Below are 137,329 nucleotides of genomic sequence, written 5' to 3' on the forward strand. Positions count from 1 at the left end.
CTCCACTTCAGGCAGTGACGACGGAGGAAACAGAGGCGAGAGGCGTCGCCGGAGCACTCGAAGCTGGTCCAAGCTGCAGCGGCTCCGGGCTGCTGCGTCGTGCGCAGGCGTGGGAGCGTGGATGACGATCATTAGCATAAGAGATGGGTATGAAAGTTAATGGGGTGGGAATGTGGTGATGAAACAATGCACCCAAAAGAAGTCATACGTCCAGATAAGAAATGGAAGCAGAGGAAAATAATAACAAAGAAAGAAATAAATAAATAAACTTTAGAAATAGAACACAACATGGCGGGTGACATAAGCCAATGCCCATATCATGATGAAAACCAATGAACTTATGAACAGGTGGAGTCCAAAACCACAGAAAGAGCAACCTGAATAACCTAAACGCAGCCATGGAAATCTCAGAGGAACAACAACAAATGAACACATAACCAATAATATCCATGTCCAAGAAATGAAAGGGAGCTAGAAACAGCAGCAAAAAATGCATGAAGACTGAAAAAAATGAGGAAGAAAACGAGAGATCGATAGTGTTCATACCTCGGAGGTTCCTCTCTCCAGAAAATCCCCTCTAGTCAGCTTTTCTCCCTCACCCCCTGTCCATCCCTCCTTTCAGCTTTAGCTTCCTCTCCAAGTTAAAGCCCGCCTCCCTCTGTCACCTCTCTCTCTGTCTTATGTCCCATCTCGCCGCCACCCCCCAGCTTAATATATATATGAAATAAACTCAGCTTTCTTCTCCCTCCGGGGGGGGGGGGGGGGGGTGGGTCTACAATTCGCTTAATTGTCAAATAACATTAAGTTGAGAAGCACAATTAAAATTTTGCTAAAATTATTGGAGTTTTATTAAAGCTTATATCTGTTTACTATTTATTTTTTCTTTTCCCACATTTCTTTTATTTTTCATGAAACCATTATTTTTATTTTAACACTTAATAAATTTTTTACTTAATTTAAATTTCTTTTTTCCATGAATGTGTACTTTTACAATGTATGTATAATTTTTCTTCTTTCAAAACATATTCGAAATATTTTGAACAATTTTCTATCCTTCAAAATAGAAAATTATTTTCTAGACTTAAAAAGACATGTGGTAATTTTTTGAAAATTGTTTTAAAAACAAAAAACTTATTCTAAAAATAAGATATTTTTTGAAAACATATTTTAATTATAATAATCAACAATTTTTAGGAGACATTTCAAAAAATAATTATATGAGAATTATTAAAAATAAATCATCATAGATAAAAAAATATTTTTAGGAAATATTTAGAAACACATAAAACAAGTTGAAATATTTTGCTTTAATTTATTTTTTATTTAGTTTAATTTTTTTTTCATGAATGTTTACTTTTACTATGTAAATATCATTTTTCTTCTTTTAAAACATATTGGAAATAGTTTGAATAGTTTTCTATTCTTCAAAGTTGGTACTTTCTTAAGAGCTTGTCCTAAAAACAAGAAACTTGTTATGAAAATAAGATTTTTTTTCTAGAAATATATTTTAATTCAGCTGTTTTTAAGAATTTTTTTTTTAAAATAATTATACAAATATGGAGAATTATTGAAAATAAATAAGTACAGATAAAAGTTATTTTTAAGACCTATTTAAAGACACAAAAAATAAGTTAAAAACATTCTAAATCTCCAAACATGCTTTTATTTTAAAAATATTAAAAAACTGTTTTTCAAAACTTTTGTAAACAAACCTAATAATAAAACTCTTTTTGAATATTTTATTCTATGAAAAGATAGTTATGACCCCATCAATACAATATGCTTTGAGACTCCTATCTAAAGGCCGACAAGCTGGGCATACTAGCATTATTGCAAATTTGACATAATACTATTGCTTAATCTTACAGCAAACATGGGAGCACATGACCACAAATTCTATATATAGCTGCTGGCAATGTGATCCAGCTTGTCCCACTCCTATGGCTCTTCTGACGCTTTCTTCAAACCCTTTTTTCACTTTTACAAGACTGCAACCTGCAAGCCGCTTCTGCCGCGGAAAATCGCAGGGTGTTTGCATTTCTGGTCCAGTCCAATGCACGGGTGGGGCTAAAACTAGTAGCCAAACTGCTGTGATTGTGAGGCGAACCGCAAGCTACCAACCTTCAATTTGGGACCATGATTATATCCAGTCACTAACGAGTGATTATGTGGTAGGTGCTAACTTTTAGTATTAATGGACTCAACTTGATTTTTTGACGGATATAGTGTCTTATATGCAGGGAGAAACATATACAAGACAATTGGAGAAGCTTAAGGGAGATGTAAAGATAATGCTTGGCCAAGTCGGGGAACCTTTGCATCAACTGGAGCTAATCGATACCTTGCAAAGGCTTGGAATACATTATCACTTTGGGGAAGAAATAAAGAGAATATTGCATGGCATATACAACAACTACAATAGGAATGATACATGGAAAAATGGAGATTTATATGCCACAGCTCTTGAATTTAGACTCCTAAGACAGCATGGCTACCATGTTCCTCAAGGTAGTAGACACTACCGAGTCCTAGGTTTAAATTTAGTCTTCACTACTGTTTTAATAATTTTTTCAGGCAGCGGAAAGAGGTACACGATCTACCAGGTAAAACAGCATATATAGGAAGCACTAGATCAATTAGTTGCCTAATGAGAATAGCATAAAGAGCACACGATTTTTGGGATTTTATAAATTCTGTGCGACATATTTATACTTCAGCATAATTATTGTCATATTGAATGTTGCAGATGTTTTCCATATTTTCATAAACAAGATGGGGACTGTTAAGCCATGGCTTAATGAAGATATCAAGGGAATTCTATGCTTGTATGAAGCTTCATACCTTTCCGTAGAAGGTGAAAATATCCTAGAAGAGGCTAGAGATTTCACAAGAAATTTTCTTGAAGAATACCTTGAGCGGACTGTAGATCAAAATGATCTTACTGCGATAATAAACCATGCCATGGAGCTTCCGCTGCACTGGAGAATGCTAAGGCTAGAGGCAAGATGGTTCATAGATGTATATGAGAGAAGCCAGGGCATGAATCCCATTTTACTTGAGCTTGCTAAACTGGATTACAATATGGTGCAAGCAACATACCAGGAGGATCTAAAACATGCATCAATGTAGGAGTGAGCATATTCTCATTTTCGTGTATAGTTTAGCAGCTACAAAGTATTATCAAATTCTAATATTGATATCCCCTCTTTTGGGCCTTACAAATGTAGGTGGTGGAGGAGCACACGCCTCCCAGAAAAATCGAGCTTTGCTAGGGACAGATTGGTGGAGAATTTCCTTTGGGCTGTGGGATTTATATTTGAACCTCAGTTTGGATATTGCAGGAGAATGTTGACAAAACTCATTTCGCTGATAACAACAATTGATGATGTTTATGATGTTTATGGGACATTGGATGAACTTGAGCTCTTTACAGATGCTGTTGACAGGTTGGTGGTTTCTGTATACTCCTTGTCCTTTTAATTTAATAGAGGTTGGGATGCTAGTTTTGTTTCCACTGTCAGATGGGATACCAATGCAATGGAGCAACTTCCACAATACATGAAGATCTGTTTCCTTGCTCTCTACAACTTCACTAATGAAACCGCTTATGATGTTCTTAAAGAACACGATCTCAACATCATTTCATATCTCAGAAATGCGGTAACATTTCAGATTAAAAATTCAGTCCTCTTTCTATAATCAAATGGACGAAATTTCCTGTGCAAAATATGCTTTTGGCTCATTATATGATTAATTCTTCAGTGGGCAGATATAACAAAATCCCAATTAGTGGAGGCGAAATGGTACCACGAAGGTTATAAGCCATCTCTACAGGAGTATATCAACAATGCCTGGATTTCAGTATCAGGTCCACTAACACTAGTTCATGCCTATTTTTTCATCACAAATCCAATGACGGAGGAGGCCTTGGGATGCTTAGAGAGATTCCGCGATATAATCCGTTGGTCATCAACGATTTTCCGTCTTTCAGATGATCTTGGGACATCATCTGTATGCAGCCTAATTATCAGAGATTGCTTTAGTTTATTTTCTATACTAACAATCCATCATTTAATAATAATAATAATAATAATAATACTGATACATACATTTTTTTCTCAGGATGAGTTAAAAAGAGGAGATGTTCCTAAATCCATACAATGTTACATGTATGAAACTAGTGCTTCTGAAGACGATGCCCGCAAATACATAGGCTTCTTGATTGATGAAACATGGAAGAAGATGAATGAAGAGCGAAATCTGAATTCTCCCTTCTCCCAAACTTTTATTGGAATGGCAATGGACATTCCTAGGATGGCTCAATGCATATATCTGTACCGGGACGGGTATGGTGTTCAAGACCGTGAGACTAAGGATCACGTAAAGACATTATTCATTGAGCCTATTTCCCTTATATAGAGAACCCATGTCCTTCAGTCTGAGATGTGAATGTGATCTAAGCTTTTTAGAGTTTGGATGTGGTAGCTTGGTAAATTTGTGCAAAGGATATTTCCCTGAAGTTCAATTGACTTATTTGGTTGGTTTGGTCTTATGTTCCTCAGCTGTTAGACTGCTTTCTTGTGAGATTCACCATTAGGTAAAACAATAGCAGAAAAATCCACACATAAGTAATCCAAGCATCTTCTTGAAGGCCATGGTTGATATTGATGCAATCTGTAGCCTTGCGCGTAGAATCAAAAATTATTTTTAATTCTAAATCATATCAATGTATTGGTTCCACGTTGACATCAAACTTCATCCTTTATATAGAACATGATATAAGCAAGAGGTGTGCACAGGGTTGGTTGTGGAGCCTTGCCACCAAATTCACATATATAATATGTGTCTTTATTTCAGTGGAGCTGTCGGGAGGTGTCCATTAATTGATTTATAAAATGACATGTTTAATAAGTGGGACTAAACTAGATTCGGTGATAAGATCTTACCAAGAATTAAAATATCCGATATTACAAAAACATGTCGGTGGTTGAATTTATGAAAATATCAGAAAAAATTTTAGAGAAAAAAATATTAATAAGATAAAAAAAAAAAAAGTATTTGTTGGAATTAAAGTTTGGATGCCTTGATGAGTTGACCCAGTCCAATCCAACAAAAATGAGAATAGGGGAGTTAAACCTGTCTAGAAACTCTCATTATGTAATATTAAAAAAAAATAGCAAACGAAAAGCTAAGACATTTGTGCCATGGAAATAGAGTGATTATTAATTTTTGTAATTATATTCATGATTTGGGACAGAGAAGTCGATAATGAAATAATCAATCTAAATTTTTGACATGTCAAAAGGCAATATGAAACCTTATTTCCATTTGTAGTAAAAAAATAAAAATAAATAAAAAGACCTTTAATAACTAAAAAACAAATAACAATACACTTAATTAAATTATTTTACAAAATAATTATATACATATATATATATACATACATATATATATATATATATATATATATATATATATATATATATATATATATATATATATATATATATATATATATGATAAATTTTATAGTATTTCATGAAAATATTTAGAAACTGATTTTATTTGTATAAAAAAGAAAAAAAATCATTGAGAATATTATAAGAATGACTTCCTATTTTCAATAATTAGTCAAGTAAAATTAAAAAATAAAATAATTCAAATATATTAATTCATTAAAATTATATTTCAATATTTAATTTTTATATGGACATACATAAAATCAGTATATATAAAACATCTGAAATATTTTTCATAAGAGTAGTTTTGCCTAAGTAGAAAGGGGTCACACTATTGTAGATCTTTAATTCGGGATCTATATTTATTTGCACTTGTGATGTATATATTATTGATTGAAGGGAGCAATGCAAAATGAAATCATGCATCCCTAAAATATACAAATATATTGGTAATTCGATTTTACAGATATATCGGGGTATATTAAGGAATATCAATGGATATTTTGACATAAAATATTAATAAGGGAAAAAAGAATCAAAACTCATGAAAAATATTGAGAAAAATTCTAAAAATGATATAATAAGTAATAATAGACATTTTAAAGTTATTTTATTAAATAAAATTATATATGTATGATATAATTTATCATATTTACTAATAATATCATATGTATGGATAAAAAATATAAATTTTATAAGTGTATATTTATTATTAAGTTATATTAAATATTATTCAATAATAGTATCGTGATATTTAATTATAATATGTTTAGTTTTAAAATATATTTAATATTAAAACCATGATCCATTTAATTCAATTGTAATTAATGATATAAAATAAATATTGATATATGTATAATTTTTTTAATATTTAATTAATATATTAATGATAAAAAAAAAGATCAATGAAGAAAATGATTATAATAATTTTTATATTTTTGGTAATCAATTAAATGAAATTTTTTCATTTAATTATAGAACAATTATAATTAATTTATTAATTAAAATATCTTTTTAATATTTTGTTTTTATAATGACCGATGGTCTAAGTAGTCATCTAAGGCCAACCTTTTTTCATGGATTGCAATACCGAAATATTGGAGAAAAATGTGCAAATGAGAGATTTGCTATTGAATGCCTCTAGATTGCCTCTAGATTGGATACGGAATTCCAATAATATCTTAATAGAAGGACGCTTGATTGCATATGGAATGCTGTTCCAAAAGCTGCCGAATGCTTTATTTAAAAAGATGCCCTATGGTGTTACACCCAATTATTATTATTATTATTTTTCAGACACAACTCAGTGTAATATTACTGTTTATTGAGTCATTGAACGTGATCATAATCTGGATCTGGGTCCAGGCATGATTACTTCGCATAAAATATTATCGAGGCGATTCACTATGACCATATGTTATCCCTAACGCTATCTTAAGGTGAGAAAAGAAAATGCTTAGATTAATTTGAGTGTGATGTGGGAGGATCATATCATTTCAGTGTTTATCAAAGATAAAGGTGATTTTAATTAGCTTTATTGATATTATTGAATCAATTAAATTACGAATTGTGTGATTAGAAAGAATCATAAACAATGCGAGAAAAAAATACCTGGGTTCTTATTATAATTACTTGAAAAATAAGTATAACAAGAATGAAATTTAAATAGGTTTACCATAAGAGAAAATAAAGAGGAAAGTATTAATTCATCTATACTCCCAAATAATAATAATAATAATAATAATAATAATAATAATAATAATATAGAAAACTAATAAATTTACAACCGTAAAAAAAACATCGAAAGTTTGATAACCAAAAACTGAAAACATGGAAGTGCATACGGCTTGGTAAATAGGTTTGTAATTTATAGGAAAGTAAATTACATAAGGAGGATATACTTAGTATTGGAAGATATACTTAAGGTTGTGTTGGCTCAAGATTTGATGGCTTAAGAAGTAAACTTGAAATTATGTGTACTTGAAATTTAGTGTTGCCGTAGGAAGCACACCCAATGTATTGGATTGAGATTCGGTATAATTTAAATTACATAAGGAGGATTGATTTAAAGTGCGTTTGGTAATAATTCTAGAAAACGTTTTTAACTTTTTTAATATTTGAATGATAAAAAATTTTAAGCATTAGAAATGTAAAAAATACTTTCTAAAATTAATGTTAAACGAGCTCTTAGAGTATATTTGATAGTGGTTTTAAAAATCATTTCTAATTTTTCTTATACTTAAATTTTTTTATTTTTCAAATATTAAAAATATTAAAAACACTTTTTAAAATTATTATCAAATACACTATTAATATCAATTGTAGCTGAATGATTTGTGGATGATAGTTGGAAGAAGGTTCTTCTAGGAAATGATTACTAGAAAAGGCCTTAGATTTGGCCAATTGTGTAGTTTTCAACTAAACTCACACATTTCTTTATGAGTTTATTTATTATTATTATTATTATTATTATTATTATTATTATTATTATGTTGTTGTTGTTATTATTGTTGGTGTTGTTGTATCATATATTCAGATATGAGGTGCTTATTACATTGTTATCTTTTGCACATGAAGCTTTATACATTTATTTGTTTTTGTTTAAGTGGAGCTTTAAGGGGGTGTCATAAATTAATTTATAGAATGGCATGTGTAAACCGTGGCTTTATCCTTTTAACTTTTTGCTTATCATATAATAAGTTGGTATAATTATTCTGAAGGTCAACCATATACAATTGATCACTAGCATATTTGACTCTCTAATAAATTAGATCCAATTCTTATTACTTTTATCTCTAGATTATTGATACGTGAAGTTTGAATTAGTTTTATTGCAACCAAACATTTTTGTCTTGTAATTTATTTGACTCCCAACAAAATTAAATTTAGATTTCTATGAATTTGTGGTTCAAAAAATGAAAACAATAACACTAAAATCATAAATTTTGGAAGATATATATATATATATATATATATATTACTACAAAATTTTAAAATTCAATCTTTTATTGCAATACAAAAACGAAATATTCGATTCTAATGAATTTCTGTAATTAAAACCTTAAGACATAATTGAAACTCTTCTAAATATGCACTAGAATCAAACAATTTTAGTTCATTTTGAAAAATAAAATATTAGAATTTTATACTATTTTTCCAGTTAAAAAAAATATTAAGAAATTAATATCAACAATAAAACTCACATTTATTTCATAAATCTGAATAAACTTTAAATATAAACAAATGTTAAATTAAAAAAATCTTCTAATATTTTCTTAGCAGTCAAATATGGGAAATTCTAATTATTATCAAATTACCAATTTTCTAACTAATATTGTGAAGTATCTAGAAATATGTTTTACCTTTTTTTTTTCAATTGATTAGTTTTCAATTAAATTAAAAAATATTATAATTAATTTTATATGCATTTTTAACATGAAAAAAAAAATTATTATACATTCAGAAATGAATAAAGACAAACTATTTAAGACTTAATAATATTCAATCATTAATAAAAAAAAACTAATGATATAAATACTTAATGATATTCAACCCTTTTTAGATTTAAGTGAAACTCAAGTTTATTTAGATTTTAAATAAAAAAATAAACACTACCTAAGTTCCATACGAGAGGTGAATGCATTTAAGTGGAATTTTAATTAAATTGAAATTGATTAAGCCAATGCTATGACTAGGCCACACGAGTGTTAAATCTGGTTTCTACTTTAATTAAGTCTTAAAAATTGAGGTGAGGTCTATTCATTAGTATGAAGGGTTTAGCACTTAATTTGCATTAAGTGTTTGAAACTATAACACACCTCCACATCATAGTTTTAATTTTGAGGATTTGGGTTTGTTTTTAGGGTTTAGGCTTCAATTGGATTCTCCATTTGAGTTTAGGCCTGAGTTTGGGTTCATGTGCTCTACTCCTTGGGTTGTAATTTGCCTCACTTGGGTTTTGGCCTTTAGACCATAGCATTTGGGCTTCTATTATTGATATTGGGCTCATTGGATTGGACTTGGACATTAGATATTCTTTTGGGCCATCTTTTATTTGATTTTTGGGCTTTTTTTTTCTTTTGGGTCTAGAGTATTGATTGTTGGATTTGGGCCTCTGTTTTTTCATTTGTTTGGGCTTACATACGACTGACATTGGCCGTGTTTTTACTTTGTACATGGGCCCATCTGTGGACTGAGATTTGCGGAAGAAAAAAAGGTTGGACGCTATAAAAGGGCAAAAAAAAAATCATAGGGCACAAGGGGTGGGCCCATGTATTTTTCTATTTTTTTAAAAATAAAAACCATAAAAATACTATTTTAGATAAAATTACAAAATCTTTTTAAATAAAATGGTAAAATCCATTTTCTTTAATAAAGTTGTATAACCTTTGAATGAAAATAGAAACCCTTTTTTAAAAATCATATTTTTTTTTTTATAAAAGTAAAAAAAAGTATATATATTTTCTTAAAAAATAATAAAATTAAAATTCTCTTTTCAACAAGAATAGGGATAAAATCTCTCTGTTTTTTTAATTGTTTTCTTTATATAATTTTGAAATTTTTTTTCTTAAAAATAATAAATTATAATTTTTTTTAAAAAAATTGAAATAATTTGCATAAATTGTAGAGCTTTTTTTTTTTTTTTGATAAAATTGAAGAACTTTCTTCAAATAAAATAAAGTTAAAATCATTTTGTAATATAACTTTTCTAATAAAATTAAATAAAAATCACGTTTCTGAAATTAGTACACAAGTACAACAATACAACTGACCAAATTTTAGAAGACTTTTTATGGGGATGGAAAGGAAATATTTTAAAATAGGAAATTTTTTTATTAGAGTATTACTTTGAAAAGAAATTAGGATAAATTTAAAATTCAAAAAACTAATTTCAAGTCTCACTTTTTATATATGACAATGCATGAACATGTTTCACGTTAAAGCAAAGGATGTGTAATTGAAAATTATTACTACTAAATTGGTCATGAAAATTGTGAATGCTCAATTCAAAAAATTTGAATTTGACAAGTGATATACCATATACCTTGAACATATGACATGCAATTTAAGAGGTTATATGGAACAAAAATTTGAAGGCTAAAAAATCAAGTTTGAAAATAATAATAATAATACGTAGATCCAAAAGAGAATTAAAAAGGAAACATGGTTTTTATCAATAAATTTCTTAAATGAAAGAAGACAATCAAATTTCTTGTATTGAGCAATCAAATTTAGGAATATGAAACTCAATTCCCATGTTCCATGTATATATAAAGGTAACCTTTTTCAATTCAAATACCATTTGAAAGCTAAAGTACAAAGGCCCTTGCGAGTCACATCAAGTACCAACACATGCCCTTTACTACCTTGAAAGGTCAACAAAGTCATTATGGGGATCTTAAAGGTTGAAGCATGCACAAAAGTCCCTATAATTTTGTGAAAGTAGATCAAATATCATACACATTCTTTCCACCATGAACAAAAATCGATAAAGTCACTTGAAATAAGTCATGTTAAGACCCCCTTTAAACTTCAATCCCAAAAAAATGCTTGTATCATTAACTTTGGATTATAATCTAAATGATCAAATTAAAGAAAAAAATTATTTTGTAAAGAATATTATTGCAAAAGATTGTACCTCCCATTAATTTAATACAAACAATGTTGTTCATATATTTTTCTAGGAAACTTGTGTTTTGATGGGGCCATTTGGGAAATTTATGGTTTTCAGAACCCAACTTTATGAATTTTGAAAACCAACTTTTAATGTGAAAAGTTATATATTTTTCATGCACTTTGAGCCGACTCCATATTTTGCGTCAAGATTGGCTTCCCTGGTCTCTAGGTCAGCAGCATCTTTGAGTTTATGTCAGCACGAGCCGAAACTAAACTACTGAAAAACTCAAAAATCAAAATTTGACCTTCCCAAAAAAACACCCTAGGCCGACAACACCTGTAATGTCCTACATCTGGGACTTTCCCTCTTTCTCATTTGATACCCATTTCTCTTATCTTTCTTTACTCTGTCACTGAGGCAAAGCAGAGAACTGTGTATATTTTTCAAAAATTTCTCTCATTTCAGTTCAGAAGCCCTTAATCCCAAACTCTAATATACACTTTTCTTTCTTTAGCCCCTTCTCCTCTCAAAGTCCTGACCATTCGTACCCGATCGTCCCAATTTCCTCATTCCAAACTCCAATCGCCTATACGTTTTGATTGAAATTCTAGTTAAGGCTAGCGAACCAAAATGGAAACGACAACTGTGATATATTGGCTTCATGAAGAAGAAATCTCCTATTCGTCTCATTGGGTGGAATTTTGCCCTAACCCCCACATAAAATCTTAAGGTAATTAATTTTTATTTAGGGTTGTTTTGATTTTTTTTTTTTTTTTCAAATAGAGCATATGAGCGATTGTGGAGTGGTAGTTGCAGTCCAATTTTGTGTGCATTGGTGAGGCCATAACTTAAGGCGCATGTGGATTTTGGACGGCATGATCGGACGCTCGATCTTTGTCTTTTTGTGGATTGGAGACTCATGAAATGTAAAATGAAAGTGGTAATTTATTTTTGATTGTCAAAAGAATGTTGTGGAGATATATAGAAATTGGGTGGATCACCTTTGTTTTTTTTTGACATTTTTAGACTGATGGTAATTATCGATAACTACAATTAGGCAAGATCATCTTTTGGAGAAAAACTTCATAATTCAATCATATTTGTTAAGACTAAAAATAATAATAACAATAAGAATTATAATGCATAAATTATGTGCTAGTTAGTAGAAATTGTTGGTAGTGTTTGTGAATTTGTAATGTTTGTTGGATTGTGAGGGTACATCTTTCATAAAGCGAGTGTGGTTTGATTAACATGTTTGTCTTTATTGGGAATGGTTTCATTGTTGTAGTCTTTCAGAATTTCTTTGTAGGAAGACCAAATTTTAGTGATGATATGAAATAAAACCATTATAATCTCCTTTGAGCAATATTTAAAATATTTCATTATGAAATTTTGTAAGCTTGGCTTTCACTGATTATATCAGATTAATCGATCCAACCATTATTATTTCTCCCTTTTGCGATAGTAAAAACATTTTATCTACAAAGGAAGTGTTTGCAAATTGATTTGATGTTGGAAAGAGAAGAGATAATGGGGGATGCTATGTTTCGAGGGGAGTACATAAGGAACTTCGAATAGATTTTTATGATCTCATTAACATGATCAATTTTGGGTAATTGGTGACTGGGAGGATCCCTTTTGAATAGTGACTTTATCAATCCTAGGTAGCTGTTTCATCAACCATAAGACCTACTTTTGTCATTGAATTTTGTCCTAGTTTGAAAATGATTCGATATATGTCAAAATTTTGAACTCAATGCACAATTGACTGAATTGTCATTGACATTGTTATGTTCTAAAATATGTTTTTTAGAATGTTCTACTTTGGTACTAGACTAATGCACTTTAGGTACTATCTTACCACTCTTTAGATAGTAAGGTACATTTCGTTACCACCCTTAATGCAACTTGGACAAAATTTTGCACTTCTGTGACTAAGACATAATTCTTTCATTCATTGCATTACATATTGGAGGATGACATTATTCTATTGTTATTGGCTAGTCAATTGGTAGCTTATGTAATCATAACAGTTTAAAGATACCACCTTAATGCACCTTAGGTACGACCTTAATGTACCTTAAGTACTACCTTAAGGTCCTTTAAGTACCCTTAAGTACTACCTTAAGGTCCTTTAAGTACTACCTTAATATCCTGAAAGTTCTACCTTTAGCACATTGTCTTGACATTTGTGAACCTGCTTGATACACCTGATCAAAGCTTGGCCCTTAGCTTTGTAAACCATACATAGTTACTATGTGAATCCATTGTACTACCATGGTCAATGATGAGATGTATCTTTGGAATACAATTCCATCCTAGTTTGACAACGAACCAAGGAACGAGACTGAATAGACAGTTTCCTTGATTGAGTATGGCATTATAATGTTGTAATAGGTTGGGCATCCCATTGACCTTAGGGAATACCTTATTACACCTCGTTCACTACCTTGATGTGACTAAGTTACTACCTTTAGGTGCCTAAGGTCATACCTTAATATACCTAAGGTACTACCTTAGTGAACCTTAGGTACTACCTTAGTGAACCTTAGGTACTACCTAAGTACACCTTAAAGTACTACCTTAGTACACCTTAAGGTACTATCTTAGTGGACCTTAGATACTACCTTAGTGCACCTTAGGTACTACTTGAGTGCACCTTAGGTACTACCATTGTCAACCTTAGTTTTTACTTTCAATCATCTTAGGTAGTGCGTTTGTTTAACCTTGGGTAGTTACTTTATAAATCCAACGTAGCACCTTTGTCAACTAGGTTACCTACGTATGCCATTGAGTTCTAGCTTAGTTTGAAGATTTGACTATATATATGTCGGAATTTTGGACTCAGTAGCAAACCATAGTATTAGAATTGTCTATGGCAGTATTATGTTCTAATTTTTTTTTTATGTTCTCCTTAGGTTATAACCTAATGCACTTTAGGTACTACCGTAATGCATTTATGTCCTATCTTACGACTCACTAGGTACATTGCTTACCATTCCTTAGGTACTAAGGTCCATTTGAGTACTACCCTTAATGTACCTTGGAGAAAATGTTGGATTTCCGTACTACAAACACAATATTTCATTGCATTACAGATTGGATCATGAATTTCTTATGTTGTTATTGGTTGCTAAATTGGCAGCTTATGTAACCATACCAGAGTGAAGGTACTATTTTAATGCACCTTAGGTACTACTTTAATGAACCTTAGGTACTACCTTAATGTACCTCAAATACTGCCTTAATGGACTTTCGAGAAATTTTCCTCTTAGGTCACTAAAGACACAATTCTTTCATCGCATTACAGATTGGAGCATGACTTTGTTTTGTTGTTATTGGTAACTCAATGTTGAGCTTATGTAATCATACCAAGATGAAGGTACTACCCTAATGCACCTTAGGTACTACCTTAATGAACCTGAGGTACTACCTTAATGTAACTTAGGTACCACCTTAATGCACCTTCAAGAAATGTTGCTTTTCTGTCATTGAAGACACAAATCTTTCATTGCATTATAGATTGGAGCAGGACCATTGATATGTTGTTATTGGTTACTCAATTGGTAGCTTATGTAATCATAACAAATTTAAGGTACTACCTTAATGCACCTTAGGTACTACCTTAATGAACCCGAGGTACTACCTTAATGTATCTTAGGTACTACCTTAATGCACCTTCGAGAAATATTGCTCTTCTATCAATGAAGACACAATTATTTCATTGCATTACAGATTGGAGCATGGCATTTTTATGTTCTTATTGGTTACTCAATCAATGGGCTCTTCTATCAACTCTTGCATTGGGTATTTGTAGCAATCATCAACAAAATCAGTAACGTTTTGGCCAATGGAAATAATGACGGCTGCCGCATGTTCACAAGGGATTCCCAACATCTACCAACCCCTACAAGTACATGTACGGTTCATAATGTCTACATTCAACAAGGCCCTCCTGATTCATACCCCAAATACTCCATTCATGAATGGAGTCACCGGATACACCTCACCCTTTGCAATATTTTGCAACACCTTATCTTCAATTTTTAGGCCTATAGACCCTTTCCAATTGTTAGACTCTTATTTATGCTTCACAAGCATAGAACCTAACTTAGACATGTGTTATAATAAAAAGTTACAAATAGAGTGATGTCTTTCATTTCGTAACAAAGCATTAAACAACTCGGCCAGGTTGGTAGTCATTTTATCCTTTTTTTTTTTTGGAATTTTGACATGGTCCAATGGTGAGACTCATTTTCTTCAACCCATGTGGCTAAAGCATAGTTATATTTTTTTAGTTCAAACATGGAAATATTATAATCATGTTCTAACCTTGCATATGCAATACTAGTTAGGAATTGAGGTCATTTTCTTTACCCTTGTTCCCTCGTGTGTTATGCTTGGACAAGAAACTACTATAATTCTCCTTTAAGTGACGGTAGTAATAGACATGGTTTTCAAGGCCAAATACCTCAAGAACACTACGAAGGAGAGTAGGATGTCTATCTGAGATAATAATAACTTCGTTATTTCCAACAACTATCTTCATAATTTTTTGAGTTCATCACTCCAAAGGCTAAGGGGAACATGGAGTCATTAACATCGTAGGTGGTGGCTGAAAATAGCGCACCGCCATATGGCCCACTCATATGGGCTGAATCAATTGCAATCATTGGTCGACACCCCATTAGAAACCCTTGGATGGATATTGAATGAGCAACAAAAAGCTGTTCAAAATGGACCTCATCGGAATAACTCAACTCAACGCTCAATCTCGGATTTGTTGCAAACATTATTTCACACATCCATGGCAACAATTTGTAATAATTTTTAGGTAGTCCATAAATGGGCTCCTTAGCCTTTTCTTTCATTTTCCATGCTTGAAGGTAAGTCAACTGGATGCCATGTTGCCTTACAAAGTCCTTACACATTTTTCGTTGTTGGTATTCAGGAGTAGATTAAATGACACATCAATGCCCAAAGAGGCACGAGTGGATCTCACTAAAGGTTGAGAGGAGACAACATCTTCCAAGCAATGGTTATGTGCATTTCGAAATGTGTGAACTTGAACAATGTTGGAATTCCCTATTGCACGAGCAATGATTTTCCAAGGACGATCTTGAATTATGCATACTACGGTCATGTGTTTTGAACTATTCCTTTTGTAAGAATATCAGAATTTTCCAGCCAAAAACATCAAATAGATTGCATCTCAAAACTCCAAGGCATTTGGGAAAGTATGTCCACTACCTATAATTGAATGTTGGAACCGACTTGGTTGAAGTTGAATGATATTTGTTTCAGCACATCTTTGGGAAAACACAAATAACTCAATTGTAGGCGAGTCATTAGACATGTGTAATGGCAAATCGCCAATGGAGGAAACATATGCCAAATTGGAAGCAACAATAGGTGTTAGGGCACTGTGAAAAAGACATGAAAAGAAATTGCTCATCCATTAACGTATGTGTGAAAAGTGATTATACAAAAGAGAAAATGATTGTGGGAAGACAAAAGGTACCTAATAGGGGCAATGAAGCCATCATCACCTTCAGTACATTGGCAAACATAGGCGCGACAAAACATGTCGTTGAATTTGAACATATTGAGTATGTCGGCATCATCATGCAACGAGAGTAGACATGATGGGTCAAACTTCACTTACAAATCCAATTTAATTGAATTGGCCTCCAAGTTCAGTTCACCACATACTTTTGAAACAAATTCAAAATGTGAGAAATTCTTGCTAACAATAATGCAATTGGTCTGACCACCCTTATATTCGACAGACCCAACAACGGTCTTAACAAGCTCACCACCTTCATGAATGTAACAAAACATCTCCTCTTTCATTTCCTTAATGATATAAAGATTTGTTACAAACAATACAACAACGAAAGATTGAGGAATTACGTATGTTGATTGTTTTTACTTGTATGTAGGAAATATATAAGCTTCACATACGCAATGTTGAAGCTTCCAACAACGAACTACCTAATTGAGGTTTATACATGATCATTGGATGATGCACAAAAGTAGTGTGCAAGTGCAACTATGGTAGTACCTAAGGATCACTAACTTAGTACCTAAAGATTACTAAGGTTGGACCTAAGGTTAATTAAGATAGTATCTAAGGTATAGTTAGTAGTAAATCTAAGGGGAACCATATGAACAGAGTAATCAAACACATAATGCCATGATCAATTGTATGTGGAAGTGAATACAATTTAATTTATGCATGGATTGAAAACAGCTTGTGGGTCCTATGTTTGACAAATTGACTCCCTTGGGTTTAAAAATAAGACAACTTATATTCACAGATGAAGTATCTGAATGTTCAAAAATGCAGTTTCGAGTCGTCGCATAGGTAGTACCCAAGGTGGGCTAAGGTAGTACCTGATGTTGACTAAGGCAGTACCTAAAGTCAATTAAGGTCGTACTTTCAGGAAGATTAAGCTAGTACGTAAGGTTCATTTAGCAGTCGAACAAGGTTAACCAATTGATCACCAAAATAAAACACGATGGGCTAAGGTAGTACCTAATAGCTTGGTAAGTTCTATGTGCAATTGAGTAAGTTTTATGGATATAGCCCATGCAATGCCACTTATTGGTTATATCCTTGCCGAAAGGACTACGTAACATTGACAAAGGAATTACCTAATGTTAAGGAATGAAGTTACTAAGGCTAATTTATTCCTCACTAATATTATGATGGACATGTGAAACTTACAGTGTTAAGTACATTCAGTGTCCAAATAATATAGGAAAATGGTACATATAAGTGTAATATATAAACATAGGAATGAAAAATAAATGTTTAGGTTCCTATGTATTTATAACAACATCCATGTCTAAAGCATGCCAAATCTAGTTTAATAATGCGTACAACTCTATAATGTTTGGTAAAGAAGAAGTACCGATGGAGGCTTGCAAAGGAACCGTACTATAGGTTGAAATGCCTTCAGTTTACAACTTCAAATGGAATTAGAAGAATATCACCTGCATAAAGGAAGCAAGGGAGAAGTCAAATTGCATATTGTAAGGAATTAAAAAGATGTTCAAATTTTATACTAAAACTTATCAACAAAGCAATTTTTAAGTAGCTTGTGCATTAAATGTCAACATTTCTAAGTCATTAAAATATTGGACCAAATTTAGGTCTTAGATCACATATAAATTGTATGGTGCATAGATAACAAAGTGATCTTCCAACTAGCACATTCATTTCCTAAAAACTATCAATTTGGTTCTTTACATATTCTGAAGATCTCCAAATTTACATATTGAGGATTTTTAATGATATTCAAATTTACATGCCTTAAATTAATGGCAAAATCTTAACAGCATCCATGCCTTAATGAATATGAGAAGTGAACCTTTTCTAACTAGCACACCACTTCTAAAAATTTGGTCAGCCATAATGAGAAGCAAGGTTTTGTTAAATCAACTTATTTTTTTAGGGCATCTTCATGAGGATGGGAAGTTTGTTTTGTTATAGTAAATAAAAAAGCAAATGAATGGGAACAGATTTATGGTCAGCCATGGAGAGGAAAGTAGTTCTCTATTTTGTAGAGGACCAAAACTGAGAACAATACCCATGGAGATCTGGCTTCTCCTCACTCTGTTTATTCATAAAGAATCATTTATCTGAAGACGAAAGTCATAAAATTTTCATTTCTTCATTAAAGTCATTGAAAATTTATTTCCTTCATTTGAAGGGTTACAATTATTACCTGCATATATAAAAAATAAATTTGACCAGATAATTTTAATTGTTGAAACATGTATCATTTTTTCTGAGCATTTATAGTGACTACCTAATATTTCAAATAATTTTATATAAATATATAAAAATCAAACTGATAAAATTATCAAATCTAGGTCATTTTGTACTAAATGGGAGCAGTCACAGACAAACAAAAAAAAATATATATAGATCAAGAAGGTTGAACTCAACACATCTAGAAACCACTTCTCTGATACCATATTAAGCAACCATTTGTCCCAAATGCTTAAAACATAATGAAATGAACCATAAATACATAGGAATCCAACAAATGGACCTTAAATATTTTGAGAATGACTAGACATTGCAAAAGATCAAACTTAGATCAATGGTTTTAATTTTTCCCAGTGGTTGGTGTTTGTGCTTAGTTGTGAAAGATCATAGTGACTTTGAGTGATAATTGTGATGGGAATGATGAAAAAGGTGAAGATGCTATCAACTTTGGCTGTAACAGTGATGCACATGGCAAAATATGGGAATGAAAATTAATATAAATGTAGGCTAACTACCATATCAAGATGAAAATGGCTATTGTAGAAATGAGGAATCCAACCCATTGCCTAATGCAAAATTGTGATGAACATGATCTAAACAAAGATTATTTCTTTTAATCTCATCGACTTTTTTTTTGTTGCAAAGATAAATTTTAGAAGATGAAAATGTTGATTCAGTTGGACTTGTTGTAAGGACCAGCTTTTTCGATAAGCAAATATATATTAACAACAGCTAAGGACACACCAAAATACACACAATGTATAAAATAGGCACTAACATGAAAGTAAATTGGATGCCTCAGGTAGGAAATAATTGATTGAGATGAGGTATAGGGAGCGAGTGGAGAAATGGTGACAAATAATTAGAGAAATGAAAACGACTCACTTAGCTTCAACTAAACAAGGGGTATTCTAAACTACCAAAAATAATGAACGACATTATGCAGGAAAGGATTGTCCATAGCATTACGCAGAAAAGGATACTGTTATCTCATAAACCTCAGGAAATGTCTGTTTGATTCTCAAACACCTTATGCAGTAAACCCTTCATATTGTGGTTGATAAGTTGATCTCCATTATAATTTTGTGACTTAACCTCTCCTCTGTTCTTATATATATATAGTCCAAAGTGCATTTCCTCCATTCTACTTGCATTCCCTAGTTCCAATAATCTTATTAAGGAAATTTAAACCACACCATGGATACCAACGCTTCCTATATAGCCTTTCCTATTTCCCATCTTCTAAAAGGCCGGGATCTCTAAATCAATATCAATTACTAATCAACAAGAAGAGTAACATATACTAACCAAAAAAATTTGAAAGAATGAGACGCAAAATTAAATTAAAAAAAAAATAAAACAAAAAAAGAAAGAAACAAAGAAAACTTTAGCACCCATCATCCATCAATATCACAAAAGCCTAAAAAGTAGAGTAATTTGGAATGTAAAAATCACAATTCCAGAAGCACTTATTTTGCTCTCAAAAGAAATACATCATCCTGAAAAAGTGTTACCTTTTGGTAATCCACTTGAAAGCCTAATCCTCCCAATCTAAAAACACAATCTAAGAAATGGGTTTTTTAGCAAAACGATTCCCAACCCATATGCTTGCCTTCATTTTATATCAAAACAGTAGAGTTTCGGGAATTTGGCAATCTAAATAAAACCACAGAAATTGAGAAAAACGCATTGAATTGAGAAAAGGGTTGATGATTCATCCATGTTACAAATAAATTATCAAACAAACATAGATTTAAAAACTCATTATGAACTCCTAGATGCCAAAATTTTAGCCACACCTAATTGAGAAAAAACCCAGACAAACAGGAGATTTTAGTGAATGTGAATGTGAATGAAAAAAAGGAAAAGAAGGAATGGGTTACCTCGAGAGAGAAAATCTAAGCCTCCAGACCCACAAAAGTGACTCCCTGTATCACTCACTTCTCTCAATGTCTACCAAAAACATGTCTTTCTCACTCCAAAACACTCACTATATGTCTCTTCAAATCTTACAGAAAAAATGGTATGATTTTTTACAGCAAAATAGAGCAGTGTACGAAGAGACCTAAATGAGTAGTATTGTTGAGGATGTGGTTAGCTGGAAACACAGTGAGGTTAGGGCAAAATGAAAGCATGAAGTTTTGGGAAAATTGGTATGATCGAGTTCAGATGGTCAAATATTGATTTTTTTGTGTTTTTCAGCAGTTCGGTTTCGGTCCGTGTTGACATGGACTCAAGATGCTACTAACCTGGATACCCGGAGGGCCAATGTCGGCACAAAATATGCAATCGGCTCATAGTGCATGAAAAATATATAACTTTCCACATTAAAAGCTAGTTTTCATATTTCATAAAGTTGGGTTCCGAAAACCATATATTTCCCAAATTGCCCCATCAAAACACAAGTTTCCCTATTTTTCTTGTTATTTTACTTATGACTTCAAAAATGTAAATATAATATTATTTATTCAATGATCCAAATTAAATCTTTTAATTATACATATTCAGTCATTTAAATTCATTTATTAAAACCTTCATAACTCATAGAGTGAAATAATTTAATGAAAAAACATCAATGGAGAGACATGAAGATGGTGATAATAACTCCTAATTTTGACATATACATGTCATTTTAAAAGGCAATGATCACTAAATTGATAAAATCATATGCTAAGTTAGTTCCATAATCTTGACCAATTCCTATAACTCAACCAACATGCAATCTAATTTGTTACATAGTAAAACATGTGTGAGTTCCCAATTTTACCCTTTTTACATAATTGATCTACTATCCTAAAATAAAGAGCTTCAATTCTATTAGCAAACTTTGAGATATTTTTGAGTAATTTGGATCATTAAAACATTTAGGATATGTTTGGTTTTGTGCATTTAACAAAGAAACTACAATAAATGAATAAATGAAAAAGAAAAAAAAATGAATGAATTAATTTGAATTGGTTATAAGAAAAAAGAATACGGATATTTTTTAGAATAAGCATGGGTTACTTGGATATGAGTTAAAATAATTATCAAATTATAAAATTGCTATTTTTTTTGCTTTATTAAGAAATAATTCTTTTTGAACACTTTTACCTCTTTATTTTGTTTGTTTTTAAAAATATCATCTTTCCACTTATTTTATTATTTTATTTCATGCAATAACACATTTATCCATCCGGATAATTTTTTTCCCCTTTTACATAACTGTTTTATTTCTCAAATAACTCATTCTTGCTCTAATTAAGGTTAATTTAAGAAAAAAAAATGTAACAAAAAAACATAAGAAAAAACCCCAACAAAAAATCTCAACAAAAACCAACTTAAAAATCCCACAAAAAAGACAAAAAAAAAAAAAAACTACAAAAGCCTTAACAAAAAAAATAATAAAAAAATAAAAAATTGAAAGATCTTGAAAAAGAAAGAAAAATGAGAAAGTTGTGGTTGATCTTTATCCTTTTATGAGTTTGAACTTCATTACAAAATTCACTAGAAAAAGGGAGAGAGTATGGAGAGAACTAGGTATCAAAAAAGGAAGAGATGAGATATTTGTGAGTAATTTGAGTCATGAATGGTATTATATGTATTGAATGTTCTAAAATATTATACATATTTATGATTTCCATGGTCTAATTATTAGATGTCACTTAACAAAATGATAAAAATAATAACAAAATAATTGTTTTAATAAAATATACTGCAAATATTTGGTTCTATTTATTAAATAAAGAAATTATAATAAATGAATGATTTTTTTTTAATTAATAAGAGGATTGTGGACCTCGCATTTTGGCCCGTGCGCTTCCACTCGATGGTGAACTCACTTTTTATTGGAAATATGATTTATTCATTAAAAAATGACTTGGAGTCGCCACTTATTTTTGTTTTTATTTTTAAAGAGTAAACAAAATAAGAAAGAAAACCATAAGTGTGACTCCTTACTTTGGAAAATGTGGTATGTGAAAAACCGGATCAAGGTTCGGAGGTCAGGTTACTTATCGGGAAGGTACGGTAAATACCATATCACCTCTCTAAGTCCCTAGAAAAACAGGTCTCTACTAATAAAATGAAGTAATCATGACAATTGATAAGAAAATCAATGGATACCTAGAATGATCATGCACATGTGAGAATCAAAACACTCAATAAAGAATGGCCAGAGTGAGAATGAGTGTGTACTTTGGCAAAGAGCTATAATGCGCTATCAAGAAATGGAGTCAGTGCACAATTAATGAACATAAAATATGGCTCACATGTCACTAAACAGAATGAGAAATCATCAGATATCACAATTCAATTAGATTTATTAATCTTAAAGGAAACATTCACTGATGTTGGGCCCTCACCAAAGCCCAATTTATTTTTGCATGAACCGATTCCATGCATTCCACCACTTGGAATTACGAAATTTGATTCTTGTTTATTTAAAAACATTTTAAAAAAGAGGAGATGTAGAGATGGCTTGCCAGAGAGAAAGATGACAACAAAATTTTTATTGAAAAGTGAATTTTTGGAACCTAAAAATTCTAAGGATGAAAATTTTGAAGAATTTAAATTATTTGAAAAACTAAAATTTGGAAAATCATTTGAAAATTGAAATTTGGGAAATTATTTTTTAAAATCAAAGAGGAAGAAAAAGAAATGACACGTGGCCTTAAGGTGGCCATGCAAACCATGCATATGATCCCAGGGGTGTAACTGGCATTGTACTGTGAAGTTGGTGATGGCAAGTGTTGTTCTCTCATCTGGCATGAAGTTATCATTGACCTTCAACAATTTAAATCTAGACTTACTTGCAACTTTAGTAATTTCAAAGTCATTGCCGTCACAACCTTTTCAGAAATTCCCTTCTCAATTTCTTCATTGGGCTTCTCGCAGTAGAGACTCACAATACAACTTTTTGGCTCTCAAGTTGGGTAGTAAAGAAATCACCATGTTCATTGACAATAATTTCTAACTCTACTGTTCAAAAGAGCCTCACTAATTCCAGCATCATCGTCTCAGTTATCACTTCTACAACCGTGATCGGCATGCACATGATGAGCATCCAATTCAACTAGCTTTCTAGGGAGATCTGCTTTGGCATTATGGTCCTCAGAATGACGTGCTGTAAGCTGCTGTTTCTCTCGATGGAATGGTAGGGTCGGCTGTCTCATTTGAACACGGATGTGGTACAACTTAGAATCATACTTGCTTGAATCAGCAAGAGTAGCATCAATCATATTACCCAACATTGCATCAGGAGCATGTGGAACATTTCTCAAACAATTGTAAGCCAAAGTAGGAATATAATCAGAACCAAGCTGTTCAAGTGGTTATTCATTTCATGATTCATCATCATATGAGCTGCAATACCTGGACTATTAATCAGGTTAGGCCCTCTCGGTGCCAGATTTCAACATGGCATGCATCAGACACGGTGATTCTTTCAGGAATCGTGAAGGCTTTGGACAATCTCGTCTTCTTCATCGTTCTCACGCCATCAACCAAATGGGTAGGAGATGAGGCTTTGGCATTGGAGCTTCCATTTTTGGCATGAACCGTCTTCTTGGAGGCAGTGGATGGGTTTATCAAGTTCGGCTATACGTCAAAGGAGTTGCTGACCTGGGCATTACTGAAACAAATGGAGCCAATGATTTCGGTGTTACTTTTGGAGCGGCAAAATACATTATAGATGGATCTCATTAGTTGCACTTGCAGAATGGGTTCAGATGCCTATGTGTAGGCATACTTGAGTGCCTTGAAATTCTACTCAACTCCCATGCAAGTCACCAAGTTTGGGATCATTTAGTCAACCCGCTTTTAATGGATTCCACAGGGACGACCTAATTCGGTCCACACATCCGGTGGTGATGCAACAAAGGGAATATGTTGACAACCAACAGTAAACTGTAATTCTTCCCCAAGCTTAACATATACCTCCTCCGTGTAGAGGTTGCCAACAGTTAAATGAGGAGCATAAACTTTTTCTATTGAGGATCCCACACCAACTTCAAAAGTATATTCTGTATAATCTTCAGAAGGAGATGGTCAGATGGTTAAACAGTCCGCGCACTTTATTCCCAGTTTATTAAGAGCTACCACTCTAAATGAGAGAATCCATTCCTCCAAATTGCCAGGTCTTCTACATCCTTCATATCAGCATGTATTCAGAACCATGAAGATGATTCCTTTAATGATTCTCAATCAACCCACCCCGCCCTGGAATTTCATAAAAAAAAAACCTACACTGCCCAATTGTAAAGCAGTCGAACATATAAGTGGTTCGACATTTTTTTTTTTATCAAACTCTTCATCTTCATTCTGTGGCTTCAAATTTCTTGAGAACATCCACTTATGGCTCAAAACCCATGTCAATCATACAATCAGCCTCATCTTGAACAACATAATTGCATTGGTTCAAAACAGAATGACGTCTCTCTAGGCAATCAATTAACCACCCAAGTGTCGCAATTACAACCTCACACCCTTGCCTGATCCTAAACCCTTGCTATTTGATCGACTTACCACCGACAATGGAGACCACTTTGATACCTAAATAATGGCAAACTCCTCGGTCTCATCCTCAATCTGTTGTGCAAGTTCACGGGTAGGGAGAGAAACAAGGATTCGGTGGTGGCTAATGGAAGTGGGTGTGACGTGGATATGGTAGACGTGAAAGTCAGGACAATGAGGAGTTATAGATGGGCACGTGCATGAGACTTCATGCACGTTGGAAAATAGGCAACAAAGGGGTAGTGAAGGAAATGGATGGTGGATATGGGCATGAAGGGCTTGATGGGCATGTTTGGTATGAGGTTAAAGGTGAGGAAGATGGGTATAGTGGTGAAACAATATGCATGAAGGGTGCGTGGTGTAGAGAAATAAATGGGTTTATGGGATTTAAAGAAAGGGTAACATGCATAGGAGGTTATGAAAGACAAGTATGGAAATGGGTATGAGAAGGTGGGCAATGGGCATGAGGATGTAGAGAGACAGGAGGGTGGTGACGGGTTGAGCATGATGGGCAGGAGATGTGAGAGAAACGGGTCTATTTGGGTATGTGAATAATGGAAATGCATGAAGGGGCATGGAGGATAGGATGGGTACGTGGCGGGGTGGTGATATACATGAATGGATCCAATGTAACAAGAATTTTTATTACACGCATGACAAACCAGAGTTGGTTGGTATTGGACTGGGCATGCATCTTGAGAGCAATATGATTTGCTCAATTTTCATCAGTAACCTCTTCATCAAGCCTCCCATTAGCACCATCTAAACTTTATGAATGGTTTATGCTTGGCAAGAAATCAGATCTTCATGAAAACCATCCATTAAAAATGCTAAGAGTTCCTATGAATCATACTGATTAGGTCCACTGAATTGTAGTGCAAAGCGAGCAAACTTTGTTTTGGATGGCTGGAGAACAATTAGCATTCGTCCTGAAGTCCACGGTTTTCAAAGTACCTTGCCAAATGCTAGGGCTAGCTCACCAACCATACCCAGAGGATTCTGCTAGCTTATCTTTTTATCATTATCTTCATGAAAATATTTAGCTAATTCCGGTACATGAACAGGGCACTATATTGCATTATTCATAAAACAAGCATTTCCGAGATTCAACAACTCAGTAAGGCCAACAGTCGACCTTTAGTACTTACGCCATTGAAGAAGAACTACCTGGAGGAGGAGCTACTGTGGGACCTGACTTTGCCATTGAAAAAGATCGAGCAAGAGGAGATGTATATTTTGTAAAAGGCAATATGGCTCATGAAGTAAGTGTAGAAGGTCTTGAGGACTTTGATGTTGCTGATAGAGTGGGTCATCTGAGTATTCTAGGACCCCAAAAGTCGTTTCAACTCGACTCACCAGGTTTTTATATCATTTCATAACGCGAAGTCAATGGAATCTCATTTCCTTGAATCAAAGGCAACACATTCACCAATTTCTTAGCAATATGTCCCGGGGTTCCTTCTGTACCCAGAAGTCGGATACTTGAAAAGGAAGCCTTCTATCACCAATCTGGGGAAGATCCCCTTTTAATATCTGATCGAAGTGGAGGTGACATTGAAATGGATTTCTCCATTGGATTGTATTATTTTCGTCCTCACCATCAAGAGAAACAACATCACATCCTGTTTGAAGCAGATCTCCTTCATGCCATACTTGCTTGACAACTTTCAACTCACCTAACGTACAATATGACAATATCTCCAAAAACTCCAACGTTGAGCTTTCTCAGATACATCCCAATTCAGACGGTCAACCCAAGATATGGTATTCATCACTCAAAAAGAAAAACAGAGCATGTATAAGAGAAGCTGTTGTCGTTAAATCCAACCTCTATTTTAATGAAGATCAAGGAGTTTTCAAAAGAAACTGGTGGGAGAGTCCAAATGGTCTTAAAACACAAATAAATAGCATAACCATTATGCCACTCATACCAGGGGAAACAGAGACCAAGCAAATAGAAACTGAGAAGCAGGTTTAACACATTAGATAGCCAAAACAAGCATCCAGATATCAGAAAGTAGCATGGTAAGACTGAAAATAAAATAAAATAAGATAAAAGTGGAGAACCTAAGGTGCGAAATGATCAAACCTGAGCGATTCCTCCTCTATTCCTCTCTTACAGTCTTTGAAAAGCTCACTCTCGTTTTCCCTCAGGTTATTTCCTCTCAAACAAACAGCTACAAGAATCTCCCTCAGTCCTTTCTCTTTAAGCTATCTCTTCTAATAAAAAAAAAAGGCTCTGCAACTCCGCATCTTTCTGGTTCCCTCTCACTCTCCTTTTCTTTCTCAAACTTTTTCTTCCTCCCCGAAACTCTCTACAACTGAAAAATATCTATCTCCCGTTACCCAAAAAAAGTCTTCTCCTTCTAAATCATAGACATGCTCTCTCAGTCCTACAACCAACCTGCTCCCCTACTCACGGTTTAGCCAAGACGTCACCACCGGCTCCCTTGTTTCAACCATCATCCTATGAAGCTCTATGTCCCAGCTATCATTCCTGTCGTTCGGAGATGTCCCTCTCTCAACCACCACCATGGCAAGGTGGTAGTCCATGCCACACGTCCATGCTTCATGGAAGTTGTCCCCCACTCCAAACGAAATGCTCTCCAATTCCTCCCCAGTGGCCATGAAATGCCCATTTGATTCAAATTATGAAAACAGTAATAATAGATCAAAAAACTATGTAACACTTGGTTTGAAAAAAAAGGGGTCTACAAGGATGCTTGATAAATGATGATTAAATGTTCTAATACCAACTTAAATCACCGAATTTATTTAATAAGAGATATTTGACTAATCATTTAAAACTAAACATGATAACATCGTAAGTGAATTTTTTGAAAAATTAATAATTTTTTATTTTTTATTTATATATTTATTGTTTAAGCCATTTATTTATTTATTTATTTTTCATGAAAGTTATGTTTTTTTTTTTTTTTAAATCAAAACTTCTATTATTGGCTCCTTGACTTAATGATGAGGACATATAAAAAATACTCTATGCTCATCCTTGCAATTTTGGCAAATTCTTATAACTCAACTAAAATGCAAGTAACCATCTCCAAACTACCAAATGACATAAATAAATAAACTAATATACTCAATGGCAAAAAGGTTCCAATTTTTAGTTTTAGATTCTTAAGATAAACTAGTGTTAATTTTTTTTAAATTTTTTTTACCATTTTCCATGGAAGAAATAATAATAATAATATGCTTTTGGATTTTCTAATTTTATCTTTGAAATTCTTGGCCCAATAATTTTGATATTTTCAAATGTTTGACTAAATTCAAATAGATTACTTTTCACATTTTTTTTTCAACTCATATAAATCACTTTAGAAAATAAAGTGTGACTCAATGCAACATTATTTTCAAAATAAATTGCTCTTGAAAAAGACATATTTTGGGCCTTAGTTTTTGTGTACCTTGATGATAACTCCTAATTTTGTCATATGGTACATTATATTTCTTTGCATGTTGTCATGATAACTCCTAATTTCTTCATATGATATTTCGCATTTCAAAGGATTCCTAGTTATACCTTCTTAATAGGATAGTGTAGACCCCAAAATTTGTCTCAATTTTATTTTTACATTAATTTTAAGCCCAATTTTAAATCCCGATTATATATGTTATTTTAGGCCTACTCAGCCTTTAATTTTTAGTTTTCATTATTTTGTAAATTATTTTTTTATTTTTTTTATTTTTATTTTTACTTATTAATTTTATTTATTATTATTATATTATATTATATTTTAATTTTATTTTATTTATTTATTATTTTATTTTATTTTATTTTTTTCTCTCTCCTCTCTCTTCCTTTTTCTCCTCCACTTACCCTCACCCACCAACTTCTTTTTTCTCCTCCACTTACCCTCACCCACCAACTTCTTTTCTCTCCTCCCATACTCCTCACCACCGGCCACTTTTCATTTTTTTCCCCCATTTTTTCTCTCATCTCTCCTCTTTTCTCTTTCCCCCAACTCGGAAAAACGGCCGGCCCAAAATTTTTTTTTCTCATCTCCTTTTTTCCCCTTCCACTGAGCTCTCTCGGCAGCTCCACTCCCATTCTCAACAATTGCCCGCCCAATTTTTTTTTGTCTTTCGCCCAAGACCACTATTCTCTCTCCGAACGGCGCACCGGCCACACACCCGCCATATTCTCTCTTTCCCTTCATTTCATCTCCATTTTTCCCCATACAACTCCCATAGACCGGTCAGGGAACTCCCCCAGTTTTTTTTTTCCTCATTTTTTTTTTCTTTCTCTTTTCTGGTTTCTCTTTTCATCTAGAACACTCATTGCCACACGCCCCCTCATTTTTCCATCCCTCCATTTTTTTATTTTTTATTTGGTTTCTTTTTATTCCCCGTGAAACCCCTCTCCTTATCCATAGTCGGTTATTCATCGCCAACGAGCTATCGCCGTCAGCATCATTTACGACAGTCGGGGATCCCCCATTCCATCCATTTTTGGAACAGTCGCTTATTATTATTATTATTATTATTATTATTATTATTATTATTATTATTATTATTATTATTATTATTATTCCCCCATTCCATCCATTTTTGGAACAGTCGCTTGTTATTATTATTATCATTATTGTTATTATTATTTCTTTCTTTATTTGATTTTAATAATAATTTATTATTATTATTATTATTATTATTATTATTATCATTATTATTATTATTATTATTATTTCTTTCTTTATTTGATTTTAATAATTTATTATTATTATTATTATTATTATTATTATTATTATTATCATTATTATTATTATTATTTCTTTCTTTATTTGATTTTAATAATAATTGTTGTTGAAATTAGGCTTCTGCATTTATGTTTATTTGTGAGATTTATTAATTAGCATGGTGTGGACCCTCACCCGATCCACCGGACCGACGTGACTCGCTTTTAAAAGAAAAGAAAGAAATGAAAAAGTTGGTGTTTTCCAGTTTTGAAAAACCCGCCCCCGATGAGGAACGGTGTTGTTTGGAGTCGCCACTTACTTTTTATTTTTGTTTTTAAAATGGGGAAAATTAAGTAAGAACAAAAACCCCTAATGACCCCAGTATGGAAAAAACGGTCTACGAAAACTAGATTCTGGGTCCGGGGATCAGGTTATTGATTACTACTCAAAACATGCTATTTTGTAGCTTGTAATTAGCTCTTTTAAACACCATTGAGTAGTAATTATTACCTTTTAACCCAATTAGCATGTTAGGAGCCCTTGCAATCGTTTCTAACAATTGTGTTAAGTTTTGGTGCTTTTTGATAGCTTTATGCTCACCAAAGCAATTTAAGAATGAGGGAGAGCTATTTATAGTTCAGGGCAAAGCTTTTGAAAGCTTGAATTTATGAAGAAATCAAGCTATGGAGCCTCATAATCCTTTGCCTTAGTGGTTCAAAGTATACAAGGAAGAAACAATGGAGAAGAGGAAAACAGGGGATGAAAATAGAGGACACAGCTGCAGTCTTTCATTGCACTTTTGGAGCACTTCCCGAAGTCCAATTTTTACGTTCTACATACCATTTCAAAGCTCAGAAAGTCAAGAATCCAACGATTCAAACCATGTACGATTTGGAGCTGAAATGAGAAAGATAGGGCCTTCGGAAGACAACTGCATCAAGCTGAGGGAAAATTTCGCACGATGGAAATCAAGGTGCGAAATCCTCAGTCCACTGTGCGAGAATTTCGCACACCTCAAATCAAAGTGCGAAATTGGAACTCAGCGTGCGAAAATTGGATATTTTTGCCGACTCTTTTTCTTCTGATATTTTTTGTGTTTAAATTTCCATTTTCTCCTTGTATTCAACCAACCATGTAATTCCTTAGCTAGGAAGTATCCAAGGAAGGGTAAAACTACCTTCCTATATAATTTCTCTTGTAATCACTGAAAATATATCTTTCGGGGAGCTTTCTCCAGGAGACCAACTATTGTAAATTTGTTACTTAGTGAAATACAGAGATTTCTTTTGCTTTTATTTTCTCTCTTCTATTTTCTATTTTCTTGCAAGCCAAACACCCTCTGAGGATGTTTTCCCAGAGGATGAGAGGCTAAACAACAGTTTCTTGGATTAAAGGAAGCTAGGTGAAAAGTCCAGATTAAAAGGTGGAAAGTTTCCGTGCATTAAATTCAGGTAGTTGGAGTCCATAAATGGTTTTTAAAGCCAAGGTTTTGCCTTAAATCCCTTCGAATCACTTTGACTGGCCAATACATGGTAAGCTTAAGGTCTCTGTGGATGCTTATTGCTAGATCCATATCAGTCCATTAGTTATCATGTACGAGCCATTGGAAAGTGATTCAAGGTGATAGCCCATAGTGTCTTAAGCCATTAATGGACCTTGACTACCATCTCTAGTGACTTTTTATGGATTAAAACTTCATTGTCAAACCTATACCGGTTCGGGAAATAACTATAGGTTAAATCCCCAATGCGAGGAGAAAAATCCGGAATTTTCCACTTTGCATCTGGAACTTGAACCTAGCAACCTTTAGCTCCGGGAGACTTTCTTTCTTACACTTTTTACTTAGTTCTATGTGAGTTTAGTTTAAATCACCACTTTCAAAACAATTTTATTTTCTTTTAAACTTCAAGTTTGTGCTAAAGGAAATCATCAGAATCAATTTCTAATTTAGAGTCTATCATTGGTAGAGTGAAAACCCATCCCTGAGTTCAACCCTAGAACTGCTATACTATAGTAGCTTTGCTACTCCAGTATAAGGTCATAGGTTTTATAAATGTTTTTGATTAAAAGATCCGGCTGGGAAGTCAAGCGAGAATCAAATGGCGCCGTTGCCGGGGATGGTGCCACAATACAGTGATACAACCTTTTAGAGGCTACTTGTGATTTCCATCACAAGTTGGGTGAATTCCTTTTTCACTAATTTCATTTTCTTTCATTTTCCTTTTGTTAATTTTATTTTCATTTTCTTCCTAACTTTAACCTTTTCTTTAGTTTCCTTTTTGTTTTTACTATTACAGGAAGTGTAACTTGTGCATGCCCTATTGGATTAGGGACCAAGAGGGAAGATTAGTAAGGATTGAGAATCCTCAAGACACAGAGTTGGATATCTGTGTAAATATCATGGACCCTCAGGATCAGAATTCTCAACAAGGTCAAGGGGGTAATCCCAATGCATACCTATCCATGAGAGATAGAATGCATCCCCCAAGGATGAGTGCACCCTCATGCATCCTGCCCCCTCTTGAGCAGTTGGTTATAAGGCCCCATATTGTGCCCCTCCTACCAACTTTCCATGGAATGGAGAGTGAGAATCCATATTCTCACATTAAGGAATTTGAGGAGGTGTGTAATACTTTTAGAGAGGGAGGAGCTTCAATAGACTTGATGAGACTCAAGCTATTCCCTTTCACTTTAAAGGACAAGGCAAAAATATGGCTTAATTCTTTAAGGCCAAGAAGCATAAGGAATTGGGTTGATCTTCAAGCTGAATTTTTGAAGAAATATTTCCCCACCCATAGGACTAATGGGTTGAAGAGACAAATCTCAAACTTTTCTGCAAAAGAAAATGAGAAGTTCCATGAGTGTTGGGAAAGGTATATGGAGGCTATCAATGCTTGTCCTCATCATGGTTTTGATACATGGCTCTTAGTGAGCTATTTTTATGATGGAATGTCTTCTTCCATGAAGCAAATTCTTGAGACCATGTGTGGGGGAGATTTTATGAGTAAGAATCCTGATGAAGCCATGGACTTCTTAAGTTACGTGGCTGAGGTGTCAAGAGGATGGGATGAGCCCAACTCAAGAGAGAAAGGAAAATTTCCCTCTCAACAAACCCAAAATCCAAAGGCTGGAATGTACATGTTAAGTGAAGATGTGGACATGAAAGCTAAAGTGGCAACATTAGCTAGGAGGTTGGAAGAACTTGAGTTGAAAAAGATACATGAAGTCCAAGCTATATCCGATACCCAAGTCCATGTCATGCCATGCACCATTTGTCAATCATGTGATCATGTGGTAGATGAGTGTCCAACCATGCCAGCTGTGAGAGAGATGTTAGGTGATCAAGTAAATGTTGTGGGGCAATTTAGGCCCAACAACAGTGCATCCTATGGAAACACCTATAATTCAAGCTGGAGAAACCACCCAAATTTTTCTTGGAAACCAAGACCACCTCCATACCAACCACAAGGCCAAACCCAAGCACCTCAACAACCATCTTCAGTGGAGCAAGCCATTGCAAACCTAAGTAAAGTCATGAATGACTTTGTGGGTGAACAAAGGGCAATCAACTCCCAATTACACCAAAAGATAGAGAATGTTGAGAGTTCTCTAAATAAGAGAATGGATGGGATGCAAAATGATCTATATCATAAGATAGATAATATTCAGTACTCCATCTCTAGACTTACCAACCTCAACACAGTGAATGAGAAAGGAAAATTCCCCTCTCAACCAAGCCAAAATCCTAAGGGTGTTCATGAAGTTGAAATCCAAGAGGGGGATTCTTCAAATTTGAGAGAGGTCAAAGCTGTGATCACTTTGAGAAGTGGGAAGGAGGTTGATCAACCCTTGCCTAACATGGGCCCTGATGAAGAAATTAGATCAAAGGAACCCTTGATTAAAGAGGGCAAAAACCAAGAAGAGCAGAGTGGGAAGAAAAGTGCATCCAAATCAAGCATTGAGGAAGAACCAAGGATAGTGATTAAGGAGGATATGATGAAGAAACATATGCCTCCCCATTTTCCTCAGGCTTTACATGGAAAGAAAGAAATCAAGAATTCATCAGAAATTCTTGGAAGTGCTGAGGCAAGTAAAGGTGAATATACCTTTACTTGATATGATCAAGCAAGTCCCCACATATGCAAAGTTTCTAAAGGACTTGTGCACAGTCAAGAGAGGTTTACAGGTGACAAAGAATGCATTCCTCACTGAGCAAGTGAGTGCTATCATCCAGAGTAAGTCCCCAGTTAAGTATAAAGATCCGGGATGTCCCACCATATCAGTCAACATTGGAGGGACACATGTGGAAAAAGCTTTACTAGACTTGGGAGCAAGTGTGAATTTGCTCCCATACTCTGTCTATAAACAACTGGGACTAGGAGGATTAAAGCCTACAACCATGACCCTCTCTTTAGCTGATAGGTCAGTCAAAATCCCAAGGGGTGTGATAGAGGATGTTCTAGTTCAAGTGGACAAATTCTACTATCCTGTGGATTTTGTGGTGCTTGATACTGATTCCTCTGTCAAGGAAGAAAATTATGTCCCAATCATCCTAGGGAGGCCTTTTCTAGCTACCTCAAATGCCATCGTTAACTGTAGGAATGGGGTAATGCAGCTTACATTTGGAAACATGACTTTGGAAGTAAACATATTCCACTTATGTAAGAGGCATCTTTACCCTGAAGAGGAAGAAGGATTTGAGGAAGTATGCTTGATCAACACTTTGGTTGAAGAGCACTGTGACAAGAGTTTAGAAGAGAGCTTGAATGAAAGCCTTGAAGTGCTTGAAGAAGGGTTACCTGAACCCTCTGATGTGCTAGCCATCATGTCTCCTTGGAGGAGAAAGGAAGAGATCTTACCCTTGTTCAATGAGGAGGACTTAAAAGGAGTAGCTAGGGAGGACCCTCCAAAGCTAGTTTTGAAGCCATTTCCTGTTGATTTAAATGCAAACTTCATATGGGATCCGGGCAAGCTAAATCCGGATCCAATTTTTTTTTATGGACTTAGTCTTTCTAAAGACTAGCTAGTCCATATCTTTTTGTTTTATTTTTAAACTTGTTTTAATTTTGATTTCTTGCTTTAATTTTATTTTGGTTTGATTTAACTTAGTTTTTTTTTATGATCTTGCTATGGGGGCTGTTTTGGAACAAAGAGTCTTGCTTTATGATTCTAAACTTCATCTCTTTCCAGGTAAATTGAAATCAAGGTGGACGGGTCCTTTCATAATTCATGAAGTGCATCCCAACGGAGTGGTGGAAATATTCAATCCCACAGGCAATCAAACCTTCAAAGTCAATGGCCATCGTCTCAAGCCATTCTTAGAGCCTTACAGTACAGACAAGGAGGAGATCAACCTCCTTGAACCACCACAACTTTGAGGAAAAGCAGGGTATCATGGGCTAAAGAAGTCCATGAATTTTTTGTTATAGTTTTATAGTTATATTAGTATTTTTATTTCTTTATATTTTAATTTTTCTTTAATCTTAGTTTATTTTGTCTTAATTCAAGTCAATTTTCATGATAAATTTCAGAAAAAAATCAAGAAAAATGTGGAGAGCTCTTCAAAAGCAGAACAGGGGAGTAAAACCAAGGAAGCAGAGCACCTGATTTCAAGGTGCCAAAATTTTCGCACACCTGATTTCAAGGTGCGAAAATTTCGCACACCCAATACCAAGGTGCGAAATCCTTGGGCCAAAGGAAGCAATTTTCGCACACCCCAATTTCAAGGTGCGAAATCTATCTCAAGGTGCGAAATCCGTTTTCAAGGTGCGAATTTCCTAAAATCCAATTTCGCACACCACTGTGTAAGATGCGAAAATTTTCGCACTGTGCGAAATCCTCTCCTGGCACACGTGTGCCAATTTCGCACACCTCAAGCTAATTTTTGCACTATGCGAAACAGTGTGCGAAAATTTCGCACACCACTGTTCAAGGTGCGAAAATTTCGCACACCCAATTCCAAGGTGTGAAATCTTCAATTGAAGGGGTGCCATTTTCGCACACCCAATTACAAGGTGCGAAATTTGCAGACCAAGGTGCGAAAATTTCGCACGGTAAAATTTTAAGTTCTAAAAATTTAAAACGGACTTTTAAATTAAAATTTTACCCCCGAAATTGTGCCTAACGTCCAAAAACGACTTTTCGGTTGCCTTGGGAAATTTTAAAACATCAGAAACCCCTTAAACCTCATTCCTATATAAACCCTTGAGGTCCAGAAGCCCAAAGGACACCCCGCGCACCAGCTGTGAAATCTCTGGAATCCCAAACAGTCATCTACCTCCATTTCGGCCATGGCGAAGACCAGAGGAGGCCATTCCGCCTCCCCATCCTCACCGACACCTCGACCACATCGAGCGGCCATGGGAGCCGCAGCTTCGCCACCTGTTCAGGCCCCGGCCATTCCCCCATCTGAGGGGGAAGCTCCTTCTCAGCGTCGATACCCCACCAGGAGGCCACCCACGGACCCTGTGCCACCAGTCGATCAGGCCACGAGCCCTGTTTCTCGGCCACCAGCGAAGAGAACCAAGTTCTCGGGTCCTGGAGAGCCATCCCACGCACCTCAGCCAGAGCCACCAACAGAGGACTCCCGGATTCCTGCGGATATCCCTCTCGAGACCGTTATCAGGCGTCCCATGATAGCTGGACCACCGATAGAGGGCAACTTGGATTGCAGAGATCGATCCTTCCACTCTGAGACCTACTTTGATATAGAGGCCCTCAGACAGCAGCCAGAGCTCCGAGATTCATTTCGACTGCTGCAGAGGTATCACATGGAGGGTCTTCTCACTCCTAGGCAATTCTACTATCCCAGAGTAGTTCTAGATTTTTATCAATCTATGACTACTCGAGGCCTCCGCAATCCTACTCTCATCCAATTTACCATAGACGGACGTCAGGGTGCCATTGGAGCTCGTCACATTGCTGAGGCCCTCCATATACCTTATGAGCCCGTGTTTCAGGCAGATTTCAGGGAGTGGTCCTCATTCTCTCAGAGTGACATGGTCCGCATTTTGTCCAGGGGGACTTCCACAGCCTCGGTATTGACCAGGAGAGAGCTTCCATCTGGGATGCTCCTCATTGATGTGCTCCTGCGTGCCAACCTATTCCCCCTTCAGCATAAGGTTCAGAGGAGTGGAGCTATACTTGAGGCATTATTCAGGATTTCTGAGGGCTATTTCTTCGGCCCTCATCATTTGATTATGACTTCTCTTCTTCATTTTGAAGAAAAAGTCCATCAGAAGAAGCTTCAGAGGGCAGATGGCATCCCATTACTATTTCCGAGGCTCCTCTGCCAGATTTTAGAGCACTTGGGCTATCCTGAAGAGCCCCGTCTTGAGAGGCGTCGCCATTGCCGAGAGGACTTCTCTCTCGACAAATGGCATCACTTGGTAGCCTACTTTGCACCTCAGGGAGCCCCAGCTGTACATGCACCTCCAGAGCTACCCCGAGATGAGCAGATACCTCAGGCCCAGCAGGATGAGATTCTCACAGAGACACCACCTCCTGCCCCTGCAGCACACCCCTCAGTGCACATGCCCGAGGCTATACATTCTACCTCCCCTATCACTCAGGGTGCTCCACCAGTCGTATCAGCTACCCCAGCACCTCCTCCTTCATCTGAGCCCACTGTCACCGTTTCTCTTACGGAATTCAGAGGCTTAGAGCGTTCATTGCGGACACTGAGCACTGCTCAGGATTCTATTATCCACCAGATGGCCACTATTCGGGCACACCAGGATCAGATCATTGCTACTCAGGCCCAGCATACCACGATCCTTCATCACATTCAGCAGCATCTGAGTATGCAGACTCCTCTTGGGCATGATAGGTCTGCACCATCCGAGCCTCTAGTGCCAGATGAGGAGAGCTTGCCAGCTGAGCAGCCTATACCAGAGGAGGAGATCAGAGCAAAGCCATCACATGACCCCACTCATATCTGATCTTTTTATGTTTTACTTGTTTTTTTATATTAGACTTGTAAATCCCAATTTTTGCATGTGTTATAAACTGGGATTGGAAGTATTACTTGAAATCATACATTGTATATTTCTTTTACAAGTAATATATATATATATCCTTTTTGATTATATTCCCTTTTCTCATTACTCTTTTGTCCTTGGAACATGTGGTTTAAGGTACTCCATACCTCCTTTACACTCAGACTTTGTCTCACTCAAGAGGTACCACTTCCTCCCTTTATTTTTAATCGCTTTTGAAACATTGAGGACAATGTTCAACTTGGTTGGGGGGGAGAATTGAGAAAGGGAGTTTTGTTGTCAATATTAAGTTATTTTGGTATTTTAGTTGATTTTTGCTTAAAATTTAAAATTTTTAAAAAGTTTTTTGAATCATTCTCTCTGGTTGTTAAAGATAATTTCTCAAAAATAAAATAGGATAAGTCGAGTTTTAACTTAATTATTTAAGTCTTAGAGTTTGTTTTATGCTTTCAAAGTTGATAATCTATTGAAGCCTCTTTGATTTTGAACTTTCTTCTTCCATTTCGGGCTTTACACACACTGTGCACATTAGATCCCGGATATAAGATGTAAAACTTTCTCACTTTCTAAGCTTAGGAAAATTTTGACTTGGTTTATTACTTAACCTCTTTTTAATAGTGTTGGGACACCTCATAAAGACCAATGAGTCTTAGAAAAAGACCAATGAGTCCTAGAAAAAGAAAAAAGAGAATAAGCTTCTATTCTTTCCTTGAAACCTAAGCATGATCCGAAGGGGTGGCGAAAGCCTTTAAAACCCGATGCCCTAAACCTTGATTGGTTGGGAGTCATCGATCCTCTGCTTGCTACATAGGTGAATTGGTTAAGTTTAGTAAGTAAAAAGAATTGTGAATAAGAAGGTGCGTTCTTAACCTATTAAGAGTTGGTTAATGTTGCCAATATCCGAGAAAAGCTTAGGTTGGAGGGTGAGGATAGTTGTATATACTATATCTGGAAGCTAATTTCATTAACACTTAGCTTATTATGGAAGAGTTTGATTTGAAACCTTGAGAGTAAAGATTCTTTTGATACTTAATTGCATAATCTCCACTCTTTGTACTTTTTGTTTAAGTTTAAGCTTTGACAACTCCTATTGCATTTTGAATCTTCATATCTTTAGTTCACCAGGAGAGATGTGTTTGGATATCAGTCATGCCACTCAATTATTTTTTGGAATGAATTGCATGACTTCTTTTATGTATATTATTACGTTTGCTTAGTTTTTCTCTCCTTAATTGCTAAGGGACTAGCAATATGTCGGTTGGGGGGAGTGATTACTACTCAAAACATGCTATTTTGTAGCTTGTAATTAGCTCTTTTAAACACCATTGAGTAGTAATTATTACCTTTTAACCCAATTAGCATGTTAGGAGCCCTTGCAATCGTTTCTAACAATTGTGTTAAGTTTTGGTGCTTTTTGATAGCTTTATGCTCACCAAAGCAATTTAAGAATGAGGGAAAGCTATTTATAGTTCAGGGCAAAGATTTTGAAAGCTTAAATTTACGAAGAAATCAAGCTATGGAGCCTCATAATCCTTTGCCTTAGTGGTTCAAAGTATACAAGGAAGAAACAATGGAGAAGAGGAAAACAGGGGATGAAAATAGAGGACACAGCTGCAGTCTTTCATTGCACTTTTGGAGCACTTCCTGAAGTCCAATTTTTACGTTCTACATACCATTTCAAAGCTCAGAAAGTCAAGAATCCAACGATTCAAACCATGTACGATTTGGAGCTGAAATGAGAAAGATAGGGCCTTCGGAAGACAACTGCATCAAGCTGAGGGAAAATTTCGCACGATGGAAATCAAGGTGCGAAATCCTCAGTCCACTGTGCGAGAATTTCGCACACCTCAAATCAAAGTGCGAAATTGGAACTCAGCGTGCGAAAATTGGATATTTTTTCCGACTCTTTTTCTTCTGATATTTTTTGTGTTTAAATTTCCATTTTCTCCTTGTATTCAACCAACCATGTAATTCCTTAGCTAGGAAGTATCCAAGGAAGGGTAAAACTACCTTCCTATATAATTTCTCTTGTAATCACTGAAAATATATCTTTCGGGGAGCTTTCTCCAGGAGACCAACTATTGTAAATTTGTTACTTAGTGAAATACAGAGATCTCTTTTGCTTTTATTTTCTCTCTTCTATTTTCTATTTTCTTGCAAGCCAAACACCCTCTGAGGATGTTTTCCCAGAGGATGAGAGGCTAAACAACAGTTTCTTGGATTAAAGGAAGCTAGGTGAAAAGTCCAGATTAAAAGGTGGAAAGTTTCCGTGCATTAAATTCAGGTAGTTGGAGTCCATAAATGGTTTTTAAAGCCAAGGTTTTGCCTTAAATCCCTTCGAATCACTTTGACTGGCCAATACATGGTAAGCTTAAGGTCTCTGTGGATGCTTATTGCTAGATCCATATCAGTCCATTAGTTATCATGTACGAGCCATTGGAAAGTGATTCAAGGTGATAGCCCATAGTGTCTTAAGCCATTAATGGACCTTGACTACCATCTCTAGTGACTTTTTATGGATTAAAACTTCATTGTCAAACCTATACCGGTTCGGGAAATAACTATAGGTTAAATCCCCAATGCGAGGAGAAAAATCCGGAATTTTCCACTTTGCATCTGGAACTTGAACCTAGCAACCTTTAGCTCCGGGAGACTTTCTTTCTTACACTTTTTACTTAGTTCTATGTGAGTTTAGTTTAAATCACCACTTTCAAAACAATTTTATTTTCTTTTAAACTTCAAGTTTGTGCTAAAGGAAATCATCAGAATCAATTTCTAATTTAGAGTCTATCATTGGTAGAGTGAAAACCCATCCCTGAGTTCGACCCTAGAACTGCTATACTATAGTAGCTTTGCTACTCCAGTATAAGGTCATAGGTTTTATAAATGTTTTTGATTAAAAGATCCGACTGGGAAGTCAAGCGAGAATCAGTTACCCATTGGGAAGGTACCTCATGCGAGGTAGCACCCCTCTAGGCCCGAAACTCGGTCTCTACTAATGAATTGGGTATGTGGGAGCATATGGGTCAAAGGTCAAATGAAACCCTAGGCTAAATAGATGTCATGAATCACACAATCCTAATTGGTATTTGGCATGCATATGAATTCAACCAAACAAAACAATGGGTGCGTACCTGTGGTCCCTAGCCAAGCGCTGCATAAAAGGTCAGCCAAACACAGATAAACACATAACAAACATTCAAGATTAAGCACCATGCATGCATATGAATTCAACAACCAAAGCCAACGACGCGTACTTGTGGTCCCTAGCCAAGCGCTGCAGTAGAGGGTGAGTCAGTCACGCAACATGTATTCAAAATCAAGCATCAAAGCTTGTGCCAAAAAGGAAGATAGCTGGTTGAAATGAGGTAAGGGACTCCCCAAATGTCATACAAATCGAACTAGACTCATCTAGACCACACCACCCATAACTTCCAAATTGCCCATACTAACTGAAATCAAACATTGACTTAAACCTTCAAGATGGCTCACAAGTGCCCTATAGCAAATGGGTTTGAGCCCCCATGGATAAGGGCTCGAAAAATGCCAAAATCGAGAGCTACCTAAAGTCCTCCAGCAGAACAGGTTGAACTAGTTCTCAACTGGTACAACCTATTGAGAAGAATTCCCAAATTTTTCTAGAAAACTCCTAAATGAGTGAGGATTCAAACAAAAGAAACGACACTCAATCCCGAGCCCGGATGAGTGAGAACCAGACAAAGAAAGGCAGGTGTTCCTCATGGCTGACAGAGGCAGCCAACTATGGTGCTGAACCGGTTGAACTGGTTCCCAACCGGTTCAGCCGGTTGATAAAAAATCTCAAATTCGGTTAGAAAGTTCCTAAGTAATTAAGGAAGCAAACAAAAGAAATGGTTCTCAATTCCAAGCCTGGATGAGTGAGAACCAGACAAAGAAAGGCAAGTGTTCCTCATGGCTGACAAAGGCTGCCAGCTATGGTGCTGAACCGGTTCCAAACCGGTTCAACCGGTTGGTAAAAAATCCCAAATTTGGTCAGAAAGTTCCTAAGTGATTAAGGAAGCAAACAAAAGAAACGGTTCTCAATTCCGAGCCTGGATGAGGGAGATACGATCAAAACAAGCCCGAGTGCTCCGAACCTCAACATGCCCCTATAAACTCCAACTAAGCTAAAACATCGGGATGACCCCACTTCCTTCCTATAGCGTGATGTGAACGACTAGGAAAATGGCCATGGTGACCCTCCAAAATGAACCACATATGCACCACAATGGACCACAAACAAACCCACATGAGGCTCGGACACCGACTAAGCCCAAAAGGGGCCCTAGTGGTGCCATATGCGAACAATGGGTGGATGTGACACCCGAAGGACAAGTGCCAGTGTCGAGGGACAAAATTGAGGGTCTACAAATATTCCCCTCTTCAGTAGAGTGAATGAACGAGTGAATTGTGAGTGCGAAGTGCATGTAATGCAAGAGTGAAATGAACTCTAGTGAAGAACCTAAATGACCAACAATTTTGTCCCCACCCAACAATAAAGAAGGCTAAGGGAAATAAGTCATGCTGACCGAATAGACTATGGAATCTAGGCACGATGACGGAGAAAGATAAAAGGAGACCCGATCACGATTCCGGGAAAGATTAGGGATTTGATCCAGGCAAGTACCGAAAAAGGGTTCGGGCAAGTACCGAAAAATGGTGGAATCCGGGCGAGTATCGAAAACGGGTAAAATTCGGGCGAGTACCGGAGAAGGGTCCGGGCGAGTACCGGAGAAGGTTTTGGGCAAGTACCGGAGAAAGGTTCAGGCAAGTACTGAAAAAGCTCCCGGGCGAGTACCGGAGAAGGGTCCGGGCGAGTACCGGAGAAGGTTCCGGGCAAGTACCGAAAAAGCTCCGGGCGAGTACCGGAAAAGGGTGGAATCTAGGCGAGTACCAGAGAAGGGTCCGGGCGAGTACCGAAAAAGTGTGAAATTCGGGCGAGTACCGAAAACGGGTAAAATTCGGGAGAATACCGGAGAAGGTTCCGGGCGAGTACCGGAGAAGGTTTCAGGCAAGTACCGAAAAAGCTCCGGGCGAGTATCGGAACAGGGTGGAATCTGGGCGAGTACCAGAGAAGGGTCCGGGCCAGTACCGAAAAAGTGTGAAATCCGGGCGAGTACCGGAGAAGGGTCCGGGCGAGTACCGGAAAATGGTGGAATCCGGGCGAGTACCAAAAATGGGTAAAATTCGGGCGAGTACCGAAGAAGGGTCCGGGCGAGTACCGGAAAATGGTGGAATCTGGGCGAGTACTGTAGAAGGGTCCGGGAGAGTATCGGAAAATGGTGGAATCCGGGCTAGTATCAGAGAAGGGTCCGGGCGAGTACCGGAAAAGGGTGGAATCCGGGTGAGTACCGGAGAAGGGTTCGGGCAAGTACCGGGAAATGGTGGAATCCAGGCGAGTAGCGGAGAAGGGTCCGGGAGAGTACCGGAAAATGGTGGAATCCGGGCAAGTACCGGAAAAGTGTGAAATCCGGGCGAGTACTGGAGAAGGGTCCAGGCGGGTATCGAAAAATGGTGGAATCCGGGCGAGTACCGGAGAAGGGTCCGGGCGAGTACCGGAAAAGAGTGGAATCCGGGCGAGTACCGGAGAAGGGTCCGAGAGAGTATCGGAAAAGGGTGGAATCTGGGCGAGTACCGGAGAAGGGTTCGGGCAAGTACCGGGAAATGGTGGAATAGGGGATCGAACTCGGGCACGATACCGAGGAACCACCCAACTAAAAGGGGGTAGGGATGCCATTACTAAGGCTCAAAACACCTAAACAGACAGGGGATGCCTTAAAACAAAACTCAGAGCAAAATAGGGGGACTCAAGATGCAACCGTTGACATACTAACCTTGATAACAAAGGGGTATGCCCCAGTATGACATCCAGGGACTGCCAACAGATGACTCGAAGAAGCCAGAAATCAAACACCTTCATCATGACCCTCGATAACATTGCTAGGCGAAACGGAATGCCTGCGTACATGTATAAAGAGCCAAAGCCAACATGCAAGGATGGGAGCATGCCCTAGTATAAACGTGTCCAAACATCAGGCAAAGGTGCCCTCAACGATCCCAACTCTTTGTATCATCTATCTCTAATCATGGACCTGAGACAAGTAAACTGAATGGAAAGACAATATGTGACCCTCAATATCCCCCGAAGTAATGGAGACCTGTCAACATCTCATACTCAATCAGTAGACGAAGCCTGTCCAAATGAACCGCATTAAAGCAAACACGAGATCTCATGGCCTCATGGTGGTCTTACGACTCGGACCGTAATGTAGGTCAGGGGTAAAAGATGAATGAAATGATGGGAAACAAAGGCCCAAATCTCCCAATAGATAATGCCAAACCCTTGTGTGCGCAATATCAAATATCGCGGAACCATGTGAGCAAGGTGACTCAACCCTGCATCCAAATAAAAAACAAACAATAGGTGATACGCACCAAAGAACTCATCATTCATGAAGTGAAACGACGATTGACGAGGATAGAAGCAGACGAAAAGGGATAAGATGATTGATGAATGGGTGTAGAAGAAAATGGAGAAACCAACTGGGATACAAATATAGCAATATGTAACAACGACGAACAACTCATCCTAAGAACGCCAAATCAAAGCAAGTCACTATATAATGGGAATGGTGATGTAGACAATGATCCAAGGGCCTAGTGCCAAGGAAACCCAAACCTCACTCCCAATGTGTCGCCCAGATCCATGGTGAGAAGGATCGTACAATGCTCTCATCCGACTCTTAAAGGAAAAAGAAATCTCTCAAACCCAAAACCACCTCTAATGATCCCAAGTATATCGACGAATACCAAACAAGCACAAGTTTTCTTTTTTTTCATTTCTATTTTATTTTATTTTTTCCTTTTTTTTTTTTTTTGGGGGCCGAATTCCATACTATCACAATTCAACAAAAAGAACCCCAAACCTCCAATCTTGACCGACCCCTTCAACCTAAGAATCTTGGATCAAAGCCTACAGGAGGAACGAAGGGTGTGACAAACCTGACTAGTAGCTCTAGGACGAGAGCGCATCATCATCACACAAGGGAAAACAGAAGCGAAGTGAATAGAGATGATAGAAACTAGACTAACAGGTAGACGGTGTGAAGATGCAAAATAGAGACAAAAAGAAACAAGCAATGATGCAAGAAAGAACAAACGAAGAATGACACCATGCCCACAATGCTCATAGATCCAATCAATAAATACAAAGCGCACAAGGGTAGGCCCCCAACCCAGGTCAGAAAAGGCATGCAAGGCTGAATGAAAGAAAAGGCCATAATAAACCACGTAAGGCTCAAAGGGCTAGCAATAGTATATATCAATGTATGGGTGTGCAATAGGGAATATGGCTACTCGAAGTGACGGCCACCCATCCTCTGACCATGATCTCACGCATAAAACTTCTTCAGCTGATCCATATTAACTGGCTCTGTGAACTGATTTCCGTCTAGGTCTGTCAACCAGGCAACTCCCTCTCGAGTCAGATCTCGGATGACATAAGGCCCGCTCCAACTCGGTCTAAACTTGCCTCTAGGGTCGTTGATCAATCCCCTGAGGACTTTCAAGACTAGGTCACCTCTATGGAATTTCCTAGGTTTGACCATCTTTCTAAATGCACGGGTCATCTTCCTCTGATAGGCTTGAACATGATCTGTCGCCCTCAATCTCTTCTCATCCAACAGGCTAAGCTGATCATAACGAGACTGGGCCCACTCGGCCTCGGATATATGCTGCTCTAGTACTACTCTCAAAGATCTCATCTCAATCTCAACAGGTAGCACTGCCTCCATACCATACACCAAAGAATACGGGGTAGCTCCAATAGAGGTACAAAAAGATGTACGATAAGCCCACAATGCGAAAGGGAGCTTCTCTGACCAATCCCGAGAGGTCTCGACCATCTTTCTCAAAATCCTCTTGATATTCTTATTTGAGGCCTCAACTGCTCCATTAGTCTGCGACCTGTATGCAGACGATCTGTGATGTTGAATGCCATACTCTTGAATCAACGTGTCCACCTCGCCCTTGAAATGCACCCCTCTATCCGAGATCAACTCATGAGGTACCCCGTATCGGCAGATAATATGCGATCTGATGAACTTGGCCACTCTGGCCGCTGTCAACCTAGCATAAGAAGCAGCTTCCACCCACTTGGTGAAATAGTCAATGGCAACCAAAATGTACTCATGCCCACTGGAAGACTTGGGCGAGATCTTCCCAATAATATCAATACCCCATACTGAAAATGGCCAAGGGGATGCAAGTGCATGCAACTCAGAAGGTGGCACGTGTATCAAGTCTCCATGCATCTGACACTCCTGACATTTCTATACAAACTGGCAACAATCTGTCTCCATGATCAACCAAAAGTAGCCAGTCCTCATGATCTTACGTGCTAGCATATGACCTCCCATGTGTGGGCCATAGACTCCTGCATGAACCTCTCTCATCACTCGATTTGCAGATGCATGGTCTAAACATAATAATAACAAGCCATCAGGTGATATCCTATACAGCGCATCCCCGCAAACAACAAATCTAGTGGACAACTGTCTCAATGCTCTCCTATCCTTGGCCGAGGCTGACTCTGGGTAAGCGCCGCATGACAGAAACTGATAAATATCATGATAACATGGCAACTCAATCTGATCCTCTATCTCTCCAGTCAGACAATAGTAAGCTGGTGTAGACCTAGTCTCAATCAACAATGGCCTAACATTCACCCCCATAGGGATCACAATCAGAGAAGCCAAGGTGGCTAATGCATCGGCAAATTGATTCTCCGCCTTGGGCAAATGTATATACCTTAACACATCGAATCTATCAATCAACAGGTCCAAGTAAGCATGGTAGGGTTTCAGCTTCTCATCCCGTGTCCTCTAGATACCCTGAGTCTGCTTTATAACCAAGTTGGAATCCCCGTGGATCTCCAACTGTCTAATGCCAAGATCAAGTGCAGTCTCCAAACCTGTAATGCAAGCCTCATACTCTACAATATTATTCGTCAACCGGTGATGATCAGAAAATGCTAACCGGACTGATCTGGGGATATGATCACCCTGTGGTGATATCAATAAGATACCAATGCCAAACCCCGACTGATTGGCAGCACCATCAAAGTACAACCACCACCCCGTAATACTAGTCATTGAAACAATCTGCTCATCAGGGAAATCATCATCAACTGATCGGTCATCGGATATCGGCAAAGAAGCTAAATGATCTGCAACAATGCTTCCCTTTACTGACTTCTGCGTGACATAATGAATATCAAACTCTGTCAACAATACCAGCCATCTCATGAGCCTACCGGTCAAAACAAGCCTGTCAAATAGATACCTCAACGGGTCCAATCGTGAGACCAAGAGCACAGAATACTCTGTCATGTAATGTCTAAGTCTCCTAGTGGCCCAAACCACTGCTAAGCAAAGCGCTCAATCATAGTGTACTTGCACTCATACTCAAGCATCCTTTTACTCAAATAATAGATGGCTCGCTCCTTCCCCAAATCATTAAGCTGAGCTAACATGCATCCTAAGGCCATGTCTGAAACTGATAAGTACAGAAGCAAAGGACGCCCCGGTGTGGGAGGCACTAAAACCGGAGGAGAAAGGAGACACTCCTTAATCCTCTCAAAAGCGCACTGACAATCATCATTCCAAATTGTAGGCTGATTCTTCCTCAAAAGGCAGAAGATAAGCTCACAAATGTCTATCAGTCTAGCAAAGAAACGACTGATGTATTGCAATCTACCTAGGAATCCTTTTATCTCTTTCTCAGTCATCGGGGTAGGTGATTACTACCAAAAAGTGCTATTTTGTAGACCTAATAATAATGGTTTTAAGCACCTTTGAGTAGTAATCATATTCATTTAACCCAATTAATTCATTAAGGTCCTTAGTAATTGGTTTTAACCATTTTGTGGCAAGTTTACATGTTTTTATCAGCTTATGAACCAATTCAAGCATGCCAATTGATGGAGGAGCTATTTGGGCGAGTTAAGCAAGGATTTTGGATGATTACAGGCTTGAATTTCAAGTGGAAACACGAGCACAAGCAATGGAGAAGAGGAAAACAGAGTGAAGAAAACAGCTGCAGTCTTCTTTCACACTTTTGGAGCACTTCCTGAAGTCCATTTTCTACATGCTATATACCATTTGAAAGCTTAGGAAGTCAAGAATCCAACGCTTCAAACCGTGTATGATTTGGAGCTGAAATGAGGAAGATATGGCCTTTGGAAGGCAACTGCATCATGCCAAATGACCAATTTCGCAAGGTGAATTTCACATTGCGAAAATTTCGCAAGGAGATTTTCTTCATGGTGCGAAATTTTGCCATTTCGCAAGGTGAATTAACTCATGATGCGAAAATATGGCACTTCGCATCATGAGTAATTCACATTGCGAAAATTTCGCAATGTGCCTTTTACATTGCGAAATTGCTTTTAATCCTTTGTTTCTCCACGCACGCACCACCGACTTCCCAAATATTTTTAGCTTGATATTTTCTCATGTAAATTCCTTTTGTAACCTTGTATTCAGCCGACATAAAGCTTTATCTTGTAATTTTGCTATATATAGAGGTGCACAACACCTCCAACAGGGGACGAAAAATGGGATGATTGGGGATCGATCCTGTGTACATTAACTTAGACATATATAAAGCTCTGTTTTTCTCTTCTCCTGTTCTTCCCCATTTCTATTTTCTTAGTAGCCAAACAGCCTCTGAGGGCTTTTCCTCAGAGGATGATTGGCTAAAACTTTTAGTTTCTCAAAGTATGGATGTTATGTGATGGCTTGGATGCAATCCCATGGAAATTTCTCGCACCTGGAAGGTAAGGTAGTCATTTTTCATTAACGGTTCATTAATGCAAAGTTTGGTTTTTATTTCCTTTGGACAACTTCCAACGGCCAATACTTGATAAGCTTTTGGATTTCTATCCATTAGTTATCTCCTACGAGCTATTGGAAGGTGAGGTTTTCAATTCCAAGTTTTGCATTAATCCGTTAGAACCAATTTCAATGGCCATTGAAAGGTGAGTTTATCACCTGGAATGACTTTGAGTTGCTAATATTTGGTAAGCTTTTGGCTTTAGACCATTAGTTATCTCTTACGAGCCATTCAAAGGAAGTCTAAAGTGAATAACCATTGATGAAATTCACTACCATCTGTTTTGCCATTTTAAAGGATTAAAACTTGATTTGCTAAATCCATACCGGTTCGGGAAGCAAGCATCACCATAGTTGCAACCCCAACGCGAGGAGCCTATCCTGAGATTTCCAATTTGCATAAGAGCCAGAGCATAGCTATCCTATCTTTGAGAAACTTGTTTTTACACCCTTTCATTTTAGTCTTTAATGTTAGCTTAGATTAGTTTAAATCTTTCTAAAACATTTACATCTTCTTTTAAAGCTAACATCCATAAGAAAATCACCTATTTTCCTAATTTGAATATCACTAGTGTTTGTGAAAACCCTTCCCAGTGAACGATCCTAGAACCACTATGCTATAGTAGCTTGGCTACTTTAGTAATAGTATTTAAGGTATAAATTTTGTTGATACGCCTTTAAAGCTAAGCTACCATGAGTCGCATCAGTAGGCATGTCAAGTATGGCTCTGATTTTCTTTGGATCAACCTCTATACCTCGCTCACTAACAATGTGTCCCAGCAATTTTCCAGAAGTCACCCCAAAGGTGCACTTCTTGGGATTCAATCTCAACCTGAACTGTCTGATCCTCTCAACAAACCTTTGTAAGGCTGCTAAGTGATCTGCCCTGTCTCGAGACTTTATTATCATATCATCCACATAGACCTCGACATCTCTATGCATCATATCATGGAACGGAGTAGTAGTAGCTCTCTGATAAGTGGCTCCTGCATTCTTCAACCCAAATGGCATAACTCTGTAGCAGTAAGTACCCCACTCAGTAATGAAAGAAGTCTTCACCATATCCTCTGGAGCCATCAAAATCTGATTATACCCAGAAAAACCATCCATGAAGGATAACATCGGATGCCCTGCAGTGCTATCAACCAACATATCAATGTGTGGAAGGGGAAAATCATCCTTAGGGCTGGCCTTATTCAAATCTCGAAAGTCAACACAAACTCTAACCTTGTCGTCCTTTTTGGGAACAGGGACGACATTAGCCAGCCACTCAGGATACTCAACCACTGACAAGAAGCCAACACTGAGTTGCTTCTGAATTTCTTCCTTAACCTGCAAACTCCATCGAGGGTGTAGTCTCCTCAATTTCTGCTTAACGAGCCTAGCATGTGGTAAAATGGGCAGGTGATGCTGCACTATGGTGGGGTCAAGGCCTGGCATGTCCTCATATGACCATGCAAATACATCTAAGTATGACCTAAGCAGGTCAATCAATCTACTCCTCTCATTAGGAGATAGAGAAGAGCCAATCCTAATCTTCCTGGGCTGATCTGGTGCCCCAAAATCTATCAACTCTGTGCTACTAGAAATGGGTGTGACTTTCCTATCCTCTGTATCAGAATCACACTCTGACTGACCACCCAGTGGGTCATCTGTATCTCCCACATCATCAACATCATATATATGTGTCGTGGGTGCTGGTGGTGCAATCAAAGGAAAATGTTGTGACACATTCAAGTACTCGAAAATACTCATATCATTATTACCATCAGAAATATCATCAAAGCGGGTGACAAACCCGGACATAGTGTCAAAAGAAAGAGGTGGGTCCATAGAATCGGACGCTCCCTCAACAGAAGCAAAATCAGAAGTAACGACATCAAGAATTGACTCATCATCAAGTACGGAAACCCCAGATATGTTAAAAGCAGAAAGGGGCCCGGGTGGGGCTGCATCAAGGATACGACCAATGCCTATAAAATCCATATCATCAGTGTAGGCATCAAGAATAGAGTCATCCTCATCAGTCTCGAGTACAAAAACTCTGAACATGTCGAAAACAGTATGGGGCCCGTGTGGCGCTGCATCGAAGATACGGCTTATGCCGATCATGTCCATCTCGTCAGTGCCATATCCCAAATCCATAGGTAGGTCATAGTCAGGGACCTCCTCGGGGAAACACATAGAGAACATACTAGCTCGGTCCGATGATGGGGGCTTGACTATCATGGCACCAGGTGCCTCAGTAGTCCCGGTGTCCAAATGAATCTGACCTAGGACTTGCTGGATGTCCTGAATCTCAACTGTCTCTGGAATGTGAACAGTCCTCTCTGTGCGAGGTGTATGCTCTGAACCTCTAATGAAATAGTCGACCAACTGGAAGGTGTATGGGCGGAGAGGATAATTAAATGGAATGCCAGACATGCGAGCCCTCACCCTATCCCTGCACAGCTGTGACATATAACGTGCATCAGCCTCTGTGGGGATGTAACCTAATTCGTAGGGCGTGTCGTGATCAACTGTGAAAGTAAACTCGTGGGGCCCCTACTGGCGGCGACCCAATCCCATACCAGGCAAATAAGACATGCCTCTCATCATGCTGAGCACCAAAGTGCTGCTGTGCAGGTCAAATGACATAGGTACCATATCTCTGCTGCCATCCTCTAAGCTGACAACCTGAACCTCATCGAACGTAAACCCGGTCAAATGTAAGTCATCCTCACTGTGACTGATATGTAATACTGGCTCAGACGAAGTGATAATATCTCTATCAGACTGTATCGTGATAATGCGCCCCTCGTGTATGAACTTGACCTTCTGATGAAGGGAAGATGGTATAGCACCAGCCTCATGAATCCACGGGTGGCCAAGAAGCAGGTTAAAGGATGACTGAATCCTCAAAACCTGAAATACTATGGAGTAACTAACTGGCCCAATCATGACATGTGTACTAAGTGTACCCATAACTGTCCTCTGAGTCCCATCATAAGCTCTAACAGTCTGTGTAGAAGGCCCAAAATCATCTGGTGAAAACCCAAGCGCAATGGCAGTAACCAATGGACAGACGTTCAGGGCAGAGCCGTTGTCCAATAGAACAGACGGCACCCGACGACCTAAACAAGCAACATCAATGAATAAGGGTCGAACATGATTTGATCCCTCTGGTGGTAAGTCATCATCAGAAAACGCTATACATGTAGCTCTATCAGCTGTCAACATGTGAATAAGCCCCTCTAGGGTAGTAGTAGTGTCAACCCTAATCTGGCCAAGGGCTCTGACTAATGCATCTCTATGTGTACTAGATGAGGCCAAAAGGCTCCAAATGGATATGCGAGCCTGAGTAGTGCGTAGCTGTCGTAATATCTCATCATCTTCTCTTTGAACCTCCTCTCTAGCAGTTATACCAGCAAATGGCCTGTCAACGGGTGGAGGTTGTGCTACCCTTCCACTCCGTGTAACTATCTGAACATCTCTATAAGGGGGCCTATATTCCTCTGGGAACAGAATGAAGGGTGTCATAGGTGGCACATGCTGTAAGTATACTGGTGATACTGGAGGCTGCCCATAAATCTTGTCCGGGGTCAAACTGAATGGCCTGGGGATCTGCTGTCTAGGTATATATCCAACAAAATATAACTCCTCATATAGACTGATCGGTTGAGGAGCCCCTCCATCCCAACCCATCATAAATATCTCATCCCATGCAAACTCAATCAAATGTACCCCTTCCGGGGGTGGAGGTACTGCTCTAGTGTCATGAGTAGGTAGCGGGTCTGTGGCTACACCCGGGCGCCCCAAATCAACCAAGCCTTGATCAATCAAATCCTGAATGGCATGTCTCAGTGCTGAACAACTGTTTGTATCATGGCCTGCTCTCTGATGGTAGGCACAATAAAGATCTGTCCTGAATCCTGGGAGGGTAGGCTGTAGTGGTGGTCTAGGCGGTAGTGGGGCAATCAGTTCCTCCTCAACCAATCTCTGAAAAGCTCGGCTCAGTGGCATCCCAAGTTGTGTGAACTGTCTAACTAGCCTCGGTGGAGGCGGTGCTCTATACTGATGATGGAACTGCATAGGCGGCCTCTGGGGTGCCTGTGTAGCATATACCGGCTATGGTGGCAGATGTAGATAAGTAGGCCCTACTGGCCTAATGGGAGCAATTGGTCTGTACTGACCATGCTGTATCATCTAATAAGGAGTGCCTAAAAACTGACTCTGAAACGGAGAACGACGTGAAGATCGGTGTCCTGTCATGCCAATAGTACCAACATCTAAGGGCCTGGGGCCTGATCCCGACTTCTTCCCCTTTGAGTCTGAAGGGGAAGAATCTGCCCATAAATCTCTAGATATACCCTCCTCAATGCCATAGAGGGCCTGCACTAATGAGCCAAAGTCTGTCTGAGGGAAGCCCATGAGATGCCTAGCAAAGCGGGGCTGAAGGCTGCGCATAATCATACTGATCTGATCGCGCTCTAAAGGTCTATCAATAATCTGTGCTATCTTCTCCCTCCAACGGGAGATGAATGAAGTGACTGTCTCATCCGGCCCCTGCCTAAGGGCCTCTAACTCCTTCCGGGATACATCCACTATAGTATTGAAAGAATACTGTCTAATAAACTCCTGTCCCAAATCAGCCCATGTCCTACGTCTCGAAGGGTCCAATGAGGCAAACTAACGCTGAGCAGCACCACTCAATGACAAGAGGAATAACATAATCATTTGTGCCTCATCCAGTCTATGCCCGCGCATAACAATGCTGTATAACTGCAAGTGAATACGGGGGCACCCTATCCCCGTGTATCTCTCAATGTCCGGCATGCAGAACTCAACAGGCAAAGCTGCTACTAGCATATCATCATATCCATCCCAACCCATAATCCCATCAGAAACATGTAGTGATCTCATTCTCTGCTCAATCCTATCAATACGAGCCTGGGTATCATCAACAATTTGTGCCGGTGCCACAACAGAATGCGGCGTAGTCTCAGTCTAACCATGCAACACAAATGCTCCAGCCTGGGGAGCTGACTGAACCGGTGGTGGTGGAACTATGTAGTCTTGCTGTATAGTAGGTCTAGATGGCCCAGATGGTAGTGGTGGTGGTGGTGGTGGTGTGGTAGAGTCATGCAGGGTGCTCCTCGGAATCGGCAATGGCTGGGCCTGGTGCCCATCAATCCTCTAACCCAGTCCTAAGATAGCGTCCCTAAGTTACACCATGGTATCGGTAATCTCAGCCATCTTGTCAACGGTAGCGTACTGAGGGTCCATATCTCTATGATCTGGTATCTGCTCTAACTGGTTGGGTGAATCCAATCCTCTAACCAGTCTATCTCCAATCCGGATCCAAGCTTAGGAACCTAGGTCGATCTCAATCAATAATCCTACAAAAGGAAAGGGGTACGTCAGTCCCCGTGACTATCAATCCTAAAATCAAACTAGGAACGCATAACTAAAATCTTCCGAGAGAATGAACTGACATGTGATGTCAATAGCTAAACTGATATACAGTTCCACAGACATCAACGAGATTCTGACATGGTGATACCTCAGGGGTAATGTGGCTCAAAAGTCAAAAAAAAAAAAAAAAAAAGGCAAGTCCTAAAAGACTAGATGACTGTACTCACAGGGATACGCAACCAAAGGTCCTAACTAACAATCAATCAACAATTAAAGTGACATGCTGGCCACGCATGTATCCATGAAATCCAGCTCAGGGCTATACAGGTCTTCATTGCTCAGATATCCATCTTTTCCATAGTGCTCCCAAACATCGATATAACCCTTATGCTAGACCCTATTCCAAACCCCTAGCTTGGTCGAAGGCGAACAATTGGGAATGACTTCCAAGAAACACAAGCAATCCATGAGGAATAGTTAACCAAGACTAGTGATTCGGAAGTAAGGGGATACACATGTGCCCCACAAACACAAGCAGCAAGCAGTCATGCAAGGGAAGGAGCAGTCATACAACAAATAGTCATGCACAAAGAGATAGCCTACCACACATCTACACACAATCTAATCATCTAAGTCTAATCCCAAATGTCATAGTTAGATACCAATCAACAATGAGCAAGCATGCTAGAATCCAACAGGTGAACACACAAGCAACAACACATCACAGGTGCAAGCCACATACCAACCAACTACATGATCATCAGTCATCTATGTAGCCTAAGAGTCTACTTATCAATGAACCATGTGCTCCGATATACCCAACTCAAGTTCAAGCTTGATCCTCTTATGAAACCAGAGATTCTGGGTTCGATCCCCAGTGGAGTCGCCAATTTGTGGACCCTCACCCGATCCACCGGACCGACGCGATTCGCTTTTAAAAGAAAAGAAAGAAATGAAAAAGTTGGTGTTTTCCAATTTTGAAAAACCCGTCCCCAGTGAGGAACGGTGTTGTTTGGAGTCGCCACTTACTTTTTATTTTTGTTTTTAAAATGGGGAAAATTAAGTAAGAACAAAAACCCCTAATGAACCCAGTATGGAAAAAACGGTCTACGAAAACTAAATTCTGGGTCCGGGGATTAGGTTACCCGTTGGGAAGGTACCTCATGCGAGGTAGCACCCCTCTAGGCCCGAAACTCGGTCTCTACTAATGAATTGGGTATGTGGGAGCATATGGGTCAAAGGTCAAATGAAACCCTAGGCTAAATAGATGTCATGAATCACACAATCCTAATTGGTATTTGGCATGCATATGAATTCAACCAAACAAAACAATGGGTGCGTACCTGTGGTCCCTAGCCAATCGTTGCATAAAAAGTCAGCCAAACACAGATAAACACATAACAAACATTTAAGATTAAGCACCATGCATGCATATGAATTCAACAACCAAAGCCAACGATGCGTACCTGTGGTCCCTAGCCAAGCGCTGCAGTAGAGGGTGAGTCAGTCACGCAACATGTATTCAAAATCAAGCATCAAAGTTTGTGCCAAAAAGGAAGATAGCTAGTTGAAATGAGGTAAGGGACTCCCCAAATGTCATACAAATCGAACTAGACTCATCTAGACCACACCACCCATAACTTCCAAATTGCCCATACTAACTGAAATCAAACATTGACTTAAACCTTCAAGATGGCTCATAAGTGCCCTATAACAAATGGGTTTGAGCCCCCATGGATAAGGGCTTGAAAAATGCCAAAATCGAGAGCTACCTAAAGTCCTCCAGCAGAACAGGTTGAACTAGTTCTCAACTGTTACAACCTATTGAGAAGAGTTCCCAAATTTTTCTAGAAAAATCCTAAATGAGTGAGGATTCAAAAAAAAGAAACGACACTCAATCCCGAGCCCGGATGAGTGAGAACTAGACAAAGAAAGGCAGGTGTTCCTCATGGCTGACAGAGACAGCCAGCTATGGTGTTGAACCGGTTGAACCGGTTCCCAACCGGTTGAACCGGTCATACAAATCGAACTAGACTCATCTAGACCACACCACCCATAATTTCCAAATTGCCCATACTAACTGAAATCAAACATTGACTTAAACCTTCAAGATGGCTCATAAGTGCCCTATAACAAATGGGTTTGAGCCCCCATGGATAAGGGCTCGAAAAATGCCAAAATCGAGAGCTACCTAAAGTCCTCCAGCAGAACAGGTTGAACTAGTTCTCAACTGGTACAACCTATTGAGAAGAATTCCCAAATTTTTCTAGAAAAATCCTAAATGAGTGAGGATTCAAAAAAAAGAAACGACACTCAATCCCGAGCCCGGATGAGTGAGAACTAGACAAAGAAAGGCAGGTGTTCCTCATGGCTGACAGAGGCAGCCAGCTATGGTGCTGAACCGGTTGAACCGGTTCCCAACCGGTTCAGCCGGTTGATAAAAAATCCCAAATTCGGTCAGAAAGTTCCTAAGTGATTAAGGAAGCAAACAAAAGAAACGGTTCTCAATTCCGAGCCTGGATGAGTGAGAACCAGACAAAGAAAGGCAAGTGTTCCTCATGGCTGACAGAGGCTGCCAGCTATGGTGCTGAACCGGTTGAACCAGTTCCAAACAGGTTCAGCCGGTTGGTAAAAAATCTCAAATTTGGTTAGAAAGTTCCTAAGTGATCAAGGAAGCAAACAAAAGAAACGGTTCTCAATTCCGAGCCTGGATGAGGGAGATACGATCAAAACAAGTCCGAGTGCTCCGAACCTCAACATGCCCCTATAAACTCCAACTAAGCTAAAACATCGGGATGACCCCACTTCCTTCCTATAGCGTGATGTGAACGACTAGGAAAATGGCCATGGTGACCCTCCAAAATGAACCACATATGCACCACAATGGACCACAGACAAACCCACACGAGGCTTGGACACCGACTAAGCCCAAAAGGGGCCCTAGTGGTGCCATATGCGAACGATGGGTGGATGTGACACCCGAAGGATAAATGCCAGTGTCAAGGGACAAAATTGAGGGTCTACACATGGAATTTATGTTAATTTGTTGTTGGTAAATTAATATGAAATTTGAGTTAATTTGTTATTGAAGAATTAATATGAAATTTGGGTTAATTTATTGTTGGTAGATTAATTTGAAATTTGCTAATTTGGGTTTGTGGGTATATTGTATTTGGTGATTAATTTGGGGGATATTTGGATTATATCAATTGCATATTGTTTATTTGAGCTTCGACTTATTGTTAAGTTGTTATTTGTTTAGGCTTGAAATGTTACTTCTTTTTACTATGTATTTTTTTTATGTGGGCTTGTTAATTGATGTGAATTTTGGGGCCTATAATGTGGGTGAGATTTGTTGGATTATTTGAATATTTGATATGGGCTTAGCCCATTTGAATTGTTTAATTTGAACATGGGGCAATTATGGTGTATATTAAACTAGGCGTAGATTATGAAATATTAAATTTAGGTCTAGTAGAATTTATTTTAATTTACCCAATTTTAGGTTTGGTTGATTGTGTTTGTATTTTTTGTTATTAATTTGGATTTTTTGGGTTAAGACAGGACTCATTTTAATTGACGAAATTTATGGAAATAATTTGAAATTGGAATTTGGGTTTGAATATTTGTCTGGGATTTTATACATCTCTAGATATTTACAGTTGTGCTATTTTTGTTTTTACATGGACCCATTCTGCAATATTGTTGGCTGAGTACAAATTGATGACACGTGGAGCTTGTTGTAAGTTTATCTGAGTACATATTTTATTTCCTACTCTTATTTGGTTTTATTTTTATAAATATTTATCTATGTACATTTTACTTGTTATGTACATAATTGAACATCAAACAAATTAGAATTTCTATTTAAATGATAGGAAGAATTCATTAAACATGTTCTAATAAAATACTAATTTTAAAATATTCTTCTTAATAAAAGAGTTTTTTTATTTATTTTATCTACTTATTTATTTATTTATTTATACTTTTTTTATATATAAAAATTTAGAAAAATGCATTTAGAAAAATCCAAAATTTTTTTTTTAATGATATTGTTCAAAAATTTATTTGTTTAATAAAAATTGTCCAAAAATTGTTTTGTAAATAAAGTTGTTCCAAAAATTAATTTTTAGTAAAATTGTCTAAAAATATTTTTTTCAAATGAATTCTTTTTCCTTAATTAAAATGGGATTAAAAGTGTTTTTCAGAAATAGAGAATTTAAATATTTGTTTTTTTTCTAATTAAAATTTCTTTGGCAAATAAAGTTATGTCATTTTAAATAATTTATAAAAATTACTCTTTTAAATGAAAATAAATCTAAATACTTTTGTAAATAAAATTGTAAAAATTCATTATTTTCCAGTAAAAGCAAATAAAAATAATTTTTCTCCCCAAATTGAAACTTTGTAATAAATTATTTTGATACAATAAGTGTACATAGCTTTTTTTTTTTTTTTTTTAATTGAATACAATTGGAATTGAAAAAATAAATTGATTCTTTTTTATAAGTAAATGAATGGAAATCATTAATTCAAAAATCATTTTTAATAAAATCCTTTGAAATTTCTTTAAAACTTTTTTTTAATATCTTTCATTTATTTGATTCAATAAATCATTTTGCATAATCCTCTTATTATTTATTTTGTGTATTTTTGTAATTAGATTTCAACATTGTTTTTGTGCATATTAATTTTCATCATGACTTGTATATTGATTATTTTTCTTGGTATTTATAATTAATTAATTAATTGCCACAATTTCCTCAATTCGTTTAGTAGAGGTCGTACGTATACGGGCTTAGAGGGGTGCTACGGCTCACCACCGTACCTTCCCAATGAGTAACCTGACTCCCAGACCCAGACTCGGTTTTTCACAGACCTGTTTTTTTCTTCAAGAGTCACACTTAAGATTTTTCTTTCTTATTTTGTTTTTCGCTTTAAAAATAAAATAAAAATAAGTGGCGACTCCAAGTCTTTTTCTAAAAATCAAATTTTCACCAAACAAAATAAAAATCGAGCTAGCCATTGAGTGGGAACGCATCAAACAAAATGCGGGGTCCATAGATAGACCATTAACTTTTGCAATCTATCTATATGTTACAATATTTTTGCTAATTTTTACCTTTTTCCATGGAAGAAATAATAATACTATGCTTTTGGATTTTCTAATTGTATCTTTGAAATGTGCTTTGCCCAATAATTTTGATATTTTCAAAAGTTTGACTAAATTCAAATAGAATGGTTTTCACTTTTTTTTTTTTCAACTCGTATAAATCACTTTAGAAATTAAATATGACTCAATGTAACATTATTTTCAAAATAAATTGCTTTTGAAAAAGACATATTTTTAGCCTTAGTTTTTGTGTACCATAATGATAACTCCTAATTTTGTCATATGGTACATTGTATTTCAAGGAATTCCTAGTTGTATACTTAATAGGATATACCATGCATTAACTTTCATAATTTATCTAGATGTAGTATTTTTGTTAATTTTTACCATTTGGATCTTCTAATTGTATCTTTGGAATGCTTCTCCCAATAATTTCAAAAGTTTGATTTAATTCAAATAGACTATTTTTCACTTTTTTTTCATCTCATATAAATCACTTTAGAAAATAAAATATGACTCAATGTAACATTATTTTCAAAATAAATTGTTCTTAAAAAATACATATTTTGGGTCTTAGGTTTTGTGTATCGTAATAATAACTCCTAATTTCTTTGTATGGTACATCATATTTCCCTACATACTCTAATGGTAATTCATAATTTCTTTGTAATGTATAACATTTTTTTTTTTGCATATTGTGATGATAACTCATAATTTCTTCATATGGTACATCATTTTTCAAAAGAATTCCTAACTACATGTTCTTAATAGCGTACATCAATTTTCATATTTCTTTGCATATAGTGATGATAACTCCAAATTTCTTCATATGGTACATCATTTCTCAAGAGAATTCCTAGTTGCACACTCTTAATAAGATACACTAACTTTCACAAATCAATCCTTATAAACCAATTAATCTACATGTTAAAGTACTTTGAACAATTTATTACATGATTAATGCAATGAGAATAATATCCCAACTTACCACTTTAGTTAATAAATGAGTGATGTTGTACAAAAGTTTGACTCACAAATTTTAAAAATGGTGCATGAGTTTTTGAGGGATAGATGAAGATATCATTAAGTAACTTAAGTGATAGATGATTTTACATGCATCACTATTTTTATTATCATTTTTTAATTGCTGACATGTAAGTGATGATTAAATGTTCTAAATACCAACTCAAAACCACTAAATTTTATTTAGTAAAATAGATTTGGCTAACCACTTAATGCAAATCATGACGAGTGAATTTTAAAATTTTATAACTTTTTTTATCTCATGTTTATAGTTTTTACAAAATAAAGATTTTTATTATTTAAATCTTTTTTTAAGGATAAAAATCTATTTTCTTTTAAATCAAAATATTTATTGTTAGTTCATTTATTTAATAAATTTAAATTTCTAACAAAACTCCATTTTAATTCATTTATAAGAAATATATTGAATCAAATTCTATTTAATTAATTTATGTTGAAATTGAATTTCTTTTATTTAATTAACTTATAAGAAGCATTTTTCCATTCAAGGATTACCAAAAAAACCAAAAGTATGATTATATTTCTTTAAATGCATGGTTTTAATGAAAAATAAAAAATAGTGAAATAAATTAGGAAATAAACTATTTTTATTTATTATGAACTCCTGATATTATATAATTTTTTTTTTTATAATTCTTGTTGTGATATTTTATTCTAAAATTTATTTTTATTAATTTTCTTATTAAAATTGGTTGCCAAAAAGTTTGAAAAACATAAAGTAGAAATTAAGAGAAAACAAAAAGCAAAGAATTTTGTTATCCATGAAAATTTTGAAAAACAAAACATTAACATGACGAAAAATACACTTCCCCAAACTTTGCCTAGTATTTTTTTTTCTTTTGGAAATTATTATAATTTCTTTTTCTACCTCATTTTCTATATCATCCAAGGAAAAATGATTCTTCTAAGAATTTTTTTTATCTATTTTTAGCATTTTCCAATCAAACATACCCTAAACGATTTTGGTTAAAAAAAGTATTATGATGAATCAAATTGGATAATCCATTAGTTTGCTTATTATTAATTATTTATAATTTATTTATTATTTATAATTAATTTATTTGAATTAAGATGAACAACATAATAATAAGAGTGATGAATTTATGAGAAGTGTATTAAATCATTTTTAAATTAATCAAAGTGATTTTTCATTCAAAAAATGTTATATAATTAGTTTAAAGTTAGATTTTTAAAAAGAATCATTTTCAAATTTAAGTTGTTTTATTCTCAAATTTACCACTTAAACCTAAGATTATACCAAATATTTTTCTATTTTAATAATTAAGGTTTCTCGATCAAATCCATGAACTTCATATAGTTTGTTAAGTAGATGAGTGTAAATCAACTCAAATTAAAAGAATCATATTTAATCCTTAGGTGCTTAACAATAATTTGACATTCACTTTTCTAATAATTTAAAATTTTTAATTAAATACTTGCACCATTTTTTCTTATGAAATTAAAATTCAAGAAAGACTCTTTCAACTATCATCTAATAAAAATGCTTATTATTTTTATTTTTAAAATTTTTCAGGAAACCAATCTTAATTTTCATTCTTGTAATATTAGTAAATTGATTTCATCACTTAATTCAAATTTTTATTAAGTTTATTTTTACTTTTCATTTTTCTTTTTTTTTTGCCTCTTTCCATTCATTACCTTTATGGTATCTATATTATATTACTATTCTTTTACTTCTCCATAATATTTTTTTGAATATCTTATTTTATGAAATGATAATCATGTACTCTATCAATATATCATATAGCATGCTTTAAGTTAGACTCCATATATTGCTTGAGTATTGTTAAGTGTTAAATCTACTTATTTTTACATATTAAAGTATCTAAAATTTTTATTATAATGTTTCCTTTTATTTTATATAATTAAAATAAAAATATTTTAAAGTTACTAATTTTAAGTAATTTAACAATCCTAAAAATACCATAATTTATTGTAATAAAAATTGTGGTAACTAATTATATGATTAGTTAGAAAAAGATTCACTTAATTGTCATTAAGAAAATAACATTAAGTTGAGAAGCACAATTAAAATTTTGCTAAAATTATTGGAGTTTTATTAAAGCTTATATCTGTTTACTATTTATTTTTCTTTTCCCACATTTCTTTTATTTTTCATGAAACCATTATTTTTATTTTAACACTTAATAAATTTTTTACTTAATTTAAATTTCTTTTTTCCATGAATGTGTACTTTTACAATGTATGTATAATTTTTCTTCTTTCAAAACATATCCGAAATAGTTTGAACAATTTTCTATCCTTCAAAATAGGAAATTATTTTCTAGACTTAAAAAGACATGTGGTAATTTTTTGAAAATTATTTTAAAAACAAAAAACTTATTCTAAAAATAAGACATTTTTGGAAAACATATTTTAATTATAATAATCAACAATTTTTAGGAGACTTTTCAAAAAATAATTATATGAGAATTATTAAAAATAAATCAGCATAGATAAAAAATATTTTTAGGAAATATTTAGAAACACATAAAACAAGTTGAAATATTTTTCTTTAATTTATTTTTTATTTAGTTTAATTTTTTTTTCATGAATGTTTACTTTTACAATGTATATATCATTTTTCTTCTTTTAAAACATGTTGGAAATAGTATGAATAGTTTTCTATTCTTCAAAGTTGGTACTTTCTTAAGAGCTTGTCCTAAAAACAAGAAACTTGTTATGAAAATAAGATTTTTTTTTTCTAGAAATATATTTTAATTATGTTTTTTTAAGGAAATTAAAAAAAAAAAGAAATTATACAAATATGGAGAATTATTAAAAATAAATAATTACAGATAAAAGTTATTTTTAAGAAATATTTAAAAACACAAAAAATAAGTTAAAAACATTCTAAATCTCCAAACATGCTTTTATTTTAAAAATATTAAAAAACTGCTTTTCAAAACTTTTGTAAACAAACCTAATAATAAAACTCTTTTTGAATATTTTATTCTATGAAAAGATAGTTATGACCCGATCAGTACAATATGCTTTGAGATTCTTTATCTAAAGGCCGACAAGCTGGGTATACTTTATACAATCTCACGAAGATTCAGCTTGGAATAAATCTTACTAGCATTATTGCAAATTTGACATAATACTATTGCTTAATCTTACAGCAAACATGGGAGCACATGACCACAAATTCTATATATATCTGCTGGCAATGTGATCCAGCTTGTCCCACTCCTATGGCTCTTCTGACGCTTTCTTCAAACCCTTTTTTCACTTTTACAAGACTGCAACCTGCAAGCCGCTTCTGCCGCGGAAAATCGCAGGGTGTTTGCATTTCTGGTCCAGTCCAATGCACGGGTGGGGCTAAAACTAGTAGCCAAACTGCTGTGATTGTGAGGCGAACCGCAAGCTACCAACCTTCAATTTGGGACCATGATTATATCCGGTCACTAACGAGTGATTATGTGGTAGGTGCTAAATTTTAGTACTATTGTTCATTAATGGACTCAACTTGATTTTTTGACGGATATAGTGTCTTATATGCAGGGAGAAACATATACAAGACAATTGGAGAAGCTTAAGGGAGATGTAAAGATAATGCTTGGCCAAGTCGGGGAACCTTTGCATCAACTGGAGCTAATCGATACCTTGCAAAGGCTTGGAATACATTATCACTTTGGGGAAGAAATAAAGAGAATATTGCATAGCATATACAACAACTACAATAGGAATGATACATGGAAAAATGGAGATTTATATGCCACAGCTCTTGAATTTAGACTCCTAAGACAGCATGGCTACCATGTTCCTCAAGGTATTAGACACTACCGAGTCCTAGGTTTAAATTTAGTCTTCACTACTGTTTTAATAATTTTTTCAGGCAGCGGAAAGAGGTACACGATCTACCAGGTAAAACAGCATATATAGGAAGCACTAGATCAATTAGTTGCCTAATGAGAATAGCATAAAGAGCACACGATTTTTGGGATTTTATAAATTCTGTGCGACATATTTATACTTCAGCATAATTATTGTCATATTGAATGTTGCAGATGTTTTCCATATTTTCATAAACAAGATGGGGACTGTTAAGCCATGGCTTAATGAAGATATCAAGGGAATTCTATGCTTGTATGAAGCTTCATACCTTTCCGTAGAAGGTGAAAATATCCTAGAAGAGGCTAGAGATTTCACAAGAAATTTTCTTGAAGAATACCTTGAGCGGACTGTAGATCAAAATGATCTTACTGCGATAATAAACCATGCCATGGAGCTTCCGCTGCACTGGAGAATGCTAAGGCTAGAGGCAAGATGGTTCATAGATGTATATGAGAGAAGCCAGGGCATGAATCCCATTTTACTTGAGCTTGCTAAACTGGATTACAATATGGTGCAAGCAACATACCAGGAGGATCTAAAACATGCATCAATGTAGGAGTGAGCATATTCTCATTTTCGTGTATAGTTTAGCAGCTACAAAGTATTATCAAATTCTAATATTGATATCCCCTCTTTTGGGCCTTACAAATGTAGGTGGTGGAGGAGCACACGCCTCCCAGAAAAATCGAGCTTTGCTAGGGACAGATTGGTGGAGAATTTCCTTTGGGCTGTGGGATTTATATTTGAACCTCAGTTTGGATATTGCAGGAGAATGTTGACAAAACTCATTTCGCTGATAACAACAATTGATGATGTTTATGATGTTTATGGGACATTGGATGAACTTGAGCTCTTTACAGATGCTGTTGACAGGTTGGTGGTTTCTGTATACTCCTTGTCCTTTTAATTTAATAGAGGCTGGGATGCTAGTTTTGTTTCCACTGTCAGATGGGATACCAATGCAATGGAGCAACTTCCACAATACATGAAGATCTGTTTCCTTGCTCTCTACAACTTCACTAATGAAACCGCTTATGATGTTCTTAAAGAACACGATCTCAACATCATTTCATATCTCAGAAATGCGGTAACATTTCAGATTAAAAATTCAGTCCTCTTTCTATAATCAAATGGACGAAATTTCCTGTGCAAAATATGCTTTTGGCTCATTATATGATTAATTCTTCAGTGGGCAGATATAACAAAATCCCAATTAGTGGAGGCGAAATGGTACCACGAAGGTTATAAGCCATCTCTACAGGAGTATATCAACAATGCCTGGATTTCAGTATCAGGTCCACTAACACTAGTTCATGCCTATTTTTTCATCACAAATCCAATGACGGAGGAGGCCTTGGGATGCTTAGAGAGATTCCGCGATATAATCCGTTGGTCATCAACGATTTTCCGTCTTTCAGATGATCTTGGGACATCATCTGTATGCAGCCTAATTATCAGAGATTGCTTTAGTTTATTTTCTATACTAACAATCCATCATTTAATAATAATAATACTGATACATACATTTTTTTCTCAGGATGAGTTAAAAAGAGGAGATGTTCCTAAATCCATACAATGTTACATGTATGAAACTAGTGCTTCTGAAGACGATGCCCGCAAATACATAGGCTTCTTGATTGATGAAACATGGAAGAAGATGAATGAAGAGCGAAATCTGAATTCTCCCTTCTCCCAAACTTTTATTGGAATGGCAATGGACATTCCTAGGATGGCTCAATGCATATATCTGTACCGGGACGGGTATGGTGTTCAAGACCGTGAGACTAAGGATCACGTAAAGACATTATTCATTGAGCCTATTTCCCTTATATAGAGAACCCATGTCCTTCAGTCTGCGATGTGAATGTGATCTAAGCTTTTTAGAGTTTGGATGTGGTAGAACTTGGTAAATTTGTGCAAAGGATGTTTCCCTGAAGTTCAATTGACTTATTTGGTTGGTTTGGTCTTATGTTCCTCAGCTGTTAGACTGATTTCTTGTGAGATTCACCATTAGGTAAAACAATAGCAGAAAAATCCACACATAAGTAATCCAAGCATCTTCTTGAAGGCCATGGTTGATATTGATGCAATCTGTAGCCTTGCACGTAGAATTAAAAATTATTTTTAATTCTAAATCATATCAATGTATTGGTTCCACGTTGACATCAAACTTCATCCTTTATATAGAACATGATATAAGCAAGAGGTGTGCACAGGGTTGGTTGTGGAGCCTTGCCACCAAATTCACATATATAATATGTGTCTTTATTTCAGTGGAGCTGTTGGGAGGTGTCCATTAATTGATTTATAAAATGACATGTTTAATAAGTGGGACTAAAGTAGATTCGGTGAATTAAAATATCCGATATTACAAAAACATGTCGGTGGTTGAATTTATGAAAATATCAGAAAAAATTTTAGAGAAAAAAATATTAATAAGATAAAAAAAATAAGTATTTGCTGGAATTAAAGTTTGGATGCCTTGATGAGTTGACCCAGTCCAATCCAACAAAAATGAGAATATGGGAGTTAAATCTGTCTAGAAACTCTCATTATGTAATATTAAAAAAAAAATAGCAAACGAAAAGTTAAGACATTTGTGCTATGGAAATAGAGTGATTATTAATTTTTGTAATTATATTCATGATTTGGGACAGAGAAGTCGATAATGAAATAATCAATCTAAATTTTGGACATTTCAAAAGGCAATATGGAACCTTATTTCCATTTGTAGTAAAAAAAATAAAAAATAAAAAAACCTTTAATAACTAAGAAACAAATAACAATACACTTAATTAAATTATTTTACTAAATAATTATATACATATATATATGATAAATTTTATAGTATTTCATGAAAATATTTAGAAGCTGATTTTATTTGTATAAAAAAGAAAAAAAATCATTGAGAATATTATAAGAATGACTTCCTATTTTCAATAATTAGTCAAGTAAAATTAAAAAATAAAATAATTCAAATATATTAATTCATTAAAATTATATTTCAATATTTAATTTTTATATAGACATACATAAAATCAGTATATATAAAACATCTGAAATATTTTTCATAAGAGTAGCTTTGCCTAAGTAGAAAGGGGTCACACTACTATAGATCTTTAATTCGGGATCTATATTTATTTGCACTTGTGATGTATATATTATTGATTGAAGGGAGCAATGCAAAATGAAATCATGCATCCCTAAAATATACAAATATATTGGTAATTCGATTTTACAGATATATCGGGGTATATTAAGGAATATCAATGGATATTTTGACATAAAATATTAATAAGGGAAAAAAGAATCAAAACTCATGAAAAATATTGAGAAAAATTCTAAAAATGATATAATAAGTAATAATAGACATTTTAAAGTTATTTTATTAAATAAAATTATATATGTATGATATAATTTATCATATTTACTAATAATATCATATGTATGGATAAAAAATATAAATTTTATAAGTGTATATTTATTATTAAGTTATATCAAATATTATTCAATAATAGTATCGTGATATTTAATTATAATATGTTTAGTTTTAAAATATATTTAATATTAAAACCATGATCCATTTAATTCAATTGTAATTAATGATATAAAATAAATATTGATATATGTATAATTTTTTTAATATTTAATTAATATATTAATGATAAAAAAAAAAGATCAATGAAGAAAATGATTATAATAATTTTTATATTTTTGGTAATCAATTAAATGAAATTTTTTCATTTAATTATAGAACAATTATAATTAATTTATTAATTAAAATATCTTTTTAATATTTTGTTTTTATAATGACCGATGGTCTAAGTAGTCATCTAAGGCCAACCTTTTTTCATGGATTGCAATACCGAAATATTGGAGAAAAATGTGCAAATGAGAGATTTGCTATTGAATGCCTCTAGATTGCCTCTAGATTGGATACGGAATTCCAATAATATCTTAATAGAAGGACGCTTGATTGCATATGGAATGCTGTTCCAAAAGCTGCCGAATGCTTTATTTAAAAAGATGCCCTATGGTGTTACACCCAATTATTATTATTATTATTTTTCAGACACAACTCAGTGTAATATTACTGTTCATTGAGTCATTGAACGTGATCATAATCTGGATCTGGGTCCAGGCATGATTACTTCGCATAAAATATTAACGAGGCGATTCACTATGACCATATGTTATCCCTAACGCTATCTTAAGGTGAGAAAAGAAAATGCTTAGATTAATTTGAGTGTGATGTAGGAGGATCATATCATTTCAGTGTTTAGCAAAGATAAAGGTGATTTTAAGTAGCTTTATTGATATTATTGAATCAATTAAATTACGAATTGTGTGATTAGAAAGAATCATAAACAATGGGAGAAAAAATACCTGGGGTTCTTATTATAATTACTTGAAAAATAAGTACAACAAGAATGGAATTTAAATAGGTTTACCATCAAAGAAAATAAAGTGGAAAATATTAATTCATCTATACTCCCAAATAATAATAATAATAATAATATAAAAAACAAATAAGTTTACAACTGGAAAAAAAACATCAAAAGTTTGCTAACCAAAAACTGAAAACATGAAAGTGGACACAACTTGGTAAACTGGTTTGTAATTTATAGGAAAGTAAATTACATAAGGAGGATATACTTAGTATTGGAAGATATACTTAAGGTTGTGTTGGCTCAAGATTTGATGGCTTAAGAAGTGAACTTGAAATTATGTGTACTTGAAATTTAGTGTTGCCGTAGGAAGCACACCCAATGTATTGGATTGAGATTTGGTATAATTTAAATTACATAAGGAGATTGATTTAGAGTGCGTTTAATAGTAATTCTAGAAAACATTTTAAATGTTTTTAACTTTTTTAACACTTAAATGATAAAAAATTTTAAATATTAGAAATGTTAAAAATATTTTTTAAAATCAATGTCAAACAGACTCTTAGAGTATATTTGATAGTGATTTTTAAAAAAAATTATTTTTCGAATATTAGAAAGATTAAAAACATTTTTTAAAATCGCTATCAAATATACTATTAATATCAATTGTAGTCAAATGATTTGTGGATCATAGTTGGAAGAAGGCTCTTCTAGGAAATGATTACAAGAGAAGGCCTTAGATTTGGCCAATTGTGTAGTTTTGAACTAAACTCACACATTTCTCTATGAGTTTATTTATTTATTTATTTATTATTATTATTATTATTATGTTGTTATTGTTGTTATTGTTGTTGGTGTTGTTGTATCGTATATTCAGAGTGCTTATTACATTGTTATCTTTTATGCATGAAGCTTTATACATTTATTTGTTTTTGTTTTAGTGGAGCTTTAAGGGGGTGTCCATAAATTAATTTATAGAATGGCATGTGTAAACAGTGGATTTATCCTTTAACTTTTTGCTTATCATATAAAGTTGGTATAATTATACTGAAGGTCAACCATATACAATTGATCACTAGCATATTTGACTCTCCAATAAATTAGATTCAATTCTTATTACTTTCATCTCTAGATTATTGATACGTGAAGTTTGAATCAGTTTTATTGCAATCAAACATTTTTGTCTTGTAATTTATTTGACTCCCAACAAAGTTAAATTTAGATTTCTATGAATTTGTGGTTCAAAAAAATGAAAACAATAATTTAATCATAAATTTTGGAAGATATATATATATATATATATATATATATATATATATTACTACAAATTTTAAAATTTAATCTTTTATTGCAATACAAAATCGAAATATTCGATTCTAATGAATTTTTGTAATTAAAACCTTAAGACATAATTTAAACTCTTCTAAATATGCACTAGAATCAACAATTTTAGTTCATTTTGAAAAATAAAATATTAGAATTTTATACTATTTTTCTAGTTAAAAAAAATATTAAGAAATTAATATCAACAATAAAACTCACATTAATTCATAAATCTGAATAAACTTAAAATAGAAACAAATGTTAAATTAAAAAAAAATCTTATTGTATTTTCTTAGCAGTCAAATTTGGGAAATTCTAATTATTATCGAATTACCAATTTTCTAACTAATATTGTGAAGTACCTAGAAATATGTTTTACTTTTTTTTTTTCAATTGATTAGTTTTCAAATTAAATTTAAAAAAATATTATAATTAATTTTATATGCATTTTTAACATGAAAAAAAATATTATTATACATTCAGAAATGAATAAAGACAATCTGTTTAAGACTTAATAATATTCAATCATTAATAAAAAAAAAACTAAAGATATAAATACTTAATGATATTCAACCCTTTTTAGATTTAAGTGAAACTCAAGTTTATTCAGATTTTAAATAAAAAAATAAACACTACCTAAGTTCCACACGAAAGGTGAATGCATTTAAGTGGGATTTTAATTAAATTGAAATTGATTAAGCCAATGCTATGACTAGGCCACACGAGTGTTAAATCTGGTTTCTACTTTAATTAAGCCTTAAAAATTGAGGTAAGGTCTATGCATTAGTATGAAGGGTTTAGCACTTAATTTGCATTAAGTGTTTGAAACTATAACACACCTCCACATCATAGTTTTAATTTTGAGGATTTGGGTTTGTTTTTAGGCTTTAGGCTTCAATTGGATTCTCCATTTGAGTTTAGGCCTGAGTTTGGGTTCATGTGCTCTACTCCTTGGGTTGTAATTTGCCTCACTTGGGTTTTGGCCTTTAGACCATAGCATTTGGGCTTCTATTATTTTGATATTGGGCTCATTGGATTGGACTTGGACATTAGATATTCTTTTGGGCCATCTTTTATTTGATTTTTGGGCTTTTTTTTCTCTTGGGTCTAGAGTATTGATTGTTGGATTTCGGCCTCTGTTTTTTTATTTGTTTGGGCTTACATACGACTGACTTTGGCTGTGTTTTACTTTGTACATGGGCCCATCTGTGGACTGAGATTTGCGGAAGAAAAAAAGGTTGGAAGCTATAAAAGGGCAAAAAAAAAAATCATAGGGCACAAGGGGTGGGCCCATGTATTTTTCAATTTTTTTTAAAATAAAACCCATAAAAATAATATTTTAGATAAAATTACAAAATATTTTTAAATAAAATGGTAAAATCCTTTTTCTTTAATAAAGTTGTATAACCTTTGAATGAAAATAGGAAACCCTTTTTTAAAAATCATATTTTTTTTATAAAAGTAAAAAAAAGTATATATATTTTCTTAAAAAATAATAAAATTAAAATTCTCTTTTCAACAAAAATAGGGATAAAATCTCTCTGTTTTTTTTAATTGTTTTCTTTATATAATTTTGAAATTGTTTTTCTTAAAAATAATAAATTATAATTTTTTTTAAAAAAAAATTGAAATAATTTGCATAAATCGTAGAGTTTTGTTTTTTTTGGGAGAATTAGCTTTTGAGGGTAGATGAGCCTCCAAATTAACAAAAGGTGAATATAACTCTTTAAATTGAGTTGAAGGATATGAAATAGTAATGGACAAATATACCCTTTAAGAACACATATAAAATATTTTATAAAATTAAGTTAAATAATTTTTTTTCAATAATTTTTTTTCAAAAATACTAAATTAAATAAAAGTAGTTTTCAAAAATATTAAATTAAATAATTTTTTTTTCAAAAATATTAAATTATTTTTTTTTCAAAAATATTAAATTAAATTAAAGTATTTAAAAAAAATATTAAATTAAATATTTTTTTAAATATTAAATTAAATAAATTTTTTTTTTAAAATATTAAATTAAATAAATTTATTTTTAGAAAATATTAAATTAAATAAAAATATTTTTCAAAAATATTTTTATTTTAAAATCAACAAAGGGCATTTTTGGAAATACTAAATGATGATATCCTTCAACTCAATTTCTATACTTTCATTGAGTCTTGGGCTCAATTTGAAGAGTTACATGGACCTTTTGTTAATTTGGGGGTCCATCTACCCCCAAAACATAATTCTCCTTTTTTTTTTTTTTTTTTATAAAATTGAAGAACTTTCTTTAAATAAAACAAAGTTAAAATCATTTTGTAATATAACTTTTCTAATAAAATTACATAAAAATCACGTTTCTAAAATCAGTACACGATCAAGTACAACGATACAACTGGCCAAATTTTAGAAGACTTTTTACGGGGATGGAAAGGAAATATTTTAAAATAGGAAATTTTTTTATTAGAGTATTACTTTGAAAAGAAATTAGGATAAATTTAAAATTCAGAAAACTAATTTCAAGTCTCACTTTATATATATGACAATGCATGAACATGTTTCACCTTAAAGCAAAGGATGTGTAATTGAAAATTATTACTACTAAATTGGTCATCAAAATTGTGAATGCTCAATTCAAAAAAATTGAATTTGACAAGTGATATGCCATATACCTTGGACATATGACATGCAATTTAAGAGGTGATATGGAACAAAATTTTGAAGGCTAAAAAATCAAGTTTGAAAACAATAATAATAATACGTAGATCCAAAAGAGAATTAAAAAGGAAACATGGTTTTTATCAATAAATTTCTTAAATGAAAGAAGACAATCAAATTTCTTGTATTGAGCAATCAAATTTAGGAATATGAAACTCAATTCCCATGTTCCATGTATATATAAAGGTAACCTTTTTCAATTCAAATATGATTTGAAAGCTAAAGTACAAAGGCCCTTATGAGTCACATCAAGTACCAACACATGCCCTTCACTACCTTGAAAGGTCAACAAAGTCATTATGGGGATCTTAAAGGTTGAAGCATGCACAAAAGTCCCTATAATTTTGTGAAAGCAGATCAAATATCATACACATTCTTTCCACCATGAACAAAAATCAATAAAGTCTCTTGAAATAAGTCATGTTAACCTTTAAACTTCAATCCCAAAAAAAATGCTTGTATCATTATCTTTGGATTATAATCTAAATGATCAAATTAAAGAAAAAAATTATTTTGTAAAGAGCATTATTGCAAAAGATTATACCTCCCATTAATTTAATACAAACAATGTTGTTCATATATTTTTCTAGGAAACTTGTGTTTTAATGAGGCCATTTGGGAAATATATGGTTTTCGGAACCCAATTTTATGAAATTTGAAAACCAACTTTTAATGTGAAAAGTTATATATTTTTCATGCACTCTGAGCCGACTCCATATTTTGTGCCAAGATTGGCTTCCCAGGTCTCTAGGTCAGCAACATCTTTGAGTCTATCTCAGCACGGGCCGAAACTGAACTGCTGAAAAACTCAAAAATTAAAATTTGACCTTCCCAAAAAAACACCCTAGCCGACAACACCTGTAATGTCCTACATCTAGGACTTTCCCTCTCTCTCATTTGATACCCATTTCTCTTATCTTTCTTCACTCCGTCATTGAGGCGAAGCAGAGAATCGTGTATATTTTTCAAAATTTTCTCTCATTTCAGTTCAGAAGCCCTTAATCCCAAACTCCAATCTACACTTTTCTTTCTTCAGCCGCTTCTCCTCTCAAAGTCCTGACCATTCGTACCCGATCGTCCCAATTTCCTCATCCCAGACTCCAATCGCCTATATGTTTTGATTGAAATTCTGGTTAAGGCTAGCGAACCAGAATGGAAACGACAACTGTGATATATTGGCTTCATGAAGAAGAAATCTCCTATTTGTCTCATTGGGTGGAATTTTGCCCTAACCCCCACATAAAATCTTAAGGTAATTAATTTTTATTTAGGGTTGTTTTGATTTTTTTTTTTTCAAATAGAGCATAAAAGCGATTGTGGAGTGGTAGTTGCAATCCCAATTTTGTGTGCATTGGTGAGGCCATAGCTTAAGGCGCATGTGGATTTTGGACGACATGATCAGACGCTCGATCTTTGTCTTTTTGTGGATTGGAGATTCATGAAATGTAAAATGAAAGTGGTAATTTATTTTTGATTGTCAAAAGAATTTGTGGAGATATATAGAAATTGGGTGGAAGACCTTTTTTTTTTTTGACATTTTTAGACTGAAGGTAATTATCGATGACTACAATTAGGTAAGATCATCTTCTGGCGAAAAACTTCATAATTCAATCATATTTGTTAAGACTAAAAATAATAATAACAATAAGAATTAAAATGAATAAATTATGTGCTAGTTAGTAGAAATTGTTGGTAGTGTTTGTGAATTTGTAATGTTTGTTGGATTGTGAGGGTACATCTTTCACAAAGCTAGTGTGGTTTGATTAACATGTTTGTCTTTATTGGGAATGGTTTCATTGTTGTAGTCTTTCAAAATTTCTTTGTAGAAAGGCTGAATTTTAGTGATGATATGAAATAAAACCATTATAATCTCCTTTGAGTAATATTTAAAATATCTCATTATGAAATTTTGTAAGCTTGGCTTTCACTAATTATATTAGATTAATCGATCCAACCATTATTATTTCTCCCTTTTGCGATAATAAAAACATTTTATCTACAAAGGAAGTGTTTGCAAATTGATTTGATGTTGGAAAGAGAAGAGATAATGGGGGATGCTGATGTTTCGAGGGGAGTACATAAGGGGTTTCGAATAGATTCTTATGATCTCATTAACATGATCAATTTTGGGTAATCAGTGATTGGGAGGATCACTTTTGAATAGTGACTTTATCAATCCTAGGTAGCTGTTTCATCAACCATAGGACCTACTTTTGTCCTTGAATTTCGTTCTAGTTTGAAAATTATTCGATATATGTCAAACTTCTGAACTCAGTGCATAATTGACTGAATTGTCAATGACATTGTTATGTTCTAAAATATGTTTTTTAGAATGTTCTACTTTGGTACTAGACTAATGCACTTTAGGTACTATCTTACTACTCTTTAGATAGTAAGGTACATTTCGTTACTACCCTTAATGCAACTTGGACAAAATTTTGCACTTCTGTGATGAAGACACAATTCTTTCATTCATTGCATTACAGATTGGAGCATGACATTATTCTGTTATTATTGGCTAGTCAATTCGTAGCTTAAGTAATCATAACAGTTTAAAGATACCACCTTAATGCACCTTAGGTACGACCTTAATGTACCTTAAGTACTACCTCAAGGTCCTTTAAGTACTACCTTAATATCCCGAAAGTTCTACCTTTAGCACATTGTCTTGACATTTGTGAACCTGCTCGATACACCTGATCAGAGCTTGGCCATTAGCTTTGTAAACCATACATAGTTACTATGTGAATCCATTGTACTACCATGGTCAATGATGAGATGTATCTTTGGAAATACAATTCCATCCTAGTTTGACAACGAACCAAGAAACGAGACTGAATAGATAGTTTCCTTGATTGAGTATGGCATTATAATGTTATAATAGGTTGGGCATCCCATTGACCTTAGGGAATACCTTATTACACCTCGTTCACTACCTTGATGTGACTAAGTTACTACCTTTAGGTGCCTAATGTCACGGACTTAGTCATTCACTAAGCTCGTGTGGCACTTAGGCAAGTCAAGACGCTTGATCTTGCTAAGTCAGCCTTGTTCCCAATGCTTAGCTTGCTAGGCTAAGACGCTCACGACTCGAAAGTTTAAGAAGCTTAGTAGGCAACTCTTTAAAGAATGGAAGCTCTTATTAACTCAAGGAAGCCTTTACAAGTGCTTGGAAGCTCACTTGCTTGGTTAGGAAGTGATTTGGGTGGTGCCTTGGCCAAATGAGGGCCTTACCTATTTATAGGCACCAATGAAACTCTCTCGAACCTTAGAGGGTTCCTTACAAATCAAGAATATTCTAGAACTCCCTACACTTATCTATGTACAACCTTATGTACAAGAATATACAAGAAATCTCTAGAATTATCTAAAAAGCCCTGGACTCCTCTCATGTCTTCCACTATAGTGTAGAGATGTGTGGACTTTTCTAGACATCTCTAAAACCTTCCATACTCTTCCCACTAATGGCTTAGTGTAGATGGCTCCAAGAGTCTCTAGAAGCTTATTGGGCTCTATATAAGCCCATGGGGAGGGTTATTTGAAGCATCCTGTGACACTAAGGTCATACCTTAATATACTTAAGGTACTACCTAAGTGAACCTTAGGTACTACCTTAGTGAACCTTAGGTACTAGCTTAGTACACCTTAAGGTACTACCTTAGTGCACCTTAGATACTACCTTAATGCACCTTAGGTACTACTTGAGTGTATCTTAGGTACTACCATTGTCAACCTTAGTTTTTACCTTCAATCATCTTAGGTAGTGCGTTCATTAAGCATGGGTAGTTACTTTATAAATCCAACGTAACACCTTTGTCAACTAGGTTACCTATGTATGCCATTGAATTCTAGCTTAGTTTGAAGATTTGACTATATATATGTCGGACTTTTGGACTCAATAGCAAACCATAGTATTAGAATTGTCTATGACAGTATTATGTTCTAATTTTTTTTTTTATGTTCTCCTTAGGTTGTAACCTAATGCACTTTAGGTACTACTATAATGCATTTATGTCCTATCTTACCACTCACTAGGTACATTGCTTACCATTCCTTAGGTACTAAGGTCCATTTGAGTACTACCCTTAATGCACATTGGAGAAAATGTTGAACTTCCGTACTACAAACACAATTATTTCATTGCATTACAGATTGGATCATGGATTTCTTATGTTGTTATTGGTTGCTAAATTGGTAGCTTATGTAACCATACCATAGTGAAGGTACTATTTTAATGCACCTTAGGTACTACCTTAATGAACCTTAGGTACTACCTTAATGTACCTCAGGTACTGCCTTAATGCACTTTCGAGAAATTTTCCTCTTAGGTCACTAAAGACACAATTCTTTCATTGCATTACAGATTGGAGCATGACTTTGTTATGTTGTTATTGGTAACTCAATGTTGAGCTTATGTAATCATACTAGATGAAGGTACTACCCTAATGCACCTTAGGTAGTACCTTAATGAACCTGAAGTACTACCTTAATGTACCTTAGGTACCACCTTAATGCACTTTCAAGAAATGTTGCTTTTCAATCACTGAAGACACAAATCTTTCATTGCATTATAGATTGGAGCAAGACATTGTTCTGTTGTTATTGGTTACTCAATCAGTTGCTTATGTAATCATAACAAATTTAAGGTACCACCTTAATGCACCTTAGGTACTACCTTAATCAACCCGAGGTACTACCTTAATGTATCTCAGGTACTACCTTAATGCACATTAGAGAAATGATGCTCTTCTGTCACTGAAGACACAATTCTTTCATTGCATTACAGATTGGAGCATGGCATTGTTATGTTCTTATTGGTTACTCAATCGGTAGCTTATGTAATCATAATAAATTTAAGGTATTACCTTAATGCACCTTAGGTACTATCTTAATGAACCTGAAGTACTACCTTAATGTACCTCAAGTACTACCTTAATGCACCTTCGAGAAATGTTGCTCTTTTGTCAATGAAGACACAATTATTTCATTGCATTACAGATTGGAGCATGGCATTTTTATGTTCTTATTGGTTACTCAATTGATGAGCTTTTCTATCAACTCTTCCATTAGGTATTTGTAGCAATCATCAACAAAATTAATAACGTTTTGGCTAAAGGAAATAATGACGGCTGCCACATGTTCACAAGGGATTCCTAACATCTACCAACCCCTACAAGTACATGTACGGTTCATAATGTCTACATTCAACAAGGCCCTCCCGATTCATACCCCAAATACTTCATTCATGAACGGAGTCACCGGATACACCTCACCCTTTGCAATATTTTGCAACACCTTATCTTCAATTTTTAGGCCTATAGACCCTTTCCAATTGTTGGACTCTTCTTTATGCTTCACAAGTATTTCTAATAAAAAGTTACAAATAGAGTGATGTCTTTCATTTCGTAACCAAGCATTAAACAACTTGGCAAGGTTGGTAGTCATTTTATCCTTTTTTTTTTTTTGGAATTTTGACATGGTCCAATGGTGAGACGCATTTTCTTCAACCCATGTGGCTAAAGCATAGTTGTATTTTTTTTAGTTCAAACATGGAAATATTATAATCATGTTCTAACCTTGCATCTGCAATACTATCTAGGAATTGAAGTGCATTTTCTTTACCCTTGTTCCCTCGTGTGTTATGCTTGGACAAGAAACTACTATAATTCTCCTTCAAGTGACGGTAGTAATAGACATGGTTTTCAAGGCCAAATACCTCAAGAACACTACGAAGGAGAGCAGGATGTCTATCTGAGATAATAATAACTTCGTTATTTCCGACAACTATCTTCATAATTTTTTGAGCTCATCACTCCAAAGGCTAAGGGGAACATGGAGTCATTAGCATCGTAGGCGGTGGCTGAAAATAGCGCACCGCCATGTGGCCCACTCATATGGGCTGAATCAATTGCAATGATTGGTTGACACCCCATTAGAAACCCTTGGATGGATATTGAATGAGCAACAAAAAGCTGCTCAAAATGGCCATCATCGAAATAACTCAACTCAACGCTCGATCTCGGATTTGTTGCAAACATTCTTTCACCCATCCATGGCAACAATTTGTAATATTTTTTAGGTAGTCCATAAATGCGCTCCTTAGCCTTTTCTTTCATTTTCCATGCTTGAAGGTAAGTCAACTGGATGCCATATTGCCTTACAAAGTCCTTACAAATTTGTCAATTTTGGTATTCAGGAGTAGATCGAATGACATCATCATGCCCACAGAGGCATGAGTGGATCTCACTAAAGGTTGAGAGGAGGCAACATCTTCCAAGTAATGGTTATGCACATTTCGAAATGTGTGAACTTGAACAATGTTGGAATTCCCTATTGCATGAGCAGTGATTTTCCAAAGACAATCTTGAATTGTGCATACTACGGTCATGTGTTTTGAACTATTCCTTTTGTAAGAATATCGGAATTTTCCAGCCAAAAACATCAAATAGATTGCATCTCAAAACTCCAAGGCATTTGGGAAGGTATGTCCACTACCTGTAATTGAATGTTGGAACCGACTTGGTTGAATTTGAATGATATTTGTTTCAGCACATCTTTGGGAAAACCCAAATGACTCAATTGTAGGCGAGTCATTAGACATGTGCAATGACAGCTCGCCAATGGAGGAAACATGTGCCAAATTGGAAGCAACAATAGGTGTTGGAGCATTACGAAAAAGACACGAAAAGAAATTGCTCATCCATTGACGTATGTGTGAAAAGTGATTATACAAAACAGAAAATGATTGTGGGAAGCCAAAAGGTACCTAATAGGGGGAATGAAGCCATCACCACTTTTAGTACATTAGCAAACATAGGCGCGACAAAACATGTCGTTGAATTTGAACATATTGAGTATGTCGGCATCATCATGCAACGAGAGTAGACATGATGGGTCAAACTTCACTTACAAATCCAATTTCATTGAATTGGCCTCTAAGTTTAGTTCACCACATACTTTTGAAACAAATTCAAAATGTGAGATATTCTTGCTAATGACAATGCAATTAGTCCAACCACTCTTATATTTGACGGACCCAACAACAGTCTTAACAAGCTCACCACTTTCATGAATTTAACAAAACATCTCCTCTTCCATTTCCTTAATGATATAAAGATTTGTTACAAACAATACAACAACGAAAGATTGAGGAATTATGTATGTTGATTGCATTACTTGTATGTAGGAAACATATAAGCTTCACATACGCATTGTCGAAGCTTCCAACAACGAACTACCTAATTAAGGTTTAGACATGATCATTGGATGATGCACAAAAGTAGTGTGCAAGTGCAACTATGGTAGTACCTAAGGATCACTAACTTAGTACCTAAAGATTACTAAGGTTGGACCTAAGGTTAATTAAGATAGTACCTAAGGTACAGTTAGTAGTAAATCTAAGGGGAACCAAATGAACAGAGTAATCAAACACACAATGCCATGATCAATTGTATGTGGAAGTGAATACAATTTAATTTATGCATGGATTGAAAACAGCTCGTGGGTCCTATGTTTGACAAATTGACTCCCTTGGGTTTAAGAATAAGACAACTTATATTCACAGATGAAGTATCTGAATGTTCAAAAATGCAGTTTCTAGTCGTCACATAGGTAGTACCCAAGGTGGGCTAAGGTAGTACCTGATGTTGACTAAGGCAGTACCTAAAGTCAATTAAGGTCGTACTTTCAGGAAGATTAAGCTAGTACGTAAGGTTCATTTAGCAGTCGAACAAGGTTAACCAACTGATCACCAAAATAAAACACAATGGGCTAAGGTAGTACCTAATAGCTTGGTAAGTTCTATGCGCAATTGAGTATGTTTTATGGACGTAGCCCATGCAATGCCACTTATTGGTTATATCCTTGCCAAAAGGACTACGTAACATTGACAAAGGAATTACCTAATGTTAAGGAATGAAGTTACTAAGGCTAATTTATTCCTCACTAATATTATGATGGACATGTGAAACTTACAATGTCAAGTACATTGAGTGTCCAAATAATATAGGAAAATGGTACATATAAGTGTAATATATAAACATAGGGATGAAAAATAAATGTTTAGGTTCCCATGTATTTATAACAACATCCATGTCTAAAGCATGCCAAATCTAGTTTCATAATGCGTAGAACTCTACAATGTTGGTTAAAGAAGAAGTACCGATGGAGGCTTGCAAAAGAACCGTACTATAGGTTGAAATGCCTTCAATTTACAACTTCAAATGGAATTAGAAGAATATCACCTACATAAATGAAGCAAAGGATATGTCAAATTGCATATTGTAAGGAATTAAAAAGATGTTCAAATTTTATACTAAAACTTATCAACAAAGCAACTTTTAAGTAGCTTGTGCATTAAATGTCAACATTTCTAAGTCATTAAAATACTGGACCAAATTTAGGTCTTAGATCACATATAAATTGTATGGTGCATAGATAACAAAGTGGTCTTCCAACTGGCACATTCATTTCCTAAAAACTATCAATTTGGTTCTTTACATATTCTGAAAATCTCCAACTTTACATATTGAGGATTTTTAATGATATTCAAATTTATATGCCTTAAATTAATGGCAAAATCTTAACAACATCCATGCCTTAATGAATATGAGAAGTGAACCTTTTCTAACCAGCACACCACTTCTAAAAATTTGGTTAGCCATAATGAGAAGCAAGGTTTTGTTAAATCAACTTATTTTTTTAGGGCATTTTCATGAGGATGTGAAGTTTGTTTTGTTAAAGTAAATAAAAAAGCAAGTGAATGGGAACAAGTTTATGGTCAGCCATGGAGAGGAAGGTAGTTCTCTATTCTATAGAGGACCAAAACTAAGAACAATACCCATGGAGATCTAGCTCCTCTTCACATTGTTTATTCATAAAGAACCATTTATCTGAAGACAAGAGTCATAAAATTTTCATTTCTTCATTAAAGTCATTGAAAATTTAGTTCCTTCATTTGAAGGGTTACAATTATTACCTGCATATATAAAAAATAAATTTGACCAGATAATTTTAGTTGTTGAAACCTGTATCATTTTTTCTAAGCATTTATAGCAACTGCCTAATATTTCAAGTAATTTTATATAAATATATGAAAATCAAACTAATAAAATGATCAAATCTAGGTCATTTTGTACTAAATGGGAGCAGTCACACAGACAAACAAAACAAAAAATATATAGATCAAGAAGGTTGAACCCAACACATCTAAGAACCACTTCTCTGATACCATATCAAGCAACCATTTGTCCCAAATGCTTAAAACATCATGAAATGAACCATAAATACATAGGAATCCAACAAATGGACCTTAAATATTTTGAGAATGACTAGACATTGCAAAAGATCAAACTCAAATCAACGATTTTAATTTTTCCTAGTGGTTGGTGTTTGTGCTTAGTTGTGAAAGATCATAGTGACTTTGAGTGATAATTGTGATGGGAATGATGAAAAAGGTGAAGATGCTATCAACTTTGGCTGTAGCAGTGATGCACATGGCAGAATATGGGAATGAAAATTAATATAAATGTAGGCCAATTGCCATATCAAGATGAAAATGGCTATTGTAGAAATGAGGAATCCAACCCATTGCCTAATGCAAAATTGTGATGAACATGATCTAAACAAAGATTATTTCTTTTAATCTCATCAACTTTTTTTGTTGCAAAGATAAATTTTGGAAGATGAAAATGTTGATTCAGTTGGACTTGTTGTAAGGACCATATTTTTCGATAGGCAAATATATATTAACAACAGCTAATGACACACCAAAATACACACAATGTATAAAATAAGCACTAACAGGAAAGTAAATTGGATGCCTCAGGTAGAAAATAATTGATTGAGACGAGGTCTAGGGAGCGAGTGGAGAAATGGTGACAAAGAATTAGAGAAATGAAAATGACTTACTTAGCTTTGACTAAACAAGGGGTATTCTAAACTACCAAAAATAATGAATGACATTATGCAGGAAAGGATTGTCCATAGCTTTATGCAGAAAAGGATATTGTTATCTCACAAACCTCAGGAAATGTTTGTATGATTCTCAAACACCTTATGCAGTAAACCCTTCATATTGTGGTTGATAAGTTGATCTCCATTATAATTTTGTGACTTAACCTTTCCACTGTTCTTATATATATATATATAGTCCAAAGTGCATTTCCTCCATTCTACTTGCATTCCCTAGTTCCAATAATCTTATTAAGGAAATTTAAACCACACCATGGATACCAACACTTCCTATATAGCCTTTCCTATTTCCATCTTCTAAAAGGGATCTCTAAATCAATATCAATTACTAATCAACAAGAAGAGTAACATATACTAACCAAAATTTTTTGAAAGAATGGGACGTAAAATTAAATTAAAAAAAAATAAAACAAAAAAAAGAAAGAAACAAAGAAAACTTTAGCACCCATTATCCATCAATATCACAAAAGCCCAAAAAGCAAAGTAATTTGGAATGTAAAAATCACAATTCCAGAAGCACTTATTTCGCTCTCAAAAGAAATACATCCTCCCGAAAAAGTGTTATCTTTTGGTAATCCACTTGAAAACCTAATCCTCCCAATCTAAAAACACAATCCAAGAAATGGGTTTCACTAATGCATTGTTTCTAAACACCCAAAAAAAAACTCATTATGAACTCCTAGATGCCAAAATTTTAGCCACACCCAATTGAGAAAAAGACCCAGACAAACAGGAAATTTTAGTGAATGTGAATGCGAATGAAAAAAAGGAAAAGAAGGAATGAGTTACCTCGAGAGATAAAATCTAAGCCTCCAAACCCACAAAAGCGATTCCCTCTATCACTCACTTCTCTCAATGTCTACCAAAAACATGTCTTTCTTACTCCAAAACACTCACTATATGTCCCCTCAAATCTTACAGAAAAAATGGTATGATTTCTGACAGCAAAAGAGAGCAGTGTACGAAGGGACCTAAATGAGTAGTATTGTTCAAGATGTGGTTGGCTGGAAACACAGTGGGGTTAGGGCAAAATGAAAGCATGAAGTTTTGGGAAAATTGGTATGATCGGGTTCAGATGGTCAAATATTGATTTTTTTGTGTTTTTCAACTGTTCGGTTTCGGTCCGTGCTGACATGGACTCAAGATGCTACTAACCCAGATACCCAGAGGTCTAATCTCGGCACAAAATATGCAGTCGGCTCATAGTGCATGAAAAAGTATATAACTTTCCACATTAAAAGCTGGTTTTCATATTTCATAAAGTTGGGTTCCGAAAACCATATATTTCGCAAATTGCCCCATCAAAACACAAGTTTCCCTATTTTTCTTGTTATTTTACTTACGACTTCAAAAATTTAAATATAATATTATTTATTCAATGATCCAAATTAAATCTTTTAATTATACATATTCAGTCATTTAAATTCATTTATTAAAACCTTCATAAATCATAGAGTGAAATAATTTAATGAAAAAACATCAATGGAGAGACATGAAGATGGTGATAATAACTCCTAATTTTGACATATACATGTCATTTTAAAAGGCAATGATCACTAAATTGATAAAATCATACGCTAAGTTAGTCCCATAATCTTGACCAATTCCTATAACTCAACCAACATGCAACCTAAATTGTTACATAGTAAAACATGTGTGAGTTCCCAATTTTACCCTTTTTACATAATTGATCTACTATCCTAAAATAAAGAGCTTCAATTCTATAATTCTATTAGCAAACTTTGAGATATTTTTGAGTAATTTGGATCATTAAAACATTTAGGATATGTTTGGTTTTGTGCATTTAACAAAGAAACTACAATAAATGAATAAATAAAAAAGAAAAAAAAATGAATGAATGAATTTGAATTGGTTATAAGAAAAAAGAATACGGATATTTTTTAGAATAAAGCATGGGTTATTTGGATATGAGTTAAAATAATTATCAAATTATAAAATTGCTATTTTTTTTGCTTTATTAAGAAATAATTCTTTTTGAACACTTTTACCTCTTTATTTTGTTTGTTTTTAAAAATATCATTTTTCCAATTATTTTATTATTTTATTTCATGCAATAACACATTTATCTGTTCGGTTCATTTTTTTCCCCTTTTACATAACTGTTTTATTTCTCAAATAACTCATTCTTGCTTTAATTAAGGTTAATTTAAGAAAAAAAAACGCAACAAAAAAACATAAGAAAAAACCCCAGCAAAAAATCTCAACAAAAACCAACTTAAAAATCGCACAAAAAAGACAACAAAATAACTACAAAATCCTTAACAAAAAAATAAAATAAAATAAAATAAAAAAATTGAAAGATCTTGAAAAAGAAAGAAATATGAGGAAGTTGTGGTTGATCTTTATCCTTTTATGAGTTTGAACTTCATTACAAAATTCACTAGAAAAAGGGAGAGAGTATGGAGATAATTAGGTATCAAAAAAGGAAGAGATGAGATATTTGTGAGTAATTTGAGTCATGAATGGTATTATATGTATTGAATGTTCTAAAATATTATACATATTTATGATTTCCATGGTCTAATTATTAGATGTCACTTAACAAAATGATAAAAATAATAATAAAATAATTGTTTTAATAAAATATACTCCAAATATTTGGTTCTATTTATTAAATAAAGAAATTATAATAAATGAATGATTTTTTTTTTAAATTAATAAGAGGATTGTGGACCCTGCATTTCGGCTTGTGTGCTTCCACTCGATGGCGAACTCACTTTTTATTGGAAAAATGATTTATTTATTAGAAAATGACTTAGAGAGTTGCCACCTATTTTTGTTTTTATTTTTAAAAAGTAAACAAAATAAGAAAGAAAACCATAAGTGTGACACCTTACTTTGGAAAAGGTGGTCTGTGAAAAACCGGATCAAGGCTCGGAGGTCAGGTTACTTATCAGGAAGGTACGGTAAAGACCATAGCACCCCTCTAAGTCCCTAGAAAAATGGGTATCTAATAATAAAATGAAGCAATCATGACAATTGGTAAGAAAATCAATGGATACCTAGAATGATAATGCACATGTGAGAATCAAAACACTCAATAAAGAATGGCCAGAGTGAGAATGAGTGTGTACCTTGGCAACGAGCTATAATGCGCTATCAAGAAATGGAGTCAGTGCACAATTAATGAACATAAAATATGGCTCACATGTCACTAAACAGAATGAGAAATCATCAGATATCACAATTCAATCAGATTTATTCTTAGAGGAAACATTCACTAATGTTGGGTCCTTATCAAAGCCCAATTTATTTTTGCATGAACCGATTCCATGCATTCCAGCACTTGGAATTATGAAATTTGATTCTTGCTTATTTAAAAACATTTTAAAAAAAGAAGAGATGTAGAGATGGCTTGCCAAAGAAAAAAATGGCAACAAAATTTTATTGAAAAGTGAATTTTTGAAACCTAAAAATTCTAAGGATGAAAATTTTGAAGAATTTAAATTATTTGAAAAACTAAAATTAGGAAAATCATTTGAAAATTGAAATTTGGGAAATTGTTTTTAAAATCAAAGAGGAAGAAAAAAAAAAGGACATGTGGCCTAAAGGTGGCAATGCAAACCATGCATATGATCCCAGGGGTGCAACTGGCATTGTACTGTGAAGTTGGTGATGGCAAGTGTTGTTCTCTCATCTGGCATGAAGTTATCATTAACCTTCAACAATTTAAATCCAAACTTACTTGCAACTTCAGTAATTTCAAAGTCATTGCCTTCACAACCTCTTCAGAAATTCTCTTCTCAATTTCTTCTTTGGGCTTCTCGCAGTAGAGACTCACAATACAACTTTTTGGCTCTCAAGTTGGGTAGTAAAGAAATCACCATGTTCATTGACAATAATTTCTAACTCTACTGTTCAAAAGAGCCTCACTAATTCCAGCATCATCATCTCAGTTATCACTTCTATAACCGTGATTGGCATGCAATGATGAGCATCCAATTCAACTAGCTTTTTGGGGAGATCTGCTTTGGCATTATGGTCCTCAGAATGACGTGTTGTAAGCTGTTGTTTCTCTCGATGGAATGGAAGGGTCGACTGTCTCATTTGAACACTAATGTGGTGCAACTTAGAATCATACTTGCTTGAATCAACAAGAGTAGCGTCAACCATATTACCCAACATTGCATTAGGAGCATGTGGAACATTTCTTGAACAATTGTAAGCCAAAGTAGGAATATAATCAAAACCAAGCTGTTCAAGTGGCTATTCATTTCATGATTCATCATCATATGAGCTGCAATACCTGGACTATTAATCAGGTTAGGCCCTCTCGGTGCCAGATTTCAACATGGCATGCATCAGACATGGTGATTCTTTCAGGAATCATGAAGGCTTTGGACAATCTCGTCTTCTTCATCGTTCTCACGCCATCAACCAAATGGGTAGGAAATGAGGCCTTGGCATTGGAGCTTCCATTTTTGGCATGAACCGTCTTCTTGGAGGCAATGGATGGGTTTATCAAGTTCGATTATACGTCAAAGGAGTTTCTGACCTGGGCATTACTGAAACACATGGAGCTGATGATTTCGGTGTTACTTTTAGAGCGACAAAATACATTATAGATGGATCTCATTAGTCGCACTTGTAGAATGGATTCAGATGCCTATGTGTAGGCATACTTGAGTGCCTTGAAATTCTACTCAACTCCCATGCAAGTCACCAAGTTTGGGATCATTTAGTCAACCCGCTTTTAATGGATTCCACAAGGACAACCTTATTCCGTCCACACATCTGGTGGTGATGCAACAAAGGGAATATGCTGACAACCAACAGTAAATCATAATTCTTCCCCAAGCTTAACATATACCTCCTCCATGTAGAGGTTGCCAACAGTTAAATGAGGAGCAGAAACTTTTTCTATTGAGGATCCCACACTAACTTCAAAAGTATATTCTGTATAATCTTCAGAAGGAGATGGTCAGATGGTTAAACAGTCCGCGCACTTTATTCCCAGTTTATTAAGAGCTACCACTCTAAATAAGAGAACCCATTCCTCCAAATTGCCAAGTTTTCTACATCTTTCACATCAGCATGTATTCAGAACCATGAAGATGATTCCTTTAATGATTCTCAATCAACCCACCCTGCCCTGGAATTTCATAAAAAAAAAACCCACATTGCCCAATTGTAAAACAGCTGAACATATAAGTGGTCCGACATATTTTATTTTTTTATATCAAACTCTTCATCTTCATTCTATGGCTTCAAATTTCTTGAGAACATCGCATCTAAAACATCCACCACTTGTGGCTCAAAACCCATGTGATTACTACTCAAAAAGTGATATTTCATAACTTGTAATTAACTCTTTTAAACACTTTTGAGTAGTAATTATCACCTTTTAACCCAATTAACATATTAAGGACCCTTACAATCAATTCTAATCAAATTGTGTTAAGTTTTGGTGTTTTGATAGCTTTATTATCACCAAAGAAATCTGAGATGGAGGAGAGTTCTTTGGAATCCATGCAAGGAGTATACCCGGACAGGGCGTCCGGATACACCATCAGAAGGCGTTCGGACCACATATCCGGATAGGATTTGCACCTGGCTGCCGCCAATTTGCACCCGGCTGCCGTCATTTTGCACCTGGCTGCCGCCAATTTGTACCCGGCTGCTGCCACTTCCACCCGGATGTTCACGTCCGGAATTCAGGAGCCGGATGAGAGATGAGGCGTTTCAACTTCTTCGGACGGACATATCCGGATCATCTGATAGCGTCTACCCGGATGGGAAAGCAACCATTTTGCACAGTGTTGCGGTGTTCTCTTAAAGCTTCCTGATATTTGCCACCGATATTTTGGGATATTTTGAGATATTTTGCTTTAGATATTTGTTGTCTAAATCCCCAAAATCTCCTTGTAACCCACCAATTATAGGATTCCTTAGTTATTAAGTTTGGAAAAAGGGTGAATAACCTCATATAGATATTTTGTAATTTTCCATATATATATCTCTCGGGAGCTTGTTCTCGGGTACGACGAAAAACTTTTGTATAGTTTTTAAAAGGAAGAAAAATACAGAGCTTTGCTCTACTTTACCTTCTCATTTTGATTGTATTTTCTTACTAGCCAAACAAGCTCTGAGGATGTTTCCTCAGAGAATGAGTGGCTAGACTTTTAGTTCCTTGGAGTTAAGGTTGCCGGGAAAGGTTCCAAGTGCAAGAATTAGTAGCTTTGCGGTTTCAGACATTAATGAAGAGAAAGTGTGACCCGTTAATGATTTTTATGTTTTTAGTTAACTTAAAACGCCTTTAAATCACCTGGGCCAACACTTGATAAGGCAAGTGATCTCCATCCATTGAGATGCACTAGTTTATCTCTTGCGAGCCTTTGGGAGGTGGTTTGAAGGTAGGATTTTCTAGAATAGCCAACACTTGATAAGCTTTTGGACTCCACGGAGACATCCATTAGTTATCTCTTGCGAGCTTTTGATGGAAAGTCCAAGGTTAAAGATCACCTTGAATGGCAAGTGCTAGGTGAGAGGTATAAGTCATTGCAAGGTGCATCAGTGAGAGGGATTTAGTGTTTGAACCCATTAAAGGGAAGCATCTGTACAACACCGGTTAGAGAGTTGGCTATATGCTAATTCTCTAATGCGAGGAAATGAATCAAATGACCGGAGCTTTGTTTTTGCATAAGGAACCTCCCCTGTGAACCTAAACCTCCAAGGAATGTTTTTCTTCATAAGTAATTTCCATTTTTTCTTTATCGTTAGTTTAAACCAAACATTTTTCATCCAAAAATTATGTTTTCTTTTAAAGCTAACCTTGAAATGAAAAGGCACCAATTCAGCTTTGAATTGGTATCATTTATGAATTGAAAACCCTTCCCAGTGAACGATCCTAGAGCCACTATGCTATAGTAGCTTTGTCTTTGCTACCCTAGTTCATGGTGTAATAGGTTATAAATTTTGTTGATTACTTCCTTAAGCAAGGAGCATCAGCTGGACATGAATCAGCTGATACACCGACTGGGCATGAATCACCATGTCAATCATACAATCACCCTCATATTGAACAGCATAATTGCATTGGTTCAAAATAGCATGACATCTCTCTAGGCAATCAATTAACCGCCCAGGTGTCGCAATTACAACCTCACACCCTTGCTTGATCCTAAACCCTTGCTCGTTGATTGACTGACCACCAACAATGGAGACCACTTTGATACCTAAATAATGGCAAACTCATCGGTCTCATCCTCAATATGTTGTGCAAGTTCACGGGTAGGGAGAGAAACAAGGATTCGGTGGTGTGTTTAAGGCTAATGGAAATGGGTGTGACGTGGATATGGTAAACGTGAAAGTCAGGACAATGAGGAGTTATAGATGGGCACGTGCATGAGACTTCATGCACATTGGAAAATAGGCAACAAAGGGGTAATGAAGGAAATGGATGGTGGATATGGGCATGAAGGGCTTGATGGGCATGTTTGGTATGAGGTTAAAGGTGGGGAAGATGGGTATAGTGGTGAAACAATATGCATGAAGGGTGCGTGGTGTAGAGAAATAAATGGGTTTATGGGATTTAAAGAAAGGGTAACATGCATGGGAGGTTATGAAAGACAAGTATGGAAATGGGTATGAGAAGGGGGGCAATGGGTATGAGGATGTAGAGAGACAGGAGGGTAATGACGGGTTGAGCATGATGGGCAGGAGATGTGATAGAAATGGGTCTATTTGGGTATGTGAATAATGGAAATGCATGAAGGGGCATGGAGGATAGGATGGGTATGTGGCGGGGTGGTGATATACATGAATGGATCCAATGTAATAGGAATTTTTATTACATGCATGACAAACCAAAGTTGGCTGGTATTGGACTGGGCATGCATCTTGAGAGCAATATGATTTGCTCAATTTTCATCAGCAACCTCCTCATCAAGCCTCCCATTAGCACCATCTAAACTTTATGTATGGTTTATGCTTGGCAAGAAATTAGATCTTCATGAAAACCATCCATTAAAAATGCTAAGAGTTCCTATGAATCATGCTGATTAGGTCCACTGAATTGTAGTGCAAAGCGAGGAAACTTTGTTTTGGATGGCTAGAGAACAACTAGCGTTCGTCTTGATGTCCACAGTTTTCAAAGTACCTTACCAAATGCTAAGGCTAGCTCACCAACCACACCTAGAGGATTCTGCCAGCTTATCTTTTTATAATTATCTTCATGAAAATAATTAGCTAATTCCGGTACATGAACAGGGCACTATATTGCATTATTCATAAAACAAGCTTTCCCAGATTCAACAACTCAGTAAGGCCAACAATCGACCTTTAGTACTTACGCCATTGAAGAAGAACAACCTAGAGGAGGAGCTACTGTGGGACCTGACTTTGCCATTGAAAAAGATCGAGCAGGAGGAGATGTATATTTTGTAAAAGGCAATATGGCTCATGAAGTAAGTGTAGAAGGTCTTGAGGACTTTGATGTTGCTGATACAGTGGGTCATCTAAGTATTCTAGGACCCCAAAAGTCGTCTCAACTCGACTCACCAGGTTTTTATATCATTTCATAACGCGAAGTCAACGGAATCTCATTTCCTTGAATCAAAGGCAACACATTCACCAATTTCTTAGCAATATGTCCTGGGGTTCCTTCTGTACCTAGAAGTCGGATACTTGAAAAGGAAGCCTTCTATCACCAATCTGGGGAAGATCCCCTTTAAATATCTTATCGGAGAGGATGTGACATTGAAATGGATTTCTCCATTGGATTGTATTATTTTCGTCCTCACCATCAATAGAAACAACAACACATCTTGTTTGAAGTAGATCTCCTTCATGCCATACTTGCTTGACAACTTTCAACTCACCTAACGTACAATATGACAATATCTCCAAAAACTCCAACATTGAGCTTTCTCAAATACATCCCAATTTAGACGGTCAAGCCAAGATATGGTATTCATCACTCAAAAAGAAAAACAGAGCATGTATAAGAGAAGATGTTGTCGTTAAATCCAACCTCTATTTTAATGAAGATCAAGGAGCTTTCAAAAGAAATTGGTGGGAGAGTCCGAATGGTCTTAAAACACAAATAAATAGCATGACCATCATGCCACTCATACCAGGGGAAACAGAGACCAAGCAAACAGAAACTGAGAAGCAGGTTTAACACATTAGATAGCCAAAACAAGCATCCAGATATCAGAAAGAAGCATGGTAAGACTGAAAATAAAATAAAATAATATAGAAGTGGAGAACCTAAGGTGCGAAATGATCAAACCTGAGCGATTCCTTCTCTACTCCTCTCTTACAGTCTTTAAAAAGCTCACTCTCGTTTTCCCTTAGGTTATCTCCTCTCAAACAAATAGCCACAAGAATCCCCCTCATTCATTTCTCTTTAAGCTATCTCTTCTAAAAAAAAAAAAAGGCTCTGCAACTCCGCATTTTTCTGGTTCCCTCTCACTTTCCTTTTTTTTTCTCAAACTTTTTCTTCCTCCCCAAAACTCTCTGCAACTCAAAAATATCTATCTCCCGCTACCCAAGAAAAGTCTTCTCCTTCTAAATCACAGACATGCTCTCTCCGTCCTACAACCAACCTACTCCTATGCTCATGGTTTAGCCAAGACGTCACCACCGGCTTCCCTGTTTCAACCATCATCCTATGAAGCTCTATGTCCCAGCTATCATTCCCCTCGTTCGGAGATGTCCCTCTCTCAACCACCAGCATGGCAAGGTGGTGGTCACGTCCATGCATGGAGCTTTATGGAAGTTGTCCCCCACTCCAAACGAAATGCTCTCCAACTCCTCCCGGGTGGCCATGAAAAGCCCCTTTGATTCAAATTATGAAAACAGTAATAATAGATAAAAAAAAAACTATGTAACACTTGGTTTGAAAAAAAAGGGGTCTACAAGGATGTTTGATAAATGATGATTAAATATTCTAATACCAACTTAAATCACCAAATTTATTTAATAAGAGATATTTGACTAATCATTTAAAACTAAACATGATAACATCGTAAGTAAGTGAATTTTTTGAAAACTTAATAATTTTTTATTATTTATTTATTTATTTATTTTTTTATGAAAGTTTTGTTTTTTTTTTTTTTTAAATCAAAACTTCTATTATTGGCTCCTTGACTTAATGACGAGGACATATAAAAAAATACTCTATGCTCATCCCTGCAATTTTGGCAAATTCTTATAACTCAACTAAAAGGCAAGTAACCATCTCCAAACTACCAAATGACATAAATAAGTAAACTAATATACTCAATGGAAAAAAGGTTCCAATTTTTAGTTTTAGATTCTTAAGATAAACTAGTGCTAATTTTTTTTTTAAATTTTTACCCTTTTCCATGGAAATAATAATAATAATAATATGCTTTTGGATTTTCTAATTTTATCTTTGAAATGCTTGGCCCAATAATTTTGATATTTTCAAATGTTTGAGTAAATTCAAATAGATTAATTTTCACATTTTTTTTTCAACTCATATAAATCACTTTAGAAAATAAAGTGTGACTCAATGCAACATTATTTTCAAAATAAATTGCTCTTGAAAAAGACATATTTTGGGCCTTAGTTTTTGTGTACCTTGATGATGACTCCTAATTTTGTCATATGGTACATTATATTTCTTTGCATGTTGTCATGATAACTCCTAATTTCTTCATATGATATTTCACATTTCAAAGGATTCCTAGATGTACCTTCTTAATAGGATAGACCATTAACTTTTGCAATCTATCTATATGTTACAATATTTTTGCTAATTTTTACCTTTTTCCATGGAAGAAATAATAATACTATGCTTTTGGATTTTCTAATTGTATCTTTGAAATGTGCTTTGCCCAATAATTTTGATATTTTCAAAAGTTTGACTAAATTCAAATAGAATGTTTTTCACCATTTTTTTTTCAACTCATATAAGTCACTTTAGAAATTAAATATGACTCAATGCAACATTATTTTCAAAATAAATTGCTTTTGAAAAAGACATATTTTGAGCCTTAGTTTTTGTTTACCATAATGATAACTCCTAATTTTGTCATATGGTACATTGTATTTCAAAGAATTCGTACTTGTATACTTAATAGGATACACCATGCATTAACTTTCATAATTTATCTAGATGTAGTATTTTTGTTAATTTTTACCATTTGGATCTTCTAATTGTATCTTTGAAATGCTTCTCCCAATAATTTCAAAAGTTTGATTTAATTCAAATAGACTATTTTTCACTTTTTTTTCAACTCATATAAATCACTTTAGAAAATAAAATGTGACTGATTACTACTCAAAAAGTGCTATTTGATAGCCTATAATTAATCCTTTTAAAAACTTTTGAGTAGTAGTTTAGGCCTTTTAACTCAATTGGCATGTTAAGGATCCTTTAAAGCAATTTTAATCACTTTGTGTAAGTTTTGGTGTTTTTGTTAGTATTTTGATCACCAAAGCAAGTCAAGTCTGAGGAGAGCTATGAGGAATCTTGGGCAAAGTTGAGAAGTCATTTGCCAAGAGTAAATCCGGATTGCAAGGAGAAAAAGCAAAGAGAATCTGCCATAAAGCATATTCTTGATGACAGTCGTAGCAGCCACTTTTGGAGCACTTTCTGAAGTCCAAATGATGCATGCTATATACCATTTCAAAGCTCAGGAAGTCAACAATCCAATGCTTCAAATGGTGTGCAATTCGGAGTTGAAACGAAGAAGTTACAGCCATTACAAGCCAATCACTCCGAGCTGAAGGAAGCATTTTGCAAAGTGTTACGAAATCACCCTTTTGTTGCGAAGTGATTTCGCAGCCTTTTTGAACAGTGTGATGTTTCTCCTTCTGACGATACCCGATTTATGCCACGAGAAGGAAGCTGGGAACCTCAAGGTGGAAGCCAACTTCGCAACCCTGTGAAGATAGCTTGGTGTTGCGAAATTATTTCGCAGCCCTCTTGAGTGTCTGCGAAATCTCGCAGACACCATTTTTCTCCTGCGAAATGGTTCCTGAAGCCTCCCGATATTTGCTACCGACATTGGGAGATATTTTCCATTAGATTTTTGTTGTCTAAATCCCAAAATACTCCTTGTAAACCACCAATTACATGATTCCTTAATTTTTAAGTTAGTAAAAAGACTAAATATCTATGTAATAATTAGTTTTATATTATGTTCATATATATACCTCTCGGGAGCCTGTTCTCGGAGAGGAGTTCCTTCTGTAAAAGTTTGGGTAAGCAAGTAAAGTCTATTTCTTTCTACTGCCTTACCTTCTCACTTTGTATTTTCATTTTCTTACTAAGTTATGAATTCTCTGAGGAGTTTTCCCCAGAGAATGAGTAACTAAACCTCTAATTCCTTGGAGCTAAGGTTGCCGGGGAAGGTTCCAAGTGCAAGAATGCAAAGCTTTATGGTTTTAGCTATTAATGAAGAGGAAGTGAAATCCTTTAATGATTTCTATGTTTTTAGTTAACTTAAAACACCTTAGAGTCACCTGGGCCAACACTTGGTAAGGCAAGTGATTTCCAACCATGGAAATGCACTAGTTTACCCCTTGCGAGCCTCTGGGAGGTGACTTCAAGGTAGGATTTTCTAGAATAGCCAACACTTGGTAAGCTTTTGGACTCCAAGGAGACATCCATTAGTTATCTCTTGCGAGCTTTTGACGGGTAATCCAAGGTTAAAGATCACCTTGAATGGTTAAGGCTTAGTGAGAGGCTTAAACCATTGCAAGTTGCATCAGTGAGAGAATTAAAGTGAAATCTAATTGAAGGAGTCTCTGTACAATACCGGTTAGAGAATTGGCTATATGTTGAATCTCTAACACGAGGAAATGAACCATCTGACCAGAGCCGTGTCTTTTGCATGAGGAACCACCCCAGTGAACCTAACTCTCCAAGGAATGTTTTCTTCCTAAATTATTCCAAACTTCTGTTGTGTTAGTTAGTTTAAGTCTAAACCTTTACCAGTCAAAGTTTGTGTTTTACTTCTTAAGCTAACCATGAAATGAAACAAAACCAATTCACTCGGAATTGGTATCATTGAGAGCTTGTTAATCTTTCCCAATGGACGATCCTAGAGCCACTATACTATAGTAGCTTTTTATTTGCTAACCTAGTAGATGGTGTTATAGGTTATAAATTTTGTTGATTACTCCCTCAATCAAGGAGCACCAGCTGGACACAAATCAGCTGAGACACCAATTGGGCACGAATCAAATGGCGCCGTTGCCGGGGAATATGTCAAGTTTATATTGATACCATTTTTGAGCACTTGTGATTTTCATCACAAGTTGGTAACGTTTCTTTCACTTTACTAATTTTCAGTTTTTCTTTATTTGTTCATAATCTAAGTTTATCTTTTAAAATTTAGCCAAGTTTAATTTTGTTGTAGTAGCCCTGTTTCTCTTGTTGTCCTCTGTTTTCATTTTTTTTGCAGATAGATACTAGTTGTGTATGCCCAAGTGGATACGAGACAGTGGAGGAAGGCTTGTTAAGTGTGATACACCTCAGAGAAAAGAATTGGAAGTGATCTTGAATATCATGGAAGCTACACCTGAAGATCAGCATAGTCACCAAGGTCGTCAAGATAATCTCAATGAATTCAGATCAATGAGGGACCATATGCATCCACCTCGTATGAGTGCACCATCATGCATAGTGCCCCCTACAGAGCAGCTAGTGATCAGACCGTATCTTGTTCCACTTCTACCAACTTTCCATGGGATGGAGAGTGAGAATCCGTATGCACACATCAAGGAATTTGAAGATGTTTGTAATACATTTCAAGAAGGAGGAGCTTCAATTGATTTGATGAGGCTTAAGTTATTTCCTTTTACTTTAAAGGATAAGGCCAAAATTTGGCTTAATTCTTTAAGGCCAAGGAGTATCCGCTCTTGGACTGACTTACAAGCTGAATTCCTCAAGAAACTTTTTCCTACTCATAGAACAAATGGCTTGAAAAGGCAAATTTCAAACTTCTCAGCTAAAGAGAATGAGAAATTCTATGAGTGTTGGGAAAGATACATGGAAGCTATAAATGCTTGTCCTCACCATGGCTTTGATACTTGGCTATTGGTGAGTTATTTTTATGATGGTATGTCCTCCTCAATGAAGTAACTCCTCGAGACAATGTGTGGAGGAGATTTCATGAGTAAAATCCAGAGGAAGCTATGGATTTCTTGAGCTATGTAGCTGATGTTTCAAGGGGATGGGATGAACCAACTAAAGGAGAAGTGGGAAAGATGAAGTCTCAGTTGAATGCTTACAATGCAAAGGCTGGGATGTATACCTTAAAAGAAGATGATGATATGAAAGCAAAGTTGGCAGCTATGACAAGAAGATTGGAGGAGTTGGAGCTGAAAAGAATACATGAAGTGCAAGCTGTTGCTGAAGCACCAGTGCAAGTGAAGCTGTGTCCTAATATCAATCATTTGAACATTTGGTGGAGGAATGCCCTGTAATTTCAGCTGAAAGGGAAATGTATAGAGATCAAGCAAATGTTGTTGGACAATTCAGGCCCAATAACAATGCGCCTTATGGAAATACCTACAACTCAAGTTGAAGGAATCATCCAAATTTCTCATGGAAGGCCAGAGCAACTCAATACCAACAGCCGATCCACCATCTCAACAATCTTCAAGTATTGAACAAGTAGTAGCCAATCTCACTAAGGTAATGGGAGATTTTATTGAAAAGCAAGAAGCCACCAATGCTCGAGTCGATCAAAGAATTGATAGAGTGGAGAGTATGTTGAATAAAAGGATGGATGGAATGCAAAATGATATGAACCAAAAGTTTGATAACATCCAATATTCAATTTCAAGGCTTACAAATTTGAATACACTGCAAGAAAAGGGAAGATTTCCTTCTCAACCTCACCAAAATCCCAAAGGTGTCCATGAAGTGGAAAGCCAAGAGGGAGAATCATCACAGATGAAAGATGTCAAAGCCTTGATCACTCTAAGGAGTGGTAAAAAAATTGAGCAGCCAACACCCAAGCCACATGTTGAGAAAGAAGAAGAGTTAAAGAAAGGGAAGGACATGGAAGATAAAGAGAGTGAGATCAGTGAAGAAAAGAAGGACTCTGATGCAACAAGGAAAGTAATTCCAGAGAAGGAGCTTCTGAAGGAAGAAATGCTGAAGAAATCAACTTCTCCACCTTTTCCTCAAGCATTACATGGGAAAAAGGGGATTAGAAATGCAGCTAAAATCCTTAAAGTCTTGAGACAAGTGAAAGTCAATATTCCACTGTTGGATATGATTAAACAAGTTCCAACATATGCAAAATTCCTAAAGGACTTGTGTACTATCAAGAGAGGGTTGACTGTAAACAAGAAAGCCTTCTTGACTGAGCAAGTAAGTGCAATCTTACAATGTAAGTCTCCTTTGAAGTACAAAGACCCTGGAAGTCCTACCATTTCAGTCATGATTGGAGGAAAGGTAGTGGAGAAAGCCTTGCTAGATTTGGGAGCAAGTGTGAATTTGCTTCCTTATTCTGTCTACAAGCAATTAGGCCTTGGAGAGTTGAAGCCAACAGCAATCACTCTATCTCTGGCAGATAGATCAGTGAAAATTCTAAGAGGGGTAATTGAGGATGTATTGGTTCAAGTAGATAATTTCTACTATCCAGTAGATTTTATTGTTCTTGATACAGATCCTACTGTAAAGGAAGCTAATTTAGTCCCTATCATCCTTGGAAGGCCATTTCTTGCAACTTCAAATGCAATCATCAACTGCAGGAATGGGCTGATGCAACTCACTTTTGGCAACATGACACTGTATCTCAATATTTTCTATATGTCTAAAAAGCAAATCACTCCGGAAGAAGAAGAGGGTCCAAAAGAGTTATGTATTATTAATATTTTGGTGGAGGAGCACTGTAATCAAAATATGCAAGACAAGTTGAATAAAAGTCTTGTGAATTTTGAGGAAGGTTTGTCTAAATCTCCTACTGTGCTTGCTACTCTACAAAGTTGGAGAAAGATAGAAGAAATTCTACATTTGTTCAATAAAGAAGAGGAGGCAGCTGTTGAAAAAGAAATTCCAAAACTCAATCTGAAGCCTTTACCTGTGGAGCTGAAATATACATATCTTGAAGAAAATAATCAATGTCCTGTTGTGATATCTTCATCTCTGACCAGTCATCAAGAGAATTGTTTAATGGAAGTTCTCAAGAGGTGTAAGAAGGCAATAGGATGGCAAATATCTGACTTGAAAGGCATTAGTCCTTTAGTTTGTACTCATCATATATATATGGAGGAGGAAGCAAAGCCAATCCGTCAATTTCAAAGAAGGTTGAATCCTCATCTACAAGAGGTGGTGCGAGCTGAAGTGCTGAAGCTACTTCAAGCAGGAATCATTTACCCTATATCTGATAGCCCTTGGGTGAGTCCTACTCAAGTGGTACCAAAGAAGTCAGGGATCACAGTGGTTCAAAATGAAAAAGGGGAAGAAATTACTACACGCCTCACTTCAGGATGGAGGGTGTGTATTGATTATAGAAAGCTGAATGCTGTCACCAGGAAAGGATCATTTTCCATTGCCATTTATTGATCAAGTGCTGGAGAGAGTCTCTGGACATCCATTCTATTGTTTTTTGTATGGGTATTCAGGGTATTTTCAGATTGAAATTGATTTGGCAGATCAGGAAAAGACCACTTTTACATGTCCATTTGGAACATATGCTTATAGAAGAATGCCTTTTGGTTTATGCAATGCACCTGCTACATTTCAAAGATGTATGTTGAGTATTTTCAGTGATATGGTGGAGCGAATTATGGAGGTTTTCATGGATGACATCACCATATATGGAGGTACATTTGAGGAATGCTTGGTTAATTTGGAAGCAGTTCTGCATAGATGCATTGAAAAAGATCTGGTGCTCAACTGGGAGAAATGTCATTTTATGGTACGTCAAGGAATTGTCCTTGGCCATATCATCTCTAAAAAAGGCATTGAAGTTGATAAAGCAAAGGTGGAGCTTATTGCCAAATTACCATCTCCAACAACTGTAAAAGGAGTAAGGCAGTTCCTTGGCCATGCAGGGTTCTATAGGAGGTTTATAAAAGGTTTTTCAAGTCTTTCAAAACCTCTTTGTGAGCTGTTAGCTAAGGATGCTAAGTTTATATGGGATGAAAGGTGTCAGAATAGCTTTGATCAACTGAAGAAATTTTTAACAACAACTCCAATAGTGAGAGCCCCTAACTGGCAATTACCTTTTGAATTGATGTGTGATGCCAGTGACTTTGCTATAGGAGCTGTGCTTGGCCAAAGAGAAGATGGGAAGCCCTATGTGATTTACTATGCAAGTAAAACACTAAATGAAGCTCAAAGGAACTACACAACTACAGAGAAAGAATTGTTAGCTGTGGTATTTGCTTTGGACAAATTTCGAGCTTATTTAGTGGGGTCTTTCATTATTGTCTTCACTAACCATTCAGCCCTGAAGTATTTATTGACAAAGCAAGATGCAAAAGCAAGGTTGATTAGATGGATTCTTTTGTTACAAGAGTTCGATCTTCAAATCAAAGATAAGAAAGGAGTGGAGAATGTAGTAGCTGACCACCTTTCAAGGTTAGTTATAGCACATAATTCCCATCCCTTGCCTATTAATGATGATTTTCCTGAAGAATCACTCATGTTCCTAGTGAAAACTCCTTGGTATGCTCATATTGCTAATTATTTAGTAACTGGTGAAATTCCAAGTGAGTGGAATGCACAGGACAGGAAGCACTTCTTTGCCAAAATTCATGCTTATTATTGGGAAGAACCCTTTCTTTTTAAGTATTGTGCAGATCAGATTATTAGGAAGTGTGTCCCTGAAGAGGAGCAGCAAGGGATTCTATCTCATTGTCATGAGAATGCATGTGGAGGCCACTTTGCCTCTCAGAAAACAGCCATGAAGGTATTGCAATCAGGGTTTACTTGGCCATCTCTTTTCAAAGATGCCCACATCATGTGTAGAAATTGTGATAGATGCCAAAGGCTTGGAAAGCTAACAAAAAGAAATCAAATGCCTATGAACCCCATTCTAATAGTTGAGTTATTTGATGTTTGGGGCATTGACTTCATGGGACCTTTCCCAATGTCTTTTGGTAATTCTTACATCTTGGTGGGGGTGGATTATGTTTCTAAATGGGTTGAGGCAATCCCCTGTAAACAAAATGATCACAGGGTGGTTCTCAAGTTTCTTAAAGAGAACATATTCTCAAGATTTGGGGTGCCCAAAGCCATAATCAGTGATGGAGGTGCTCATTTTTGCAACAAACCTTTTGAAGCTCTGTTATCCAAGTATGGAGTGAAGCATAAGGTGGCTACACCTTACCATCCTCAAACTTCCGGGCAAGTTGAGCTAGCTAACAGGGAAATAAAGAACATCTTGATGAAAGTGGTGAATTCCAACAGAAAAGATTGGTCTATTAGGCTTCATGATTCATTGTGGGCATATAGAACAGCTTATAAGACTATTCTTGGGATGTCTCCCTATCGTCTTGTCTATGGCAAAGCATGTCATCTCCCTGTGGAAGTTGAATACAAGGCTTGGTGGGCAATAAAGAAGTTGAATATGGACTTGATCAAGGCAGGAGAAAAGAGATTTCTAGACCTTAATGAGATGGAGGAATTAAGAAATAATGCTTATATCAATTCCAAAGTTGCAAAACAGAGGATGAAGAAGTGGCATGATCAACTCATCTCCAACAAAAAATTTCAGGAAGGGCAAAGAGTTTTACTGTATGACACAAGACTCCATATCTTTCCTGGGAAGCTCAAGTCAAGGTGGATAGGGCCGTTCATTATTCACCGAGTATGGTCCAATGGAGTAGTGGAATTATTGAATTCCAATGGCAAGGATAGCTTTAAAGTCAATGGATATCGTCTCAAGCCATTCATGGAACCATTCAAATCAGAAAAGGAGGCAATCAACCTCCTTGAGCCTCAAAAAGCCTAAGTGAAAAAGGGTTTGCTGGACGTGGTTTTACCACAGTCCAAAATTTTTGTAAATTTTGTAAATTTTCAAGTTTTTTCCGTACATTTGATCTTAGTTTTTGGATCTTAAATCATGTTTTTAGGGGTGTTTTAATCGTTTTGAATGATCCCAGGTGGAAGAAATTTCAAGGAGATTGAAAGAAAAAAAATCGGGTCGAAATTGGAGCCAAAACAGAGCAAAAACAGGGGAAAAACAAAGTTTTGCGAAATTTCGCAAAGTGAAGGAAACTTCTGCAAAATGAGCATTTTGTTGCCAAACCATTCCGCAACACTGTAGAAGTCTCTGCGAGGGTATTTCGCAGCTGCGAAAGCAAATTTGGCACACGAGTGCCACTTCGCAGTACAGTAGCATCCATTTGGCAGCTGTGAAACGCAATGCGAAGTGGAAAAGCGTGATTTCGCACCAAAAGTCCCATTCCGCAGGGTATTTCACAATTGCGAAGGCGAGTTTGGCACACGAGTGCCACTTCGCAGCACAGGAACTCTCATTTCGCAGCTGCGAAACGCACTGCGAAGTTGCTGCGAAAATGGCATTTTGCTGCGAAATTGGCGTTTTGTTGCGAAACTTAAACCGACCCTTAGGCTTCCGTTTTTCCTATTTATACCGGTCATTTGAGCTGCAAAAAGGGTTTAAAAAATCAGAGTGCCATTCTCGCAAGTTGTTCGTCTTCTTCAGTGAACCACGCCGTCCAAGCCTCCGATCATCTCCTTCGATCAGCAACGCCGGCCAAAGTTCGATAGCCCGAAATGGCGCGAATACGAGGGGCTAAGTCTTCATCTCCTTCGAACCGCAAGAAGAGTCTGCGAAATGAGCCAAGTCCAGGTTCTGCTCCAGAGCCTTCGCCGTCAAGGCCAAATCCTCCTCCGGTGAAGCCTGCGCCACCAAAGCCGCCGGCAAGACGATACCTTACCAGGTCAGGAGGTCGGCCATTGCAGAAGAAACCCAGGGTGGAGAGCTCAGAACCCATCGATTTGACTGAGCAATCTCCAGAGCCTTCACCAATTCCATCACCGGTTCCAACTCCAGTGCCATCTCCAGTTCCCTCGCCGAGTCCCCTGCCAGTTCCATCGCTGGTACCATCTCCGGCGCTGCAAGAAAATTCTCAGGAGCCTCAAGCGCCACTTCCGGAGCCCTAAATTCCATCCGAAACAGCTCTAGAAGAAGTAATCCGGAGGCCAATGCTACCTCAGCCCCCAATTGAGGGAAATTTAGATTGTAGAGCTCGGGCATTCCACTCCGAGCTTTGCTTCGACTTAGTAGCATTCAGAGTGAGGTCGGAGCTTGCCCAATCATTCCAGCTGTTGAGGAGGTATCACATGGAGCACTTGCTGACTCCAAGAGACTTTTTCTATCCCCGGATAGCCACGGATTTCTATCAATCCATGACAACCAAAGAGGTAAGGAATCCGACTTTGATTCATTTCACAATCGATGGGAGACATGGCATATTGGGAGCACGACATATTGCTGAAGCCCTGCAAATTCCCTTTGAGCCAACCCAATTCGATAATTTTAAAGCTTGGGCAAATCCTACTGAGCCAGAGATGGTGCGCACCCTTTCCAGAGGAGCTGCAAATCGATCACATCTGCTGAGGGGGGAGCTTCCTCCAGTTATGTTTTTGATTGATGCCTTTTTGCGTCATAATATATATCCATTGCAGCATTGGACCCAAAGAAGGGGAATCCTCCTGGAAGCTCTTTACAAGATGTCAGAAGGATTTTTCTTTGGGCCTCATCATCTGATCATGGCAGCCCTTCTCTATTTTGAAGAGAAGGTTCACAAAAAGAAGCTTCAGAGAGCAGATTGCATTCCCCTCCTCTTCCCAAGGCTGCTATGCCAAATTTTGGAGCATCTGGGATATCCCTCTGAGCCTCAGCTGGAGAAAAAGCGAATATGCCGTGAGCCATTCACTCTTGATAAATGGAATAACATGACGACCTACAAAGTTGATCAGCCTGGGCAGCCTCAACCAGCTGCAAGGAGAGCATCCCCAAGACATATACTTGAAGGTATAACAGTAGCTGCTCCTGCCATTCCTAGAGCTCCACCAGCTGCATCTGCTTCATCTCAGCCATCCACATCAGCTGAGCCGAGGATGGCCATTCCTATATCTGAATATCGAGAGTTGTGTCGTGCATTGGAGACTCTTACAGCTTCTCAGAGCAGTCTTGCTCAAGAGATGGCAGCCATCAGAGCATGCCAAGAGCAGATATTGGCCACTCAGGCTCAACAAGCTGCCATCTTAAGGCAGCTCCAAGTCCATTTCGATCTGCCACAAGCTGTAGAGCCCTCCACTTCTACTCCAACAGAGCCACACCCTCATCCTTCAGAGTCTCATCCTCTAGAGCCCCAAGCCCCAAGCCCCAGCTGATACACCTACTGAAGAGGCAGATCCTTCTGCCTAGTCCCAGCACCACCCCACTCATCAGACTATATTATATATCTAATATTTTTATGTATTTCGTTTTTTTTTAAGTTGAAAAGAAGTCCCAGTATTTTGGTACTATATTTTGGATTCCTTGTGTTACTTGTCTTTTGCATTGTACTCGAATGAATTGAAAGTAATACAAGTTGAATATTTCTTGTTAACAGTTAGCATTAAGTTATTCTTATTTCCTTTTCTCACATATTCTATTCTTTTTGAAACATGTGGTTTTCCCCAATCAATATTCGAATTTGATATCAGCAAGGAGGTACCACTTCCTCCCTTTAATTACAGTCACTCATATCACATTGAGGACAATGCTCAATTCGGTTGGGGGGAATGAGGAATGAAGTATGTTAAATCTTTTTGGTAATGCAATTATATTGGTTAATTAGTTGTAGTTTTTACTTTTTACTCTTTTTACTCTATTCTCCATGAATTTTGAGGAAAAATTTTCAAATTAAACCAAGAGAAATTGAACTGTTGTTTTTTCACTTGACTTAGAGTATGGATTATGCTTACTAAAGTGGTTCAATTGTTTAAGCTTCTATTGAAATTGAAGTTAGTTCTTCCACTTTAAGCTATTCACACACTGTGCACATTAGATTCCGATTATAAGATGAAAAGCTATTTCCCTCTTGACTTAGGATAATTTTGGGACTTGGTATATTTGACCTCATTTGATAAAATTGAAACACCCTGCAAAAGGCCAATGAGCCTTTGAAATAAAGAAAGTTGTTTGCTTGCCTTGAAACCCGAGCAAGGTCTGAGGGGTATATGGTGAAAATCTTTTAAAGCCTGGTGCCCTAAGCCTTAATTGGTTGGGAGTCACCGACCTCAATGCTCGTTACAAGGGTGAATAGGTAGAGCTAGCATATGGTAGATGCTTGGGTATTAGAATCTCATTCTTAAAAGTCCGGGGAAAAATCCAAGGAGTTAGTGGTTGAAAGATCCTTAAAGCTTGGTGCCCTAAACCTTAATTGGTTGGGAGTCATCGATGGACCCCCATTACATGGACAAGTCAGAAAGAGTACCCCATAAAGCCTCATAAAAAAATAAATAAATAAATAAATAAGAGAAGGTGTGTTATTTTCTTATTGATTTTGGTCAAATTGTTAAGTGTTGAAAAGAGATAGGTTGGGGGGAGAGATTAGTTTAGCATATTATTCTCGGAACCTAAGGAACCAATACACATAGATTTTTGTGGAAGATTAAAGTTTGGTTCTTAGAAAGTGGAAATGATTTTAAAACTTCAGTTTGCATAATGCACTCCCTTGATTGACAGTGTTTAGCATAGTTTGTTATGACTCTTGTTGAGATTTGGGTTAGTATTTCTTTAATGCTTCATGTGAGAATTAGATCATCATGCCACTTGAGAATTATTTTCTTTCAGCATGATGTTGTAAATTTTAGTATAATTTGCTATTTATTTTCATTTTTCTCTCCTATATTGCTAAGGGACTAGCAATATGTCGGTTGGGGGGAGTGATTACTACTCAAAAAGTGCTATTTGATAGCCTATAATTAATCCTTTTAAACACTTTTGAGTAGTAGTTTAGGCTTTTTAACTCAATTGGCATGTTAAGGATCCTTTAAAGCAATTTTAATCACTTTGTGTGAGTTTTGGTGTTTTTGTTAGTATTTTGATCACCAAAGCAAGTTAAGTCTGAGGAGAGCTATGAGGAATCTTGGGCAAAGTTGAGAAGTCATTTGCCAAGAGTAAATCCGGATTGCAAGGAGAAAAAGCAAAGAGAATCTGCCATAAAGCATATTCTTGATGACAGTCGTAGCAGCCACTTTTGGAGCACTTTCTGAAGTCCAAATGATGCATGCTATATACCATTTCAAATCTCAAGAAGTCAACAATCCAATGCTTCAAACGGTGTGCAATTCAGAGTTGAAACGAAGAAGTTGCAGCCATTACAAGCCAATCACTCCGAGTTGAAGGAAGCATTTTGCAAAGTGTTGCGAAATCACCCTTTTGTTGCGAAGTGATTTCGCAGCCTTTTTGAACAGTGTGATGTTTCTCCTTCTGACGATACCCGATTTATGCCGCGAGAAGGAAGTTGGGAACCTCAAGGTGGAAGCCAACTTCGCAGCCCTGTGAAGATAGCTTGGTGTTGCGAAATTATTTCGCAGCCCTCTTGAGTGTCTGCGAAATCTCGCAGACACCATTTTTCTCCTGCGAAATGGTTCTTGAAGCCTCCCGATATTTGCTACCGACATTGGGAGATATTTTCCATTAGATTTTTGTTGTCTAAATCCCAAAATACTCCTTGTAAACCACCAATTACATGATTCCTTAGTTTTTAAGTTAGTAAAAAGACTAAATATCTATGTAATAATTAGTTTTATATTATGTTCATATATATACCTCTCGGGAGCCTGTTCTCGGAGAGGAGTTCCTTCTGTAAAAGTTTGGGTAAGCAAGTAAAGTCTATTTCTTTCTACTGTCTTACCTTCTCACTTTGTATTTTCATTTTCTTACTAAGTTATGAATTCTCTTAGGAGTTTTCCCTAGAGAATGAGTAACTAAACCTCTAATTCCTTGGAGCTAAGGTTGCCGGGGAAGGTTCCAAGTGCAAGAATGCAAAGCTTTGTGGTTTTAGCTATTAATGAAGAGGAAGTGAAATCCTTTAATGATTTCTATGTTTTTAGTTAACTTAAAACACCTTAGAGTCACCTGGGCCAACACTTGGTAAGGCAAGTGATTTCCAACCATGGAAATGCACTAGTTTACCCCTTGCGAGCCTCTGGGAGGTGACTTCAAGGTAGGATTTTCTAGAATAGCCAACACTTGGTAAGCTTTTGGACTCCAAGGAGACATCCATTAGTTATCTCTTGCGAGCTGTTGACGGGTAATCCAAGGTTAAAGATCACCTTGAATGGTTAAGGCTTAGTGAGAGGCTTAAACCATTGCAAGTTGCATCAGTGAGAGAATTAAAGTGAAATCTAATTGAAGGAGTCTCTGTACAATACCGGTTAGAGAATTGACTATATGTTGAATCTCTAACACGAGGAAATGAACCATCTGACCAGAGCCGTGTCTTTTGCATGAGGAACCACCCCAGTGAACCTAACTCTCCAAGGAATGTTTTCTTCCTAAATTATTCTAAACTTCTGTTGTGTTAGTTAGTTTAAGTCTAAACCTTTACCAATCAAAGTTTGTGTTTTACTTCTTAAGCTAACCATGAAATGAAACAAAACCAATTCACTCGGAATTGGTATCATTGAGAGCTTGTTAATCTTTCCCAGTGGACGATCCTAGAGCCACTATACTATAGTAGCTTTTTCTTTGCTACCCTAGTAGATGGTGTTATAGGTTATAAATTTTGTTGATTACTCCCTCAATCAAGGAGCACCAGCTGGACACAAATCAGTTGAGACACCAATTGGGCACGAATCAGTGACTCAATGTAACATTATTTTCAAAATAAATTGTTATTAAAAAATACATATTTTGGGTCTTAGGTTTTGTGTATCATAATAATAACTCACATCATATTTCCCTACATACTCTAATGATAATTCATAATTTCTTTGTAATGTATAACATTTTGTTTTTTTGCATCTTGTGATGATAACTCATAATTTCTTCATATGGTACATCATTTTTCAAAAGAATTCCTAAGTGCATGTTCTTAATAGCGTACATCAATTTTCATATTTCTTTGCATATAGTGATGATAACTCCAAATTTCTTCATATGGTACATCATTTCTCAAGAGAATTCCTAGTTGCATGCTCTTAATAAGATACACTAACTTTCACAAATCAATCCCTATAAACCAATTAATCTACATGTTAGAGTACTTTGAATAATTTATTACATGATTAATGCAATGAGAATAATATCCCAACTTACCACTTTAGTTAATAAATGAGTGATGTTGTACAAAAGTTTGACTCACAAATTTTAAAAATGGTGCATGAGTTTTTGAGGGATAGATGAAGATATCATTGAGTAATTTAAGTGATAGATGGTTTTACATGCATCACTATTTTTATTATCATTTTTTAATTGTTGGCATGTAAGTGATGATTAAATGTTCTAAATACCAACTCAAAACCACTAAACTTTATTTAGTAAAATAGATCTAGCTAACCACTTAATGCAAATCATGACAAGTGGATTTTAAAATTTTATAACATTTTTTTATCTCATGTTTATAGCTCTTACAAAATAAAGATTTTTATTATTTAAATCTTTTTTTAAGGATGAAAATCTATTTTCTTTTAAATCAAAATATTTATTGTTAGTTCATTTATTTAATAAATTTAAATTTCTAACAAAACTCCATTTTAATTCATTTATAAGAAATATATTGAATCAAATTCTATTTAATTAATTTATGTTGAAATTGAATTTCTTTTATTTAATTAATTTATAAGAAGCATTTTTCCATTCAAGGATTACCAAAAAAACCAAAAGTACGATTATATTTCTTTAAATGCATGGTTTTAATGAAAAATAAAAAATAGTGAAATAAATTAGATAATAAAATATTTTTATTTATTATGAACTCTTGATATTATATAATTTTTTTAATAATTCTTGTTGTGATATTTTATTCTAAAATTTATTTTTATTAATTTTCTTATTAAAATTGGTTGCCAAAAAGTTTGAAAAAAATAAAGTAGAAATTAAGAGAAAACAAAAAACAAAGAATTTTGTTATCCATGAAAATTTTGAAAAATATCATCCAACCATGGGAAAATGATTCTTCTAAGAATTTTTTTTGTCTATTTTTTGCATTTTCCAATCAAACATACCCTAAATGGTTTTGGTTAAAAAAAAGTATTATGATGAATCAAATTGGATAATCCATTAGTTTGCTTATTATCAATTATTTATAATTTATTTATTATTTCTAATTAATTTATTTGAATTAAGATGAACAACATAATAATAAGAGTGATAAATTTATGAGAAGTGTATTAAATCATTTTTAAATTAATCAAAGTGGTTTTTCATTCAAAAAATGTTATATTTTTAGTTTAAAGTTAGATTTTTAAAAAAAAATCATTTTCAAATTTAAGTTGTTTTATTCTGAAATTTACCACTTAAACCTAAGATTATACCAAATATTTTTCTATTTTAATAATTAAGGTTGCTCAATCAAATCCATGAACTTCTTATAGTTTGTTAAGTAGATGAGTGTGAATCAACTCAAATTAAAAGAATCTTATTTAATCCTTAGGTGCTTAACAATAATTTGACATTCACTTTTCTAATAATTTTAAAATTTTAATTAAATACTTGCATCATTTTTTCTTATGAAATTAAAATTCAAGAAAGACTCTTTCAACTATCATCGAATAAAAATGCTTAATTTTTTTTTTTTAATTTTTCATGAAACCAATCTTAATTCTCATTCTTGTAATATTAGTAAATTGATTTCATCACTTAATTCAATTTTTTATTAAGTTTATTTTAACTTTTCCCTTTTTTTTTTTGCCCCTTTCCATTCATTACCTTTACGGTATCTATATTACATTACTTTTCTTTTACTTCTCCATAATATTTTTTTGAATATCTTATTTTATGAAATGATAATCATGTACTCTATCAATATATCATATCAATATATCATATAGCATGCTTTAAGTTAGACTCCATATATTGCTTGAGTATTGTTAAGTGTTAAATCTACTTATTTTTACATTTTAAAGTATCTAAAAATTTTATTATAATGTGTCCTTTTATTTTATTTAATTAAAATAAAAATATTTTAAAGTTACTAATTTAAAAAAGTAGTAATTTAACAATCCTAAAAATACCATAATTTATTGTAATAAAAATTGTGTTAACTAATTATATAATTAGTTAGAAAAAGATTCGCTTAATTGTCATTAAGAAAATAACATTAAGTTGAGAAGCACAATTAAAAGTTTGCTAAAATTATTGGAGTTTTATTAAAGCTTATATCTATTTACTATTTATTTTTCTTTTCCCACATTTCTTTTATTTTTCATGAAACCATTATTTTTATTTTAACACTTAATAAATTTTTTACTTAATTTAAATTTCTTTTTTCCATGAATGTGTACTTTTACAATGTATATATAATTTTTCTTCTTTCAAAACATATTCGAAATAGTTTGAACAATTTTCTATCCTTCAAAATAGAAAATTATTTTCTAGACTTAAAAAGACGTGGTAATTTTTTGAAAATTGTTCTAAAAACAAAAAACTTATTCTAAAAATAAGATATTTTTTGAAAACATATTTTAATTATAATAATCAACAATTTTTAGGAGACATTTCAAAAAATAATTATATGAGAATTATTAAAAATAAATTAGCATAGATAAAAAATATTTTTAGGAAACATTTAGAAACACAAAAAACAAGTTGAAATATTTTACTTTAATTTATTTTTTATTTAGGTTAATTTTTTTTTTCATGAATGTTTACTTTTACAATGTATATATCATTTTTCTTCTTTTAAAACATATTGGAAATAGTATGAATAGTTTTCTGTTCTTCAAAGTTGGTATTTTTTTAAGAGCTTGTACTAAAAACAAGAAACTTGTTATGAAAATAAGATTTTTTTTTCTAGAAATATGTTTTAATTATGTTGTTTTTAAGGAAATTTTAAAAAAATTATACAAATATGGAGAATTATTAAAAATAAATAATTACAGATAAAAGTTATTTTTAAGAAATATTTAAAAACACAAGTTAAAAACATTCTAAATCTCCAAACATGCTTTTATTTTTAAAATATTAAAAAACTGTTTTTCAAAACTTTTGTAAACAAACCTAATAATAAAACTCTTTTTGAATATTTTATTCTATGAAAAGATAGTTATGACCCAATCAATACAATATGCTTTGAGACTCTTATCTAAAGGCCGACAAGCTGGGTATACTTTATACAATCTCACGAAGATTCAGCTTGGAATAAATCTTACTAGCATTATTGCAAATTTGACATAATACTATTGCTTAATCTTACAGCAAACATGGGAGCACACGACCACAAATTCTATATATAGCTGCTGGCAATGTGATCCAGCTTGTCCCACTCCTATGGCTCTTCTGACGCTTTCTTCAAACCCTTTTTTCACTTTTACAAGACTGCAACCTTCAAGCCGCTTCTGCCGCGGAAAATCGCAGGGTGTTTGCATTTCTGGTCCAGTCCAATGCACGGGTGGGGCTAAAACTAGTAGCCAACCTGCTGTGATTGTGAGGCGAACCGCAAGCTACCAACCTTCAATTTGGGACCATGATTATATCCAGTCACTAACGAGTGATTATGTGGTAGGTGCTAACTTTTAGTACTATTGTTCATTAATGGACTCAACTTGATTTTTTGACGGATATAGTGTCTTATATGCAGGGAGAAACATATACAAGACAATTGGAGAAGCTTAAGGGAGATGTAAAGATAATGCTTGGCCAAGTCGGGGAACCTTTGCATCAACTGGAGCTAATCGATACCTTGCAAAGGCTTGGAATACATTATCACTTTGGGGAAGAAATAAAGAGAATATTGCATAGCATATACAACAACTACAATAGGAATGATACATGGAAAAATGGAGATTTATATGCCACAGCTCTTGAATTTAGACTTCTAAGACAGCATGGCTACCATGTTCCTCAAGGTATTAGAAACTACCGAGTCCTAGGTTTAAATTTAGTCTTCTCTACTGTTTTAATAATTTTTTCAGGCAGCGGAAAGAGGTACACGATCTACCAGGAAAAACAGCATATATAGGAAGCACTAGATCAATTAGTTGCCTAATGAGAATAGCATAAAGAGCACACGATTTTTGGGATTTTATAAATTCTGTGCGACATATTTATACTTCAGCATAATTATTGTCATATTGAATGTTGCAGGTGTTTTCCATATTTTCATAAACAAGATAGGGACTGTTAAGCCATGGCTTAATGAAGATATCAAGGGAATTCTATGCTTGTATGAAGCTTCATACCTTTCCGTAGAAGGTGAAAATATCCTAGAAGAGGCTAGAGATTTCACAAGAAATTTTCTTGAAGAGTACCTTGAGCGGACTGTAGATCAAAATGATCTTACTGCGATAATAAACCATGCCATGGAGCTTCCGCTGCACTGGAGAATGCTAAGGCTAGAGGCAAGATGGTTCATAGATGTATATGAGAGAAGCCAGGGCATGAATCCCATTTTACTTGAGCTTGCTAAACTGGATTACAATATGGTGCAAGCAACATACCAGGAGGATCTAAAACATGCATCAATGTAGGAATGAGCATATTCTCATTTTCATGTATAGTTTAGCAGCTACAAAGTATTATCGAATTCTAATATTGATATTCCCTCTTTTGGGCCTTACAAATGCAGGTGGTGGACGAGCACACGCCTCCCAGAAAAATCGAGCTTTGCTAGGGACAGATTGGTGGAGAATTTCCTTTGGGCTGTGGGATTTATATTTGAACCTCAGTTTGGATATTGCAGGAGAATGTTAACAAAACTCATTTCGCTGATAACAACAATTGATGATGTTTATGATGTTTATGGGACATTGGATGAACTTGAGCTCTTTACAGATGCTGTTGACAGGTTGGTGGTTTCTGTGTACTTCTTGTCCTTTTAATTTAATAGAGGTTGGGATGCTAGTTTTGTTTCCACTGTCAGATGGGATATCAATGCAATGGAGCAACTTCCACAATACATGAAGATCTGTTTCCTTGCTCTCTACAACTTCACTAATGAAACCGCTTATGATGTTCTTAAAGAACACGATCTCAACATCATTTCATATCTCAGAAAAGCGGTAACATTTCAGATTAAAAATTCAGTCATCTTTCTATAATCAAATTGACGAAATTTCCTGTGCAAAATATGTTTTTGACTGATTATATAATTAATTCTTCAGTGGGCAGATTTAAGTAAATCCTACTTAGTGGAGGCGAAATGGTACCACGAAGGTTATATGCCATCTCTACAGGAGTACATCAACAATGCCTGGATTTCAATATCAGGTCCACTAACACTAGTTCATGCCTATTTTTTCATCACAAATCCAATGACGGAGGAGGCCTTGGGATGCTTAGAGAGATTCAGCGATATAATCCGCTGGTCATCAATGATTTTCCGTCTTTCAGATGATCTTGGGACATCATCTGTATGCAGCCTAATTATCAGAGATTGCTTTAGTTTATTTTCTATACTACCAATCCATCATTTAATAATAATAATAATAATACTGATACATATATTTTTTCTCAGGATGAGTTAAAAAGAGGAGATGTTCCTAAATCCATACAATGTTACATGTATGAAACTAGTGCTTCTGAAGACGATGCCCGCAAATACATAGGCTTCTTGATTGATGAAACATGGAAGAAGATGAATGAAGAGAGAAATCTGAATTCTCCCTTCTCCCAAACTTTTATTGGAATGGCAATGGACATTCCTAGGATGGCTCAATGCATGTATCTGTATTATCGGGACGGGTATGGTGTTCAAGACCGTGAGACTAAGGATCACGTAAAGACATTATTCATTGAGCCTATTTCCCCTGTATAGAGGACCCGTGTCCTTCAGTCTGAGATGTGAATGTGATCTAAGCTTTTTAGATTTTGGATGTGGTAGAACTTGGTAAATTTGTGCAAAGGATATTTCCCTGAAGTTCAATTGACTTATTTGGTTAATTTGGTCTCACATGTTCCTCGGCTGTTAAGACTGCTTTCTTGTGAGATTCACCATTAGGTAAAACAATAGCAGAAAAATCCACACATAAGTAATCCAAGCATCTTCTTGAAGGCCATGGTTAATATTGATGCAACTCTGTAGCTCTGCACGTAGTGATACACTTAATATATTCAATGGTTTAAATTAAATCATCCTGTTATATTAGTGTTTTAAATTAATTTATTATAATCTTCATAAACCAGAGAGTATAGTTCAATGAGAGTGTATGATATAACTAAAAAATGTTGATGGAGAGACATGAAGATGAAGAGAGTGTTTGATAAAATTTAATACTTATTATTTAATGACTTAAATTGATTTTAAATTAAATTATACTCAGGTTATTAACTTAAAATTTATTACTTAATTTTTTCTTTAATTATTTAATCAAATTAATTTAAAATATATTTTAAATTATTAAATTGATATATTTATCCTTATAAATTATAATTAGAATAAATGCGATTAAATGATAGTAAAAGTAGTGGAGTAGTAAAGGGGATTGTGAAAACAACTAGGATAAATCTTCAATGAAGTTATAAAAAAAAAATTTCAACTTTGATTAGATACTGAAATAAATAGAGTAAGAAGTTATTAGTATAAAAAGGGTTTGTATGATATCATCTTGAAAATCGAGTGATTCCTTCTTTATTCTAACTTTGAAAGGATCGATAGATACTATCGAGGAGCAGATGCTTTGAAAGAATCAATCAAATTCGTTTTTCAAAAATAAAAGTAAAAATGTAAATTTAAAAATAAATTAATTAATTTTACTTATTATTTAAAATTATTTTTAATTCTAAATGATATCAATGTATTGGTTCCACGTTACCATCAAACTTCATCCTTTATATAGAACATGATATAAGCAAGAGGTGTGCACAGGGTCAGTTGTTGAGCCTTGCCACCAAATTCACATATATTTTTTATGCTGTATTGTATATTCAAATATGGGGTGGCTGTTAGGATCTTTCTATTTACTCTAAAAGTCGCAATCTCTGCCGATCACCAACCTTTGTTTATATATTAATTTGTCTTTATTTCAGTGGAGCTCTCGGGAGGTATCCATAGATTGATTTATAAAATGACATGTTTAATAAGTGGGACTAAACTAGATTCGGTGATAAGATGTTATCAAGAATTAAAATTTCAAATATTACAAAAACATGTCGGTGGTTCAATTTATAAAAATATCAGAAAAATGTTAATAAGATAAAAAAAAAAAAGAAAAAAAAAAAGTATTTGTTGGAGTTGAAGTTTGGATGCTTTCGTGAGTTGACCGAATCCAATCCAATAAAAATGAGAATAGGATTAAAATGTCATTTAATTATAAAAAATTAAATATTGATATAAAAGAAATATTGATATATGTATAATTTTTTAATATTTAATTAATATATTAATAACAAAAAAAATTATGAAGAAAATTATTATGATAATTTTTATATTTTTTTATAATCAATTAAATAAAAAAAATTTATTTAATTATAAAATAGTTATAATTAATTTATTTATTAAAATGTCTTTTTAATATTTTGTTTTTATGATGACTTATGATCTAGTAGTCATCTAAGGCCAACATTTGGTCTTGGGTTGCAATCCCGAAATATTGGCGAAAAATCGGCAAATGAAACTTTGCTATTGATTGCCTCTAGATTGGATATGGAATTCAAATAATATCTTAATAGAAGGATGCTTGATTGCATATGGAATACTGTTGTTCCAAAAGCTGCCGAATACCACCATATTGAAAAAGATGCCCAATTATTATGCTGTACATGTGGTTTTCGCACCCAATTATAATTATTATTATTATTATTTAGACACAACTCAGTGTCATATCACTGTTTATTGAGCCATTCAACGTGATCATAATCTGGATCTGGGTCCAGGCATGATTACTTCACATAAAATATTAACGAGGCGATTTTTATTATGATTTTAAGTAGCTTTATTGATATTATTTTATTATGATTGTTACATAAAATACTTCATCCAAGATAAAGGTGATTTTAAGTAGCTTTATTGATATTAGTGAATCAATTAAATTACCCATTGTGTGATTAGAAAGAATCATAAACAATGGGATAAAAAATATACGGGGTGCTTATTATGATTATTTGAAATATAAGTATAATAAGAATAGAATTTAAATAGGTTCACGATCAAAGAAAATAAAAAGGAAAGTATTAATTCATCTATACTCCTAAATAATAATAATAATATAGAAAATAAATAATTTTACAACAGTAAAAAAACATCGAGACTTTGCTAACCAAAAACTGGAAACATAGAAGTGAATGCGACTTGGTATATAGGTTTGTAATTTATGGGAAAGAAGAAACAAAAAAAAAAAACATTTTTGAAAATGATGATGAGTGAAGTATCAATCAATTTGAATATATTTGGTCCTTTCATGAAGACAGAGTTGTGTAATAATCAAAATAACACTTTTGTCGTCACAATACATAAGAGTGAAAAAAAAAAAATACTCATATTAGCCAACTGATATAGGAATGAGATAAGAAAAAGAAATACCCACATCAAGTGGTTAACATAAGAATGCCACAAGAAAGAGAAACACTCATATAAACAAAAAATCAGTGTAACCAAACTACTTCGTTGGTAGTAGACATCATATCATGATACTTAGCTTGTATGGAAGATCAAGAAATGATAGTTAATTTTTTGCTCTTCCAAGAAATAAGAGAATCACCCTAAAATATATAAAATTTAGTGGTAGACTTGCAATCTTTGGGATCACTAACCTAGTCGGCATCAACATATGCATGCAATTCTAAAGAGGAAGTGGACATAAGTAAAAGATTTTAAAATAAAGCACCTTGGAGATACTATTGAATAAGAAGAACAACAACATAATGAATTGTAGTAAGAGAAGCAATTTGACTAATAATGTTAACAACATAAGCAATGTTCATATATGTAATAGTAAGATAGACTAAGTTGCCAACAATAGTACGATATAAAGTAAGGCTTGACAAGGGGTCGGTTACCACTAAAAGAAGAATACCAAACATTAACCTAAAGAGGAGTATCAATAGTCTTAGTATTAGTAAGTCAAGCATGATCAAGAATATAGACTATATACTTAGATTGTGAGATAAGATAATCTTTCAAAAAAGAAGCTACCCCAATATCTAAAAAGTATCGTAAAGAATGCAAATCCTAATTCATTTCAAAACATGAAGTCAAATCTAATATCAACTCTATAATCTCATCAACATAATCAAATGTAATAATCATATCATCAACATATAGAAAAACTATAATATGACTAGAAATTAATGGTGCATTTTAAAAAGATTGTAGGTTCATGATGATTGGGATGAAAGCCAATAGAAGTAAGAACATCAAGGAACTTTGCAAACTAAGCGCATAGAAGGTGCTTGTTTGAGACCATATAAAGTTTTTTTAAGTCTGCAAACTTCTCCAAGGTTATGAGAAACACCAAGAGTGGGTACCATGTAGACTTCTTCTTATAATCACTATTAAGAAGACATTTTTAATATCCATCTAAGAAATATGTCATTGATGAACAGAAGCAACTGTAATAAGAGTACAACTAGTAGTAATTTTTGTAATAAGAGTAAAAGTCTCCTCATAATCCATACCATACTATTGAGAAAACCTTTTAGCAACTAATTAAGCTCTGTAATTACTCAACAGAACTATCAAACTTAGTTTAGATTTGTAGACCCGATGACCCAATTGTAATCTTACTAGGTAGTAAAGGTACCAAATCCCAAGTGTTAGTCTTATGAAAAGCAACAAGTTCCTTAATCATAGCCTACTACTAAAGAGGATCAATAATGACTTTTCTAAAGGATAGTGGCTCAAAGATATTATGAAAATAAGCTAAAAATGATGTAAATGAATCTAAATAAATGGAATTAAAAAAATTCAGTAATTGAGTAGACTAACAAGGATGTTGAGAAGGTGTTAGAGTAGCCATAGGAAGAGATGAGGAAGCATGATGATCAGAAACCAAAGTACTTGTATCTATAGGAAAACTGTCCATAGCATCTAAGAAAGGATCAATATGAAAAAGTTTAGATTTAAAGACATTATGAGACTCAATAGGAATAGAAAAGAAAGGTATATGCTTAAGGAAGAAAATATAACTTGATACATATAATTTATAGCAAATAGAATCAAAGCACGATATCCCTTTTGACCTTCACCATTCCTTAGAAAAACACAAATAGTAGAAAAAAAAAAGATATCTTACTACACTCTATAGAAAATAAAGGACATAACAAGTACAACCAAAGACTCTTAAGGAAAAGTAATCAAGAGCATAGCCATACAACTTTTCAAACGATGATAGATGATGAAATTTTGTTAATTAAGTGAACTGTAGTAAGAATTTATTACCCTTAGAAATCACTAGGAATAGATGTTGATAATAATATAGCTCAAGCTTATGTTCCTTGGTGATATCATTTATAAGGGTTAATTATGTTCTTTGTGTTGGGAAATTTAGATTTCTCCATTTCTTGTCCCTGGATCTCGTAGATTACTTGCACTATTCCTAAGCTTATCTAAATCTATCAAAACGAAAACATATGGCTACAAAAACCATATTAAAATAAAAATCTAGAGAAAATAAAGCTTATACTTGGATTTGGATATTCTCAAATCAATTCCACGTGGAGAATAAGAAGTCTAAAGGTCTTGTACAACCAAGATTTTCATCCTAATAACTTGAACAACAATTTTGGTACTCTAAAGTGTGGGTAATAGAATGGAGGAAGCTTTAGTTCTATCTCTTTTTCTCTGGAGGTGGGAGACAATTAACTATAAGTCATTAGGAAACCTTACCCCCTAAGGGGGTATTTATAGGGTTGCCTACTAGGTTTAAGTGACTTAAGCCCATCAAGACTTGGGTTACTTAATTTAGCCCAAAACACATCCTAATTGATTAATTAACCACACAGGATCATCCAATTAACAATTAGTCCAATCCAGAGACTTTGTTCACTATCTCTTGTGCAACCTTGCATAATTACCAAAGTGCCCTTATGCACAAGAGTGAACCTAAAGTCAATCCAACCCTCATAAACTGTGTCATCATGGCACATGAGCTTAGAGGAGGGACCATTGAGACCCATGAGAATACTATGTAAACAAAAACGAGACGAGGTTCAGGTTTGTGACCTACCATCCACTACATGCGAACTTTTCATGAATTGGTGTCCATAATCTTACAAGGGATTGTTATCACCTATCAAAATTACCTCTCTAATCCTTGAGTTATAAATCCCACTTATTATGTGATCAAATGACAGACTCTAATTCATAAAGAGCATATGTCAAATTCATTTAAGGAATTATTGCAACACCACAAATTTCATGATCACATGTCCTTTGGATTACCTAAAGGAACATACTATCTCAATCCCATGAGATATCATGTTGCCTCTATTGAGAATACCTATTGCCACTAGCCTCCATCAATAATGACCCAATCTTTAGGGATATATGATCACCTTAAGATCTCACTTATAGATCAAAGTCTCCTATTGATTTTGGCACAAACTCGATATCCTCTTAAAGTTGAGAATCCATGCAGTATAGTTGTTTGCAACTTAGATCTAAGCAACGGAAATAATGCCATTTTTAAAAAATGATCTTTTAGGGTTAAAGTATTAACTTTTATGTTTGGATGTTCCCAAACTTTAAATTCCAAGTGTTGAAGACGACCTTGAAGTTGTTGGAAGTCTCGTAAACCCATGATTTTTTGTCCGATGACTCAACATTGTTCTTGGCACAATTCCAATAGGGAGGAAAAAAAGGTGGAGACTATAACTCTCTTTCTCTCTTGATGGTGGATGACAAAAAAGTTATAGAAACCTTAACCCTTATGGGGTATTTATAGGGATCATAATTAGGCTTAAGTGACTTGAGCCCAAATGCGCTTGAGTCACTTAATCTAGCCCAAAATAGGTCCTGATTGATTAATTAACCCAATAGAATATACTAATTAATCAATTAACCCAATCTAGAGACATTGTTGATCACTTACTTCTATGCAACCTTATATAATTACCAAAACACCCTTACACACAAAAGTGAACTTAGAAGAACTAATCCGATCCTCATAATTAAAAGAATGTTTTAAACTATAATTTTTAGTAATAACCCTAGCCATATAAGTCTCAACCCTTCCATCTACTCTTTTATTTCTCTTGTAGACCAACTACTACCTATGGATTTTATCTCTTTAGGTGCTTCTACAAGAATCTAGACTATGTTAGTTTAATGAATCTAACTATTCCCTTATAGTTCCTTACCAGGAATGAGCACCAACACCATTCATTGCTTCATCATAATCTGTGGGATACAAACCTCCACTATGATGAGGTACTAGGAATGTGGGACTATCTTTTAGTATTTTTCAATCTATGTCACTCTTTATCTAATTACTTAGCATATAGACTTTATTAGAAATCTGACATTTTTATCAACAAACATCTTCTTATTATCTTGACAATAAAGCAATAACCCTGAAATCCTCTTGGATATCCTATAAGCTTATATAAATCTTAGGAAAAAGAGGTAAGACATAATCTCCAAGTTCATAAAGGGCATATGTCAAATTCCCAAAATATATATGTATATGGGAAGTGATGAGAAACCTATCATCAATCTCAACATGCCTATCAAAGTTTGGTTTCTTCTTTCCATTACTTCATTTTGCAATGGAGTCTTGGATGCATTTAACTAAGATCTAATCCAATGCTCTATAGGAAAGAGTCAAACCTACTAGACTCACAACCTCGATCTAATCGAAGTGTATTGATATGTTTACCTAATAGGTTATCTAAATCTGTCATATGTATAAGGTAGACATATCCAAACCTAGAGTATTTATCGATAAAAGTATTAAAAGATGCATATCATTCCCTTGCATGAATACTAAAAGGTCCATACACTTCAATATGCAATCATTAACTTCAAACATTCCTCAACTCTATGTCCTTTAGTAGTAAAGGTCCATTTGGTCATTTTACTATCTATATAAGATTCATAAACTCAAAGATCCTTTAGAATCAAAGTGTCTAGACTTAACTAGTCTTTGAATCCTATTTAGATTAATATGACTTAGACTTTTAGTAGTTTAATGTTTGATTAGTGCTAGAATCATTCCTATTAGTAAGATCTGACTATTCTCACTACTTGGCAAAGTGATAATTGAGTCACAAGTAAAAAAGGTAAAACATCCCATTAGCCTACACAACTAACCTTGCAACTTAAGTTAGGGTAAGTAAAATCCATCATGTAACCTTCTCGCTTCTTAAAAACCCTGTAAAGATTTATAGATAGTGAGCCTAAAATGTATGCACTATAATTTGTGAAATTCACCACTATTTATTCAACAATAAGAAGATGATGTGTACCTTATTTTTTTCTTAAGTAACCTAGGAATTCATTTTCCAATGTCTTAGAAGGCCAGAAAGGAATTATCTACCCCATGGTTTGCTCTTTTATTCCTTCTCTTGAACTTTCCTTATTTGGTATCATTCTTCTTCTATTTGGTAGAAGAGTCCAAAGAACCCTTGACTCCTATATGAATACCTTTATAATCTTTGAGAATCTCCTTAGCCATCCTAAAGGAATCTAGTAAAGTTTCCAAGATCATATATAACTTGGTGTTCATAACAATTCTAAGGGTAACTTGTCCATGTAACTTACTTTTATCACAAAATAACAATCCTTGTAGACTAAAGAAAATATCAAAGACTGTCACAATGGACATGTATTACTATTACAATACATCATCCAAGGACCCAAGTATGAGACGTTTGGTCTTCAGATCTATCTTATGCTATCTTTGATATAACACTATTTCTTCCTACTAGATTTGTTCACAAAGAATAGCTAGTTCCACTTATATTGACTTCTTTGTAATTTGTTACTATATCCAAATTAATTTGTTTAGTTCAAATAATTAGTTGGGGCTGGTCTAATAACTAATTCTAAGAGAGTGATAACAAATAATAGACATGATATCTATGACAAAATAATAATAATAATAATAATAATAATAATAATAATAATAATAATAATAATAATAATAATAATAATAATAATAATAACAATAATAATAATAACAACAACAACAACAACAACAATAATAATAATAATAATAATAACCATGCATTTAATATAATTGAGCATTCAAGATAAACAAAATTTTAAGAAAAATGTAAAGCTTTTAGGATTACATATCTTTTTACAAGGTACCCTAGTATCATAAGAATCAAGCCAACATTGAGTAGGTCATGATCTTATACTAGTTAGAGACCATTTCAAATTGATCTCCCTTCCTTAACCATGGAAGGTACCTAAGGCAAGATCAGTATACCTTAAAGTTTGGCTCTTGGACCATGCAAGTGGGACCATGTTAGGTGATTCGACTACTTCATATCCAAGTTAAGTGTACAACCATTGATCTTGACATCGATGTCACCAAGTAAAGAACCCTACCATTGGGGTGGTCACGACCGCTACAAATATATATAGTCTAGTCTATATGGAGAGTTCATATCCCTTGATTCCTAAGTCCTAACCCATCGTTGGGGTGGTGGTAAACCCAAATCAATATGGGTTTGACAATGGAGGTCATAGGTTTGCCTAAAGCCCTCTCCCACTTAATCATTTGAGTTAATTAAGAGTTTTTAAAACTTTAATAATTAACTTAATAAATAAATTATCTACTTTGAGAATTTCCAAAAATATTCATTTTCTAATTGAAAATTGAGTGTAACAGGAGAATGTCAACATGAAAATTTTAAAATTTTTATGAGAATATTTTATCCAAAAATAAATTTTGATAAAATATCCACTCTCAAATTTTTAAAAATTTTTTTCATAAAATTTCTCTTTCTCCACACAATTCTAGTTAACTAATATTTTATATAAGAAATATTTTTAAAGAAAATTATTTCCATCAAATTACTTGAGTATCTTTTGATAACATTACCCTTTAATAATAAGGTATCTCTAATGAAAATTTTTATAATGTTTATTTTCCAAATTGGAAACTCTAGTCAAATAAGCAAACTTTTAATTTATGAGATTTTAAAACTTTGAGAGCACCTTATCTAAGTGGAAAAGTTTTAATTCTTCAAGAATTCTCAAAAATACTTTTAAGAAAAATATTTTCGATCCTTAAGAATAAATTTGAAAAGGAACTTTTAGGTTTCATATTCAAAATTCTTGATAATAATTACATTTCTTATACTTACATGGTTCCAATTTAATAAATATTCTTATGGAATTTAACTTTCATAATAATTTATTCCATTATAATTACCAAAAACATAACCAAAACCATTTTGATAACCATTCTTAATTTAGTGACCTATATGATTTTTTGCCAAATGATTTTCCATCCTAAAAATATCACTTTAATAGGAGTTTAAACAATGTAAACATTTAAATTCTAATTTTATTTTTTTTTTGTTGCCTTCGTCCGCTTTTTCACAATGATCATGTTGAGGAAAAAAAAAAATCAGCCTTGAACTAGGGACTGTTAGAGCATAAACTAAACCAGAAAGAGATGACTAGTTTACAAAGGACTTCTCTTAGGAATAAAATCAAACAGTTTGTACACAATCAACCAAGATCAAGAACACAAGAGAATTATCGTGGTTCGATCAACTTGATCTACATCCACACTAATTTCCTAAAGCCTTTATAAAACTGTACCAACCAGAGATTACACAAGAATCAAAAACAAAGAAATTATAGTTTTTCCTTAAAAACCTTCCTCACCTTTGTTTCTTCTTATACAAGAAAACCGAAACAGAACTATGGTTATGGATTTGCAAAGCTCTCTTCCTTTCTTGTTCTCTATTCTATACAATTGAATGCTCTAATCCAGTTTTCCCAAGTCTGCACTTTATATAACAGTCAAAAACTCTAACTAACTAACAATACTCCCAAGATAGTCGTTATTTCCTACCCAGGTCAGCAAGCTTTTTATTTGTTAGTTGAGCTTAGTCAATAGCCTTGTCACTTGATAGTTAGCAAACTCTACAAAAATCCACCTTGACAACCTATTAAGTTGACAAGTGTCTGAACTACCTTCAAGTCTCAGTACCTTCCCTAATGGGAAGTCTTTAGCAGTCTCCCATGTTGACAAATTCAAACAGTGTTTAAACTTAGTCATATTTAGAGACTTAGTCAACATGTCGGATGGATTGTCTTTAGTAGGAATTTTTCCAACTCCAATCTCTCCTATAGCAATGATATCTCTCACAAAGTGCAATCTTACATCAATATGTTTGGACCTTTCATGGAAGAATTGATTCTTGGATAATTGGATTGCACTTTGGTTATCACAATATACAACAACTCTACATCTGTACATGGCCAATTCTTCTATAATACCCTTTAGCCAAATTGTCTCCTTCACAGCTTTTGTCATTGCCATGTATTCAGCTTCATTGGTTGAGAAAGCTACCACTGACTGAAGGTTAGCCTTCTAGCTCACTACTCCTCCAAACACTGTGAATACATACCCAGTAAGAGACTTTCTGGTGTCAATATTCCTAGCATAATCAGCATCTACAAACCCTTGTAACTAAGTTCCTAAATGACTATTACCCCCATAACCAACCCTAAGCTTCTAGTTCCAGCTAAGTATTGAAAAAACCACTTTACTGCTAACCGCATATGCAAGATTAGGTCGAGAACACACCATAGTGTACATCACACTGCCCACCATGCTAGCATAAGGTATCCTTTCCATAAACCTTTTCTTTTCATGAGTCTTGGGTGCTTGTGTTATGGAAAGTCTAAAATGTTGTCCTAGAGGAGTACTCACTGTCTTTACATTATTCATCTCAATTTTGCTTAGTACCTTTGAGATGTATGACTTTTGAGATAGCTTAAGTACTCTCTTGCTCCTGTCTCTTTCTATCTCCATTCCCAAAATCCTCTTGGCTAAACCAAGATCTTTCATTTCAAATTTAGCCTTAAGCATCTCTTTAACCTGCTCCAAGTGTCTTCTTTCTTTACATGCCACCAACATGTCATCCACATATAGTAAAAGATATACCATGTTACCTTCAATTAGCTTAAAATATACACATCCATCATGGCTACTCCGATTGAAACCAATATCTAGCATGTACTTATCAAATCTCTTATGCCATTGCCTAGGTGATTGTTTTAGGCCATAAAGAGATTTCTTAAGTAAACATACCTGACCATCCTTGATTCCTTCCCCAATGCCTTCGAGTGGTTGCATATAAATCAACTCATCAAGTTCTCCATGCAAGAATGTTGTCTTCACATCCAGTTGATCCAACTCCAAGTCTTTATGAGCTACAAAAGTTAGCAGCAATCGGATTGAATTGTGTTTGAATACAGGAGAAATTATCTCATTGTGGTTAACACCCTTTTTTTGTGAAAACCCCTTAGCCACCAGCCTTGCCTTGTACCTTGGAGCCTCCTCCCCTAGTGTCCATTACTTTCTTTTGAAAACCCACTTGGAGCCTACTAGCCTTCAATCCTTGGGTTTAGTGACCAATTCCCAAGTCTCATTTTTCTTCAAGGAATCTATCTCCTCTTCTATAGTTTTTACCCATTAATCAGCCTCATTGTTGTTGATGGATTCTTGGTACATTTTCGGCTCCATATCCACTATTTCTTCAACTATACTTAATGCAAATGTTGTCATCTCAGCTTGGCCATACCTCTTAGGAGGTTTGACTTGTCTTTTCTACCTGTCTCTTGCTAGACTATAGGACTACAGCCCTTGAGTTGGTTCATCTAGTCTTTCTTGTACTATTTCTTCTTAAACTATCTCTGATGAAGTCTCTGTAGACTTTTCAAGTTGCAAAGTCTCATGTTCCACCTCAAATTGTAACTGATCTGACCCTTCCACATCTTTGGTTGGAGTTTGTTTTGGCATATCTTGTTCATTAAAAGTTACATCTCTACTAATTATACACTTTCATTTGCCTTGCATTTCTATCCACAATGTATAACCTTTAACTCATTTCGGATACCCCAAGAAAATACACTTTACAACCCATGGTTCTAACTTATCTCTTTTGGTGTGTACATAAGTTGTGCACCCAAAAACTTTGAGATGTTGATGATCTGTAGCTTTCCTAATCCACTTTTCTTAAGGGGTTTTGAATTGTAATGCTGATGATGGGCTCCTATTGATCAAATGGATAGTTGTTTCTGCAGCCTTAGCCCAAAAAACCTTTGACAACCCTGAACTTGACAACATGCATCTCACCCTCTCCAAACTTGTCCTATTCATGCGTTCATCTAGGCCATTTTGTTGAGGTGTATATCTGATAGTTCTATGTGTAGCTATGCCTTCCTTTTTGACAAAATGAATTAAAATCATTTGATAGGAACTCAAGCCCATTATATGTTCTCAACTTCTTCACTTTTCTGCCTACTTGAGTTTCAACAAGAATTTTCCACTCTTTGAACTTTAAGAAGGTCTCACTTTTATTTTTAAGAAAATAAATCCACACTTTCCTAAAGTAATCATCAATAAGAGTTAAGAAGTACCTTGTTCCACCTAATGATGGTACCCGTGATGGTCCCCACAAGTTAGAGTGTATATAGTCCAGGTGGTTTTGTGTTTCATGTACTACTTTGGCAAACTTCACCCTTGTAGCCTTGTCAAACACACAGTGTTCACAAAACGGCAAATCTATCAACTTGTAGTTTCCCAACACTCATTGTTTCTACAGCTCTTGTAGTCCCATGTGGTTGATGTGACCAAGCCTCTTATGCCATAGCTTGGTTATCCCCACATCCTCCTTCAGCACAATAGAAACCTTGTCTGTCACAGTTTGGTCTATAAGGGTATACAACCCATTTTTAATTGTCCTTTTCATGATAGTAAGTGAACCTCTAGCCACTCTTAAAGAGTTAGGTTCTAACTTGAATGTATATCCTGACTTTTCCAGCATTCCAAGTGAGATAAGGTTCTTTTTTAACTCGGGTATATACCTAACATCTTCAAGAACTCTTTCAATGCCATCATAGCCCTTGATCCTGACAGTACCAGTACCAAGAATCTTGCAATGTTTATTATTGCCCAACAGGACATGACCTCCATCAGCTTCTTTAAAGTCTTCAAACCAAGCTTTGATAGGACACATGTGAAAAGAACACCCTAAATCAAGTATCCATTCCTTGCCCGAGTCCACTTCTGCCACATTCAGCACCTCAGCATTATCATATCCATCCAAAATCACAGCAGCATCACTCTCATTCACGGTTTTCTTTACTGTGTTTTGTCTCCTATCCAGGCAATCCTTCTTGAAGTGTTCTTCCTTGTGACAAATAAAACACTTGAACTTCTTGGTCTTGGATTTTGATCTAGCCCTTCTTTTCTTGTTTTTCAAATCTTCTCCTTATGTTGAAACCCTCACCTAACTCATCCTTGGATTATTCTTGTTTTTGTAATTCTCTAGCATGCAAAATGGACTACACCTCATCAAAGGTCAAGCTATCTCTCCCATACATTATGGCTTCTTTCAAGTTAGTGTATGATGCATCTAAAGAAGTCAGTAACAAAATTGCTTTATCTTCATCTGATACTATGATATCAATATTTTCCAAATCCAAGATTATCTTATTGAAGTGATCAAGATGCTCATCAATTAACATACCCGAGGCCATCTTGAATGTGTATAACTTGATCTTCTTATGTAATCGTTTTGCTAATGACTTGGTCATGTATAGGCTTTCGAGCTTGAGCCACAACTCAGTTGCAAACTTTACTTTGGCCACCTCTCTCTGCACAGTATCACCTAAAAAAAAATGATGGCATTGTGAGCTTTCTCCAACAGTTCCGTTACATGGTACTAGGTAGGTTTTTCTCTCTAAGTAAGGCATCTTGGAGCCCATGTTGAACCAGCAATGCCCTTATCTTTAGTCTCCATAACCCGAAATCATTTCTGCCTATAAACTTTTCTACATTGAACTTTGCAGTCCCCATGATAACCTAAATGGCTCTAATACCAATTGTTTAGAAAAAAAAAAAACAAGCTTTAAACTAGGGACTGTTAGAGCATAAACTAAACCAGAAAGAGATGACCAATTTACAAAGGACTTCTCTTAGGAATAAAATCAAACAGTTTATACACAATCAACCAAGATCAAGAACACAAGAGAATTATTGTGGTTCGATCAACTTGATCTACTTCCACACTGATTTCCTAAAGCCTTTATTAAATTATACCAACCAGAGATTACATAAGAATCAAAAACAAAGAAATTACAGCTTTTTCCCAAGAACCCTCCTCACCTCTGTTTCTTCCTATACAAGAAAACCGAAACAGACTTATGGTTATGGATTTGCAAAGCTCTCTTCCTTTCTTGCTCTCTATTATGTACAATTGAATGCTCTAATCCAGTTTTCCCAAGTCTACACTTTATATAACAGTCAAAAACTCTAACTAACTAACAATACTCCCAAGATAGTCGTTATTTCCTACCTAGGTCAGCAAGCTTTCTGTTTGTTAGTTAAGCTTAGTCAACAGTCTTGCCACTTGTCACTTGATAGTTGGCAAACTCTATAGATCCTAAGTTGGATCATCAAGTTTCACTTTTAGAATTGTCATCCATATCAAACTTCAAATAAATAGAAAAAAAAAAATTAAAGTGTTGGTGTAATTAAATATAATATTAATTGTAGGAAAAACGAAAAAGACCTAAAATTAAGATAATTAAATCATTCTAGCAAAAAAATTTTAGTATCCCATATGCTTCCAACTTAAAAGAAAAATATAAAAATGAGAAGGAAAAAGCCAAGTTATTTCAACTTAATCCAATCATTTAACAATGAATTGGGTATAGTGGGGCCTAATGGCATAAGTGACCATGAATTTAATAATATATTCAAGGTTTGGAAGTTGTAGGTTCAGTAGCAAAAGCTAACAATAACAATAAGGCCCATAATCCACCCTTCTCAAATTGTAATTCTCCTTTGCAGATTACACTAAAACCATAAAATAAAATAACCTTTTTTAAAAGTTGACAACGTTGTAGCCTAATTTTAATATCTAATAGCAAAAAAGTAGCACTTACACGCTTCTCATGGCTCACCCTCTTCAAAGATCTAATTTATTGTTCGAGTCTCTTCAATAAAAATAAATTTTTTAAAGGTTGACAACAACACTAAGGCTAATAGCAACAATATGAGGTCTCATACTCCCAACTATGAGGTCCCATACTCCTATTTTAGGATTTGATTGCTAACACTTACATGGCTACCTGTAAACCCTTGCCTCTTAAAAGAATTATTTTACTATGTGAGAACCAAGAGCCTTTTTTTTTTTATGTAAAACAAAGTCTCTCTCATAGCAAAAATGAGAGAAAATCAAAGGGAAAAAATGAAGGGAAGATGAGCATTGAAAGAAAACTAGAAAATGATGGAGAAGGGGAAAGAGAAAAAAAAATAAGAAATAAGAATTAGATGATGGAACGCTCGAAGAACTCACCTCAAAGTAATGTCATCGATATTAGAGAATTCATTACAATAGATTTTCTTTCTATTTTCAAATTCTTGTAATTAGTTGTAACTTCCTATTTTCTGTTGTAATTCCCTAATTCTAGGATTGTTTCCTATTTTTGTGTTTTGGGCTAATTCTAGAATTGTTTCCTATTTTTGTTGTAATTCCCTAATTCTAGGTTTATTTCATGTTTTTATGTTTTAGGTTTTATGTATATTTACTCATTCTTAATCAATGGAAAAGTTAAGTCATTGTTTCTCAATAATTCTCTCTCTACTTCAACATGGTATCAAGAGCCTAATCTTCTTGGGCGTTTTTTTTTTTTTTTCCCTTCTTCTCAATGGCTTCCGATGCATCCTTCTCTTCCACCAACGATCCTATCACCATCCAAAACTCCCAAGATCCTCAACATCCCCTCCTTACAATTAATCTCTCCAATATCACCAAATTGTCATCCACCAATTATCTCACATGGAGCCTTCAAATTCAATCTCTTCTTGAAGGTTATGATCTTCATCAATTCATTGATGGTGCTCATACTCCACCACCACTCACCGTCACCATCACTGGTGTTGCATCCCCAAATCCGGCATACACAACTTGGAAGCGTCAGAATTGTCTCATCTTTAACGCTCTCCTTGGTGTTATCTCTGTTTCACTGCAACCGCTTATTGCCCGCACCACCACTTCCCTTGATGCATGGCAAACCTTAGCCAATACCTATGCCAAACCATCTCATGGTCATATTAAACAATTGAAGGAACAATTAAAGCGGTGTACCAAGGGCTCAAAATCAATTAGTTAATATATACAGGCGATAAAAACTCATGTCGATGAACTTGCCATTTTAGGGAAGGCAATTGATGATGAGGATCTTATTGATCGGGTTCTTGAAGGACTAATTGATGAGTACAAATCCGTCATTGATGCAATTAATGCTCGTGACACGTTAATTTCTTTTGCTAAGCTCCATGAGAAACTTCTCAACAAAGAAACATCTCTTCAAACCACTCAACCATCTCCTCTATTACTACCATCAAAAGCAAATCCTACAGTCTTCCAGAATCATCCAAATTGGCGTCCACCAGCCACCACTCCACAACAACCAAGCCCTACCACTGTGTTTTCTCCTCATAATCAACGCCAACCAAACCTTATTTAGGTTGTTGCAAGCATGTGGTATTCAAGGACACACTGCCAAGCGATGCCCGATGTTTTGGCTTATCACTAATCAACAATCCCCAACACCTTGTCCTCAAGGCACTCAAGGATATCCTCTCCACACCTTGGCAACCACGAGCCAATCATGCTATTCTCGGCAACAACACTACTCTTACTTGGCTGCTAGATAGTGGAGCATCTCACCACGTTACGTCTGACTTGAGTAATCTCTTTCTTCATAGCCCGTATCAAGGATCTGATGATATCATGATCGGCGATGGATCGGCCCTTCCCATCACACATACCGGTTCTACCACCATATCTACTTCCTCTCGCACCTTTACTTTACAAAACGTCCTTTGTGTCCCTTCCATGCAAAAGAACTTAATTTCAATTTATCAATTTTGCACTAATAACCATGTTTCTGTTGAATTCTCACCTTCTGCTTTTCAGGTGAAGGATCTAAACACGAGGGTAATTCTTTTGATGGGTGAACCTAAGGATGGCATATATGAGTGGCCAACTACATTCCCTTTTGTTACCTCTTCATCGTAGCTTGCATTTTCCAGTGTCAAGACCACTTCATCCAAGTGGCACTCTAGACTAGGTCATCCATCATTTACTATTATGAAAAATATTGTCTCTAAGTTTTCTTTACCATTGTCTAGTCCGTTATCCTCTTTTACACATTGTAATGCTTGTTCATGTAATAAAAGTCATAAATTTTCATTTTCTTCTTCTACCTTAACCTCATCCCATCCACTTGAACTTCTCTTTTCTGATGTATGGACCTCTCATGTTTCTTCTATTGATGGTTTTCAGTACTATATTATTTTTGTTGATCATTATACATGGTATATTTGGTATTATCCTCTTAAACGGAAATCCCATGTGTATGATGTCTTTGTGCGTGTGTATATATATTCATTCTTAATCAATGGAAAAGTTAAGTCATTGTTTCTCAATAATTCTCTCTCTACTTCAACAATCGGTGATTTTTTCTTTTGCTTATGTTCTTCCCTTTTCTTCACCTTATGTCAAGAACCGAAAAATCATGATGCATGTACCAAAGGTAGAAACTTTCAAAAATAAAAAATAAATAAATAAATAAAAACCAAAATTTTTTTTTTCTTGAAAGTTGAAACAATGTTGCTTTGACACTCATTAAAACAGCATCGTGCTTTTAGGTTAAATGGCGTCAATTTTTTTTCTTTGTATAGACTATTGACAATACAGCTGGTGTATCGAATGATACAATGTAATTTTACAATGCACTATATGGTATGTATTGATTTCACTCTAAGGTGATACGTATCGCACAATAAGTATAATGTATCATACGATGCTAATAACCATGGATTTATGAAGTCTCCTAAGCGGATGCATTGGAAGTAGTGAAAAGAGTACTTCTTCATTATGTGCTCGCATGGCACTATATATCATAGAATTCATTACAAGAAGGTTCAAAATTCAATTCTGATTGGTTACGGTGATATTGATTGGGGTGGAGACATAGATGATTTGAAAGGCACCTCCGGACAGGTTCAACATTGATTTAGGAGCTCTTTCATGAATTTCAAAGAAGAAAATTGTTGTTGCACTTTCTACTACATTTCTCTATCTGCAGTTAGATGCCAACAACTTTGGTTAAGATGGATGTTAAAGTAATTAAAGCATCATCAAGAAAAAGGAGCAGAGTTATTTTGTGATAATAGTTCAGCTATTGCACTAACCAAAAATCTTGTTTTGATGGAAGAAGTAAGCACTTTAGGATCAAGCATCATTTTGTTAGAGATTTAGTTAAGGATGGAAAACTTATCATCAAGTTCTATAAGACAGGAGACGAGATTGCAGATATACTCACCAAGTCGTTGAAGTTGGGAACTTTTGTGAAAATGAAAGAAAAGCTTGGTGTTAAACAAATCTAGGTTAAGGGGGCAGTTAGGATATAAGCTAAACATAATTAGGAAACATATTATATGCTTAATTAGTGTGTGTTATTACTTCATGAAGAAGTTCATATTTTGGAGTTTATCAATTGTCCTAGGAAAGTGTTTCTGTTTTGGGGATTTCAGTACTCTATCTAGAAAATCTCTACACTTTGGAATTGCTGCTTAGGAAATCGTATCCATGTATGTCTTGCAAGAGAACAATCTTCTTCTCTTGAGTGTTGTATGAACTCACCATATTTTGTTAGAACTGAGAGAATAAAGAGAGAAAGAAGCGAGAGAGGGAAAGAAAGGACCCAGGTGAAATCTGGAAGAAATCCTCTGTTTTCTTTGCAGAGCAAACCTCAATATTTATACTACAATAGTTTCTACCTACTAACAAACTTGCTTACACATGTACAACACTAACAACCTGTTATAGCAAACTAACATTTAACAGCTTATTTTATAATCCTAACATTCATCAACATGTCATTTCTTGGGGCCGAACCCCGAGTGAGGAGAAGCATCAGACATGATTTAGCGAATAGTCAGCAGGCGGAAGGCAACACGCGCTGAGCCTGAATCTTGAGTCTGTCTCTTGGGCAGCACACACAGCCGGTCATTGTCTTGACTCACTCATACTTCCAGTGTCTTGTGCAAGCACCTTCACCTGATGATGGGATTTCACCAAGTTGCGCCAATAGTGCTTACAGCTTCTCAATACTGCAATACTGTTCCAGCTTTGTGCCTAAAATAAAGATGATCGACCAAATCCGAATGATCACTGTGGACGACCAGGTTAGACAGGATCAAACTAAAGCGAATTATGCTGGTGATTGACACATATATTGTCACCTTTCTTCACAGTGAACCACTTTTTGTACGGGTCTTGTAATGGTTAATTATCATTAATGGTTAGTTCATGCCTATTTAGAACTCCCTATTTGATCTTACTCCCCCCCAAATTTATCCCAACCACTATCGTGTCCTCTTTGAATCCATCCACATCTCGTGGGTTTTCGAATAAACCCAGTTGTCCTCTTTACTTAGATTCAGTTGGAAAGTCTTCGTCTGAATCTGTTGGGCACCTTTTCCAACTGGTATATATAAGATAGATTAGGACAGAATAGATAACGACAGCCGCCCGGCCTGCTAACTAATTTGCCAAAAATTGAGCTATAAAAGGAAGAAAAATGATAAATCCCGCTCTAATAACACATAATGGGATTCATGTTGCTCATCATTGTCATATCAGATCCACCTGTTATCTCACTAGATATTTTGCCTTAAATAGCTTAAATGCAAGCCAATTTAGACTATTCTTGGCATTATTAATGGCACAAAGCAAAAGTGAAACCTCACATTAATTGATAAGATCTTCCCCTTCATAAGAGTCAATGCCTTCTACAACCAACCCTCAGCCGAAATATCCCTTCCCAATTCATTCTTTCTATTAATCTCTGGTTCTTTTCTTGATTGTCTTCCTTGAGAGTTCAGATATTTGGCTTCTTTTCAGAAAAAAGAATTGTAGCAAGCCTGAAGAATAGTACTGCTCATGGCAATGCAATGGAGCAATGTCCTGTGGACAGCCAACATGGTTCGGGGGGGTCTCGATAGGTGGCTTTCTATATGCTTTATTCTTGCTGAGGAGATCGCTATTTTTCTCAATTATGACGACCAGATTGCCAGCACCACCCTCAGCGTCTATGAGTTCCATATCTGATTGCTTCATTGCTGTTTTGTGTTCATGTGATATAAATTTCCTTCCGCCAATCCTCTTGTGAATTATTTTCTTAATGATGCTTTATTTTCTAATCAATTGTCTGAAAGAAAGATACTTTTCAACACCATTAAAGTCAATGAAAAACTTGTACGTAAGTCATATAGGAATTCAGAGGAATAATAATCTTTTGCTACCCACCATTTCATTTTTCTCAGAATCTCCAAGCTTCATAGCCAAAAGATTCAGGGTGGCTTGAAATTTTTTATGCTGAATTAATTAGCTGGGACTGGAATAGCTCAACATAATCAAAGGAACCACCATTGTTAAGAGGGTGGAGCCACTATTGTTGTATCAGTCAATTAATAATGCATGTCAAGCTCATTTAGGTTACATTTGGTTGGACCAGAGTTGAATGATTTATTTTTCTGACAAAATAAATATTAAGTGTCATTTAGGTTTATTTTGTCAAACTTCTTAAATATTATGGTACTAGTTATCAGTCAACCGGCCAAGGTATCAGTCAACCGGTTCCCTTTGCCCGGTCTAGGAGTGTTAAAAACACACTCTCTCTTCCAATAGCCTTCTCTTCCCGGTCGAGGTATCCTCCTTCCCGGTCAACCTCCGGTCGAGGTCCAGTTGAAGCAACGGTAACCTTCCAAAGCACTAAATGCTCTAACGGCTAGTGAACAGGTCGACCCCCAGCTCGACCGATCGAACCCCCAACGGCTAGTTTGGTCGTTTTCTTCTATAAAAAGGCTCCAAATCTTCATTGTTTTAGAGCTCAACCTTCCCAAACCTTTCTTGAATATATTTGAACCTTGGAAGAGTGTTTTTAAGTGCACCATTGTTCTAAAACTTGCATATCTTTAGTGCACCATTCAATCCTAGTTTTCTTGTATCATTTGAGCTTAAAGTTTTTGTACTAGGATTTTGTGAGATCATTTATTTATAAATATTTGAGAGGAAGTTTCTCAAGTCTGGAGTATCACTTGAGGGGTTGTTCAAGAGTGGGGTATCTCTTAAGAAGTGTAAAGGGTGCTTGGAGCCAAAAGTCTAAGAGGGTGAATTGGAACCATAATCCAATTGTATTGCTTGAAGGCTTGGTTTGGAAGCCTTGAATTAGTGGAACCTCAACCTTAGGATTGAAGCTAAAGGAGAGTGGATGTAAGCCGAGTTGCGTCAAACCACTATAAAATTTTGTGTTTGCATTCTCTCTTCCCTATTGTTTTACTTTATATGCAAGTGTCTTTATATTGTTTTATTATATACTTGCATATATTTGTCTCTTACATTCACATAGTTTAAATTTGTAAAAAGAGACCATCACCCTCTTCACCCTCTCTAGGGTGATTACCATAGGTTGGATTAGCCTAATTTTTTCTAACACACATGATTTATGTTAAGTTGTAAAAATGAATATTACCTTGCTTTTAAGAAATTATTTATTATCATATATAATTCTACAACCAATGACATTACATACCATGTTATGAAATAATAAATTATTGTCATTGTTGGACATTGATATTTGATAGACCTGATAACACGTACTCCAATGAAGTATTTCATGTAATTTGGTTCCGAGACCCCACACCACTTATATAGCAAGGAGAACGCCTTAAGATGTGATTATGGGTTATGATATTGAGCTAGGGGGTAGAGCCCGAAGTGATAGAGTACACTTTGTTGTGCCCTTAATGGGATGACCAAGGGATGAACTCTTTAGTATTATGATTCGAGGTAGTGAGCCTTTGAAGCGTGTAAAGATGTGAGGGTTCACAAGTAGTAGGCCTTTATATAATTGGTTGATTAACCATAGATATGTCTAGACCTATGATTGCATGTTTTGCATATTATATATTCTTTAAATGTTATTATGATTATTCTATACTAGTTTCAAATTACAATATATATATATATATATATTATAAATATGTTTTAGAATTGTCTTTAATATGGACCGATCATCCTAACACTTGTGTATCTTAACTATTTATTAAACCTTGTGTTCACCCCATAGATTTAATTTTTTTCAGGTGAGGATTTTTTTAGTCCTATTAAGGAGATAGAATCAACTTCAAATGGCATCTAGTTCTAGTGCTTTCCTTGTTAAACTTGTGGGACAGTCTATTTTCATGATGTATTTTAACTCAATTTAATTATTATCAATTATGTGGCTCATCTTATAAACTTTGTTTCTACTATCATCGTATCTAATCATTGCTTTATTAATATTATCTAGTTGTGTTTCATTCTTTTCATACTTCATGTATTTTTTTAGGATGGTGATTCCACTCTAGATTCCAATTTGGAGTGGGCTCACTGTCTCCTAGCGGGCCCCTATTAGGGCAAGTTGCTATACTATATGCAAGTCATAAAGATCCATTAGGCTCCACATGAAAAGGAGTGGATCACTATAAGTATTGTAACATCTCACATCAAATAGAGGAAAAAGTTATTGGAACTAAATATGCAAGTCATAGACAAGATTGTGATGTTGGGCTTTTAAAGTCATGATGACTCATTAAGCCCATAGTAAACAATATTAATATGAAACTTCGAGTAGGGCATTGCATCTGCATAAGTGGTAGTTTCCATCTGTGACTTTTAAAACTGAGAGGACTCTCATTAGACCAAAGGATGATATCTATATGGAAAGGACCCCATCTGGAACTCTAAGTGAGACTTCATATGATTTTAATATCTCACATCATGTCGTCAACTTCTCTTAACTAGATAGGCATATAAAGGTGTAAAAAATCATTGGACAAAGTGGTAATAAAATCTACAAGTGGGTCATTATACAATCTATTTCATTTTTCATTTATTATTATATTTAGTTGTTTTTTAAAAATAAAATTATAATAAAATTCTCATTCTTTTCAAAATAAAAACACACCCCTATTAGAATTTGATTGTTCTTTTTCACATGATATTGTAATTCTCCTTCAATCCCATTCTTATTTCTATCCCTAGTCTCACATATCCAATTCTCACACAATAATTAAAACAAAATACAAAGATTTTAAAAATAAATGTTGCAATTTGGTAAACAATATGAATATAATTTTAAAAAAATAATTAAACATCTTTTATAGTTTAATTTTAATTGCAAAAACATTTTTTTCCATTTCTACCAAAAGAAAAAAAATGGTAACTAATGTATTTTTAAAAATTT

General features: G+C 35.0%; 5 protein-coding genes across 5 annotated transcripts; 3 read left to right on the forward strand and 2 right to left on the reverse strand.

The window, feature by feature from the left end:
• The first annotated feature begins 1,892 nt into the window (after positions 1-1,892).
• On the forward strand, positions 1,893-4,419 carry LOC100248079 ((-)-alpha-terpineol synthase). The gene is made up of 7 exons (XM_059742035.1): positions 1,893-2,171; positions 2,241-2,508; positions 2,747-3,125; positions 3,228-3,446; positions 3,522-3,660; positions 3,763-4,011; positions 4,123-4,419. Exons 1-7 carry the CDS (start codon positions 1,941-1,943, stop codon positions 4,417-4,419), a joined length of 1,782 nt encoding a protein of 593 aa, XP_059598018.1. The 5' UTR covers positions 1,893-1,940.
• Positions 4,420-45,448: 41,029 nt separating this feature from the next.
• On the reverse strand, positions 45,449-46,789 carry LOC132254919 (uncharacterized). Its single transcript, XM_059741985.1, has 3 exons — positions 46,453-46,789; positions 46,004-46,299; positions 45,449-45,826 (listed from the first exon to the last, which is right to left on the reverse strand). Exons 1-3 carry the CDS (start codon positions 46,787-46,789, stop codon positions 45,449-45,451), a joined length of 1,011 nt encoding a protein of 336 aa, XP_059597968.1.
• A 150-nt stretch (positions 46,790-46,939) lies between these two features.
• Positions 46,940-47,446, reverse strand: LOC132254920 (uncharacterized). Its single transcript, XM_059741986.1, has one exon. The coding sequence runs from the start codon at positions 47,444-47,446 to the stop codon at positions 46,940-46,942; it is 507 nt and encodes a 168-aa protein (XP_059597969.1).
• A 10,479-nt stretch (positions 47,447-57,925) lies between these two features.
• LOC100266981 ((-)-alpha-terpineol synthase) lies at positions 57,926-113,772 on the forward strand. The gene is made up of 8 exons (XM_002267417.4): positions 57,926-58,085; positions 111,091-111,393; positions 111,473-111,740; positions 111,979-112,357; positions 112,460-112,678; positions 112,754-112,892; positions 112,995-113,243; positions 113,348-113,772. Exons 2-8 carry the CDS (start codon positions 111,163-111,165, stop codon positions 113,645-113,647), a joined length of 1,785 nt encoding a protein of 594 aa, XP_002267453.1. The 5' UTR covers positions 57,926-58,085; positions 111,091-111,162; the 3' UTR covers positions 113,648-113,772.
• On the forward strand, positions 63,682-66,192 carry LOC104877907 ((-)-alpha-terpineol synthase-like). The gene is made up of 7 exons (XM_059742036.1): positions 63,682-63,946; positions 64,026-64,293; positions 64,532-64,910; positions 65,013-65,231; positions 65,307-65,445; positions 65,548-65,796; positions 65,896-66,192. Exons 1-7 carry the CDS (start codon positions 63,716-63,718, stop codon positions 66,190-66,192), a joined length of 1,782 nt encoding a protein of 593 aa, XP_059598019.1. The 5' UTR covers positions 63,682-63,715.
• Positions 113,773-137,329: the final 23,557 nt, after the last annotated feature.

Source organism: Vitis vinifera, chromosome 13 (genome assembly GCF_030704535.1).
Source record: "Vitis vinifera cultivar Pinot Noir 40024 chromosome 13, ASM3070453v1".
NCBI classification, from domain to species: domain Eukaryota; kingdom Viridiplantae; phylum Streptophyta; class Magnoliopsida; order Vitales; family Vitaceae; genus Vitis; species Vitis vinifera.

Bases quoted from the DNA above. Each gene is read 5' to 3' on its own strand.
- LOC132254920 (XM_059741986.1), bottom strand. From the start codon at position 47,446: ATGACAGAGTATTCTGTGCTCTTGGTCTCACGATTGGACCCGTTGAGG.
- LOC100248079 (XM_059742035.1), top strand. From the start codon at position 1,941: ATGGCTCTTCTGACGCTTTCTTCAAACCCTTTTTTCACTTTTACAAGA. The intron at 2,172-2,240 runs GTAGGTGCTAAC...TCTTATATGCAG, and splicing joins CACTAACGAGTGATTATGTG to GGAGAAACATATACAAGACA. The intron at 2,509-2,746 runs GTAGTAGACACT...TGAATGTTGCAG, and splicing joins TGGCTACCATGTTCCTCAAG to ATGTTTTCCATATTTTCATA.
- LOC132254919 (XM_059741985.1), bottom strand. From the start codon at position 46,789: ATGGGGGTGAATGTTAGGCCATTGTTGATTGAGACTAGGTCTACACCA. The intron at 46,300-46,452 runs GTAAGATCATGA...GGCCATTTTCAG, and splicing joins GGGAGGTCATATGCTAGCAC to TATGGGGTATTGATATTATT. The intron at 45,827-46,003 runs GTTGAGGCCTCA...CTACCTGTTGAG, and splicing joins GGTCGCAGACTAATGGAGCA to ATTGAGATGAGATCTTTGAG.
- LOC104877907 (XM_059742036.1), top strand. From the start codon at position 63,716: ATGGCTCTTCTGACGCTTTCTTCAAACCCTTTTTTCACTTTTACAAGA. The intron at 64,294-64,531 runs GTATTAGACACT...TGAATGTTGCAG, and splicing joins TGGCTACCATGTTCCTCAAG to ATGTTTTCCATATTTTCATA. The intron at 65,797-65,895 runs GTATGCAGCCTA...TTTTTTTCTCAG, and splicing joins ATGATCTTGGGACATCATCT to GATGAGTTAAAAAGAGGAGA.
- LOC100266981 (XM_002267417.4), top strand. From the start codon at position 111,163: ATGGCTCTTCTGACGCTTTCTTCAAACCCTTTTTTCACTTTTACAAGA. The intron at 111,394-111,472 runs GTAGGTGCTAAC...TCTTATATGCAG, and splicing joins CACTAACGAGTGATTATGTG to GGAGAAACATATACAAGACA. The intron at 111,741-111,978 runs GTATTAGAAACT...TGAATGTTGCAG, and splicing joins TGGCTACCATGTTCCTCAAG to GTGTTTTCCATATTTTCATA.